Raw genomic sequence first — 144179 nt, forward strand, 5'->3', positions numbered from 1 at the left:
TAGTTGCTGGCTTCAGCCTCAGAGCTTTAACATATGGCGTTCCCTCAAAGTGAAATGTCTCCCTCATACCCTTTATCTAGCAAATATCTACAAATCTTCAGGTCTGAAATTTTATCTAATTCGCTTAGAAAGTTAAGTCCCTATGGAAGTATGTCTTCTCTGCCAACTCGTAACCTCTGTGACTTCAGCAAACTTATTTGTTTCCTTTCTCTAACTCCGTTCTGATCCCCTCTGCCTAATATTATGCCTTTCAACTAAAAAGTGTTAAAAAAAAAAAATTCAACTGAGTAGATCTGAAGATCTAATTGGCTTTATTCGATAATTCATGAATCAGGCAGCACCTCAAGCAGCAGAGAGAGGGGTCCTCCAAGGAACTATGCCAAACAGGAGGCTTTTATAGACAGGAAGGAGCGGAAAAGGAAGTTTTCTGACAAGAAAGGGATTGTTTCCAGCAAAGTCACCTTTCTTCGGGGGAAGGTCAGAGTTCTATCATGAAGATGACCTCACCAATATGTATCAGGAAATTCCGGATTGACTGGTTACAGGTCACATTCCTGAGAGAGGCTGAACTGCACCTGAGACTTGGTTTACTGATGTGGGCTTAGAACAAGTGACTCCTTTCTGGACCTGTTGTGTTTTTTTTTGTTAATAGTCGGCTCCAATAAATACTTGTTGAATAATAACAAATTTATAAAGTCAGCTAACTTCCGATGCTTAGCCACGTCCGAAGATGGAAGATCCATTTTTTAAAGAAAAGAGTCATGGTAAAGTGGGAGCAATTTAGTAAAAGAAAATTCTCTCCTCCCTCTTCAGTATATTTTCTTAGTAAGTCTGGAAATTTCTCCAGTTATAAATCTAGGTTTAAGTTTTTCTCTCCACTTATTGTCTTGATTTTACAGGAAGAGAAAAAATATATTTTTGTCATTAAGAAGTCAAGATGTTCTTCTATCTAAAATTATTTTGATCTGTTCTCTAAGATTCTTGAAGTAAAGAATAAGAGAAAAAATGTATATTTTATAGAAACATGTCTGAAAAGAGCTTTGTACCCTGCAAGTTATTCAAAGTTCCAAGTAGCTCTTCCATGATAAAAACCCACCAAGAAAATGACCCCTTTTGCTGTGTGTCACTCTGACTACAGAAGAAAATATTTTACTTACTAATGCTTAAGGGAAAAAGCCTCACTAGGCTTTCATGGTTAACCAATTGTCACTGTTGTGTAGTCTTGTAAACAAGCAGACGAGACAACTGAGATTCATTTTAGAGATCGTTAGAAAAGGGCTGAGGTGGACTTAAGTGAAATTTTAAAAGTCAGCACTTAAGAGAACACATGCCAAAAGAGAGACTGGTACCGTCATCTGGCAAACTAAATATCAGCTCCAGGACCATTACTGTATAACAGAGTTGATTCTGTAACTCCCAGCACACTCAAACAGAAATTTGCCACTAAAGTCTAATTTGATTTCCTTATTGGGCAATTAGTTTATTATTAAAAATCCACGGCAGGGTCAATCTCCTGTTGATTTGCATAATTAAGCTACCTTCTCTCGGTTAAATTAAGGGAGTTTTTGTTCATTTCTGGGGCAGATGTCTAAGGATGGAAAAGATTGTTTCCACTATAAATATATATACATACATATATATATATATGTATATATATTTACTTATTTTTTTACTTATATTTTACATATATATATATTTTTTTTTCATGAAGTTCAAGCTGTTAGATATTCTGGCAAGAGATGCCCAATTCCTTCTATTCCCTTCTCTGCTCAATCATTCTCTCAGAAATACCTGTAAATAAATAGTTATTTTCCTAATACATTCTGAAAGCATACTTAATGATTTCTGAAGAGGTACTTGTGCTTGTCACCAAGGAAAAGCAACAAACATTAGTGAAAGCCAAACCTATGAGGTTTAGAGGGTTGGTTTAAATAAGAAGGCAAAAACGTGTTTTCCAGATTGTATTTAATCTATTGAGTCCACAAAGTTTGGCTGAAGGCTTCCTTTTTAAGTGTTGTTGTTGCTGTTAATACTTTTGCAAGTAAAGAACAGTTCTTGTGGGAGTCTGGTACTCTTAATTGGGATCTTAGATCCAGAAAATTCAGAAGTATGAGTTATCTTATTAAAAGGTTACATTTAGTGATTATAGAACAGTGCAGGGCAGAAAAAGGTTTTCCTTGACTCTCTTAGGGTCGCTGGCTGAGTGTGAAAATTAAACTGACAAAGAGATATTAACAAGACAAAAGCATACATATCTCATTGCATTTTTCCATGTACGCAGTGGGGGCCAGCTATCACAAGAAAACAAAGGCATTATACCTTTTAGACAAAGACACAATACGTTTGTATAGAACTGACAAGACAAAAGCCTTGGGTAGTAAATGGTATAGAAGTAACTACGAAGGCAACGGTTCGCCTAACAAGGTTTGTTTATACAGCCTTCTGGGCCCTAAATTCCCCTTCTGCTGATAAGGCTTTTTTCTCCATGCCAGGTATGGGGAGGGTGTCTTTCACATAGAGGTTCACTTCCTGCTTTCAGGGAAGAAGGCTCAGAGTGGGAACAGGAGTGGGGAGGGCAGAGCGACCTTTTCGCTTCCATCTTTTTCTCAGCCCCTTCAGCTGAAGATATTCGAATGTCAAGGTGCCATATCGGAGGTCGTACTTCCTGAACCTCATCATACGTTGTTTTGGTTTACTCTTTCCTTATTATCCAATATTTACCGAGAGGCAGACAATATAGAAGACAATGAGGTCAACAAGTTTACTGCCTAGTGATCCAACTAAATGAAAGAGTATAGATTTGATGAAGAGTACCTAGGAGCGCCGATGTGCACCGTGGGGACAATAAGACGAGACGGTATATTTGCAGGAAACTATCGCTTGTTGTTCTACTAGGTAGAACATTTAACTTTTATGTCTGAATTATCCAAACCACCTTCAATTCACCTCCAGGAAAGAAAAAGATATAAGGAAAGCTATTAACGATGGTGTTTGGTGTTTAACATCGTTTCTGTTTATGTCTCTGATAAGATCCAGGGCACGAGTCCATACATTTCTAATACTGAGCTCATAGTAGGCATTGAATCGATGTCTGTGGAAGGAATGAAAGAAGGGAAAATAATAAGTGTGTCTTTAATTTCAAAAATTATTTACTTCTTTAAGATACAAAATTAGTATATAAATTATTCATTATTTGAAATGAAATGTATTTGCTCAATGCTAGTCAATTAACGGAGAGTAAGAGTAAACATATGTTTTTTTTTTTTTAATACAGCATGCTTCCTATTTTACAGTATTAATTGATTTATTTCCAGAAATAGTTTTCTAAAATTAAAACCTACTTTCCCAATCAAAGTCCAAATTTGTATTCGGACTCTAGTAATCATTGCTAACACGCCATGGAATGTGGACCGTAAACGATTATGGCTATCGTCTGATTTGTTTTGGAAACATGGTGAATCAAATAATTTTCAGGGCTGCTAAATAACACATATTATAACTCCTGCTTATTACTGTTCCTTATATGTTTCCATTTTTAACTTCAAAGGTGAAAGTTGCTCAATTTGACACAGGCTCTCAATGTAAACAATTATTCGCAACTAACAGAATATTGAGAAAGCAGGACATGTTGGAGGGGACAGTATGAGAAAGAACAATGAAGTTCTGAATTTACAACAAAGAATACTAAACATTAGTATTAAAAAGCGCTTCGTTATTACTCCAAATGGGTCATTTCTGCCCTTTCACATTTCCATTACAGTGAAGATTTTCCACAAGATAAAACTGGGCCAGAAAGAATTTTTGATTTAAAGTCAGGGCAGACACACTCCTTAAAGGTGCTCTTGGAAGAATGCTCATTTGAACAGGCAGAGAGTAAATGATTGACACTCTGCATAAGGGCTTTGAAAGTCAAGGCATTGGTGTGTCATTTGTTAGAAACCCTCTTATAATAACTGACAGCCATACCCAGCAGATGCACCATAGAGATGTTGTGCCAATTTCTTTCCTAAGTAACATTAAATATCGTGAATTTTAATGTAGAATATTCGGCAGCAGAAACCAGCAGTGCTATTTCTTGTTGACAAGGTAAGAACTAAGCATCATGCAAAAAATTCTAAAAGATATAAAGGTTACAAGTGATGAAAATTGTATCAAAGAGTTACAAGAGCTCCACTAAACCAGATGATTTGAAAAGTGGACAGAATGAAAAATTTAAAAGCGCAGAGATTCCTTTTATGTATGAGAACTTCATTTTGAGGGACAAACCTTGAAATCAGCATTTAGCATCTACGTAAGACTACTAGATAATGAAAAACATTCTATGGCACGAGATTAGGGGTGTCTATGGAATGAACACACATTAAATAGTCCCGATTCACTGCTTTAAATGAGAGATTTGTTTATTATTCAAACTCAAGAAGGTAGCAGCTGAGAAAAAGTATTTAATCTCTCTCCTACTTGCTGAGATAGAAAAAAATGACCATAGAGAACAGATGACACTCGATTTTTGTAAAGGAGAACCAAGCAGCCACACCAATCACCTCTCCCATTTCCAAAACTTGGATTCTATACTTACACAATTTGCATAGCTTTGAAAGGGAAGAGTTTGAGAAAACGGTATCTAAATGCTGCTGACTGCTCATCGTTCCACTAACGGGGGAGTGTGGGCACAGAGACATGAGCAGAAAAAGCGAGTGAGAAGAGGCAGTGATTTTCCTCAGGTCTGGGCACGACCGGAAGGCAAAGCCTGTCCGAACACACACCTGACATCTCTTCCTTGCTCCGTCTGCTCTAATGTAGGGTGTGGGTGTCAAGAACAGCATTTGGCACTGAAGGGTTCAGAACGGGACTCCCCACACGTGCCACTTTGGTATATGAATTATTCTAAGCTGAAGGAAATGGAGATTCTAGAGGCTAATGGGAAATTTTTAGCTTTCCCTTAAAGAATATGAATTTGGAGTTTTGCCCTTAATAAGAGTCATTACCAGAGACAACTTTTTACGACCCACCTATACCACAGGGCAAACTTCTAATTACGGAACATCTGTTGTTCATCTCATCCGCCCTGCGACGTCCCTCCCCTCTGAAGCCCCCACTTACAGCTCCTGTAACTTCATCCCTGAACCTCTCATGCATGTCCGGTCTGACTCTCATGTATGTGGGGTTACCGTGCAGACATATGTAATTAGATTTGGTCATTTTCTCTTTTCAATCTGTCTCATGTGGATTTGATTATTAGACCACCTGGAAGAACCTAGAAGGGTAAAGAGTCTTCCTGCCCCACAGCACCCTACAGGCGCTCAATAAACGTTTGTTGAATAAATAAGTGCATGTAGTCCTTTGTTTTAAAAATGATATCACTGGCTTCTGTGGCAAGTGATGCTTCTATTTTATCAATTTGGAAACCGAGTCACAGTGTAAGTGGGCCAGGGCCGGGGCACACTGAGCTAACCCAGCCTGCTAGGCCTTGCCCTACACTTTCTCTTCTTCTCTGATAGTCTTCCACAGCCCACCCACTGGTTTACATTTGGGAACATAAGCATTTTATTCAACATATGAATTTCCTTTTGCCATTATCGATGCATGGAGTGAGTATCAGGGAGGTCAGCCATTTTCATTTCATAGGACCACGAGAATGTTAAAAGGTAGAAATCATTTTTGCCCATCCGACAGCAACGGTTTACATTGATACCTTGGATACTGGGAGGAGGGAGTCTGCTAAGGTCAACAGTTTGCCTCTGATCTAATCGCAAAGCTTTTTAAATGCCTCATTGTGGTTTTTCACCTAATGGCTCATTGAAGCCATTGTGCTCAGCATAAGAATCCTCAGACTCTAGTACCCTGAATGCAAGCCTAGAAGGCATGTCTTCTATTGATTAACTAAAGAATTGATTAATCCAAAGAGCTTGTCTGTGTTTCTTACCAAAGACCTATGTTATTTCAGGATCAGGTGGTGGGGGTTGGGGAGGGTGGAGTTAGGGGGAAGACAGACGATGAATGTCTGAACACATAAGATTAGTATAAAAATTCAACCTTTTTTTTCCCCCCTGCAAAGCCTACCCTATGAAGACAGGAGCATAACCTCTTTACTGCATGAGCGTTAGAGGTGATTTTGAGAACTTTATTAGCAGTCCTGTGCTCCTCCCGGCTGCACGTACCTTCTTGAATAGGGAATTACCTTACAATACCCCTAATTAATGCCAATTTATGCTCGTTCGGTGACCATAAAAATGTGTCACCCAATTTTAATTGCACAGGGAGGGTTAGATAGATGAAAGCATTAAAGAATTAGTGTGTCGTTTACTAAAGAGAACTTTAGGAACAATAAAGACCATCTGCCCTGTCAATCAATTTTCATACCCAGGAGACAACACTACACCTTATGATCCAACGATAAATAAAACTGTCCGTGGCAGCCACGAGGGTAAATGCTGCCCTTCTTTATTATCTGTGTCAAACCAGGATGGGTGAAACTTCGAGAGAGACAGCTCGTGCCAAGTGCTGACTGTTCATTTTAAAATTAAGTTTTACAGGTAGCATAGCATTTTTATAGAAGAGAGGTGACATCTATTATCCACTTAGGTCTCAAGAGTATATTTTTCATAGGTTGTTAATTAAATAGTTCAGAAGGCAGTTTTTGAAATGTATCAGGTGGATTCTTTATTTACGTGTGCCCCGGATTCCCAATATTCACATACTTAAATGAGCATTTCGTGTCAGTGGGTTTTGCAGACTACAGCAATGCTATTTCCAGATATCTCCTAAACTTCCCTTTATATTTAATGTTCTTGGCTCCGCTAGCAACTGACTTCAGGATATAACAAAGCACACCTGCTGTTCCAAGCGTCAAGGAGATTCAGCTGGCAACAGAATGCATCTTTGATTCCTTGTGCCTAGTTAAGAGCATGACACATGGCACAGGCTCACAAAATATTTGCTGAGTGAATGAATGGATGAATGGATGGATGGATGATTTCAACCATCTGCCAGCATGGTCTCTACTCTTCGTAACAGTTCCTGGCAATATGATAGTTTTTTCTCCCAGGTTCCTCTAAAGGGAGGAAGAAAAATCAATGAATATGTTCAAAGTAAAAGCCACGCCAAAGACTCTGGCACAAACTCCTATTAGGTTATGCCAGGTTAATAACATAAGTGCTAAAGTGTCTGGTGCTCCACCCCCAAACCGTTCTTAGCTGGAAGGATTCCAGGTGATTGGGGAGCTCTTCTGGCTCCTGCCGCTCACAGGGAACCATCAGTCTCTCCACTCATCACCTCATAGCCTCCCAGGTAGAACCGGCCCTGCAGCTCCCTCTTCTGAGCCTCCCTGATACAATCTCCACCTCAGAGACCGAACTCAGAGCCCTGGACTATGACAGTGCTCCTTTCCCCGGTAGTATCAAGAGCTAACACCTCTGTCCCCATGCTGGATGACCACAGCCACCAAAGGTGAGCCCGTGAGTCCCTAGGTCTTGGGATGGAGCCCTGTAAGGCAGCATTGTCTTTCTGATGAATGGGGAAGCAGCAATCTATGCTACTGTCAATGCTGAGGTCTGGTTACAGCCTCATAGTAGCTGGTCAGGGAAGAGACGCTGACAGATGCTCAACCAGGCATGGAGTCCTGGAGAAAGAGGGCAGGGGCCAGGGCGGCAAGTGCGTTATATTTTTTGAATGGGGAGATCTGCAAAGAGTGACTCAGAATGACATAACACTGAAAAAAAATCAGCTAAAAAGAGTATGCCTAATAGGAGCACGATTTTGTTAAAAATATTATATATGTATGCAAATGTATCCTTTCTATCTGCCCTTCCATCTACCTACCTATCTACAATTATCTAAATTCTGCAATTCTCCCTAAGTCAATCAGTCCGTCTATCTATTTACTGATCTATCTGTCTATCTATGATATATATAAGCATATGCAACCAAATTTAAAAAGTTATTTCCAAGTTCTAGGAATACAGATAATTTTTACTTCTTAAAAAAATGCATATATGTATATATATAATGTTTGCAAACAAGAAGTATAATATTTTTCCTCCACAAAGATTTTTATCACTTTGAATAACAATAACAATAATAATTTTAAAAACTACCTGGTGACTAAAATGTTCCATAATCCTTTGCAGTGATCTCTCTAAATTTTTTTATCTCAGAAAATAAAAATCTTTATTTGAAAGATAATTAAAACCTTTTCCCCCTCTAATAACCTTAATATTCAAACATTTTAAATGATGCAAGTAGGGAGAAAAAAACATACTGATTTTCACTATATAACTGCTTTCTATCACTTTAGAAACACCACCGTTTTATGAAATCAATCATCTAATGTGCATCTATTTACATTCACGTTATTTCTTAAACTCTGCCCTAGTCTGGAAAACTCTTTAAAACCTTCAATGGGTGCCTATATGAACTTACCACGTGGAATGCCAAACCCTATTGACAACACTGCAAAAACAAGAATGCTTGGAAAAGACAAAGGGCGAATTCTGCCATTTTCCCCAAGTCTCCAAAACCAACGTCTTTTACTTGAGTTCTTTGACACCTAGGCATTTTATAAAACGTGCTCTCTTTTCCAAGCATGATATTCTTTAAACGCACTGGCACTATCAATCTGTATAGGAATGAGATTAGAATTATTTTCTTCTGATTTTAAGAAGAGTCTTTTTTCTTTAGAGGTGAAGTTATAAAATGGCACGCTTTACCATCAGGAATTTTAAGGCTGTTTAGTTTATTGCATCGATTCCCACATGACTCTGGGGCTGTATCAAAGATATGACAGAAGCAGAAAATGAAAAAGGTGAAACAAAACATGATCAAGGTAATCTCAAAAATAGACAAGAAAAAAAAAAACCAAAAGGATTTTCTTACCCCTTTTAACCAAATTCCCTTGGGTACAGTCTTTAATGCTCTAGAAAGACTCAGGAAGGAAGAAAGGTCATCTTATTGGCATAGGAAATGCTATCCTGAGGATTTTATTACAGGGGAAGTGAAAAGGAAGCCCCCGATTCTCGGTCTGGCTCAGGGTCACCTCTGTCTGTGATGTTCCTTATGACTGGGCAGAAAGATAAACATATGGCATCTCTCAAACTATTTTTATTAGTTAAGGACACAAATAGAAACCAGGACTTTAAAAATGTATGTCATACTTCACAGAGTAACAAATATTTAGAAGACATTTCACGGATTGGCCTCTTCAATTCTTATATTCTATATCCTTACTTCCATTCTTTCTCTTCTAGCACAAGGTCATTTTGATACAGACAATATATGATTTCTCATAAAAATCAAACAGTCCTTCTTCATGCACGCGGGCTATAATTAAAATACATCAAGATATGTGGCGATGGATTTTAAGACACTTGAATGCTGACTGCCAGTAACAACTCTAATCAACCCGTGAAGAGACTGACAACTAGGATTTCTCAGTTGCTGGCATATAAAGATTGTGTTGAGATACGTGTGAGAATATATGTAATAAAGAAGTGATAGGGAATCTGAGCTGTGATGCTGAGCCAGCCAGCTAACCTTCAGTTATCTGGACAGGAACCGCAATCACTAAAATTACGTGTGGCCCTTAACGGACGATTCAAGTGATTGGTGCTCAGCGATAACATCGGTTATCGCATGGAGCCATTAAGGATATACTGATGAAATGACATCACGAAATGGCCTGATAGGCACTAGATGGTTTATTTGTGGTTGTGAATACTCTGAAATTTGCTTTTTGGCTTGCCTGGGATTAAAGGAAACACCGCTAAGTAGGCAAAGCTGGGGAAGTTCAGGCTGAGATAAGGGAACCTAAGACAAAGAAAAGCAAAAGACCTGCTTCAACTACAAGGAATAAAACAAGGTATACACAAATAAACATGAGCTTTCGCCTAGTCATATATTTCATTCTTTATGGTGTGAAGATGGATGAAGGAAAATTAGGAAACAGTTCAATAGAAAACCTTAATTGATTATAATGCCAAGAGCAGAAAGAAACAACTGGAAGAATTTGTTAAAGATTGGATATATGCTATTGCAAACAAAACAAAATTAAATGATGCAGCCCAGGCAGATATTGGAAAATACAATGTTAACAGCTGAGAGCCTGTTGTTAAGGGAAGTTTATATGGTCAGCTATTCTGCTTGCGCTTGCTCAAGCGCGTGCTCACGCTCTCTCCTCTCTCTCTCTCTCTCTCTCTCTCTCTCTCTCTCTCTCTCTCTCTCTCTCTCACACACACACACACACACACACACACTGAAATTAATTGTCATCTTGTTCTTCAAGCTATTGTTGGGAATAGGGAATCCTATCTCTAGCAAATAAAAAATAAAAAAAAAGAGAAAGAGAAAGCCATAAGGTCCTAAAAATGTACTAAAGCCTCACTCAGAAGTATTTCTCTAAATAAAACTTTCGAAAGTGTTAGAAAGTTCATTATAAGTTACTATAATAATTTCAACTCTTGATCATGCACATGACAAAAATGTGGGATAGTTCAAAATGTTAATTTTACTTTTTCTCATTAATTTTAGCGTGCATTGTTTATATCTGAAAAAGTGGAATCCTGATTATAAACATGCTTCAATAACATGTAACACTAGATTTACAAGGGACATGGAAAGTGTTTACTTTCCTTGCCAAACCTTTCTGCAACTAATCTATGTAAGAAAATGAAATTTCACCACTCATATTACTGTCAAACTTCAGCCTAAGAAGACTTGCTTTTTTTCTTTCTCTCTTTCTCGGAAAGGTGTCATGTGTTTACACTTCAAAGAGTTTTTTTTTCCTACTAGGAGACAGGCAAGTAAGAGTAGAGAGGAAAAGTGGGAGAGGCAAAAGATGACTTAGGCAGAATGAATGATACTGCTGTCAACCGAAAAATAGATTTTGAACACTTAATAAGTACCAGCAAAATAAGAAGTAGAACAACTAAACACTGGGTTCTCAAGAGAAGTAAAAACTTCGTGAAGGAATTAGAAAAAGTATACAAATAATCACACGGAAAAGAAAGTAAGCTCAAAACATAAGTTCAGATCTGGACTGTGCCATGCACGATTAAGCAAAGGAGAGAATTATGGGTGCGAGGGAAGCACAGGTTGCAGGAAGCAAGAGAAATGACTGGGTAATGGTTAGAAGTCCAGGTGACTCAGGTATTGGAACATGTACTGGAAATACAAAAAGGAAAAAGAAGATAGAAAAACTAAAACGGGAAACTCTTCCACAAGACTTGCTCACACTCAGGATGTCCACGACAAAAGTAAGTCTTGCTTTTCTCATACTGTTCTGATTCTTTCCACTCTCCTCATGGGCTGTTGTTTTTCTGATATTCCCCAGGGTTACATTATTGACTCGATATTCAAGACACCCTCTATGGCTGCATGGATCAATATCCTTTACATTCAGCGCCAGTCATCACTGACATCCTTGTGATTCTCAAATGTGTTTCTTCCATTTGTATGTCCGTATTCCTCTTCTGAGCTCCAGATCCATGTTTCAACTACATAATGGGTTACTCATCTCAAATATTCCTAAAGCACCTCGAAATGAACGTGTCTTCTTTTTTTTCCCTAGATTTCGTAAATGGCACTGTCATTCTCCTGTTAGGACAGCAGGTTCCCTGTAAGCACACTAGCTGTGCACTGAAGGAAACTGACCAGCTCAAGGATTAAGCTGGGGCAATTCATTAAGCCCAGAGGTCCAGTCATGAACCTTGTATTTCCTCCTGTTCTCAGAGGGGATTAAAGCAGTGGCCACCAGTCAAAGGGCAGCTCTTCTTCATGCTGGGCAGTGTCCTAAGAGGTAGGTTGTTGCAAAGCACTGGACAAGTAGAGAAAATATCGACCAGATTATCTAGATAATCTCTCGTGAAATGGAATTTGAAATGTGAGAAGGGTATCAGCATATTAAGCAAGTGACGACGTTAGCAGAAATGCAAAAGGCATTAAAAGGCAATGCAAGAGTGTGGCTGAGCTACATCAACAGCAACGCACTGAAGTGAAGAGAAAGCTTCTCTTACGGCCCATCCTTATAGCTCTAAGTCCAGCGTGGTGCATGGCTTTCAGTAGCAATTCAAGAGGCACATGTTGGCTTTTTCATTTCGCGTAAGAAAAGACAGCCATTAGAGCTTTCAGACTCTCTGGGTCTATGAGTATGACAGAGTAGGGAGAATAAGGAGGAACTGATACGAGATGAGAAGTAACTAGGGCCTTGAATAGTATAAGAATCAAAAGGAAGGATACATATGAGCGAGAAGTTGGAGGACAGATTCTCCAAAACTTACACGACGTAGTTAAAGGAAAATTAAAAACTGGCTCCAAGTGATTGAGCCTGAATGTTCTGAGAAAATACTATGTCTTCAATAACATTATGAAAGTTTAGAGGAGAAGTTGGTTGGAGGTGATGTGGATGTGTTTAGTTTTAGAAGACGAGGCTGCGGACAAGGCTCGGGGAGCATTTCTCTTGAAGGAAAGAAGGATTAGCTGAATGATAGTATTTTTTACGATATTTAATATTTAAGTACCAGATACATACAGAGTGTGATAAGTACTATTAAGAATAATACAATATAGTTTTTATTTAATGATGTATAAAAATGTGCACATTGCCTTTCATACCATTTTCTATATGTTACCAAGCAGAGGATCTGGGATTATTTGTGAAATAAATTAAAATACTGTTATAAATTCCACATCATAGAATTATTTGATCTGGTAAATCTTCAATTTCCTGATTGACTCCGATATCACAATGCCCTACCATTCAGCTGTGTTTTTCTATTTTGATAACATTAAGAATTAACTTTTTCAGCTTAGCTGATCACCAAGATTAGTAGTACTTATTTTCTAAAATGAATGGTTGGATTTATTTTATAATTTACATTGTATTAATTTTTACTGCATTTTTAATAATTATGATTACATATCATTTTATCAAGCAATCTACCCCACCCACACATACTCCAGGGCTTCTCATTTCTACTGTTATTTTAACTAGTATTGTTTATAAGTATTATTTTTGTTACCATCTACATAAAATATGATGTGACGATACACTTCTAATTTTTCTCATTTATCTTATTAGAATAGACTTCTCTTAGCCATTGGTTCTCTGGTATTAAGTACATTTCTGAAGTTAGCCTGTTGCCTTCGTATTTGCAATTATTTCTTATTTTAAAATTATGACACAATTTTCTCCTTGGGTCTGTTTCCTCACTTGTGAGATGAGGCAGTGGGGTGACGTGACCTTAGCGTCTCTTCAGATGTAATGTTGGTTAATTAATTCCCTAACTCTTATGTAAGACAGTGATTTGTGTTTAATACCAAAGCTGCATAAACATTCGGTTCTCCCGGCTCATTACATCGCATTGGCAATGTTGTCAATGTAATGAGCGGCTTGCGTAAACAACATAGTGCTGTGACCTATAGCACATGCACAAAACCTTCTGTGCTGGACATAGCAGTCCGCCCTGACCTTCGGTGGATGCCTCAAACCATGGATGGTACTGAAGCCTAATCAACTTCTTCAGTTCTGCCAACTAGAAAGGTGGCAGCAGCTTCCTCGGCAGACACAGCCTCCCCAGTAACTGTCACAGTGTTCAGCCCAAACCTATCCCTAACTCTGTGTGACCATCCCCCGCTTGCAGTAAATGGCTTGACGTCACTTGTTTCAGGAGGTCCCCTGCAGAAGTCTTCGCGTAGGCTGACAGTTTTCTGGAGCAACTCATTGTCGTCCACTGGAACGCATTTTCCATTTATGTCTTCCACCCACAAACTTCATGCCTTTTCCATCCTCACTGAGCACGTGGCGTGAGGTGTGGCCATAACTTTTGCACTTTGCGGTGTGACAGCAAAACCAGCACAAAGTTCTTTTTCCTCTTCAGAAGTTCATGGATAGAAGATTCGTTCTCACCATTGATCTCAGCGAGCTCAGCATATGATTTATTTCCTTATTATAAAGTCAAGAATTGTCACCCTTTCACTCAAAGGAAGTGCTTTACGGCTCCTCTTTGGCATATTCGAATTGCCGATATCACTACTCTTGTGTTTTGGGGTCATTATTAAGTGAAATAAGGGTGACGCGAACACAAGCACCGCGATACCACGGCAGTCTATCTGACACTGAACCGGCTACTAAGTGGCTAAAGGGAAGGGGAGTGTATATGGCCTGGATACACTGGACAAAGGGATGAGTCACATCCTCGCTGAACAGCACGAAACGTCACTACGCTACTCAGAACAGCACGCAACTTACAACTTATGAATTGTTTATTTCTGGAATTTTTCATTTAATAATTTTGAACTGCAGTTGACCACTGGTAACTGAAACTGTGGAAAGCAAAGCAGTGAATTGGGGGGGAATACTGTATTTCTATTTCTTCTTTTTAATACGTGTAATTTTTGTACACATCGAAGGAAATATGGGTAAGAAACAGGGTAGCTAGAAAAGAGTAAGGGCCGGGGCATTGCTTTGGCCTAACAATGATGCCTCATAAAGATGTAATAAATACAAACTAATTTTATTTATTACTGCATTTTCATCCATTCTTTAGTGAAGAGCAAATCATGCAATTTTGCTGGCAACTATTGCCCTCTTGAATAATTATATTGCAGAAAAAATGACACGCTCTCGTGGATATTTGCTATGTTTTTCTTTATGCTTCATTCTTAAGTAGCTGATTTATACCAGTTGAAATGTCAGTATTCACTGTTTGAGAATGATCCCGCAACTATAAAGTTATTGGGGGTTATAGCTAGCATCCAACTGAAGAAAAAGACTAACTCAACTCTTCGCTTTCAGTCAACATTATAGAAGGCTCTTAGAATCATTTGGAAGCTTACTGCACTGACAACCCTTTGCTATTTTTACTCCCCTGCCATTATCCAATATAAGGTATTTTCATTTACAGATTTACAAATCTGATCCTAGCTTTAGGCAGTAAAATGGCATGTTTCAATTTCTTTTTCATAATAATCATTCTGCCGGATTTGGGGATGGAAATAGGATTGGAAAGAATGAGGAACAGATCAGTGACAGAGGTGACAAATGATGGGGACCTGAACTCGGGACATTAAAGTGGGGTAAAAAGATTTAAAAATATTTAGGTGCTGTATCAGCAGAATAGAGGGAAGAACAAATTAAAGGTAATTCCAGGTTCCCGGCTTAACTAGGTAGATAATAGTGTCATTCATTCAGATTGAGAATATCAGAAGAGGAGTAACTGATGGCAGTTTCGATGCAGTGTGAAGAGTCTGAATGAGAATATAATGGGTTCGTTTATACGTACTGACTCTGAAGTACCTATTAGATGATTAAATGAACATGTGCCTGAAATGTGCACCTTGTGGTGGCCAAGCTCAGGGAATGTCACCAAGGATTCCTGCCTCCTGGTGTCCACATCTTTCTGTAATCTCCTCCCACATTGTATAGGTCTGTGAATCATTGGAATAGAGTAGAAATGATTACATGTCACTTTAAGAGCTAGATCGTACTAAGCATCATGGCCTTCCTCCTGGCTCTATCTTGCATAACTCACCCCAAAAGAAATCAGTAGCCATGTTTCAAGGAAATTCAGGGAGGACTGAGTATACATCCATATGACAAGGAACTGAAGACTTCTGAGGACAGCCAGGTGAGCCATCTTGGAAGCAGACCCTCCCTAGCCCCAGGCAAGACTTCAGATAACTAAAGCCCCAACAACAGATCTCCAGTAATATTTATGACACTTTGAGCCATAACATCCACTTAAGCTGCTCCTAGATTTGATCCTCAGAAACTGTGTAGGAATATAAATTCTTGCTGTTTTAAGTTCCTAAGTTTTGGGGAAATTTGTCATGCAACAATGGACTTCAATTAAAAGACCTAAAACAAAAGCAAGGATGAGAATCACTGTCATCAAGTTCACAGTTCTGGATAAGTTTCACTTTGTATACAAGAAGAAGATAAACAGAAGAGAGAATCTTAAATACGGCAATATTTAAGGGCCAGGAATCGGGGGCGGAAAAATCCAAAAGAGACCAAAAGTGGATAGAAAAGCATGATGGCGGGGTGGGTGGGGGCAGGGGAGACAATGCCATAGAAGCAGATGAGAATGTTTTGAGAAAGAAGGTAGAAGGAGGGTTTAGAGAACTAAGAAATTCTGCTAAGAGGTTGAGTCAACGAAAGACAAATACAGTAACAGTCATGAGGTCATTTGTATTTAAAGCAGTTTCAGAGAAGAGTTAAAACTGGAAACAGCAAAATATGAGCCGAAACCAGACCTTGGATTGTTCTGAGGACAAATGCATATTATGATCACTACCACAACTTAATGCTAACCTTTGGTACAGCAGCAAGTTTTAATTAGGGAATACTAAAAGTGGTTTCTCATGTGCATCGCATTCTTCACTTCACAATAGAAGCAACATCTAGGTCTTCAGATTTCCCGTGGGAAAGACGTACAAACTATGAGCTCAGGTGAAAGGATCAACGCCTACACTACACAAGGATACTAATCGCCATGAGTGAGCATCAAGAGAACCGATTCTCAAAAAATTTAGATATTGACATTTTCAGAAAAGAATTAAACACGAGTATGTCTAAATGCATAAAAATTAAAATATGGATTCACAAAATGATCAAGCATCAAAAGAACTGCAGAACTCCCCAACTTCCTGATGTGCTTGGGACAACCCATAGCATCCTGAGTATTCTACAGCTTTCAACTGCCTCAACCCAATGTTCTCATATTCTCCTCTCCCTCTATGCATCTGTCTAGATCTCGTGACTGTCCCAACAGAGGGTGATTTACATATCCAAAATCGTCCGCCTCTAACAATTACACATAAATCCCAAACCAAAGCCATGCGAGTGAAGACCCTAACTCAGAGCTAGCACCAGATTTGCTGTGTTTTTGTTTGTTTGTTTGTATGAACACAATTCTGTAGACAGGGAGAACTCTTACTGAAGCTATCAGTCTGTAAAAAGATTTAAAAGTTTTGTCTAACTCACAGGGGCAGCTTAAAGACAAAGACAGTCCAGAGTGAAAAAAAAAAATGAGGTCACAGCAAGAAAAGCGTACTCAGGTGACTTGGAAATCTCAAACCCCATAAAAAGTAAATCAAAGAGCCTGAACAGAATTTCTGGAGGTATCAGTGCTTCAGCGACTTGGCAGCTCAGTTTATTAAAGCAGAGTGATAATGAGGCCATGCTTTTGGGTCCTGGGTGGACCACTTACTTTGGCTGTGCTCCAAGGCCATGGACTTCACCCCAACCCAAATCAGCAGTGGTGAAACAATTGCTGTCAGTTACAGTGGGACCTGGGGGAAAGAGTTTTGACGGAACAGAGCACATCCATCACTGCCCACTGGAAAAGCAGGTCAAGGTACAGGTCCTGCTAACGCAGTGTGTGAGAGACTGCTAGCTTCATCACGACAGAAACACCACGTTACAGAGCTGGAGATTTATCAACTGTCAGTTTTTCTTCGTGTTCTTTGTTAATGTTGTTTCTTTTCATAATTCATTAGCTAAAAATGTGCAAAGGGTCAGGTATGGTGATAGGTTACCTGGCCTCCTTAATCCAGCTCAGATGAGGTCTGGGGTCTGACTAGCCCAAAGGAAGAAAAGGATTCTTTCTAATATGAAATGCATTCTTGGAAACAATTCTAGCAATACCAGCACAACTATATTTTAGGTTACTAGCTGGGAAAAAAAAAAAAAAACAGAGGGAAGAAGCACAGGGAAACACTATTTTAATTTAATTTATGAAAAAGTTGGTTTTTACTATTATTATTGATATTTCCATGCTGGTTTCTATGTGGCCTTAAAAATTAAGTTTCTTTATGAAAGTGGTCATTCATATTCCATATACAAGGTCTCGAAAATGGCTGTTTAATAGCAAATATTTTAATAGTTGGGATGTTGTAATGAGAATGTTAATAATAATGAGACAGATATTCATTTCGCATACCAATTAAATATTTATACACAAATTCTCAGTATTTTTCAATTTTGCAAATTTTATGCACCATCCGATAACTATTACCTGGGGCAAAATATAGCCCTGTGTTCTAACAAATGAGGCAAACTATTAAGTGGGAAGTAAAAGATCATATAACCAGGTAATGTCACTTGGTAACCTTTAAAAACATGGGTCGCGCCTTACGAAACTAGCAGTTCTATGATCGAGACTTTAGTTAAAAAATGAAGTTACACTAGGCATTTATAATTCTGTACAGAAATATTTTAAAGGGTATTGAACAAACAATACTACAAAAAAAAAATGGAGGGGGAGAGGATTGTAAGAGTTTTAACAGCAGCAAGAATAAAATCTCAAATTACGTTTTTCAAAATTCTTCCTCCGAAGTGGTACTGGCCTAACGATCACCCAAATCTAGAAGAAAGCTCTGCACGAAGGGAATATACTTGCATACTCAAGTGGACAAAGATTTTTCAGCATTTAAGGAGCAAAATGATCCCCAAAGAGAGCAGGCCATCAAGGAGGTAAATGTAAATGAAACAAATTAGCATTATCAAGTTTCATAATTATGAGTGGTTATAAAATAAAAAAATAGTAAGTCACGAATATAAATTAGGAAATTAAGATGAATTCTAGAACAATATAGAAACAAATAATGGCAATTAAAAAGTGACTAAAAATTATCATAAGTGACAAAATATCTCGGATATTTGAAGAATGTTTTAATCAAACTTCACTGGGCACGTTTAGGTCTAAGAGACCAGTGCCGGGAGACTATAAAGAAGGTAAATGGGAGAAAAGCATTTACGCAACACAGTCAGGATTTACCTCATTCTTTACCATCCTAACTTTGCTTGATTTTAGTGAGAGCAAAGTGATGACAAACAAATATTTCAAGAAACATTTTCGTCCTTAGAAAATGACTATGTCCAGGAACCAGCGTAGACATTTAATAAATGCTGGGCAGGGGATAAATGACAGAGGAGACCGAAAAACATTATCAATTTGAAAAAAAAAAAAATCAGTAAATGTAGAAAAGACATGAAAAGCTTTATTCAATATAAAATTAGAAATGATCAAGTAAATTGAATAATATAATTGCCTAAGTAATTAATCTCCATAGGCTGATAACTTACTTGAAAATAAGTTAATGAAAATATCCAAACAAAATTAAGAACACATTCAAAACAATTAGAGGAAAAAAAAATGAAAGCTATAATAAAGGGAAAAAAGTGACCTGTCAAGCAAAAGCAGGAGAGATAGTCTTTTCATGGTACAGCACATGCACTAGAGTGTTTATTCCTTCCAATAAAAAGAACTGGGAATTCCAGAAAAGTGTTTGAAAGTTAGAGACATGATAACAGAAATATAGACTAACCCTAGAAAGGGGAAATATTGTAGAACTAGAATTATAGTGTCAATTTTTACACATACCTTAATGGAAAAATTTTGCTCACATCTTGAGAGTAATTTTCATAAGAATATAAGACCAATTCATTAAAAATTCTGTGAACAATCTGACAAGGTATAACGTTCTATTTTAAAATGGATTAGCAGTTAGTTAACAGAAAAGAACAATAAGAAGAAAAAGAAAAAAAGAATAATTATCAGGATTGTTCTTTTCTCTAAGTGATCCATGAAGCCAAACAATGACTTGGGCAGACGTTTTTCATCTTCTTTATATTGTTTTTCTTGTTTCCATAGAAAGAGGCATGGAATCTTGAGCTTCTTCAGCAGGAGTTTTGTGCAAAGTTGGGAGCATCATTTATGGTAGTTTCTCGAAAGTTTTTAAGGTCGCACAGCCCTGGGCTGTCTCGCTGCCTCCCTGCCAGGCTTGCTGTCGACTCCAGCAACTCTGCCCTGCCTACTCACCCAGAAATATCACCCTACGTGCCACTCTCAAAAGGGAGGTAGCATCTCAGGGAGTATTAGGAAGCTAGCCATACACTGCTCTAGTTAGAATGAGCCCATGACAGACAGAGGTGAAATTAGTCTGGAAGAACAGGAGTCCAAGTCAATCACTGTGTACACTGAGATGCCCTCGAATGAGCCTGAAGAAAAGGGTTCAATGGGTGCCGCTAAATGCAGGTAGGCAAGAAGAGGTGCTTTTGCAGCAGTTTTAGGATAAAAAATATAAACTGCTTAGGGCTATCATAGCAGCATTTTTTAGGATTACATAACTACACAAATTCAAATTGTTTGGCTTCATTTTCTATGATTTCTCTGCAAATAAAGGAAAAGCGACCACTTTTTCCCCCCCGTACTTTATAATTCTCTTGCTCACTCTGCGCTTTTGGAGAATATTAAAACACAATTTACTCTCCGTCAGTATGCTTGGAGATGAGGCTGGATAGAAGTGCCATGTAGCTGACAGGTCGTACTTTAAATTAAAGTTTCCCAAATAAGAATTTAATCTAGTTTTAATAAAAGAGTTATTAACCACATTTAATTAGGAAAAGCGAGCCTGAATCTGGGGTGCTTTCTTTGGCTCCCAATGCAAGGGCTGATCATTAGTCACTGATGATATCAGGGCTCATCTTTGAAGGGCTGTGATACAGAGGCCCATCAAAAAAATGTCAGGGGAAAAGACAGAGTTGAAATGCACAGTTTGGGGGACATTCCACAAATCTCAGTTTGACTTTATTTGCAAAGACTTTATCTTGGTGCCAATATTATAGAGTCTCTATCTAAAGTGACTAAATCCTGTGGCAATCACAAAATAAGGCAACTCAACGCTAATAAAATATATGAATTCATCATCATCACAAGAAAGAAACCTGAATTGACTAAGCATATCCATGTATATTAGTAGGTTAGAAAATGTCCGACTTAGTTTTTCATCTGACCTGCTTCCTATTGAATAACAAGGAGTTTTAGTCTTACATGCCGGATTTTAAGTCAATGGCAGATTTAGGTATAAATGAGGTCATATGACCACAGGGAAGCAATCTTTTCTCACCTACCACACGTGCCTCTCAAAGTCTGATAGGTATGACCAATGAAATACAAAAACGAGAAAGAACATGTATAAGTGCTAGCAACTTAGAAAGATATCTACTACTCACATTTTATATACCTTAAAGCATTTCTGCAGATTAAGTAGAGACTGAATTTACGTGAGGATAAAAGAGCCAACTCCTTTCATTAAAGAGCTTGCAAAGTAAGCAGAAGGAATCTTGATAAATCCTCAAAGCCACTTGTCAATTTGAAAAAGAAAGAGCAGACCACGAATGAAGGAATGACCGCCAGTATGATGTTAAGACTTCCTATTATGGAGGTTGCATAAAATAAACAGAAAGCTACATATCGGAGTTGCTTATAGTGACAGAGTACCAGTTCAGCAGGGCATCCTTCAAATTAGATGGGTAGCAAAAAGTCTACTTGCCAAAATTCATTTTGACTGGGGCTACGAGTACATGAAAGCCTTCAGAGTCCGGATGCCTTTCTGACATGGCTGATTGCAACACACAGAAATGAGCAAGCAGCAAAAATCAGACCCATGAAAGATACAGAGTAGAAGGGGCCACTCTGAAGAATCAGAAGAAACGTCACCGTCTGAAATAGCTGTGCTGCATAATGTTCCAGAAAATACTGGCTTCGGCTTTCCAAAAATTTTGCACATCACGGTGAGGACTGATCTAAAATCAGGAAACAGAATTTAAAGATGAAAACCATGGTCGTGAACTAAAAGTCCATCACACACAGGGAGAAGAGCAAGGGGCACTCACTGCCGCACTGAAAGATGAATACCACACTCACGGGATTCGCCCGAACCTGAAGAGATGCATGAACATGTGAAAAACTAGAATGCTGGACATGAAGGACCCAGGATTTACAATATGCTGATAATTGGAATCCTAGAAAAAGAGAGGAAAGCAAAACCAAACCAAAAATATATAAAATTGAAAAAAATACAGGGGGAAACACACATACACACACACACACACACACGCACACACACGAAGAAATAACCGAATATGCAGACAAATTGGATGGATTCGCTAAGTGTCTGGGGAAAACTTTGAAAAGGCTAATCTGTATTGAGATAAAAATTTAGAATTTCAATGATAACAGAAAAACATACACAAATTCAAGGAGAAGTGAAATCTAAGATACATTTTTTTTAATGATGTGTTTACTTAAAATGTTTCAAGGAATATGAAGGTATTGTAGAAAAGACCACGAAGATTTTAGAAGAATAAAATTTTTTTTAAGAATTCTCTAGGAAGTCGTCTTTATGTGTGATAACTAGGTCAAGATAGGCATACATATAAAGGAACAAGAAGGAACAGGACCCATGTATAGGTTTAAAATGTACTTAGAGACTGAACAATCAATTAAAACAAAAATAGGAAAGCAAAGATATAAGACCAACAAGAAACCCTGGAAATATTATTGAGTTGTATTTTAAACATACTGCTATTCTGGTTACAAATTAACACAAATTAAAAAGAAAACCTTGATTTAGGATATGTAGTATATAGCAATTATAAAATTTCGTCACAAGAGTCTGGGTGTAAACGGAACTTAGATCAGCAACAACTATAAATTGAGAAGGTTGGAAAAAATTAAACATTTAAAATCTTAAACAGGAGTATACATTTATGCTGTTTATAACTACAAATAAATAGATATGATTTCTAGGCATTGGAAGGCAAGTAAGAGTAGAAAAAAATGGATATTTATCTTTTAAATTGGTAGATTAAAAAGGGGGAAATAATAGGAAATGAGAGAAAGCATAATGCAAGTTTAGAGGACGAGTATATCCTTTTCCACAATAACCCTATATTAATTCTACAAATCACTATAAAACCACTGACTCTCAGAAAAGGGGGAAAAAAATCAAAATTCAGTAATACACTCTTGACAAAATGCATACCTAAAATAAAGAGGCAAAGAAGGATTCATTTGCAAAACAAATCATGTGTTTGAATGCTTATCACAAATTGATAATAGCAAAATCCTCAATATGATTTTACTAAATCTACAGGACCTTGTTAAATAACTTAAGACATATCCGTCCGAATGGATATTATTTTTAGCATACTATTGAGATGTGAGAAAGCGTTAAAAAGTAATGTCAAAAAAGCAGATGACAAAATGTCAGTCAGATTGCTCTTAGCTTTACACAAGGTTCTACATCTCCATAGTTTCATCTGGGTGGTAGGAATATGGGTCATTTTAATTTGTTTTATATTGTAAATGTTCTGAAATAACACATAGATTATTTTACTATTAAGGAAACAAATACAGGAAAGATGAATGCATGAACTTTGTCCATCTCAGAAAGCGTGAAAGTCCCCGGTGAGATTTTCGTAATGCGTGTGCACCAGTTCCCTGAGTGCAGCTTCAAACGGAACAAATATTAGGGTCTTATTTATAGGTTTGTAAGTTCCAGTCTCATTTTCTCTCTCTTTCATTAATGTTATATTCAGCCACTGAAAGTGAAGGAAATTGAATAAAGGCAAATTTGAAATATGCAATAGCTCACACAAAATAGTTTAAGAACTACCTTAGAAATTGCTTTGCATAAATATAACATCCAACACTTAATTGTCTCCTGCTTCTTAATGTGCAGCTTGCACTATTAAAGGCAATTGCTTCCTATATCCCTTATAAAACAAAAGTGTCACTTTCTCCTCTCTAGACACTAATCTGATAAAACTTTCTAACCTCAGAAACCTCTGTTTATGCCTTTCTTTAAAAATTCCTTTTCTTAAGCCATAGACAGCACTTACCATATAATAGAAATAAGAATCAAAACACTAAATCTACACTGGGTTCATACCTACTAAACATTGCCATATTATTCAAAATACAGATGGTAATGAGAAGAGATAATGCAAATAAGGCATATAAGTGATTAACGGAAAAAAAATTTTTCAGCCTAAAGAATTCTGGGAATTAATATGATCATATTTGTGAATGCTCAGAACAACATGAAACATACATCAGATAATAATTTTCTGAGAAAATTAACATTTATATGACAAAATTGTGAAATTCAGAAATATCAACACTTGCATTGTTTTTTGTTTTTGTTTTTTAATTTTATAATTGTATATAAACAGGTAAGCACATACTCTACTGACAGCAAATGCTTGTACCAGCTGGTACCATGGTGTCATTTTCCTTTATGTCATTTTGCAGTTTCCTGCCATCTTCCCTTTCTTAATGAAGACCAACCTAACAATGTGTCTGAGTTATTGCTTTAAACATGTACACATCTTTCTATAACATGTAGTATTAACATGTTTTTACTTTATTCTTTCTTATATTCTCTTTCTAATTCATTTCTTCCTTATATTTCTTATTCTCTTTCTTACAGCACTTTCATTAAATGCTCTATATCTAAGCTCTATTCAAATTGCAGTAACTGAAGTTTTTGCTTTTAACTGTCACATATTATTCCACATTTTAGCAGCATATACTTCTGTGGTAGACATCTCTAGTTCCTACCATATAAAATACCATTATTATGTGTGTATACTCACTTATATGCACATATCCGGGAGAGGAACTGCTGGACCACAAGGAACAGACATTGCAGTAAATACTGCCATATCACTTAGGAGCATGTGGATATTAGTTGCAATCGCTAAGAGAACTAATGAATTTCTTTCTTCATCCTTGAAAATAAATTCTAAGACTTCTTTTCCTAATTTCTGTGACTCTGATAGATATAAATGATTGTTTAATTTGCATTTCTCCGATCATTAGTAAGTTTGAGCACATCTTCATATAGTTACAGCCTTTGAGTGCCCCTTCTGTGGGTTCATATCCCAATTCAACATACCTCTTTCCAAGTGTTGCTGATATTCTAGTTATTGTATTTTTATCTTGCCAGAGTTCCCTATATATTCTACTTACCTGTTTTAGATATGCAAATGTTTTATCATTGTATATCATTCATCTATAAATTTAATAAAATAAAAATTTGCAATTTGGGTGTAGTAAAATGCATCATTTTAAAATACACTTAGTACTTTCTGCTTCTTGTCAAAGAAGAGTCTCTCAACCCTAGCTCATAAAGATATTGTGGTTTTCTTGCTTCAATTTTACTTCAATTAGCTTTGTTGTTTTACTTTAATCCATTTGATGTCCACCTTTGTATGCGAAAAAACAGATTAAGCTTTCTTTTCCATGTAATGATACAGCTTTCCAGACATCATCTGCTAAATAAGCTACTTCTCTTTCATTACTTCATAATGTCACCATATTTCCTCCTCGTGGATGAATGCAGCTCTATTTCTGAAGTCTATATTGTTTGGTTCATTCATCTCTTACTAGGCCAACACAATACTAATATTAATGGCAATGACTTTATACAGTGTCTTAAGATTAGGTAAGTTCTACTCTATTTTTTTTGTTTGTTTAAAAAAAAAACAACATGGCTTATTTCATTGCGGACCTTTCTAAAGTCCAATATTGTAGAATGATTATGTTGGGTATCTCTAAAAATCCAATTGGAATACTTCCACCATTTTCATTATGTATCTCTTCATTTTAATCAATCTTTATGATGTGTAATAGATTTAAATTTTTATTTTCTATGAAGAGTTTTGTGCATTCTTCGTTAATTCTTAAAAAACTTCTTTGTTGTGTTTTCCATCATGAATAGTACTTTATTTTATTTTGGTACTATTGGTACTATTGTATTTTCTGGGTGAAAGCTATTATTTTTTATATTTCAATAAGTTTACTAAAATACATTATTCTAATAGAGTTTGTTGACTCTATCAGATTTTCTTTATAGACAATTATAGCATCTGAAAAAGAGCAAATCAATTTCCTTCAAGATTGTGATTGTGTTTTTCTGATCTTATTGCATTCACCACATTTGCAATTCTATCTTAAAAGGAGGTAATGATAGTGGAGATCGTGGTCTTATTCTTGATTTAAAATGAGAATGTGCTAAAGTCTCACAGTTAATTATTTTGGCTGTAGATTTAGGTATGTAGCCCTAATAAGTTAAGGAACGTCTCTTTTATTTCTAGATAATAGAGGGTATAAATTAAATCAATCTTGCATGAATGATGACCCCCCCCATGTGATTGAGATGTATTATTTAATTAGCCAAGTAGATTTAATTAGCTAACAAAATATTTATTTTTTTGTATCTAAGTTCACAATTGAAATATACTCTCCAATCTTTGTTGATTCCAGTTGTTCATTCATTGGTGTCATGTTTTCCATTATATTTTCAAAATATTTATCAAAGATACTTTAACATCTTTGCTATATCCAATATCTAGGCTGTCTTCAGTTTCTACCCACTGCATATTTTCTGAATGTAGCTCTCCTTCCATTTCTTATAACTTTCAATTGAATATTAAACATTCATAAGTAATATTTTTAGCAACTCTATATTCTGTTGTGTTCTTCTAATGATTTTTAAAAATTCTAGTTGGCAGTGGATTTGTCTGATTCATACTGCAAATGATGTCTCTGTCACTGTATGTAGCTGCAGATATTTCAAAACCATACTTATGGCTTTGGGCTTCCTACTGCTGCCATCTTCCCCTGAGCCTCCCTTGTGGCTGAAAAATTTGGTAGTCAAGCAAGGATTTGGGCAGACAAGGAACACACCCTCTCTGTGGTTTTCTTGCTTCTACTCTCTACACTTTGATACTTCTAGTTATCAGGATGTACCATTCTCCCACTTGTGTTGTACACTTGTGAGGAATATAACTGTTTAGAAAAACATGAAACTGACAGCTATGGCTCTGTGCAGTCCTATATGTCAACAATCAAGACATTTCTGATCTTTCTCTGATGTTTCGATGTGTTCCTAGGGACTTCCCCACTCACATGTAGTTAGCTGTCAGCCATGGATTTTGGGCTGCTTGTGCATTGAATTTAGATCTCATACCTTCTTCAGATCTTATGCTACCATAATTTCACTGCCATTTCCAGTAGCTTGCACTTTCCTGTTCTTTGATCTTTTCAACTTTAGCTGGCAAGACTGCAGCTTTGGTCAATGCTCTTTTAAAAAAACAGCCATGGGGCTTGGCCAGCACTCTTGCCCGAGGTCAGAAAGCCATAACCCTATTTCTTAGAGTTGCAGTTTTGTTGTTGGTTGTTGCTGTTGTTTTCAATTAAACTTTCCTCGGGCTCTGCCTCCTTTATGACATTTCCAATCTTCAAATAGCTTTTGTTCTTAATCGAGCTTTTTTATAAATATTCTCTGCATTAGGCTCTTATAACTATATCTCTATTGATTCCTCTCTAGATAGGGTTTTGGGGATCATATGCTTCCTATATCTTTCTAGGGCTGGAAAGTGACTAGGACAAGTGCAAGGGGCTGCTGCACAGGGTTGCATGAAAATTGATGCCATTCTTGGAATCACGCAATATTACAACCCTGCAATAAAGTATCTTCCCTCCCAAAATTTACTTGGGAAAATGAACGTGAACTGAATAGCAACTCTAGTCCTGCCTGGTGTAAAAAGGGATCACACCATTTCTTCTTTAATGGCTATTGATTGTGGTTGGCAGTACATTGGAAAGTGTCATGCAATTCTTCGAATCTTTCTGTTCCCTCAACTACTGACATTCTAATTATCACAATGTTTAGTTTTGCCAAAAAAAAAAGGCAAATATACTACTTACAGATACCTGGTATGTTGGCAAATTCAGATGAGGCACAGAAACTGGCCATGAGTACAAGGTTTCCCTTAGAGGTTTATGCATACATTTTGTCCTTTTCTATGTTTGCGTCTGGCCTGGCAATATGAAAGTGGAGCCTTCCAATCAGGTGTTCAGCATAAGTTCTAAGAGCCACAGACTATAATAAGCTGTCTCACTTAGCACACCACGGACCATCAGATTTAGATCCCAAGCAGAAGAATTTTCTTTGGTCCCCACCATTATTTCATATCTAGTTCTGCATTTTCTTTGTCTACACAATGCTTGCTATTCCATTACTCACATCTATTTTAGTTTGAGTTAAAGCTTCTATATTTGCAAGGTTAAAAAAAGTTCAAGTACAGAATTCAATTGAAAAGGGCAAGACAGTCCTGCTTTCGAGGTGTTGGAGCAAGAAAGGAGAAAGTCAGAAAACCGGTATTTTGGCTACCTAATTGCTTCTCTTGCCCTAAGGTATTCAATTTATTTTCTCCATTCCCTCTTTTTCCAAGCAAAATGTGTAAGAATTAATCTTCTAATAGGGCCATTTTAGGCCACATTCTCTCTGGAGTAGATTCTCTCAACAATCCTTCAAATTAGACAGAAGCATATGGAAAGTAGGGAAGTGTCTTTTAATGAGCTGGGCAAAGATGTCTGTCCTACCAGACAAATGGACTAATGACCCCAGAAATACAAAACCTGCTTTAAAATAAAACACTGATTAGATATTTTCTTATTGAGATCTCAATGTTAAGTTTAAAAGCATAATTTATCTTCTAATTTAATTGAATATCTGTCCTAAAATATAGAATAATTCCATTTCGTTGACTTCAATTTGCTTTTCTAGTCCTTTCTTTATAGTTGCATATACTATGCTCTGTCTATTGTGTAGTACTTTGTAAAACAAAGGCACATTATATAAATGTGAGAAGTCATTATCATGTACTTACTATGCAAGGCTGTACAATGCCCAGAGCAGTGAAGGAAAGGGAATTCTCTCTGTACAGAGCAATTTTTTTGCATGTTGCTGATACATTTCTCAAATCACAATCATTTCCATGGTAACAGTCTATGATGTCGAAAAGACAGTCACTGTCTTTTAAGATCCGGCAGAAAAATAATTTTGTTTCAGAATGCAAAAGCTTCTTAGTCAATCACAAATATTGTCAATAATTAGCAATAACAGCAAGGGGAATTCAATTACAGCCAAAGCAAATTACTTATTATTTAAATGTTCTCTTTTTAATGCATCCCAGTGTGAAAGTCCCTCTTTACATTAGTGAAAGCATTTGTAATTTCAACACCTCCACTGGGGGTTGTAGGAATATATGTAGACTCACTCTTTGGTTGAGTGTGTAGAGGCTTAGGACAAAATTGCACTGCTGTTGGTACTTTGTAATGATAGATATTGATAGTAATTTAGATAATTAAGTGTATTCCAGCTTTATTTCAATTTTCTCCAGTTGTAAAGGTCTTACAACTGATTAATTTTTAGCTTAATATATTCATGCTTATGTAAATTTAAATGCAACCATAACCATTCTGTAATCATTACCAAAACAGGTTGGGCCACCTTCCTTTCATTTTCCAATGCTTTTTAACCTTATGGAAAGGTCCAACAAATGTCTCGCTAGGAAAGAGTAAAGAAGACTCATCTAATCCTGGTTCCTGTCAATTGGGTTTAATTTTTGCAGTAGGTGTCACTTTAGCCAACAGTAGAAATGTGAAAAATTTATGAACAGGAACCATGACATCTGGAGAAAGAACCTGAGATGTGCACCCTTCAGTAATTTCATTAAAGAGACAAGAATAAAAGAATTCAATTTGGGCATCCTGGGGAAATTTGCCTCGAGGTCAAAGTTTATCAACTGGTAAGAACTCTTCTTTAGATATCCCTTTGCTTCTCTTCTCTGAAAAGGAGTCACATTCCTAAACATTACTGTTCTGCCTAATGATTTGTAACTTGGCACGGAAGCATACGATATGCAAATTATATCACTAGCAAGGCTGAGAAGTGTAAAGTATGGGAAAACATAAGCTATAAGCAACTTTCTCTTCTGAGGTGTAAACACCAGTTCATCTTATCTATGTCAGGGTAACATATTTTTATTTGATTTAATCTATGTGAATATTAGAAATTGGATTGTGGCCACAATGCAGGCAATTTTAGTGATGCTAAGGTGAATTTTATATATTTACCTTTTTTGTTGTTGTTTTTTTTTTTTGCTTTACTATATGTTGTATTTCTCTCAACAACTATAATTTCATCAAGGCTAGAAACTATTGCTGAAAATTAATCCATTACCTAATTTAGAGCACACTGCATACAGCAAAAGATGAATGCAATGGATTAAACATAGCTGAATATACTTTGATACTTCTGTTGACAGGTAGAGTCTAATCCCTCTTCCCTTGAACCTGGGCTTGAATCTGTGACTTACTTAACTAAAAAGACATTGCAGAATTGATATTACGGGACTTATGAAGCTAAGTCAAAAGAAGTCTTGCAGCTTCTGTCCACGTCTTTTGAAACACTCTGTGGAATCCTGAGCTTCCAAGTAAGAAGTTACCTATCTAAAACCAGAGGACTAGAAAAGCCATTTCTGAGACCTGCAGTTGACTGTCCTAGCTGAGCTCAGCCTTTAAACTATTTCTGCCAACGTGTCAGATATGTAACAGAAGCCATCTTGGACCCTCCAAACCTTCCATCCACCAGAGGAAAGAATCAAGTTACCCTGGGCCAGTGCTACATGGAGTAGAAAAGTCAGCCAGCTGACCCGACTGAAATCTTGACCCACAAAACCTGGAGATATAAAAAAATGGATGATATAAAAAAAGGCTCTAAGGTTTTGGTCGGTTGGTTATATTACAATAAATAAGCCAAAATAAGAAAAAAATGTGCCCAAATTTTTGGATTATTTTTTTAGAGACTACAAAATGTTCATTCTACTAACCAGCTAGAAGCCTACTGTTGTCTGTTTAAATCAACTACTAAATATAAATGTAAACTTCATCTCTCTAATGATTGTCCACCATTTTTCCCTCTTGAGCACCATCTTTATCATTGACATTCTATATTATCTTCTTCTTTTTTTCATTCTAAAAGCTATATTCAGATTGTTAGTAATGACTTTTTTCTCAAGCAAATGAAAGTGTTTTAAAATCACATAAAGGTCCTCTACTATGTATCTTGGAAAGTCATCTAAAATGCTACATTTGCATGCTATGATGTTATAAATTTGTTAAAAGTGGAGAACTTATGGTGATAAACTTTCTTATAGTGGAATAACAGGCTTGGTTTTTTTTGAGAAAATTATTATAAAATATCGGAAACATCGAAATAAGCTATAGTTTACACTGAAATTGAGGAAGAAAATAGTTTGAAATTATGAAAAGAAAAAAATAATCACACAAAAGCAAAATATCTAACTTCAAGCCGGCAGTCCTTACTTATGGAGGTAATTATAAGCTTGAGTAGGGCTTTAGTTACCTAGAACACAATTCCACATATAGATTTGCTAAATTCATGAATTGTGGCTCAGTAATAATCCACTGTACGTAGGTACCACATCTTCTTTATGCAGTCATCTATTGAAGGACATTTCAGTTGTTTTCACGTCTTGGCCACTGTGAATAATGCTGTAATGAACATAGGGGTACATATACCTTTCTGGATAAGTGTTTTCTAATTTGGGGAAGAGTCATATGGTAATTCTATTCTTAATTTTTTGAGGAACCTCCATATTGTTTTTCTACCATGGCTGTACCAATTCACATTCCCACCAGTAGTACATGAGGGTTCTTCTTCCCAACAACCTCTCCAACACTTGTTATTACTTGTTATTACTTCTTGATGATAGCCATTCTAACAGGTATGAGGTGGTATCTCATTGTGGTTTTGATTTGAATTTCCCTACTAGCTAGTGAGATTGAGTATCTTTTCATATGTTTGTTGACTGTTTATATGTCTTCTTAGAAAAAGTATCTGTTCAGGTCTTCTTCTTTTTTAATTGGATTGATTGTTTTGTTGTTGAGTTGTATTAGTTTGTTGTATATTTTTAGATATTAGCCCTTTATTGGAGGCATTGTTTACAAATATCTTCCCCCATTCAATTGGTTGACTCTTTGTCTTGCTGATGGTTTCTTTTTCTGTGCAGAAGCTTTATAGTCTGCTACAGTCTCATTCATTTATTTTCGCTTTTATTTCCCTTGCCTTTGAGGTCAAATTCATAAAATCCTCTCTAAGTCAAGGTCTGTCAGTTTAGTACCTGTGTTTTCTTCTATGCAATTTGTTTCAGGTCTTATATATATGTCTTTGATCCACTTTAAGTTAATTTTGGTGTATGGTGACAGACAGAAGTCTAGTTTCATTCTTTTGCACGTGGCTTTCCAATTTTCCCAGCACTCGTTGAAGAGGCTTTCTTTTCTCCACTATATATTTTTGGCTCCCTTATCAAAAATTATTTGTCCATATATATGTGGGTTTATTTCTGGGCTCTCAATTCTATTCCATTGGCTGTGTGTCTGTTTTTCTTACAATACCATGCCATTTTGATTATTGTCACTTTGTGGTGTAATTTGAAGTAAGGGAATATAATACTTCTGGTCTTGTTCTTTTTTCTCAGGACTGCTTTGGTTATTCAGGGTCTTTTGTGATTCCATACAAATCTAATGATTTTTTGTTCTCTTTCTTTAAAAAATGTTATTGGGATTTTGATGGTGATTGTTTTAAATCTGTATATTGCTTTGAGTATAAGGGAGATGAGGTACATATATACAATGGGGTATTACTCAGCCATAGAAAAGGTGAAATACCACCATTTGCCACAACACAGATGGCTCTTGAGATAATCATACTAAGCAAAGTAAGTCAGACAGAAAAAGTTGAGAATCATATGATTTCACTCATATGTGGGATATAAAACAAAGCGACAAAAGAATAAGACAAACAAAAACTCAGAGACACAGACAACAGTTTAGCAGTTACCAGAGGAAAGGTGGAGAGAGGGAAGTAGTGAAGGATAAAGGGGGTCAAATCTATGGTGATGGAAGGAGATGCGACTTTGGGTGATGAACACACAATGCAATATACAGATGATGGACTGTAGAATTGTACACTTGAAACCTGTATGATTTTATTAACCAATATCACTCCAATAAATTTAATTTAAAAAAAAATTTTTTAAAGTCAAATTAAACAAATAAATAAAATTAACGAATCAGAGGCTAAACGATTTCTAGACAGAAGGGAAAATACATTAATGGACCATAACAAAAAAATTCTGAGAGGTATAAGGAATTCAGAACCGGTATCAAGAGAGTTGGCAAATAAGAGAACATACATGGAAAGAAAGCATTAACAAAAGAAATTCAACATCATCCATGCCTTACTAAGAGATAAACAGTTCCTCCTAGGAAAGATATATACATACTCTCTAAAGAAACAGAATCCTATATTCCATGTAAAAAGAGAAACCTAAGTATAAAACACAAAGAATCTTTTCGAGCTCCCGATAGAATAAAATTGTAGTGGTGCATGTGGATAGTTTCTGAGGCAGCGAAGATGGAGCAGGAAGAAAAAAAAAGAAGGGGAAATAAGGGCTTCGAGTCAATCAGATCCATGTTCAAATCCCAGTTTCTTCACTTCCTCAACTTTCAGAAAGTTATGTAAGTTTTCAGAGATTTAATATTATCATCTCAAAATAAAGATAACATCTCTTATTAATTAATTACCTATCATCTACCTGAAATAGAATAGGTAGGCGCCCAAGAAATATTAGGTACTTTTTCTTTCTTTTATGGGGAATGGAAACCACCCCCTAACCATATGTCAGTCCAATGTAGAGGTAAAGTTTTCTTTTACCTTGGAAAAGTTAAAATGAAAACTTAAATTTTTTAAGCCACGTTCACTTTCTTTGCTTATTCATGTATGAAAGAACGGAAATTAAAAACAACAACAGCACATACCCACTATGCATTTCTATAAGTCTTAGTGAAAGTATGATTAATATTTTCCTTTTTTTCAATTAAAGATTATGACTTTGGAAAATAATCAGAAATATGCTAAATAATTATAATTATCTATCTAAAAATGAATCAAAGATTCTAGAAAACAGTCTTTATTAAATAATAGGAATGATGAAGACAAATTGTCAGTAGTAGAATATCCAGAAATCGTTTAAAATATTCCAAAATTCAAAAGATGTAATTTAGAAAGAAGCATCATAAAAATATCACCCTAGAATTCTTAGATTAAAAAATAATGAATAGGAATGATGTATGGTTTGAGAAATCTGACTAGCAGTGAGTAGTAACAATCATACCTAATATTGATCGAGCATTTACAAACATACGGTTACTCCTTAAAATTATTACGCATTTTAAAAATATATTTCTCAAGGCAACTCTTGGAAATACATGCTATTGTTATCTCCATTTCTCAAATGAAGCAACTATATCACTCAAAGATTCAGTAATTTCTCCAAATAGTACAACTAATAAAAGGTGGAGATACAAATGAACTTGAAAATTTCCCATGAGGAAGTAAGAATATAGATATTATCTCTTTTCGTTGAAATGGAATATTATGTAAAATGTGGTAGTAGGTGATTCAAGAGAATCAAATTACAGGAACCGGCAGGAAACCAGCTCTCTGATCAAGCATTTGCTTCAAGTTTTTCATGAATGTACTTGATCACAGTCTCATTTCTGCAGTTATAGTTCTATTGGAGTCATATACTAATGCTAGTCTGCCAGATGCTGGCTAGAGTTAATATCAATATAATCCAGCAACACTGCAGTCAGTTTTTATTAGTTGTCTATGTGTAATCACCATCCCCCACTCCCAACCAGCGTGTCCAGATTTTTCTTTGTAAAATGATCCACCTCCTTTCCTCGGCTGTTTAACAGGTGAAAGTGACCAAATTCTTAGTCATACGTGGTTGGGGAGTGGACATGTGATCCAATTCTGGCTAACAGTAAGAAAGAAGCTATTTGCTCACAGCAAGTTCTGAGGAAGAAGCTTCTCTCTTGTGAAAGCAACTGGAAAAAGTAATTTTCTCTTCTGTAGATGACTTGTTGCACAAATGTAACAATGTGGGAGTGTAGCCATCTTCAGTGCTATCATCAGAAAGAAGAGAATTTGAGAATCTAGATGATGGAGTAGCCAAGACGATTACAAGGAAGTACAGTTAGCGTATGTAAGACTTTGCAGATCTCGGGATCAGATCATGCCTGAAGCAGTTCAAACTCTGTATTTTTCAGTTACGTAAATTATTAAAGTTACTTTTAAAATTTAAACTAGATTCCATATGATACAATCTTATAGAAGAGGATTTCTTAACTTCAGCACTGTTGACATCTGCTCAGATAAATCCCTGCTGACTGTCCTGTGCATTGCAGGATTTTCAGCAGAATCTCTAGCCTCTACCCACAAGATGCGAGTAGACATCTCCAGCCATGGCATTAATGAAGTCTTCAGACATTGCCAAGTGTTCCTTGAAGGGTAAAACCCCTTCTGTCGAGAACCACTAATATGGAGCATTAATAAGACATTTTGGACACCTTCCTACCAACCATTCTCTTTACTATCCTGATTTTCATTCATACATCACCATGTTCCTTGTTTTGATGCCTAAACTAAGCGACGTAATCTTATTCTTTGACCACAGATTTGTTCAGATGGAGGAAAGTGATGAAATTTGGCTGATGAATTTCAGGAAAGGTCTGTGATTACATATAGAAAAATAAAGAACTAAATAAAAATAACTTCCTGTCTTCTGAAAAAGGTAATGCTATTAGATTCATAGAGCTATGCAGGCTGGGGGACTATGGGCAAACTTCTCGTGACCATGTGGGGAGACAACAGGCCTAGACCAAAGCTGACAAAAATCAGAAGAAGATAAAAAACAGAAAAACCAAGTTTTTGACAAGTCTATTATGCAGTTGAATCAAACCAACTTCGAAGCCTTCTAGTTTCATGAGTGAATATGTTCCCTGTATTGACATTATGTTGACCTGTTTGAAATATGTTGGCTGTTACAACCAATGTGCCCTGTCTGATTCAAAGAATTTGCTTTGTCTTGAAATGTTAAAAAAACGTTTCTAACAGATAAACATAGTTCAGCCAGTGCCGTCTGCTAGAAGTTCTGTGTGATGGGAATGTTCCATATGGGTGCTGTCCAACATGGCGGTCACGGGCAGTCACGGCCACGCATGGCTACAGGGCACTTGAAAGTGGGCTAGTGTGCCTACGGGACTGAATTTTTTATTATTAAGGTAAAAACATGTAATAGGAGATCTACCCTCTTAACAAAATTTTAATCTTATAATACAGTATCATTAACTACAGGCACATAGATGTAGAGCAGATGTCTAGAATTCATTGGTCTTACGTAACTGAAACTTTATACCTATTAAATAGCAACTCCCCATGTCTCCCTCCCACTGGCCCCTGACAACCATCATTCTACTGTTTCTATGTATTTGACTATTTTATATACTTCATAAAAACTGAAATTTTAATATGATTTACCTTATTAATTTTAAATAGCCACATGTGGATAGTGGCTACTGTGTTAAGACAGCACAAATCTAGAATAAATTAAAATAAAACATGATCATGCAGTCGGATCTTCGGTTAGCAATAAGCCACAGCCTATAGAGATGGTTGGTAAAGGTGTGCTCTTAGCAAACCAACAAATCAGCAAATATGACTTGAAATCGAGATTTGGGGAGGACAAAGCAACACAACGGGACAATTAGGCAACTATCAATATTCCAAAGAGCATCAAAGCTGTCACGATGCTTGGGAGGCTGATTAAAGCAGATATGGAACTTTATTTTGCACAAATCCAAAGCACAGTCTACTTGGTCTTATATTTAACAGGAAAAGTGGTGAGCTTTGGATTGGGCGATCGTGGGTCAGGTGCCTCCCAAGGCCCTGTCACCTGTGGCCGGGGCGGCGACCACATACTTGTGTTTATGACAACATTTGTCGATAATTTCCCCACTAGACATTCATTACAGGTATTAATTACAATAAATATTCTTATCTTTTCATCTGGATTTCTTCAGATGTAAGGTGTGTGTTATCCTCTCTCTGTTAGGGAATTACCTGAGGAACAAAGCTCGCAATCAAGTGCTATGGCTTCTGCATCAAGATGCCTTTAGAAACCTAAGCTACTGTGAATTCTTCCCCAGCTATACTCAGAACTCCTCTACTTTGTATTTGTTCCCCCTTCCATCACCCCAGGAAACAATTCCAGAAACGCTTAGATCAATTTCAAAATGCCACACTCGTTACTTTATTTAAATTGTTGCTTTCTATGGGGCACGCTCTCTGAGGAGACACAGCTTGTATCTGTGCAGGTACCAAATCACTCCGTCTTTATTCCAAAATTTGAGGTACCTGCCTGAAATTAAAACACTGCTCCAGAAATCCACAACCAACAGGTTTCCATGTGTCTCTGAGCGAAAGTGTGGTTATGTACTTGGATTACAAAATAGTGAACAACTGTGGAGTACAGACTTTCTTTCAACTTCCCACTTATGGAGCTCTCCAAGTTAGAGCTGTTTCGAAAAGCTCAGAAAACGGAGGACTCAGTGGGTGGGTCCAGCTCTGTGTGTTTGCAGCTATCTTCAAGAGCCTCGGTACCGTGGGGTTTTGCCAGCGAGTCTGAACACTAAACCCAGTGGGAAGGAAGCTAGATGGAGCGAACTGCCAACAGGTGGTGCCCAGTATTAACTGCAAAACTCTGTACTTTTACAAAAAGGTTTTCAGAACCAAAGAGTTGTCAGCAGCCTGTGAATGCCACACACCGGGCCCTGCGGTGCTTTTCCCTGGTACTTTTCTGCCTGTGGCATAATGTATATAAAACGCAAAAACTCAAAACTCTGCAGTTTTTGCAGCAAGCTGAGTGAGTGGGAGCATTTCTGGGTTCATATTAAACATCCGTCCCTCTATTGGGAAAGGGGAGATAAGACAAACTTGAAATGGACTTTGTCGCAGACTGAATTTATGATCTGTCATGTCTCTGGTGACTTACTTAGTGGGTGCTACCATGATCCTTAACAAAATGGCCACAAGAAAGAAATATTAATATCACTGCTGAGAAAAAGCATCGCACTTTGCCCAGCATCGCCGCAGCATTTGGAGAGATCATGAGCAAATATTTAGGTTAGGGAGACATCTGCCAAGGTAAAGGTCTCTCAGTGAAAAGGGCATGAGAAACTTCTGTGTGGAATATCATACTTTGCCAAATGAAAGTATCAAAAGTGAGAATAAAATTATCAAAAGATGAATGGTTGGTTTGTTGGGGGATGAGATTAAAGAAAAATAAGTGTCTGAGCATCCAAATACAAATAAATTTTTCAAAAACCGATCCTGCTTAGAATTATCCATTTTACTCAACATATGTATATAACATGAATGAATAATTGAATAGGAGGAGACAAGAAAGGATATGAGCTGCCTGTAGAGGTAGATTCCAAGCTTGGGCTAAGTTCTTTCCAGACTATTCTCTTTGGAAGTATTTCCTGCCAAAATATGCTCCCAGGCATACCTCGGGTGATACATTAACATTCTGAATGCTTTTACCTAAACCAATAAATGAAATTCCCTGATTAGCTATAAGCTCTGACTCAGTAACTTTACCCATTAATTAGCAAAGGCACAAGTGAAAGAAAGAGAGAAAAAAATCTTGCCATTTCTATTAAGTCTTAGAACAACAACAACAAAAATGAAAATGAATGATTTATAGCCACTCTTTTCTGGGCAATCTGTTGCTATAGCTAGATTTTGGGTTTAGATAACAAACTAGCTGAGCAGTGATTGGTATATGTATGTGTGTGTGTGTGTGTGTGTGTGTGTGTAGTTTTCCCCACATAGATATTCAGAATGCTTACTGATAAATATAAATATTTATAACACATTTGTAAATTGTTTAAAAAAATGGTGTTATGGATAGTTTCACGGCAAAAGTTGTGATGCTGGGATTTTTAGATTACAAATATATTTCCTAACAGAAACCAAGCACACATCTGCTAATAAGATGAAAGCCCACCATAATGACTTCCCTTTCCACTCAGACGTTAAAGTGACAGCTAGATTTTACAGGTATAGAGGATAGATGGCAATGAAATATTTATTAACTTAACCAGAAATATCAGACAAAGGTAATTTCTCCCTTATAAACAACAGATCTATTTAGATAGGAAAATGTCACATTGAAACACAAAAGTACCTAGACTCGGGACAGAGAAAAGATTGGTCACAGGAATTCTAGATAAATTTTAAAGTAACAAATCAACCCCTGACAAGAGCAGTATTGAGGAATTTGATAATATAAAAATGCAGTGGTTACACTCCAGCCTGGAGAAGATTTAGAAAAGAACACTATCTATACCTAATATGATTTTAATATAACATGATTTTAAAATAAAACATGTTTTGCTCTCTATATAGAATCCCTATAGAATCACCAAATTTAAAGCAGTAAATTTCATCTATACTGATCATTTTTTCTCTAAAGGTGACAATGTTTCTTAAGAATTGTTAAACTGACTTCCTTAGTGATCAGAAATTAAAAGTAAATATTCCGACTTCTGGTTTTAATGTGAAACTATGTAGTTACCAAATAATCACTATTTGAAAGTGAATATTCAGTGAATATGATATTTAAATACAAGCATTAACAAATATATTAAACTAGTAAATTTTCATTAAAATTTTTACTAAAAATCACATTATATATGGTAGTATTATTAAAAGTAACCTTTAAAAATAGAGATGTTTCATTCAGTTAATGAGCAACCTCCAAGGTAATTCATTTACTATACAAATTCATGTTCTTTATGGTGAGTGATTTAGGAGCTATCACAAATTATGAAAATCTCTATATATATTTAGGTGTTTCCTGTTGGAAGACTAAACTATATGAAACTAATTACAAAGACAGAGTTAAGGAACGGAGTAAAAATGAATGGGCCAGGGTAAAGGCAGCACATTTTATGAAATAAATGGAACTAGAACATGCCTAGAAAGACGGTGAGGGGGTGGGGTACAACGAGTACTTAAGTGTTTTGATTGTGGGACATCCAAAATCTGGATTACAGGGAAATGTATTAACCTCTGCTCATTAATCTTAAAGATACAAATCTAGAAAATACAATAAGACCAAAATGTGTTTGAATTTATCAATATATTTCAAAAAGGATGCATTTTCTTCAGCAGTGGCGCAGGTTGCTAAGGAATCCTGGAAAACAGATATCTGATGATATCTGTGCCATGGTTCCCCAGGGAGAAAAGCGGAGGTGTTCGATGGCTGGGCAATACGTGACCCGTTCCCCTTCTCTCAGTCTGAATCCTCGATCCCTGCACAAGCTTCCAGCTCCACACCTCCTTCCTTCCAAGAGAATGAGACGGACTTTAAACATTAGAACAGTGCAGAAGTTAAGTGGTGCCTCCGAAGACAGCTAGCTATCCAGGCGCATCGCCTGGCTCCAGCACTTACTACCTGTACAACGTGGGTGAGTTACTTGAGCTTTTCATGGCTCAGTTTCTATACCTATAAAATGAACCTGATAATAATAGCTACTTTGGAGTTTTGGGGAGCATTAAGCCAATGTAATACACTTAGAGGAATGACTGGCATATAGTAAGTGCTCAAAATTATAAATTATTATTATGATAAGCAATTTATATGGCCCCTGGGACAGTGGTTCCCATAATAAATTAATAAATGAACTCTCGTGTAGTTTATATAGCTTCAAGCTACATATGTGGCATAAAATGATCGCCGTGAAATGCCACATGTCTAGTCTGTGTGAAAGAGTGCCTTCTGCTATTAAATGAGCATTCTGTTGCCATTTCTGTCTGCTCTGTATTTTGTTAATAATATTTCATTTCCTGAAAAATGTTCGTCCTTGAGCTTGAGAAGGAGCTGGATATCAGAGGCCACATCCTGTCAGACTTCCTCTAAATGAACATTCCAGAAGTGCCATCCGTAAAATAGCAGTCTCGCAGCAGACTCTAAAAATAGGATTCCCATATCCGAAAAGGTTGGGACATGCTGCGGACTACAGCCTGCTCGAAGTTTTCCGATACGTCCATTACTATCCTTATCCACTACTAGCTCTTGAAAGGTTCCTTACTGTAAGAATATTACTTCGAAAACTGGGCTTATCACTTAATGGTTTATTTGCTTCCTAAATAAGATCAGCAATGAAATATAAGCAGGATCAAAACATGAGCAAATAAAGGAGATATAATTTTTCGTTATAGTGTCTTAATTCAGCTTCAAAATGTTTTCTACCCTTGCTTCCTAAGGAGTCTCTCTGCTTTATCCTTCCATCTAATTCATGCTCCATACTGCTGTAAATTATACCCTGAAAAAATTCAAAATTCACTTCTCAGTTGAAAACTGCCTATTTAAGAGCTGGTAAATAGGTTCCAACTTACATGCTGTTATGAACTAATGTCCGTGTCCCCTCAAACTCATATGTTGAGCCCTAACTCCAAAGGTGGCTATATTCAGAGAGAGGGCCTCTGGGGAAGGAATTAAGGTTAAATGATCTCATGAGGATAGGGCCCTGATCCACCATGATTTGCGTCTTATAAGAAGAAAGATCGGAGCCCACAGTAAGTTATACATGCAAAAATAAACACTGTTTCTCTTTCTGTGCACATGCACTGCGGAAGGGCCATGTGAGGACACCGTGAGAAGGCAGGTGTCTGCAAGCCAAGAGAGACTGCAGCAGAAACCAAATTAGCTGGAATCTTGATCTTGGACTTCTAGCCTCCAGAACCATGAAAAACATTTTTTTGTTCTTTACGCCACTCAGGCCCATGTTTGTTGTTGTTGTTTGTTTGTTTGTTTTTGTTATGGCATTGGGAGCTAATACACATGCCAATGGAGACTGATTTTGTTTGTGGTTGCCTGGTGCAATGTGTTATAAAGCTCAGCCGGACATGGGACAATGATCTACGAGCGAAACTGGGGAATGGTGGTCTGTGGGCCATGTGGCTGGCCTATGGATTATAGTACCTCTTTGAAATTCCTTCGCATGGTGCTCATGGCCCCTCATGGTTTGGCCCCCAAATATCATGGACTAGCAGAACAGCTGAAGAAAATGGTCACGGTAAGTTGATTGGTTCTCTTTAAAATCATGGTCCCAGACCCAGGGGCACTCAATACTGTCTGGCGATCTTTTAGAGATCTCCTGATGGCCTTGCAACCCAAGCCTTATCCTTTCCTCTCAAATTTCTGAAACCCCTCCTTCTTTACCCCTTCCCTCTCTCACTTTCAGCTGGCATTTTACTGCATGGACGTCATCCTGCGACTATATCCGTCTTCTCTCCTGTTGCAATTATTACAAAATTTATTGTCCTATAAAAGGCCAGTGCTTCCACAGGAAAACCAAAACTACGCTAGTTATTTTAATGTAGAGAATTTGATATAGTGAATCAGTTACACACGTGACGGAGGACTGAAAAAGCCAAAAGCAGACACTTCGGTAAAGGTTACACGAGGCAGCTTCTCTAGAGCTGAAGAACCAAGGAAAGAGGCTGGGGCTATCGGACCTAGAAGAAAAAATCCCCACGCAACTGGAGACTGGCTCTGAAGAGGGGCCACCTCCCAGCTCTGAGCTCCAGGAAAGCTTCCAGCTCTTCAGGCTTCAGTGAGGCTGGTTGTAAGCATACAGAAGGGAAAAAAAAAAAACAAAAAACAAAAAAACCAGAATTGGAATCAGGTATTGCTAGGAGGACACTGACAAGAACAACAAAAACAAAGTCCCTTCTTCCATTTTTCCTACTTTCAGGATCCCTCTAAAGCCGCCAATTGGTAAAACCTAATAGGAAACCAGCAGGTAAGTGAGAAATGTGTTTGCCGCACTAGTGGTCAAGTATCACAGAGCAGAACAAAGAAGCATGAGGTTGCAGTTGAGCGATAAGAGATTTGTAATCAAAATATTCTGCTACTTCTTTTCCATCTTGCACCTTGTTTCTTTCTATGACGTAATTCCATCAGCATTCTGACACACTCACGGGTCTTCCATAAATTCCCCTCTGGACCTCACGTGCCTCTCTAGGGCTACTGTCCCGCATCCCTAGTCCCCCTCATAACAAAAATTCTCAGAAGAGCTCTCTACAAAGTCTATTTCCACTCGAATGCCATTTAAACATTAAACCACTTCAATCCGGCCCTCACTGCATTCCTTTAGCACAACTTCATAAATACCAAGTCTCATCAGTGTCACCAGATCCCAAGGGTCCTGCTTCGTGCTCATCTGACTCGACTCTTACGCATCCAACGCAAGTGTCGACTCTCTCCTCCTAGAAACGCTCTTTGCTGTGGATTTCCATGAACTCCTGTTCTCCTCACTGGATGCTCTTTTCAGTCTCCTACATTTGCATCTCTTCTTTTACTTCCCTTCTAAATGTTAGTATGTCATGGATTTTGATGCCGGTACGTCAGATTTTTGTAGCTGCACTCGATCTGTAAAAATCGATGTAGGTTTAAGTTTTTAACAACAGCTACATGCTAACGGACTCCAAATTCATATAGCAAAATATGACTCTTCTGGGCCCCACACAGCCAGTAAACTGATATTCCTCTTTCACTGATGTAAAAGCATCACACACATGATACGGCTCAAATGATATTATTTATTATCACTTAAAACATTTTCCTTTAGTCTTCTCCGAGACAAGAAGTAGAATCAATTCCTATCAGTTGCTCAAGTTAAAAAAAAAAAGAAAAAACTAAGAAAATTTCTTTCATGAATCTATTTCTTTAATCTTAAATACCCAATATATAAATACGTCCTTGCTTTTACTTCCAAATATATCTAAAACGCATGACGGCTTGCCATTTCTACTTTAAGCACTGAGGCCATGCTGCCACTCTCATATCTTCATTACTGATTATCCTCTCCTGTGCTCTCCCATTCTAATTTAATTTTTCCACAGCAGCCAGAGTGATCTTTAAAAATAAAATCAGATTTGATTATTTCCCTTTGTAAACAACGTAATGGCTTCTTACTGTACGTAGGATAAATCTGAAATATTCCATGACTTATAAGACCCTGCCAACCTACTTATCTAATCCACCTTGTATATGTCTCCCAAATGCAACTTGCTACATCCCAACATTGCTGCTCTTTCTGCTACTTAACAAATTTTGAGCACCTACTGTGTGCTATCATTATGCTAAGTCCCTCTCCTCATGACTATAAGGTCGAACAGAAATTTGACCCAGATGCTTATATACACACATGCAATTACATATTTTAATACTGCTCTGAAGGAAATAAATGCAAGAATTCAAGACAGAAATTAGCATCAGGATGGGTGGGGAGCTAAGCTGAAACCTAAAAAGTGAGTAATTATTCATACAAAAGATGAAGAGAAAAATATTTCCAAGCCTAAGAACACAATGTGGTAAGACCCTAAAAGCTTAGTGTAGATAAGCATCTGGCAGAAGTTCAGGATGGACCTGGTGAAGTTAGCGAAAGAAAAATAAGCCAGAGATATGCATGGAGGAACATGGGAGCCTGACCACCGCATTGTGGGCTTCTCAACGTCAGCACTATGGACACAGCGGATGTTTGTGTTGTGAGTGGCTGACCTGTGTATTGTAGGATGTGAAGCAACATTTCTGGCTATTAGATGCAAGCACCATATGCCCCCAATGTGACAACTAAAACTGTCAATATTGCCAAATGTCTTATGAGGAGCAAAATTACCTACAGTTAAGAACCACTGAAATGTAGTAAGAAGTTAGAATTGCATTCTAAATGTGAATCATGAAATCTTGATTTATTTAATAATTTATTCATTTATTCGGTATATACATATTGAGAACCTAATATGTGTCAGGCACTATAACTAATACTAGAGCTAAAAAGTAAACAAGACAAATCCCTTCCCTCATGGACACATACTGTCATGCAGAAAAAATGTTTCTAAACAAATGATAACACAATTATCTAATAATATTTGTACATACTACTAGGAAGAGAAAGGACGCTTTCAGTTGTATAGTCGGAGTTGAAGGTAAAGGGAAACAGATTCAGTCAATCAGCGTTCTTTCACACACCAACATCTCCATTGTCTAACATCGGCTAATATTTAAATTCCATCTTCAGTTGTGTTTATTGATATATGTTACTTAAAAATAAATTTTAGAAGTTTTAAGATCTTAGAGGATAGCATTTGGGTACTTTGTGTTAGCTGATCCATACTAATTATGAATATTTTACAAGAAAACAATGTGAGTTGTGAATATAGGATTTGAGAGTAAGGTCTCAAAGAGATGAAAATTCAACAATTTTCATAAATGAAAAGATATCTTGGTGAATTGTCTGATGAAACAAAGCAATGAAATAAAAGATGATTTCAAAAATCTATAAGCAGAGCATAAAAAATGTCACTGTGGACAGAAATGATACAAGCAAATGTGTGAAGGGATAAATTTCTCTGAGTCATATGCAGTCAATCGTTTTTTTATGAAGAGCATTTAAAGGGTGTTTAATAGGTCAGGGGCAATATATAATCATGGGAGGTCATCACTATCTCCATATCTGTCACCATCGTCCCATCCATTCTTCGAATGCCTAACTGCACAAAGTGCTGGGCTAAACGAAGTGAACTCACAAGTGTCATGCCTGATCTCTATGCAGAGCAGGTCATAATAAGCAAGAATATTGCCAGTCCTGTTTTGTATGTCCAGCTTAACTGACACTTGAATTTTTTTCATTAAGACCAGGCATAGGGTCCATACAACTAGTTTTCAACCTTTTGCACAATATTATCTAGGAGCTGCCTAGATAAGAGCTTACAAAAAAAAAAATAAATAAAAGCTTACAATATATTGTGTATAACAACTGATATCTGGGCATGGTATTCATGATTTTTATAAATAATATAAATAAGCAAATGTGTATTTGGCATCAGTGCTAAAAGCAAGCATTTCAATATTTAAATGTTGGAAAGAGAAACCACCATTTACTTTAGAAAGCTATGTTTTGGCTATCAGGGTGTGTCTAAATAAATGTCTATTTACTGACAACTGAAATACACTTATCTCTTTAGAAACATTGCCAATATGAAGGTGACTGCCCCAGAAAGGCATTATTGGATAATTTATGTGGTTTTCGGTTATTACCACCCATCTCAATACACAAATGCTTCATATTTTTGAGATGGGAAAGTAACTGTTTTATAAATAGTTGAATTCATTTGACAATATCAGAACAATCTAGCTGTATTAAGACAAAACATAACAAAAACAAACAAAAAGCATTAACTTCATAATTTACCAAAAACTTTATAATCTATTAAATTATTTATTATGGACAGAACTGAGTATCTTCAAAATTCTTATATTGAAACCTTAATCCCCAATATAACTGTATTTGGAGATAGGCCTTTTAAATGAGCAGTTAAGGTCAAATGAGGTCATACGGGTAGGGCCCTAATCCAATATATTTTGTGTCTTTATCAGAAGAGAAAAGACACCAGGGGAGGATGCACCAAAAAAAAAAAAAGGCCATGTAAACACAGGATGAAAAGGCAGCCATTTACAAACCAAGGAGAGAAGGCTTAGGAGAAACAAGCTCTGCCAACAGCTTCATCTGGGACTTTCAGCCTCCAGAATCGTGAGAAAATAACTTTATTTTGTTGAAGCTACCCAGTCTGTGATATTTGTTATGGCAGTCCTGGCAAACTAAAACATGGTCCAACTCTAACATCATCATTCTAAGTTAAGATGGGTATTGTTCTTTATAACTTAGACATAAGGTAAATTATGTGCTCTAAGTCACAGCTAGCTGGAGGCAGAACTAGTACTCCTCATAGATTATCTACGCTATAAACAAAACAAAATATTCTATGGCCAATCAAGAGGAAGTCATGCTATCCACAATAAATAATAATAATAATAATAATAATAACAATAATAATAATAATTTTACAATTTAACAATAGAGGAATGCTGACACGTAAAAATGGTCACAATTTGATATAATTATTCAAAAAGAAGCCTAGAAATACAAATAAGCCAAAAAAAGGGAAAAAAATAGATTTATTTAGAATATTCCTTTTTATGGAATTATCTATAGGAACAATCTTTTTTACATTTAGTGGTTATGTTTTTCATTTTAAAACTTAGTTACATCCTAAATATTAATGCTTATTTTTTAAAGCAATTTTTTAAATCTGAAGCATTGCAAAATTTAGGAGATCCTTTATTTACATATATTTACATATGTACACATGTCTCTTGATAAACCAGATTTATATAACTTATTAAGAAACTGATGTGCTTGGAGTTTTAAGGAAATAAAGAATATGACACTGAAATTCTTATTGACATAAATGATTAGAGATATCTCTACGGCAGTTAGTAACCAAGGCTATCTAAATGTGTTTCATTTCTTTCTGAGCTCCTATAATGAAGGGCATTATTACAATAGAAAAATAGAAAAGTTGACACTAAGTTTAACACTGATGTTTTCAATTTATGGTAATACTTTAGATTTTAGTCACTGGGTGTTCCAAGTAATAGAAAAATTGGAATCAATTCAAACACTTTCACATTCTATATTTTACTATCCTCTTCAAAGCTACTACACTAAGCCAAATCTTTGTTTGTAGGATAGTTAGTGATGCCACCATGATAAAAGATGTAATTTGAATTACATTTATGGTTATCGAGTTTGAGAAAATCTATGTGGAAATGTGCATTACTCAATACAAATTTCCTTTTTATTATAAACTGTCTAAGAATATAAATTATTTAAAATATTTACAAACTGTTTGACACACCTTCGTTGACTGTAAGATGTTAAACATTCTTTCCCAGTTCCAAATACCTCCCAGAAATTGTTTTAAAATATAAATCCTGTATAGATAGTGCTCGGGAAACTAAGAACAGTTCCTTTGCACCTGCGAGGTGATTCCAGTTTAGTGATATGGCTGTAACTACAGAGAACAAATACTTTCTCTTCCCATTCATTAGAAAATTAAAATGCTTATCCCTGGAGAAAAATGAAAGCAAAAGCTGTAGATTAATATATTTGAATACTTTGGCTCATCTAGAATTCTCTCAATGGATCTGGTATAGGCTATATCATTGTGAGCTGAATTTAAGACACTCGTTTTTTTAAATGAAGATACACACACACACACACACACACACACACGATCCATTATATGAAATACCTTATCTGTGCAGTAGCAACTCCCCATGAATAAGCTCTGCTTCCATACTCAGTAATTGAGTAATTTTCATTATATTTATGTAAATCCAAAATCATGACATTTTATTGCCAAAGATGCTAGCTATTTCCTTTTTTTCCTGGGCTCTCATCTATACTATATTAACCATGTCCTTTGCAATTGTGTGTGGCCACATGACTTGAGTTCTAATCAATGAAATGTGAGTGGATGTGACATGTGCTACTTGGCTTATACACCTTTCCTACATTTATTCCATAATATCATTTCCCAATGTCCATAAAGGGGACTGTAAAAGCAATCTTAGAAGCCCAGTATTGAACAAGAGAGAACAAGAGTTGGTAGTCTTTAAAAAATATTTGGAGAAAATGTAGTCTGCTCAGGACTAATATATAAGCAAGAAATAAACCTTATTCTGTTCCATCGAATATATATTTTGGGGTCCATTTGTTACTGAATATTTTTAGGCAACACTTGTAGGTATTTGCCACTTAGCAGAAAGTAAATTTTTACTTACTAGTTGTGTGATAATTGATTTTGCCCACATCTCTACTACTAAATCTTCATTAATAAATATTAACTGATGATAGACTTATTGTGGTGATTATTTCATAATGCACTCAAATTTCAAAGTATTGTGTTGTACACTTAAAACTAATATAATGTTATATGTCAAATGTATCTCAATAATATTTTTAAATTAGAAACAAACAAAAAATATTAATGGATGGTTTTATTTGGGGGAAAAAATTAAACATAAAAATGATGAAAATTAGTAACTTAGTTTTGTTCTCTGATGAGTAAGATGGCAGACTAAAAAGCTACAAACCCTTCTTCCCCACAGGAACACTAATTAATAACATACATTCCAGAATGCCTTTATGAGAACTCTAGAGATCAGCTGAAAGGCTATAGCATCCAGGCCATTATAAAACCAAGAATGGATCCCAGTGAAAGCAGTGGAAACCTTCTCACAGCATTTGGCATGCCTATTTACGCCCTTATTCTATGCAGCATGGCATGGAGCAACCAAGAGAAAACACCCCATACTGGAGCTCCTACCTCTAGATGGAAACAAAAGACTTCACTGTGTATTTAATGCTCTGGCCTATAGGGGGCTGCATGAGGTACTGATTTCTGTCTCACCTGACTCAGAGCACTGTCCATATTGGATCCACAGTTTGGAAACTGCTGAAAACTGAGGTGAACAGTTTGCAACAGCTACAGTTCTGCAGGCAGATGCCAGAGGGAGAAAGAGATCAGAAAAGGTCAGACAACCTCCTGGGCTGCTTGACGTAGGTATTACCCTGCACAAAGTTGATACACAAAGACTGGAGGTGGTGAGTTTTTTATATGCCCAAATTTCAGTAAAAACATTCATAAGATATACAACTTAATAGGGAAATATTGCCCAATTAAGACAGAAAAATATGTCTTGATATGCCTCTTTAAAAGTGTAGAACTATGAGTTGCCTGATAAGAATTTAGAACAAGTCATAAAGATGCTCGATCAGCTAAAAAAAAAAAAGAAAAAAGGGACACACAACTAAACAAAATCAGGAAGAAGGTAGAGGAACAAAATGAGACTATCAACAAAGAGATAAAAAAAAAATATTTTAAAAAAAGAACAAACAAGAAATCCTGAAGTGAAAAACACAATGACTGCTCTGAAAAATTCATCAGAGGTGTTTAACAGCAGACTTGATTAGATATAAGGGCATCAGTGAACATGAAGAAAGGTAATTTAAAATCCTCCGAGGAGCAATGGGAAACAAAGAAGCAAAGGAGAAAAAAAGACTAAAGAAAAACAAAGAGAGCCTAAAAGATTTATGGGCCACTATCAAACAGACTAATGAAACATTATGAGAACTCCAGGAGGGAGTCAGGGTGTGGGACGGGAAGGAGGGAGAGAGGGAGAGGGAGGGGGAGGGGAAGAGAGAGGAGAGAGAGAGATGGGGAACATAGAACTTATTTGAAGAATTAATGACTGAAAACAATCCCATATCCGAAGATATAATTGGACATAAAAATTCAAGAAGCGCCACAATCTCCAACTAGAAATATCCAAAAAAAAACATACCAACCCACATTAGAATCAAATTGTCTAAAATGAAAGACAGAGAATCTTGAAAGCAACAGAAAAAAGTGATTCAGAGCAAAGAAGGTGCTTCCATAATATTATCAGTGGATTCCTCAGCAGAAATTTTGCAAGCTGGAAAAGAGTGAATTGATATCCAGTGGGAGACTCTAAAGGAGTAGAGGTTCTGTTGGCAATTAAAGTTATCACATTAAAATAGAATGCTATTAATTTAAAAATGTTATATAATTGCAACAGTAATCGCAAATAAAATACCTGTATTACATACACAAAAGGAAATTAGAAGCATATCACTACAAAAAAAGCAATAAAACACAAAGGAAGGCTGTTAAGAGAGAAACGACAGAACAAAAAAGAGGGGACAGGACATATAGAAAACAATTAACAAAATGGCCATAGTAAATCCTTCCCTATCAGTAATTACTTTAAATGTAAATAAATGAATTAAACTTCAAAATAAATAAATAAATATATATAAATTGGCTAAATGGATTTAAAAAACAGAATCCAACTATATATTGTCTACAAGAGATTCACTTCAGATCTAAAAACATACATAGAATAAGAGCAAAATGATGGAAAAAGATATTGATGCAAATGATAAGCAAAGGAGAGGAGCAGCTACACTAATATCAGACAAAACACCGTTATAAGAATCACTTTATATAATCTCCTAAATATGTGACACAAATACTGACAGAATTGAAAGGAGAAATAGCAATACAATAATAGGATAAAACGACCAGAGAGTATCAGTAAGGAAACATAGGACCTGAATAACATGATGGACCAAAGGGATCTAACAGACATATAAAGAACACTCTACCCAACAACAGCAGATTATACATTCTTCTCAAGTGCTCATAGAACATTCTCAGTGTAGACCATATGTTAGGCTTCAAGTCTTAACAAATTTAAAAAGATTGAAATTCTATAAAATATTTATTCCAATCACAAGTGAATAAAACTAAATCAATTGCACAAAGAAAATTTTAAAAATCAACAAGTATGTATAAAATAAACAGTACATTCTTAAACAACAAATGAGTCAAAGAAGTAGTCACAAAAACAATCTGCAAATACCTGAAAATAAATGAAAATGAAAATATAACATACCAAAACTTATGGAATGCAGCAGTGGCAAAGCTAAATAGGAAGTTTATAGCTGTAAATATGTACATTAAGAAAGAAAAAAAGATCTCAAATCAACAACCTAACTTTACACCTCAAGAAACTAGAATAACAGAAAAAATAAAACCTAAAGCTGGCAGAAGGAAGGAAATAAAGATTACAGCAAAGATAAAGAAAATAAAGGGTAGAAAAATAGAAAAAAAAAATCAATATATCTAAGAGTCAGTTGTCTAAAAGATTAAAAAAAATTGGCAAACCCTTAAGTAGATTAACCAAAAATAAAAAAGAAAAGCCTTAAATAACTAAAATCAGAAATGAAAGAAGAAACATGCCAATCAATGCCACAGAAATTAAAAGGATTACAAGAGAACACTATGAATAATTATACGCCAGCAAATTAGATAACCTACAATAAATGGATAAATTCCTAAAAACACATAACCTACCAGCACTGAATCCTGAAGAAATATAACATCTGAACAGACCAAGAATGAGTAAGGAGAATGAGTCTGTAATTAAAAACCTCCCAACAGGGAAAAGCCCAGGACCAGATGTCTTCACTGGAGAGTTTCCCAAACATATAAAGAATTAACACAAATCCTCCTGGAAACTCTTCCAAAAACTTGAAAAGGAAGGAACACTTCCAAGCTCATTCTATGAGACCATCATACCAAAGCCAGACAAAGACTTTAGAAGAAAACTACAGACCAATATCGCTAGGGAATTTCAAGCAAAAATCCTCAATAAAATATCAGCAAATCAAATTCAACAGCACTTTAACAGAAAAATATACCATGACAAAGTGAAATTTATTCCTGGAATGAAAAGAATGGTTCAACATAGGAAAATTAATCAATTTCATGTATCATATTAGCAGTATGAAAGACCAAAACTACATGATCTTCTCAACCGATGGAGAAAAAGCATTTGACAAGACTCAGCATTAATGTATAAACACTACATATTAGGAATAGAATGAAACTACCTCAACATCGTTTATGATAAGCCCACAGTGAACATTATACACAATGATGAAAAACTTAAGTTTTTCCTCTAAGATCAGGAACAAAGCAAGAATTCTACTCTCACCACTTTATTCAACATAGAATTGGGAGTCCTAGGCAGGACAACTTAGGCAATAAAAATATATGAATAGCATCTAAATAGGAAAGGAAAATGTAAAATTATCTCTGTTCACAGATGACATCATCTTATTTAGAAAACCCTAAAGAGTCCACACAAAAACTGTTGGAACTAATAAACAAATTCATCGAAGTTGCAGGATATATTATCAACACACAAAACTAGGTGTGTTGCTATATACTAGTAATGAACGATCAAAAAAAGAAATTAAACAAAAATTTCATTTATAATAGCATCAAAAAGAAAAAAAAGACTTAATAAACCTAATCAAGAAGGTGAAAGATATGTACACTGAAAACTACAAATCCTTGCTACAAGAAAATTAAAAAGAAACAATAAATGGAAAGATATCCAGTGTTCACTGATCTGAAAGTCTTAATATTGTTAAGATGTTTCTTGCTACCCAAAGTGATTTACAAATTTTATGTAATCTATATCAAATTTCCAATGACCTTTTTTTGCAGAAAGACAAATTCATCCTAAAATTCATATGAAATCTAAAGGGAGCCTGAATATTCAAAATAACCTTAGGGGAAAAAAAGGAAAAATTTGGAGAACTCAGACTTCTTGATTTTAAAACATATCATGAAACTAAAGTAATAAAAAAAAAAAAAATAACAGTGTGGTAGTGGCATAAAGATAGACAAATAGAAAATGGAATAGAATAGAGGGCCTAAAAATAAACACTCGCATTGATGGTCAAATGATTTACTACAAAAATGCCAAGGCCACTCAATGAGAAAAAGATAGTCACTTCCACAAATAGAATTTGGAAAACTAGACGCAAAGGAATGAAGTAGATTCCTTAACTCACATCATATACAAAAATTAACTCGAAATGGATTAAAAACCTAAATGTAGGACCAAAAACTATAAAACTCCTAGAAGAAAGCATAAGGAAATAACTTCATGACTTGGCAATGATTTCTTGTATATGACACCAAAGGCATAGGTGACAAATGCAAAAATAAACAAACGGGACCACAACAAACTTAATGTGTGTGTCTCAAAGGATACAATCAACAAAGTCAAAGGACAACCTATGAAATGGAAAAAAAAATTGCAAATTATGTATCTGATAAGGGATTAATATCCAGAATATATAAAGAAGTCCTATAACTAAACAACAAAAGATCAAATAATTCCATTAAAAAATTAGCAGAGGACTTGAATAGATATTTCTCCAAAGTTGGTATACAAATGGCCAGCAAGCATATCAAAAGATGCTAAGAGCATTAATCATAAGAGAAATGCAAATCAAAACCATCATGAGGTATTGTCTCATATCCATCACAATGTTTACTATTTAAAAAAAGACAGGAAAGTGCTGGCAAGGGTGTGAAGATGTTGGAATCCTTGTTGTACCATTACTGGGATTGTAAAATGGTGTAACCACTATGAACAGCAGTGTGAAAATTCCTTAAAATATTAAAAATAGAACTAATATATGATGATCTAGCAATCACACTCCTGGATATACACCCAAAAGAATTAAAAGCAAGGTCTCAAAGAGATAGTTTTACACTCATGTTCATAGCTGTACGATCATACTGGCCAATACATGAAAGCAGTCCAAATAACCATGAATGGCTCAACCGCATCTGGTCTATACACAAATACTATATTATTCTGCCTTAAAATAGAAGGAAATTCTGTCACATGCTACAACAGGGATGCAATAAGCCAGTCACAAAAAAAAAAAAAAAAATTTTGTAGGATTCCACTTATATGAGGTATCTAAATTTGTCAAATTCATAGAAACAGGAAATAGAATGGTGGTTACAGGATCTGGGGGGAGAGAGAAAAGGGGAGTTGTTTTCTGATGAGTACAGACTTTCAGATTTAGAAGACGAAAACGTTTTGGCAATCTGTTTCACAACAATGTGATCATACTTGACACTACTTAACTGTATACTTAAAAAATGGTAACATGGTAAATTTTTTTACGTGTTTAACACAATAAAAAAATTCACACCCTACATGGTATCTAGAGTTGTAGACTCCAAAATGTTTGATCTTTCACTTTTATATATATGTTTGTATAAGCATATATACGTACATACAAATGCACGTATGCATATACAATACGCATATATTCATAATTACATTCATATACTACCATAATTAGCTAACATCTCATGGTGTAATATGCACATAAGGGTCATACTTAACGATAGTACATATAAATCCACATTTTTAAAGCATTCTTAATTTTAATTTTCAAAATTTTGGCTATCTACCAGATCTAATTAGATCTTCGTTTTACTTAATTTGTGATATGACTTAATGAGAATTCATACTAAAATAAGTGTCAGTTTTGCCATTTCCTGGTGGTTCCTTATGCTTGTATGAATAGTATTTTAATTTCAAATTTTCTTTGCAAGAATATTTTAAGCCGCTTTCTCATTCTGTTAAGGTGAACTTGTTAAAACTAAATAACATAATGTGTAAATTCACTCAAATGATCACATGTAAACTGCAGTGGAGAGCAATATAATGAAAGTGAATGAATAAAAAAGGGTAGCGATGTCCATCACTCCACCTTGTAAACTTCCTCCACTGCCCGCAGGATCTCTCAGTTACTGTGACAGAAGACTGATCGTCTGACCTAAGGATCTTTGAGGACACTACGGTTAATCGATATATTAAACTATATTAAGGCTTAAATTGTTTTGTATTTATAGGTGAAAAATGAATATAAACAGATATTTGAATATTTCCTTCCTAAGCAAGTTTGGAGTTACACTTCCTTCTTTTTGTAAAAAAATTTCGAACAAATACATTTTTAGTGTAGGCTCATAGTTTCTTTAGCAATGTGATACCTAAAAACAAGTAGGCTTCTTATCTATTTCATTCCTATCTGTATCATGGGTTAGTCATGACCCAAAGTTCTCTCCCAGACTTAGTTCTCAAATCTGCTTCTTTTTCTCATAAACCGCCCCTCTCCCATTGTGCCCTATGCTTTCTCAGCTTAATGTCTGAGACCTTGAAATTTTCTGGCAATCAGTTGGTACTGACAGGGCAGTAGCATCCTTATTCCAACTTTGCTTCAAAGCTGACTCGGTTCAATTGAGAAATGTTAGTGGGTATTTATCTCTCAAAACCATTTTAAATCTTATCTCTCATTCTTTCAAGACCAGAAACAAGAGTTTTGCCAACTCTGGCGGGCCCTTGATAACTGAACTTCCCTCTACATCTCAATCTCTGCCTGAAACCCCCCAATTCTTGCCTGAGCTTATCATTTGTAACACATTGGCAAAAGTCAGCCAGTAAAAGCCACCACAGCCTGACACTTTGGCCTTTTCCAATCACTTCCTAGAGCTATACGCTTGGAGGTCTAGGGTTTGCCTTCCAAGCATCTCATGAGAGAGTTTTGCCAAATGTTTTACAATTACACGACATGAGCCATAAGCTTCTCAGCTTCTGATATAGTGTCTCTGCCATGGCACCTGTCTCCTACTTGCTAAACCAGGGCCATGTGTTAAGCAGAACTTCGCACTAAGGAATACACATTTCTATATGAGAGTAACTAACTGTCATACCAAATAAACTCCCGATCTCGGTGGCTAAATTCAAAAGAAGTTTATATTTCACTCACATTAATTATAACTGGTGGTAAGAAAGTTTGGGGAAGGAAAAATATCAGCTCCATGTGATCCTTAAGATATCCAAGCATCTCGTATTTGTAGTTCTATTTTGGCATCTTCTCCACTCAGCTGACAGATGGGAAAAAAAGTGATTCGTTACACATATAATTTTATGGTCCAGACAAATATGGGTTTATGTTACTTTTACTCCTAAGCCATAGCCACATTAACAGTGAAGGGCATTGAGAAACGCAGGCTAGCTGAGTGTCCAGGATAAAAGGCAAACGACTTGGGAAGCAACCAATCCCTTAGGACTGAAATAGCCTCCAAACTCGTTCCCTGTTTTTACCTTCGCTCTCCTATGATTCTATTCACAATACAATCGCCAACAATTTTTTTTTCAGTGTAAGTCAGATATTTTCACAGTACTTCGAAGCCCCGCAGTAACGCCTCATTTTATTTGTAGCAAAGGCAAAGTCACTACAACAGCCTACAGCACAAATGTGTTCTGGCCCAGTACGTCGCTGTCCTCATTCCCACCAACCTTCTCTCATTCCAACTGCTTCAGCCACATTAGCCTCCTAAATGTTTGCGAATATCCTCAAACAGGACACGTGCAGCCTGGCCTTAGGGTCTTTGCACTGGCTTCGTCCTCTGCCTTGAGGACTCTTCCTGCAAACATCTGCTTGATGAAGTTCATTATTTCCTTCCATTTTTCTTGGATGTCACCAACTCAAATGAGACATAAGTTTTCCAACCACCCACAGCTAATAGCCCTAGAACTCCAGAATCCAATACAGCTGCTGTGGTAATTGGCAGTGGAGCGTACCAAATAGTTCCCCTTCTCCCCACTACAAGGAACCTGGCAGGACCAGACTTCCACGCTGGCTTCTTATGGTTGCGTGGGACCTCGCGAGGGCCTCTTACCAATGGCCTGTGAATGGAAGCGGGGGCTTTCCTCCCTGGACAGAGCAATCAACTACCTGGCCAGCACTCTGGGCTCTTCTCCTCTGGCATGGCGACGGCACATTTAAATCATGGCACGTCTAGCCTTCCTCATGTGCAGACTGCGTAACTGTTAAATTTACTATTCAGTGTCTATTTCCAATGGTAAAAATAGAAGTTTAAAAGACAGAGATGTCTGTCTGTTTTATTCATTACTACATCCAAAATTCTCAAAATAATGTCTGTTACACAATAGGTGTTCACTAAACACTTGACAAATTGATTAATGAGTAAAAAGGAGCCTCAAAATTGTATTCTACATAATGAAGAAATCAATAAAAAAGAAAGGACACGGAATGGGCAAGAAAAGGCCCCAAGGGATAGCTGGTGACAAGAAAAAGTAAAGCATGAAAAGTCCAAATTCTGATTTATCACACACTCACACATACACACAATTACATAAATGTGTACGAATAAAAGAAAAATGTAAATAAATATACTGTATGCTTAACCATGTTTATATTTATGCATACGATCATTTGCACATTTTCTTTCTTTTCTCTTCTAATTTTACCAAATTCTGAACAATTAATATATGGCATCTATATAAATGTAAAAGGTTGAGACTTAACAGTCTCCAAGTACAGAGTGTCATCTTCTTCCTTTCAGTGAACGGATTCCTCTACACACAATTTTTCTCAGTTTCTGTCACAGTTTGATTTAGATGTGTGAGCCTAACTTTGGGCCAATGGGCTATGAGCAGAAGCGATGGGTGCGAGTCCCAGATCATCTCCTTAAGGAAGTTTGCCCAGAACTCTCTGTGACCTTCCTAAGCACTGGGCGAGACACGCCACACTCAGGAGCAGCTGGCTTCAGGTGACAGAGCTGCCCTGTTGTCTCTGCTCAATTACCCTCTGGACTGTGACATGAGACAGAAATCAATCGCTAACTTATTTTATTCACTATATTCTACAGTCTCTTTATTACAGTGACTTAGCTGTTACCCTCAACACCACTGACCAACCCAAGTAGGACGTGACCACAGAATTAGCTTATACTGTTTGTTGTTTAATATAAAGGCATACAGCTATTTCCCTACTTCTTTCTCATTGTTCTGTGAGTATTTATACTCAATCACAAAGTGACTCTACCTTTACCGAAGAATAATATTGGTTAAAAATAAAACAAAATTACCATAATTTTTTTTTAAATCTTGCCTTATTATTAGGCCTATGCAATATGAATACGTGCATAAACTATGTGCATTCTTTTGCAACAAATCTTCAACAACTGACACAAAATGCCTAGACAGAATGTTATATGGAGGGAAATGTGATATGAAGAAGTCTACAGCTCACTCGTGTAAGTTCTCTTCATCGACACCCAATACGAAAATAATGAACGTCAGCATAGATAAAAATATGACATTTCCTTCATCATAAAAGAGCAATTTTTCAGGCAATGGTGTTAGTTTTACTTAAAATATGTCCTTTGTTATACTTCAGTACAACATGGAAAAATGCTTATGGGGAACAACTGTAAAAGCATAGCCAATCTATAGTTTATATGGTTATATTTGTAAATCTTTATTTTAGATCAATTTGGGGCAAGTTATTTTCACTTGAGTGGGATAGGGTATGATTAAATTGGTTTTGTTCTAAAAATGTATAGCTTCATCTATTTCCTGAACTCTGTCTCGGGTGATTTGCATTCTATTGTCCATGCTGTTCACTGACACCTACCGTAACAGAATCATATCTCTCTAATTTTGTTCTATTTCTTTTCTTACCTCCTCTTAATTACCCCTTTTGTACCTCTGGTCTATAGTCTCTGTGTCTCTAATACATAGAGGTACTAATTTCACAACCCCGAAGGCTTGTCAGGTTAAAGATTAATGAGCAGACTATACCCAGAAGCTTGAAAAGGTTAGGCATAATTACAAATGGGTATTTTATGCAATGCTGGAGATGTGCAAGCTGGTTTTTTATAAAAGGGCAAGAAAAAAGGTAATGAAACTTATGGGATTCATGTCAACTATTGTATCTCAGAAAAAAAAGGTCTTGTTAAAATGAGAAATTAACATGCTAACTAAAAAGGATTAAGTTCTACCCTTTGTTTTATTCACGATTCACATACACACACACACACACACACTCACACACATTCACACACACTCACACTACCAACTACCATATGGCAGAAATTGGGAATAATCACAGACCTGTACTATCATTGGCTTTTAATTTTACCTTTGTTCTTTATGACGAAAAAGTTGTTTTTCATATTAATAGTAAAAAGAAAAGTTATAATTTGAAAAAACATAGTAGATGAGCATTTCTATGGGAAAAAATTAAATAGCATACGGAAAGGGAATATGTAGTTTCCACTTGAAATTTTATAGCTCACCATGAAAAGAGCTACTTTCCATGAAAAAATAATTTAAAGCTTCTTTAGAGGTTCAGTTACACGATCGTAAAACGTAAGCGAAACAGCTGGCCATCCCAGCACCGAGGGGATGGCATTAGGATCATAGTAATTAAAAGAAATCCAGTCAGTGTTTTAGTAATTATAAAGTGTTACCAGGGTTAAAACATCCGTGTTGAAAAGTCAGAAAGCTATTGACCTAATTGCAGGTGCTTTTTTCCCAAAATGTTTCAGAACAAGGGAATACGTTGAAATTAACTTTGTTCAAAAGGAAAGAAAAATGAGAATATTGATCTCTAAACGCTGAGTTGAGAAGTGAGGATTTTTTTATAGCAGAGATTAGACATTAGCAGAGTTAATTCATTTCCTCTCAGAGTATTCAGCCCGCAGTAAGCGCATCCCTCACGCTTGTTCATTATATTTCTCCACATGCTCCACTCAGTGACTTCGCATTGTAGTCTCTCGTACTTGTATCAACATTTTTCTCTGTTAAATAATGTACATTAACAAGTGAACATAAAGGTTTTCATTTCATTTAAAAGGGAGAAATAAAAACACTCTGTGACTCTATTACCCCCTCTACCTACTACCCCATTACACTCATCTTTATAGCCAAAATCTTTGAAATACTTGTCAATTTTTCTTATCTCCCCTGCTTTAAGCCACTGGGATGTGGGGGTTTCTTTATCTTCACAGCACACAGCCTAGTATATACTGATTAACACAACTTTCAAAATGATGTGTGCATTCCAGACCTCCAGTCACATATATGATTGTCACGGACACCTAATTACTCTTTTATTTTTAATCCTACTCTCAACCTTGAAGGTCAGTGTCATATTATCAAGACGTAAGTCAGATCATGTCACTCTTTTGCTCAAAACTCTCCAAAGGCTTTCTATCTATTTATCAAATGCCTAAAGTTGTTACAACAGCCTGCAAGAAGGGTAACTATTCATTCCGGTATCCAGCACAGTATCCAGATATAATCATTAAGTTCACTTTTCACTTTCAAAAATATAAGATGATGAGATAAACTTATGAGAATTTGGCCCTTCTCATCACCTCAATGACCTCGTCTTTCATACTTCTCCAGCCCTATTGGTCTCCTAGTTATTTCTTAAACACCTAAGACACCCTTAAATTCTAAGACTTTTTGCATAAGCTATTCCCATTTCCTGGCATGGTCTTCTCTGTACAGACACTGGGGTTCCTCTTTGCCTTAATCCCATCTTTACATAAATGGCACATTTGTTATGTGGTTTCCTCAACTTCCATGTTTTAAATTGTATACCATCCAGTAATACACCTCCTTGATTAATTAATAGGTCACCATTACACTGACCACCTATGATATACCAGTATGATATAATGTCCTTACTTCATTTATTAAATATCTTCTCACACTAGAATGTACTCCCCATGAAGACAGCTTTTTCCGCCCACTGAACCTACAACAGTGCCTTCGTATAGTAGGTGCTCTATAAATATTTTTGAATGGATAAAGCCTCTAACGTAAAGTAGTTGTTTAGGTCTTTAAAAGGAGATTGTTTCTCTTCAACTTCAGTCGCATTCAACTGACTTAAAGATGATCTGTGTCTTAGCATGGATCTCCTAGAACAGAAGCTTAGAAAAGGATTAAGAGGCCATACTTTACTTGGATGGTTTAAATCTTCAGAAAGAATGAGGAAAGAGTCAAGTGGATGAATATATCACGAGAAGCAATGTAAGGTAAAGCATTGCAATACTAGCTGTCGCTTCACAATGAGCTGTAGAGACCCAGAAGTTTGTTTCATGGGTGGCTTTGCTCAGGCGCATGGAATATTTCTTGAAAGGCAAAGTGGAGAAACCCTGCCTTAGATCAGTCTATGACAGGGGGAAAAAAGAGAGCAAACCGATCTACTCAGCTCACTCCTGTCTCACGTTCCCATTCGTCAAAGTTAGCTGCTCGGGGATTCGACGGCCCTGAACCACCTGGTTGCATCCTTTGGCTCTTCTGCAACTGCTCAGACAGCTGCATCCTAAACCCTGCAGTGTGGGGTTTAAGTTTATTAGTATTTTAAGGAGCCAAAGGCATGAGTCTGGTTGCGCTCAGGCAGAAAAACAGTGCCATCCCATGCAGGGATGGGAGGTGAGGGCAGCTGCTGAGGAGGCAAGAGGCTCAGTGTCTGGGGGTCGGCGAAGTCAGAGAAAACTTGAGAGGGTACCTAAGACATGTGCTTTATAACCACTGTTTTTAATTGGTCACATCCATATATTATGGCCACAATTACTACATCCACTTCTCTTTTTCGGGGAAATACACACATTGATTTTGTTTTCTTCCTTTCTATTAGCTATATAATGTTAATTTGTAATTAGCTGCCTAGACTGAATGTTCAGCTTTGAATAACAAAATGTTAAAGAAAAGACATGCTAAAAGTATAAAAGAAAACGTTATACACTTAGAATATAATCTGTAGAGAAATCTCGCAGCACCTGAAAACCGACTTGCACAAGCTGCTCTGTGGAAGGCTAACCTGTGAGCTAGCTGTAGGGTATGGTCAAGTAGATAGATAGTGAACAACCAATTCCTATCACAGCTACTCAGGGGATAGATAATCATCAACATCAGCTTGTCAGCTATCTGCCCTCCCAAAGAAAGGTGAATGTCTGTCCTCACAACCACAGTGCTGGAATTAAAGCTGATCAATGACTAATGCTGAATTCTTCAAATGTAAATGCAACCTACAACAATAGAGACAACAAATTCCTTCCTTCTGGACTCTTCTGGAAAGTGTGCTACCAAAGCTGCTTTAACAGGCGTGGGTGCTCCATTTCTCCCTATAAGGTAAAACAGAACCTGCCTCTGCATTCCAACTTACTGTGCAAGGGCTACCATTACTGACTCAGTTTAGACACAGGCCAAGACACAGCATCATCGTAAGAAAAAAGAACCAGATTTCCTGATGACGGGTTGCTTATGTAAGGTCCCCTCAAACACAGTAAGTCCAAAGCAGTATGTCTCCAACCTTCAAAATCCATATCTATTCAATAAACAAAAATTTTCCTAATACTCACTTTTTCTGAATTTAAAATATAATATTTGGGGGATATATGGAGGTTTGGATTCCATGTTTTTAAGCCATGCCACCGTCATGGTCACTCCATTGTTGACACAGGAAGAGATTCTAGTCTGAAATCTGCAAATCTTTTTCACAAGATTACTACCTACATTCAGGATCGTTAGGCATCAAATGGAGAGCTTACACAATTTAACTCTATTTTGAATAGCCTGGCGAGTGCAATTATTACGTGTTCATGACACGACCTCATAATTTCAAAGTTAGATATTAAATTAGAAAATATGATCTCATTTTTATATTTTAAAGACAAAAGTATTTAGCAGCAAAAATAAGAACTTCTTTCATCTGTAACTAACATAGTTTCTTCTCATGTTCTTATTAAGAAATGATGTGATGGCCATGATTTCTTTGTTATTTCATTTATTTTATGGCTATTTAAGTAAAGCTATGATAGACAAACGGGTAATAAAATTGATAAGGAGAAATGGTTTGGAAACCTTTACCCACTTCATGTCCAGATCAGAATGCATTTACCAAGACGTTCTTACCCAGGAGCCTTCAACACAAATGTTATCTACAAAACCAACAATACTGGAGCAGAAATCAGTGAAGAATCTGCTTTAAAGGCTCACATAGTTTCCGTCCCTTGATTAAAATTTTTCTTTCCTGGTTTTGCTGGTCTGGGAACTTCTGCTGATGTTTTCCTAGGAACATTTCCGCCAAATGAAAATCTGTTTCAATTTACTCACTTTAGAGATACAGCAAGATTTTGTCCATCCGAGGAGTTATTTTCCTATTAACATGGAATAGACTAACGACTGAAAAAGGAATATGACAAAGTCAAAAAGCGCATAGAGGACAGGTTACAAAAAAGAAGGAGAAAGCCTGAGGATGGGGGCGGGGGGCATGACATTGATGCAACTTGGGAACACATTGTATCCGAAGGTCGCATTTAAGCTGTGGGGCGGCAGAGCGGGGTCCCGTCCGCACTTACTATGTTAGCTCGTGTGGCCTTCCCTACAGCCGGATCAGTCTTGTTTTTTCCATATCACACAAAGAAACTAAGGTTCGGTAGTGTTTGGAAACCTGTCCCAAATCACACACATCAATATTCCTCAAACTTCTGATTGCAGTAGAAGCACTTGTGGAGGTATTAAAAAATGCCTGCCCCCGAAGCTTCCAGTTAGGTGTTTAGTCTGCAGTTTTCATTACCTCTCCAGTGAGTATACTGACTGGGACAGCAAGTAGCAAAGCCAGGGTTCCAAATCTATTTTCCTGCGTTCACGAAAGGACTAAGTCTCAGCCTAAACCACCACTGAACAGGAAACGAAATTGATATAGTTTATAATAGCCAGTGTCCTTTCTTCTCTGCTCATTTAAACATTAACACTGGACATGACCTTAATTAACCTTGGACATACCTTATTTCCCTTCAAATGAAAGAAGATTTCTGCGACTACTTCTTTTAGAATTCTGTTCTACATGTACACTGCCTAAGCTAATTAATTTGGCTACTGCTTTGCGATACATTTAAATCTGAGCAGTTCCAAAGTTTTGTCTGATAGCAATATTGGAGATCAATAAAAAATGTGACTACTGTTTTGTCCAGAGAAGTAGAAATTGTCATTAATATGATAGCATGCTCCGAGGAGGCTCACGGGAGCTGAAGCTTTGAGGTTCTATGGTGTTACCTGTTTTCCCACTACACATATTGAATCAGTAGCACGTAGGTTTAGAAGCGAAGCTAATCGTCAGCAGTAAAGAGTGGATGCGCTGTGGTCAGGTGAATTCTGCCATCGGAGCGTTTCTTAGCCATTACTTATTAAATTGTAATAATTCCTTCCCTTTTCCAAATGAGAAAGGGATATGAGTTTTTTGAAACATTAAAGTACTTATCCTCACAATCCCAAAATTGTTCAAACTGAATTTGCAAATGTAAAAATGTTTGGTTTAGCGAAGATAAATCAATGAACAAATTAAGAATAGATTCACATCACATTTCTATACTTTTTATACTATACTAGAAGAAAAATATAAATTATTAAGAAGCACTAGTTTGTTTTAGTCTTCTTTAAGTCAAAGACGTGATTATGGAGCTCAGCCTTGCATTTATTTCCTATTTCAACAAGCATTCATCAGGCACACAATGTACAAGTGTTTCTACCAGGTATTTGGGGTCTTTTAAAGATGAACAAGATGTTTGCCCATCCTCAGAAAGTCTAAAACTCACTGCTTAGGTCAATTTAGTGCAAAAGCAGTAGCCAAACAATTAACTGAAAAATGAATTAAAAGCAGTGACACATACAACACAAATTAAGAAAACTGGTATATCTATTTCACCATCAGAGACCAGAGCAGGGGATCAGTCAAGAAACTGAATGACAAAAGATAAGAGACAGACCGAAGGACAAGCATAAAGACCAGGGCCCAGAAAACAGGCAAGAAGATGTGGGGACAGAAGAAAAGGAAGAGATAAAGGAAAATGGTGGGCAAGGAATCGGTAAAGCAAATAAAAAATAACAATGTGCGTAAAAAAGAAAAACAGATCTATTTTCATGTAAAATGATGAAAGAGCTTCTTTCCGAAATGTTAATATATGAGAAAATGATGTTCAAATAAGCTGCACTGACAAATCCCCACAGAAAATGAAACTGAACAATATCCCAGTTATCTGAGGAGCTGATAACTGGAAGCGATCATTTGCTGCTGACTGGTGTGAAGCCGTCTGCTTTCACAATTTAGCGTCACAACTGGGAAGGGCAGCTGTCTGTCGGGCAGTCCGGGCGCCAGTCCCGACTGGTCAAATGCTATCACCCTGAGCACGTCACAGCTCCTTTGAACTTTAGTTTTCTCCTCTGTAAAATGGTGCCAGGCGAAGAACGGGTTGGGGGTGGCGCCGGGTGAGGAGAGATTTCAGTTCCAAGATTCTGAGATGTGGTAACATACACGGTAAAGACAGAATAGGACAATGAAGTAGAGAACAGCATAAGGGCGCCGTGCACAGGCCACAGAGCAGGGGCTCAGAGAAAAAGTCTACTGTGTGACATACTCCATGGAGCAAGCGAGATTTAAACCAGTGTTGTAACAGGACTCTGAACAGTTTGGGGGAAATGCAAAGGGAAAGGCATGAGGAGAGAAAAGTGACAAAATGTGTGCTTAGGCAATGGCAACGCTTCAATTTGGCTTAAGAAGAGAGAAATTTAGGCAGGTGGGAAAGAAAAAGCGAGTCAAGATTCAAAGACTTGGCATAAGATGCATATCGTGTGGCTGAGGGCGATGTCAGTTTTCTTTCTAACACGACTCTATGTGTAATGTAGGGTGGAGTCTCACTTAGGTGATTCCAGTGTCACCTCTTCTAGTCCAGACCTGTGGCCCCTTAGCCAACCAATCCAGGCTCTTTCCCACCAGCCTCTCTAAACCCAGCTCAACACAGGCAGCTGTGACCAACACAAAAACCTGGGCAGGAAAATTTAACTCTATTTTCTAGTCTTACTTTTGCAATACTGAGCTGGTCGCTGAGGTAAAATGGAGCCAGAGGTGTATCACTGGAGTGGGAACCTGGGGAATGGAAGGAAGTAACAGGTGAGAGCAACAGCAGAGGCTTTGCCATCTGCAACGGGAGACAGGTAAGGGGATGGGAGGCCATCCACAAGACTCCAAGCATCTGCCCGGAACCTCGCACGCCTGGTGGTGCCCATCAGGAGAAGGAGAAAGACTGCAGACAGATGCGAGGAGCAGTCTGACCGGGCCTCACTGGGGGTGGGGCGGGCATATTTACTGGGACTGCGCCTTGTAGTATGAGAATGAGTCGAATGGACTGGAATGGGAGCAGAGGCGTTTTAGAGAGAAGTAAAAAATATAATCCGCGGTGGAAATCAGCTACCGCATGTAGAGAAGGGAAGCCAGTAAATTCTGAGAACACTCTTCCTGATGAGAAAGCGGGGCGAACTGTTGGCTCATAGTCACTTCCTATTCCTCCCGGGCTTGACGGCCTTTACTCCTTACCGTCATGCTGAGGGTGGCCAGGGAAGCAGGACTCCATGTTCGCACATCACGAAAAATCCGGGAGACACAAAAGAGCCTGCGTAAGTCAGGAGGACGGGAAGAACGCACACATGAGAAAGGCCACGCGTAATTCCCTAGCCTTCACGGAAGGGTTCGTTTGTGGCATTTGTACTCGATGTGTATGATGCCCGCTCAGCTGTGCTGCAGTAAAATACTCCACACTGCACAAATAAAACAGATATTGTGCAGGATCCAAGGGCGTTTTTCTGAGTAGTGGTGTTTTGGTCCTAGTTTTGCATTTAATCGTCTCAGGTGTAACAACCCCGTGGCCTTCTCCGACACGCTGCCATCAGTCTGCCATTGGAGATGAAGTCATGATGTTCAGTGATTCAGGTCTATTCATCCTTAATTCACAGAAAGGAAAAGAGGGCGTTTTCCCTATCTGTGTGAGGGCTTGCCATCCAAAACCGTTTGTATATTGAAGGTGCTGAAACCACTTCTGCCGTCACCTGAACTGAACCCTCAGGCCTCACTGGATAATGCTGATCTAGTAAAGCCCAGAAAAGGTATATCTGGTGCTATAGTTTCTAATTAATTTTAATCTCCATACTTGAATCTGTTTTGTTGTCAGGTCATGGAATAAAAGTCAAGAAACCAAGAGCAAATGTAATTGATGTGAATTCACCAGTTAAGGTGGGTATTAAGGTGGGTAATGCTCAAATGTCAGTGTGCTCAGCTTTTTTTTATCTTGTGCCTTTTGCTAGAAAGTACGGGGAGGAAAAAAGCATTCGTGCCATAGATCGCTACGGTTGTACCCGATACTTCAAACATGGGTGATCTGACTTCAAAAGGTTTATAATGACAGACACGAAACAAGCTGCCCTGATTCTGATCATCCCTATGGGAGATAAACGATAACTGGTCTCCTCAGGGTGGAAAATGAATAAATGGGTTTGGATGCTATTTGCTAAAGCAAGGTCACCACGGCTGAATAGCAATTTAGGATGCATAACAGTCAAACAGAGACATTTGGTCCTTGGTTGTCTAATTTAAGGTATTAAATTTGTAAGATACTGTTTTTAATTCACAGTTTTAATATAATTGTGTTTACTCAATTGGAGTTGTTGGACATTGTAATTTCTAAGTTCTAATCTGTTTTGAAAAAAGGCAGAGCAAGCATTGATTGTCCTCATTAAAGTTTGAACAGCAGCTATAAAAGCAGCATGATGGAGCTGAACATCAGCTTAAAGGAAACAAGAAGGGAAATGATGGAAGCAGGCCATGGAACAGAAAAAGAGCTTAAATTTTCACACCTGTTCTAAGCACCCTCTTGGGTTATTTGCTGAGGGGAAAAGGGGGCTCTGCAAATTGAGCATATGACGAGGTGAGGCATGAAAAGTTGCTAACGGCAAGAAGGATTTATCCCAAATATTCCAAAGGCAGCATTAGAGAGTGCAGGGGTTGACAGGGGTCTGTGAACAGGAGAGGTATTCGCGCAATTATGTCGGGAAATGTCACAAAAGTTCAGAAGCCCAGCTCAGAAAGGAAGAGGGGAAAACAAGTTCTGGCATCAAGAAAGAACCTGAAGGCTGAAGCGAATTTTTATTTGAATGCTTTTCTCCTTCATCTTTCTCCTGAAACATTCTTCTTTAAAATTTTTATTTTATGATGACCTGGTAATTTGATATTCATCACCTTTAAAAACAAAATCTCTGAATTAGAGAGCGAAATAATAACTGTTGTGGCCTATTTTGCTACTATGTGATTAGATGTCTGATGAGTCAATAGTCCAGGATGAATGAGATATTACAGCTCATAATACCTTTGGGGTCTCGTGGACAGTTAATCGCCTTTGGAAAGAAATAGTACTCAAGCTTCAAATTCCAGCTGAACTCTGCGTGCTATGGGGCAGGAGAACTCAGACCAGATGAGTCCCTTTCACAAGCACATGTCATGCTGTGTGGATCCGGCTGCGGAAGCAGTTTGCCAATCTTACCTTCAGAAACGCATAGTCGGTGTTCAGCCAATAATGAATGTCAAAATAATACTTAGCTTCCCTTTGGGTGAATCAAAAGGCTCTGGCCAGAAAACAGGCATAATAACCTTTCTGGTATGTTTCTCATTAATTGTCCTTCAAACTGAGAGAGGTATTTTCAGAAGAAGGTTTGCTTGTGCTGAAAGATAAAGGAGCAGAGAACAGTGTGAAAAGTACTGAATTGGACAAAACCATTTTGGGTGATTTACTGCATAGATGAAAACGAACGTCCAGTCTTGGCACTGGGATCTGCACATGAAACTGACAAGCCTCTACATGTCCATTACTAGGTTAGACTAGATAACAGCTATGGCACGTCTGCAAGATGAAGATTTGCAAAATGAGCTCTGTATGTTTCCCCTTTGACCCTCTACCCAATCAAATTTCCAGCCCTAATTTGAGACCAAGGAGAACGAAGCCCAAAAGTCTGAGATCCGAGAAGTGAGAGCGAGAAACGCACAATGCTTGTATAGACATACGGGATGAGCAGGAAAAGCAGGGCCCCATCCAGAGAGGGAGCAGTTGGTAAATAAAGTTCCCATCTTAGGTTTGGACACACAGCCTCCTTGTCTTCTAGACAAAAGGAAAATGCTGGAAGAGAGACAGTTGTAAAAAACATACGCCAGCAAGGAAAGTAGAAGCCGACGCTGGAGATGAAACGCCACTTTGGGTCTGGGAAAAATGAGACTCAGTCATGAATGACAGGCAAAGCCTCGTGAAATCAGCATGGCAGAGGCCCCTTAAGAGAGAAAAGAAATCCTGGCGAGTGGGAAGAAAACAAAGACCAGCCTCTGAAAGTCGGGTGGATAAACCAAGGCGATGAGACGATGACTTCGCAAAAGCTTCAACAAGTGTTTTTCCCAAACTTCCCGTCACTCCAGGGGTAATTCCAAACGAGCTGCTAGTGATGACAGAAAGCTTCCCAGAGAATACATTTATTTCACTGAAGCCTCTGGATTCTCCGTTCCAAGAAAATGTGTAAACGGTGCTTTCCTATATATCCGATGTTCTCCTTTATCACTGGGCACTTGTTGTTTTATGCAGATTTTAATGGGTTTTGGTTTTATTGTAGCAGGGCATAAATTAATAATAAATTTTTAAAATACTGTCCAATCTTGGTTCTACCTAGGTCTTTCAAACTACAGAAAAAAGAGATTCAAAGAAATATATATTATATAAAATATATATTCACATTAAATGTAAATATATGTGTATGTGTGTGTATGTATGTGTGTATATGTAAATATATTCTATGACAATAAGAGGGTGGATATATGACTCGCTTAAAAAAAAACAGTTTCATGAATCAGTTGTTTAAGGTTGTTAGCAACTGCCTTCACGTGAAGCTTCTTTTGAGGAAACACAATGCACCTCATAGAAATAAAAATCAGAAAAGTGTTTGCAATAAGTCAGATTCTCAAAATATAGAATGATGAACAATAACGCAAAAATTTCAGGACCAGAGCAAATAAAAGAGATATTGAGACTAAATCTGTCTTCCTGTCAGTGAAATACAGCCCATGTATGCTAAAAATGTCATTGATTATACACATTTTTCAGAAACAGTTTCTTCACTATAGACATTATATAGAGGAGACTGCACTTTGCCAAAACAAATATATCAATGAGGAAGAGAAAAATGTGTGAAAAAATAGTGATAGAAAATAGAATAATCCTGTAATAACACAACTCTGGAAGCTCACTCTAAGCCAAGCACTGTTTATGTACCTCAATGAACATTTACTCCTTAAATCCTCCGACTGCCTTAGGAGGAAGCCTCCAAGAGGTTATATTGTTTGTCTCAGGCTGTGCACCTAGGTTATCAGGGGCAGACCCAGATTCAAACTCTGGTTACCTGATTCTGGAGCTCACCTTCACCATAAAATTCTTAAAGAACTAAGCAGAACGGGAAAAATGACAAAATGGAGAGACAGAAGTCTTCCTTTTCATAACAAAGTTCATGATGAAAAAGTTTATGAAAGCATCAGTGCTGAGAATATTATGAGTGAAATACGTACTTATACTGCTCATAGTATTCAATTTATCAATCAGTATTCATGGAATACCTAATATTTTCAAGAAGCAATGCCAGTTGTTGGGGAAGATACAAGAAATCTATTTGTTTGCCTTCCTCTCTTTCCATGGGACCTGACCCTTCAGTGACTCCCTCATGCCTCAGAAAAAAATGCAAATCCTTAGTTTAGCATTAAGGCCCTTTATGATCTAGCCTTGCTACCGAGGCTACCTTGCTAGCCTTGCTCTTACGGCTTGTTCTCCAGCCGTTCTAAAGTAGCCGCAGTCATCTCTCATGTCTTAGTGAGTTTCCATGGGCTGTTCCCCGCAACAGAAACTCCCCACCACCACCCCACACCATTCCTATCACCTTTGTCCCGGCTAAAAGATACCCTTCCAAATTCAACACAAATGTATTTGTGAAGTCTTGTCTGACTACATGCAAGTCTGGGTTAGGTATTCCTCCTTTCTGTTCTCCCAGCCTGCCACATTACCATTTTCAGCTTTTCTCTACCACTAAAATTTAAAAATGTTTTCAAGTAGGAATTAAATGATTCACCCGTTTTTCCCTGCACTAAGTTTGGCCATAGGAGCCATATAAAAATATTTGGATTAGTAAAAGAATGACAGATTTTAAATAGTGAAGATATGCAACACATAATAGATAATTAGCAAATTTTGAAAAGAAATAGAAAATCGAGAAGTCAAAAAAAAAAAACAGTATTTGACTTGTTCTCGAAACCACCTTTTTCACTTCACAAAGGATTTGAAACATTTTAGAAAAATTCATCTTAGAAAAAACACAAAAAATAGAATATGTAGTTAAAAGAATCATTACAGAGAGGAAGCAATTACATCTTGGGTTGGAGAAGCATACTAGGAAAGCATTCCACATCGTGTCATAGAAGAGAGGGGCACGGGGTCCACAAACACAGCTCCTAGTGACCAAAGCATGACGTTACCGGATTCTCAGGGGCCATAATATGAAATCAAATAAGTTTTTCAGCCGAAGCAGAGCTATTCTTGATTGGTAAACCTGAGGGAAATTTCTTCCTTGTTTTCTCATAAAGAAGACTCAGTGTGATAAAGCGCTCGATGTTTCCTATGCTTTCTTAGACTTCCTATAATGATGCATTTCACAGAACTATTTCAAATAAATTCTTTCAATGTAGGCCAATGACCCGGCACTAAAGCATAATTCAGTAGAAGTATACTTAAGAAGGGTCAAAACAACACTGTCTGACACACTATGAGAGATCTCTGATGGCTGGACTTGATCCAAAGGTAACTCTCAGGACAGCCAGGAGAGCACATGTTGCATGGCCTTTCAGGAAATTCTCAAAAAATACGTAACTCACAATGGGCATTTAGTAACAATCTGACAGCACGAATTTCGAGAGTATTTGGCAGAAATCTAGAGAAGTGCTGTTCTTCTGATCGAAGCACATGTCCATGCATTTCCAACCAAGCGGGAAGAGTAAATATGAAATGAAGACTCTAATGAGGATTTATGCCTGAGTGGATGACCAACCAACCATTTTAGAGGTGTACACCTGGTGAAATTTGAATTTGTTTTCCTTAGAAATTAATCCTGGGTCTACACCAAGAAACAAATAATTGGGCGACTGATGGCAAAAGTTCTAGGACAAAGTGTCATTGTTACTTTTCCCTAAATGTTTCCTAGAGTTAGTATTACCAATAAATAACCACAATTTTTAAAATTTTTTTTAAATTAAAAAAAAGCGTATATGTCTGTGTTTCAATAAAGTCCACATGGACTTTTCCAGTGTAGAACAATCTATCTTCCTGTTATGTCCTCCGAGATGAACGAGTTACAAATTAAAATCCTGTCTATTCTGGAATTCTGTTTGAAAAGAATATCTGCAAAATAAAAGTTATTTTAATCTTAAAGCTTGCGGACACATGTCCATTATCAGGATGGATATAGAAAGTGATGAAAGATGTTCTCTTAACACTACGAACATTGGGGATATGCAGCTCTCTGTCTTCTGAAACACAGCAGCCCAAGTTCAGTCTTATGATATAAGTCATAGGTATAGCTTTTAGAAGCAAATCACATAGATGCTGGGAACAACACCCATACTAGGATGGTAAAAAAAGATGTGATGGGAGTTCATCGGGCACCAACAGTGTCTGCTACATTTAGATTATCATCACTATTTCAGAGATATAGTAACAATCAGAGAATTCTCTGCCCAAACTGACATGGTTGTTAAGTGGCAGTACCAGGCCCAGAACTGAAGTGCAGTAAACATCTACTGGTTGCCTCCTCAGTGTCTATTCCCTCCTTCCCTGACTTAAAAGGACTCTCACTTTCTCAAATACACAGATGAGATGGTCTATTCCTCGTCAAAGCCAGTCAGTATATCCCATTTTCTGGCAACAGTGATTGGTTCAGGATTGAACACAATGACCTGCAAGAGGAGTAACTGTCCTGGGCAGAATTATTAGATGGCCCCGTGGTCTCTATCCTTTAAGTTACTGCCATGATATTGTTATATTACACAGCAATAAGTCACATTGTAATTCAGGTGGCTAATCAGATAAACTTAAAGGTAGGGAGATTATCTAGGTGGGCCTAACTTAATCATATCAGGCCTTTAAAAGCAAAACATTTGCTCAGGCTGGTAACAGAAAAGAAAATCAGAGAAGCATGGGAAATTTTTGCCATGCTGTTTCTGGCCTGAAGATGGAGAGGGTGATATGGTAAAGGAATGTGGGAAGACTCTAAGAGGATGAGACTAGATGACACTTGGCAAGGAAATGGCGGCCTCAAGTCCTACAACCACACAGAACTAAATTCTTCCAACAACAAGCAGCAGCTTGAACACCATTTTTTCCTAGTTTCCAGATGAGAACTCAGTCTAGCTAATGTCTCAAATTCAGCTGTGTAAAGCCCGGAACAGAGAACGCCTGACCTATAGAAACTGTGAGAAAGTAAATCTGCATTACTTAAACCATTAAGTCTGTGGCTATATTATTATCAGAACAAATTTCTAGCAAAGTTTGACGCACCTACTTGATTCAATAGACATTGAATGGAAATAATTGTGTACATCCACGCAGTGTTTTACAAGAATGTTCACAGTCACTGTATTCATAATATTGCAAAATTATAAACGAGCTGCATGTTCATCAATAGTAGATTAAATAAGTTTACTTGTAAAGTTCACTACCCTTAAATAAAAAAGAACAATCTACAGACAGTACAGCAAAAATGTGATAAACTTCAAAAGATAATGTTGAGTAGAAGAAGCCAAACACAAAAGAATATGTACTCTTCTGTTTACATCAAGTTCAAGAACAGGTAGAATTAAAATTATTGTAATAGCTGTCAGTGGTCGCTTCTGGGAGAGGGCACTGAAAAGATGGGGAAACAGGAGTTTTGATACAAGTGTAAATAAATGTCAAAACCCATCTCGTTTCACATTTAAGATTTGAGCATTTTACTATATATATATATATATATATATATATATATATATATATATAAATTAATATACCTTAATAAAGTACATTCAATATGAAAGAAAAAACAAAGCAGCTGATAGGCCCAATTATTTGTTGAAAACAATGCAATACACAATTTTTTTAGCAGTGTAGAAAAGATGACTTGCCTTAATAGTCTATATAACCATCTCATTTAAAAACAACTTTGAATAATTAAGGTAATAAAAAAATCCCAAGATACTAAAATATAATTTTTAAAGGAATAGCAGTTAAAACATATCCCTACTTTATAGGAAAGTCATCCTGAGAATCATAACCCTTAAGTTTCTACTAGATTCAGTTTTACATAAGCCTTAGTATTCAGAAATCAATAATAACTTCTTATAGAGTGGCACATAACTAGCTCTTTTCCACTCTATCAAAATCTAACAAACTATAAGTAAAAGTTAGGAATTAAGTTAAGCTGAAAGTACAGAAACAAATTAGCTGTAAATGCCAATATTTTAAATAATAAAATACAAAATATATTGCCCACGAAGTGTAAGAGGGAGAAGTAATCATCTACAAATTTCTGATTTACGAAATAATTAAAGCATTTGAGATTTAAGAAGCAGCAAAGTTCATTTCAGCCACTGACTCAACAGGAAATTTCTCAGGTGAAATTTTATATCAGGGAGTTTTGTAATATCATAAAGCATTAAACTCGATAATATCTCTGCAACAAATGTAGTAACAACGTATTTTCTGTAGTGTCCCCTGATGAAAGCTGGAAATATGAGATTACTAAATGCACGTCCAACAGTGACTCTACAGAGCATAAGGTAAATATCATCCAAGAATATGGACGTTCTCATCTCAAAGTAGAATTTAGAATATCTGGAGGAGTGGAGGCCAGCCTATCAATTTCACCTGCATGTAAAAATAGCAAAATGGGAAGGAATAATATTCTATTTTTAGGAACATCACTTTAAAATAGTACAGGAGAAATTATATGAAAGTTATTATTTATACATGAAGAGTATTTATATGCAAATCACCTAGTTCTGGAATGGAACAAAAATGTCAACACAGCTACTAAAATAAATGGAAGATACTGTGTTCTCACATATCAGCAAATGTGTATATAGTCTGTTTCTGGATTCCTCAGGTTCCTGAACTTTTTTCAAACCAGCAAGTAGTCGTTGGGGTCTAGAAAATGTAACAACTGCAAACTGTCAAGCCTTTTGAAGTACACAATAAATTCCAGTCTCAGTCTTATGACCTGAAATTCTGCCTTTACTATATCAACCATATTAATAATTTCAGGAATGAGTCAGTGCTCCCTGTTTATGTACAAAGATTGGGAAGAATGAGACAAAAAGCGCTGTCTCTACCATGTCTTACTTGCACTGTGTTACAATGTTTAAGATTAGCACTTATGAAATGAAACTTGTGCTTTCTGGATATACAGGCTGTGTTACCTCTCTAACATTGCCTAGATTTCAAGAGACAATTTATGTTCCTCTTCAAAACAGGGAAATGAAAGCCGCTACACATACTGGCAGAAAATCTTGAAAATCTAGTTATGTCTTATGGCAGCAGTCCCCAACCTTTTTGGCACCAGAGACCAGTGCTCCAATGAGAATCTAATGCCTGAGGATCTGAGGCGCAGCTGAGGCGGTGATACTAGCTAGTGCTGGGGAGCAGCTGCAAATATGAAGCTTTGCTCTCTAGCCCGCCGCTCACCTGCTGTGCAGCCCGGTTCCTAACAGGCCATGGACCGGTACCGGTCCGCAGGCCAGTAGTTGGGGACCCCTGTATGATGGCACAGGTGAGTGTGAAATCTGGGAGCTCTGTGACTCTCGGTGTCTATGTGTATCTTTGCCTTTGTGTGAATAAGTATGTGTGTGTGGTTTCTTGCTCTGGTAGCTCTGATCATAGAAACACTACAGAATGTTAGCTGATATCTATAGCTCCAAAACACCTTAACTAATCAATGAAGTATTTTTTAATGAAGAAAATATGGTTTTGTTCTAAGTGTGTAATCCATAGTTTTTGTCACTGAGTATTTTCCTTGTACTATAAATGCTCAAGTTGTCTCTTCTGTATAGTTTTACTCAGATGATAAATGCAATTTTGACAATTATTGCTCTCAAAAAAGGTCAACAGGATTACAGACTGTTCTATGAAAATATAGCAGCATTATTTCCTATCCAACACGAAAAATATTAATTTTTGGTAATTGTAAAACTTTATATTTGTTCCCTTTTGAGAGAACAAAAGGCTCAATATCTCACGCACACACAAAGAAATGAAATACCGCTGAATTTGCTCACAGTATTAGTCAAATCATGCAAGATACCTTTCCTCCACCCTTAAACCCAAAGTGTGGTTAGTACTTCAGCTATTACAGTAATCTTTTCTGACTCTCTCAGAAGACAGTTAAAGCATAATAGACATTCCATGGGATGAGTTGCACAAATACAAATACTGGTATAATGGCAGCCATTATTCCAGAGTTTTAATCTATTTCAGGAGTCACCAGAGAAATCTAGAATCCAACAAGAAAACTCTCTGGAGATAAGGTATTGTCCCTAATTTCCTTTGCTCTAAAGTGCATGGTATAGTCATGTTAGATATATCATGAGAAAAAACTAAAATTAGTTATCTTTATGAATCCATGACTATGATAAAAAGATAATTAAAACACACATACACAAATACTGTGGATATAATCACATAAAACCAATGAGAAATGATTATAACAATATTGTCAAAAATAAGTTTAAAAATAAAAACCAAAAATACAATATACAAACTATTAGACCATGGTTTTTAGTCGGCAAAGAAGAAAAGTGAAGAAGCTTGTTATTAAACATTCATAACAATGCACCGGAGATAAACAAATCATATAAATTAATTGGATATATCTCTTCATAAACTATAGTTCCAGTAACTTGTGACTTAAAAATATATATGATATTTCAATGTGTTTTATGAAGCATCTAATTAAAACATGGTGGTAACGGAATATTTTTATGCAAGAAAATACCTACCCACAGTCATGAATTAGTTGCAAGTATGTCAATTAACCGGTGGTAACAAAGAAATAAAGATGAAACAAAAACTATTTAAGAACCACGATTTAACCAAGAAAAAAATTAAAATCAATGTACAAAATGCTATGTTTCATTAATGAACTGAAATTTTTCATTCTTAAACCAGTGACTGGAACTTAGTTCACTTTAATAGAGACCATTTATTTTCGTGAAATGCTCCAGATTTTGGAGAGAGTGACCTGTATGACCCGTACCAAATACAAACGATATTTCCACATCCTGTTTTATAAATTCACAAATTGTAGAAGTGCAAACACTTGACGTCACCATAAATGAGAGTTGTACAGGTTTGTTAAAAGCTTTTTATAAAACTATAGACGATAAAGTGCACATATTTAAAGCATACAATTTGACATATGCAAGCCCTGTGAAGCCACCCCTGTAATCAAGATACGAATATAACTGCCACCCACAAAAGTTTCTTAGTGTCCCCATGTAATCCCTCATTCATGTCACCACCCAACCAATGGTGTCACAACATAGTCTAGTTTGCGTGTCCTAGAAATTTAACTAAATGGAATCATATGGCATACACTTTTTGTCTAGCTTCATTCCACAAAACTACTTTGAGATTCATTTATGTCACTGCTTGTGTAGATAGGTTGATTTGTTATGTTTTGTTTTTTTTCCGAGGTAACACTGCATTGTATGGGTATAAAAGAATCTGTTTACTCACCTACCTATTGTGGACCTTTAAACTGTTTCCAGTTTTGGCTACTGCAAATAAAGCTAACATTACTTTGTTTTCGAATATTTGTATGGACACAGGGTTTCATTTCTCTTGGGTAAGTACCTAGGAGTAGAATAGCTGAGTCATAGGGAAGCTTATGTTTAACATTTTAAGTAACTATCACTATTTTCCTAAGTACTAGTACCATTTTACCTTCTCACCTGCAGTACGTGAGAGTTCCAATTGCTCTACATCACTGCAAACAAATTTCCTGCAAAGGCCATAATAGCTGACTGAGGAGAGATGAGGTCGACTATGAACTTTGATAGTTGTGTCTGTTTTATTTAAGCTGACAAATTTCAAGCATAAACTTGTTCAAGATATTCTTTTTCTTTCCCTTTAAAATTGGTAGCATATCTAATACTATCATTGTTCTCATGTTTTACACTGGTATTTGAGTCATTTGTTTTCTCCTCTTTTCCTAACCTTTTGCTAAAGTTTTATCAGTTTTATTGACCTTCTCAACCACATTTAGTTTCATTAATATTTCTCTAACGTTTAGCTGTTTCTATTTCAATATCTTTATTGGTGGCAATGCTTTTCTCTATTAAATCTACTTTATTTGGTATTAATATGGTTCCTCCAGTTTTCTGGATTAGTCATTAGACGGTATGTATTTTTAATCTATTATATTTATCTTATTTTTGTTTATAGAGAAAGGGTGTGTTGTTGGTAGACAGCTTTTTATCCAATTGATAATCCGACTTTTATCTTTGTTACCTTCTTCCTATCTTCATTTAAATTGAGTATATTTTAAATTCTATTTTATCTCATTTGTTGGTATATTGTATATAACTGTTTTGTCATGGTAGGTGTAGCTTTAGTATTTATAGCTCTCAATTTTAACTTAGCACAATCTGTCTTCAAGTCATACCACTTCGCATATATCACAAGAATTTTACTTCCATTTTGTCGTCCATATCTTTGTTCTCTCATTGCTGGATGTTTTACACCTATATATGTTATAAACTCCATAACACATTGTTATTTTCTTTATATTTTCATTTTAAAGTTTTTGAAAGATAAGAAAATTGTTTAACTATGTAGTCACCATTATCAGAATCATTAACCTTATATATAAATAGATTATAATCCAGTATCATTTTCCTTCTTCTTAATGATTTCCTTTAACATTTCTTGTAGTGTATGTCTGATGGTTATGAATTAGTTCAGTGAATGCAAATCAATCACCTTAATTAAGCTAACTAAGCCTTTCTATTTCTGAAAATGTCTTCATTTTCCCTTTGTTTTTGAAATATATATTTTTCTGGGTATAAAAATTTAGGTTGACAGACTTTCTTCCTTCAGTTCTTTATAAAATATTGCTCCCTTTGCTTCTCCCTTGCATTTTTTCAACAAGAAATTTGTAATTCTTATATTTGGTCATCTGTATGTCTTCAAATATATACACATAAGATATTTAATATTGTATATATTTTACATTTAAAATACATTTATATATATACATTATATATACAACATATTTACATGTGATGTACACATTCGTATAGAATATACATTATATATAAACAGTTTATACATTTTATATATTTATACCCTCTCCTATCCTCTGATTTCATGAATATCGGATTGCTCTGAACATACGGAATTCAATTATAATGACTGTTTTCTTGTTTGCAAATTCTAACATCTATATTAGTTCTGTGTCAGTTTTAAATGATTGATCTTTCTCCTTATTGAGTCATGTTTTCTCTCTCCCTTGAGTGCCTACTAGTTTTTGGTTGCCAGACATTGTGAATTCTACTTTTTTAAAATGTGTGGGATATGTTTGTATTTCTGTAAATATTCTTGAGCTTTGTTCAGGAACATAATTTGGTTACTTGCAAACAACTGATCCTTTTGAGAATTTCTTGAAGATCATTTAGTCAAGCCCAGAGCTGTGTTCAGTCTTAGTAATCTATTCAATTCCCCATAAATAATGTGGTTTCAGTCTGGCTGGTGGGAACAGGGACTATCCTAGTCCTGCATGAGCATGGAGCACTGTTTCCCCCCTATACCTCCTGGTGTGATTTTCCGCCAGCCTTGTGTAACTTCTCCCCAGGTGTGCTCTGCTCAGTACTCTGCTGCATCCCCAAGATGACCCTCTGCAGATCTCTGGGGTGCACGTGTAGCTTCCTCCTCTCCAGTACTGTGTTCTGCAAACTTTAGCTTCTTCTTTCTCCTCAGACGCTCCTAAACTTTTTCTTTTTAACTTCTAGAGTCTCCCAGGCTCCATTTGGATTATTTCCTTGTCTGCACCATTCTGAAAATGCTCTCAAACCGGTAAATGGGTACCTTATTTATTTTTTTTCCATATCTCCGTTACAGCTGTCTCTCACTGCCTGAAGTCCAGTGCCTTGAAAACCATTGTTTCATATATTTTGTTCATTTTTTACTTGCTTTAGAAGGGAGGATAAATTTGGAAACTTCACTCCAACTTGGCTGGAAGTGAAACACTCATTACATTTTATGGATTTTAGCAGTATTAGTGGAGAAGATTAAAATCTAGCTTTTATATATACATATAGTGGAGAGATTAGACATTTTCCCATCAGGTATGAAAATAAATGAAATTGTTATTGCCTCACATATGCTTTATCAAACTAGATAATTTTCTGCCAGACATCTTTTGTCTCCTATGTTTTTCTTTTCTTTTTGTCTCCTATTTCTATTTTTTCAGGCATCCAGAATTTCTCTGCTACCAGAAGATTGATCATTTGGATTCAAAGAATCTTGTTATTTTGCTCACAAATAAAAAATTCTTCCACTGTTCCTTGAATTTTTATTGTTAGTTTTGTTTTGTTTTTATAATCTCACTCTTCAGATAGCACAAACTAAAACCAAATAGTCATTAGGAGGTCACGTCTTTTAGCTGCCACAGTATTCCTCAGGTATATTTAATTTCTAATATAATTTTTACCCTTTGTCTAAAAATGAGTGTACTTCTAATGACATTTTTTACAGTATAATTAAGCTACTTAAATCATTACCTGTATGCAGCAGCAAAATAACTTTTCCCCAATATTTGTCACTAATTAGTAGTAATTTATGGTATTTAAGTGTTCTGGTACACGGTGTTATTTTTGCTAATTGCATGTCTTCACCTTTAATTTGATCACTGCAAAATATGAAACTGGAAAAAAAATAATACAGCAGGTTTTTAACAGGTTGAGTTCTACATTTTGTTCTGCCTATGTGATTCTACTATTTATATTTATAAAAATATGACTCCCTTTAATATGAATTTGTTTTGCTCAAATTTTTAAAAATCTTTGCATTCATAATTATGATATATTTCCAAATATCTAACTGCAAGATACTCTTAATATTTAAATAATATTAAAGTCCACTTGTGAAAGACAATTTGTGTGACCTGTGTAATGAAACTGATAAATTGAAATAAACTTGGAAATAACCAGCAAAACACTGTTTCATACTTATGCTTTAAAACTTCTCCAATGTATGATTTTTATAATATAATGACTATAATTGAAAAAAAAAATCACACATGAATATAAAATGTTCTCATTTCTAACACTTTTATGATTGAAATTTCCATAAATCTTCCAAGTAATTTAATACTTTATCTTATTTTAGGATACATGCTATCTTGAAGTATTTGTTTAAATGAGTTGCAACAACTCCAGCTGTATTCTAAGTGTTTATTTGACAAACATTCACTTGATAAAACTAGAATATGAATTAATGCTTCCTGATCTTAGAAAATATTTTGGGTAATTACTGAAAGAAATCAGCAGCCATTCCCATATTTATTGCTTGAAAGTAAATAGAAAGGATTATTTGATTACACCGAGGGGAGAAAGTAGGAGTTAAAGGGAACTGGGAGTTAAAGAGACAACATTCCCCAAAAGAGAGTGATCTGTTTAAAAGAGCAAAATCATGATTTATTACCCTGAAATACAGTGTGTAATTATGAGAATGTGTGGCTATGAATGGGGCCTCTGTAATTTATTTTTCTAATGTTTGATTTCACGTTCTTCAAATTTCCTTTCAGCTTGAAATGATCACCAGCTAAACTTACTGAATGTTTACTATGTGTAAGGTATAACACTAACCACTTAAACACTCTACTAACTCAATCCTTACAATCCTATGAGTTAGAAATCAAGTCTGTTTATAGAATCATAAAAAGAGTAAGTAATTTGCCCTTTATATAAGTTAACAAGAATGTTAAGTTATAAAGCTAAGGTTTGATTCCCAATAGGCCTTAATCTGCTTGTAACTGCTATATGATTCTGAACTCATGATTCATCTCTAAAGCCTGAAACACTAGATTATGATATTAGGAAAAAATTTCATGGTGTGCAACCAATCAAAAAATTTCCATATTCTTTTTAATCTGTAAAAAAAAAGAAAGAAAGAAAGAAAAAATAAAAGACAGAAAGATGGAAGGAAGGAAGGAAGGAAGGGAGGGAGGGAGGGAGGAAAGGAAGACCAATGGAATAAGGAAGCAAACAAAATGAGTGAACTTTTTTTTCATACTAAAAATTTGCCATTATCTAGGGTATTGGAAATGTTAATAAGCTCTGTGTTTTAAACAGAAATAGTTTACTGATGTCATTTTCAAGTTTTCTTCATTGTTCCAATAAAAGTCAATGAACAAGGAGAATCTTATAGATGATTTTCTATTTGTTCTGTTTTTATATTTTATTCCTTTTTGTTTTATTATGAAATTATTAAAATTATTGCAAAAATGCAAATCATATGAAAGACTGAAAAGTGAAAATGTAAAAGTCCTTTCCCTTTACTTCTCACAGTTCGCCCCACTAACATTTCTTAGTTTTTCTTGAATCGTTCAAATTAGAAAATAGCTGAAACCAAACAGCTTTGGTTCTATTAATTGGTGCAGGTGTCTCCTTCCCAGAACCATGACAAATCCTTTGTTATGGAAAGGTAAGGACACAATGATTGAAATGTCTCTTACACTTTCTTTTCCAAGTGTAGTAGTGAATAGGAAAAAGTTGAAAATATTTCCTGTATTCTTAAGTCTATCACTTTATTGTTTTGTTTTGTTTTATCACCCAGCATCAGTTACTTTCAAGCCACATTGTTTAGGCATGAGAGACCCCTTCCTCAGCCTCAAGACTGGCGTGGCCCATGCCACCCACCGTGGTGATTAGCTCATTATGAACACCTGAATTACCTCTGACCAGTGGGGTCAGGTCCAGGGCTTCTGTGTGACCAGCCATACCAGGGTGATTACCAGGATAACTTAAGGTACAGCACATATTCGGATTTAAGGAATGGTTTACCACTCTGCCTGATTTGTAACTATTCCCAACATGCTACCTCTTGCATAGCTTGTCTTTAGCATCTCAACTTTTGTCTCGGGTTCTGTATCCAAATGCCCAACCCCTTGGGTAGTAATTTGCCTGAGATGTATTAACAACACTATATCTCTAAGTTAATGTTTTTGACGTGAACTGAAATTGCACTTTATAACTTTCTCCCAGAATCCCATATTGAGACGTATTTGAAAAATTTTGACACATACGGGAAAAACACAAAGAGTAATTGATACAATTTAAGAAATAATAGTGGATAAAGACCTACCTTTTACAATAAATATACACCAAGTATCTAAAGTGAAATTGGAGTATAGATAGCTATGAACTGTGACAGATAAATATATTGAAATTTTACTCAAATTCATAGTAACAGTAATATTTGTTCCATTTCCTAGACAGACAAATTAAAGAACAAAAATTTACTGACCATGGTGGCTAGCAGTAGAGACATAAACCAAACTCGAATATGCAGTACTAAAAAAATACAAGGAAAAAAACAAGATATTATAATTTCTACACAGTCTTCCTTTTAACCATTAAATATGCATTTTATAGGAGTGATTTCAAAAACTTGTGAGTCATTTTCAAATTCTAAAACCACAGTGCGTCCCATCAAATGACAGAGACATTTACATTCAAGGTAGCTGAGAGGTTTTCTTTTCCCTTTTTTTTTTTTCTTTTTTGCACCATGGCCTTATGCCTGAGCTTCTATTATTTCTGTTCCAGAAGAATGCAATAAATATGTCTAGAGACAAGGGACAAAGTTAATAAAAGGCTGTCCTTTCTTTTGCCTAAGACCCTGGTTTAAAATGAGCTCTTTTCCCTGAACACTATATATTAATTGGATGGCTTCAGCTTCAGCCACAGACAAAAGCAGTCCAGATATGATTATTTGCAATATAATTCATCTTGATATGATGAGCAGTCACAGAGCATAGATATTAAAAAGTAAAGTTCTTCCATAAGAAAAAGATCCTAGAATGCAACATGTTATTAGGTCAGATAAGGGGCCACCATTAATAAAATTTCTTACATTGTGTATATCCCTCTCAAAGATTCATGAATATTTTGTAATCATAGAGCCTTCAAAACTATTTGACTCTAACTGGTTCAATTTTTTAAAAAATGATTGTTTCAGTAAGTGCTTTCCGTTTGTTTCTACAATGTATTCAGGATCATCCATTATGATTTCTATGACATACGGATACTGTGTACAGGGTGATCCATGTTTAGTAGATAGCAGACTCTGGAGGTGTTTCCCCATTTTTATTTAAAAAAGTAATGCAATTTTTCTATCTTTTTTGTGTAGTATGTAAAACATAAGCATCTATCTACTTTTTCTTATATCATGAAAGTGGTGTTTTCAGGCTCTTTGATTAAAAAACTAAAAATAGGTCCACATCTAAATTAGACATGTTTCAAGTCTTCAATCCTAGACACTTTCTGAATCTAAACTTCATACTGATCCAAAGGATTGGAAACGGCTAAGCTTGCAGAATACCTTACCGGTGCTGATGTTGGGGGTTTATTTTAATCTTCTACATAACTAGGTTGACAGCCAGGGTATCGTGTGGATAACCACTGATAATCAGGTATAGCAACACAATTCCTCCTCCCATTACCTCCTCGCCCATTTAAAAAATTTGAGAGCCAAACACATAGGTGTCTGTTCTCCACTGGGGGTGAGTTTGCTTCCCAGGGAGTATTTGGCAATGTCTGGAAATGTTTTTAATTATCACGATTAGGTGGGGTGTGCTGATGGGTAGAGGTCGGAGATGCTGCTAAGCATCCTACAATGCTCAGAACAGCTCCCAACAAGGAATTATCTGACCCAAATTGTCGGTAGTGCTAAGGTTGAGAGATCCTGATGCAGGTGGAAAAAAAGTAAAAGAGATGGTATAGATTATTTCCTATTACTAAACTCTATTTTCCAAGCCTAAAATAATTGTTCATTTAGCTGTCTATTCGTCTCAATGAAAATAGCTTTAATTATAAACTATGTTCTACTGTTGTTTCCATTCTGTAGATATGGGTACTGAGACAATGAGAAGTTAACTTGTATTTCTCAGTATCATGCAGACTGTAAGTGCCATCATGAATTTTGAGCCAAGTTTTCTCATCCTAAGCTCTGTGCATTTTTCAACATACACGTACATGTGCGCACACACACACAGCACAGTGCCTAAATATAAATAAAAATTCAGAATAAATGTTTAGAAAATATTTTCCCTGTGAAGTTTTTATTTATATGTGTCTGTATATATACACTTTATATATATATATATGTATATATATATATATATATATATGCATATATATGTGTGTTTATGTGTATACATATATACGTATATAAAAATCTGGATCATTTCAAGACTGTGTCATAATATTAAAATGTATTTCTATATCGTTTATCTAAATTGAGTTAAATAATTTAAATGTGTAAAATTAACATATATAGCATTATTTTAAAAAGATCACACCCTCAGTAGTAATTGGTCACACATAGCCTCCTCGCCTAAATTTTAGCATGTTTCCATGACAGATAGATCATTTTACTGTTTATTGCTAAATGTATATTTCAAGTGACCTCGAATGACAAGTTTGAATAGCCAAGGTTTCTTGGAGTAGGAAATTCAGAGGTAGAGAAACTTGAACACATGCTCAGGTTTCAACCATCTCAAATAAAAACTGATAATGACTCTGGGACTGCGAATGTGTTATCAGTCCCAGAGGTTTAGTGGCCTCACGCCGGATGTGGGGAGTTAATTGTATTCATTAAAATCCTTCAGTGAGGTCACTGGTAGTGAGAGAAGGTGCTCCAGGGGGGATATCTAATGAAATAAAAACAAAGAATATTGAGCTTTGCATAGAAAAGGAAAGATGAAGGTTTATTAAGTTCCCGTCGTCTTACGTATGAGAGTAATCTGAAAGTCAAGTCTACTGAAAGGAACGCTTGATGCTACTTGGGTCTTACACTTCTGTATTCCATCAAAAATGGGAAGCACCTGTTCGGGGTAACTACTGCTTTTTACTTCTCTTTCTCCCTAGCCTACCTTTTAAAATTACCAAAAAAGGACGGACGGAAGGAAGGAAGGAAGAAGGAAGGAAGGAAGGAAGGAAGGAAGGAAGGAAGGAAGGAAGGAATTGTTCTAGCTTTGTTACTTTGTTATTTCGTTTTGTGTTGGTGCAAACTAGAATTTAAACATGCAGTCGTCTTTTATGACACTTTCTCTGTCAGCACGTTTCTCAGAATGGAGCTTCACTGATGCAAGTGAATCTGTGTGCCGAAGCGACTCTTGAGGGAAGACACAAATCCTTCGACAGGATTGCAGCGCGGCTCCAGCAACAAGCACCCAGCCCTCCTTACCCGGCCTAACCCTGCTCACACATTCCGGAACCGAACCCCAATCTTCCTGCCCGCACCGCGTTCCCCTGGTGCTTTCAGCAAGCCTTGTTAACAGTTTCATCGTAACAGGCTCAGCAGGTTCAACATTTGATTATCTTTCCCTGAGGTTCACGGTCAAGTCTTCTTCCTTCGTTATGCACTGACAGGGACGCTGTGCTCAGGCTCTGGGGGTGCGTAGCTTCACATAGGAACGTGCAGAAAATGCAGAATCGACAATCTGGATAAATCTCGCATTCAAGGAATTTAATTGTATTATTGAGATTCAGGGCTGCGCCCCTGAGACATCGATCTGGTATTGTCAGTTTCAATCCTGGGAGCTCTGGCAGCATGATGATGTGTTCATGGAATTTGCAATTGAGATAATGAGGAATCAAAGCCGGCGACAGGATCACTGACAGAAAACAGGGGAACCGACTCGAATCAATACGGACCGGCCCTACAGAGCCCGCCTGGCAACCTGCAGTCTTGGCAAAGCTCCTCAGCTTCCAATTTAAGAACAGGCTCAGGACTTAGGAGAGGGGCGCAGTTGGATGTGCAGACCAGGGTGACGCTTCAGCTTTCCAAGGCTCAGAGTGTTTGCTCATAAGCTTTTATTGCCAAAGGCAAGGCTCTCCGGCTTCCGCAGCCAAATAAAACAAAGGGGGATTAGAACAAAACAGTGGAATACGAAACATGTTGGGGGAGGAAAAAGACTGAGACAAATGGTTGTTTTCTGCTCTGCAAAAAGTTAGATGCACTCTGCTCTGTTGGGGGGATTCTTAAACAATTTAAAAGGAGGCAAAGGCCAGCATCACTATAAGGACACCATTTGAATCATAAAATTGGATATTTCTCAACTTTTGTTTACTTCAGTGCTGAATAAGAGAAAGTAATTTTCATTTTACTGTTATGAAAGCCAGTTTTCCTAGGCTAAACCAAAAGAAAGGATGGTCCTATATCTGTCCCTTCATTCAGTCCCCCAATCTCCCTGTCAGGTTGCAGATGTCCTGGGAAGAATCAGCTCTAATCGCAGAAAGAGGAAAGGAATCAGCGAGAATAGACATTTCTATTGCACATCTTGTCGCTGGTCACTTATACTAGTGGGGTAATTATTAAATTACTTGGAAGTTCCTCACCCCAACAAAACACAGGTGGGGTATATCTCTGCAGAAAGGTCTGATTTAGGTACACTGTCCTGGCATACTTATAAAAAGCATTCCCTTTTATTCTCAGAATACCTTGGTTTGGATAATACATATATGATTATATATGGTCACCCTGAAAACCTAACAGAGTTACAAGTTCAAAAGGAGATGGATTTTCTTGTTATCAGACAGCATTTACTGCACCATATGATGACATAAATGTTGCTCAGTGACTAGTTTGGAAAAAATATAAATGTCACTGTTAGTTAACTAGTCAGACCTGAGCGATGGGAACAAAGGAACAGAGACCGAGCCCAGAGGCCTCCCAAAGAGCACCCCACTGGCAGTTAGAGGATCCTTCCTGCATCCCCAGAGACAAAGGACAGGAGGGCCATAATCTATAGCTGGCTTAATCTGGCCACAGGTGCCTAAGCAGAAGGTACTACCCTAACCTGCCCACAACCTCAGCATCATTACACCATCATTTTAATACCATGTTTATGCCCGGAAGTTCATGAATCTGATTATAACAGACTGAATTCTGGGTAAGCGCATACACACTAGACTAAGAATTATATAGCGGCCAAGCGTCAATCAAAATGACCTCACGTGCCAATCACCTAGGACCATCTTCGGAACCCGCTAACACAATGGCAGACCTCCTTCCCCCCGGGGTTACAGCTCTCCCTCTCCCCTGGCTGTAACCCGCTCCCCACCAGGGCGCTGTCCTCTTTTCCATATGGACGGCCCATTAGGAGTGACCAGTATTCTACCTCACAATGTGCCTTTAATAAGCAACACCTCTTCCGTCACTGAGTGGAAATTCCTGTCTTCATCAGTGACAAGGACCGAGACCTGCATGTTACCCAAACTCCGATGGCCACACGCTAACATGACTTCTCCGTTCCCTCTGAAGTTAGAGAATAAATGCTCTCTTAAAGACTTTGAGAAAGAATTGTTTTGCTCAGTTGGATTTTAGCAGTACCTAAATGATTCCTTAGATGTCTTCTGTGCTTAGAAGGTACAAGAATACACCAGTGAAAGACCGGTGCATTTCATCACTGCCTGAAAACTGCTGGGCTGCTCATGGCTTTCAGGGTCAACTTCCCGAACTGTATTCTCACGACAATAAAAACGCCGTATTTTGTGATTAAATACCAAGAAGAGCAGTCAAATAGAAACATCAGTTTAAATTGTTCAGAACTAGCCTTTCAGATAAGTAAGTGCTGAGGTGTGTTTTATTCTTCGAGATTAAAAACAAAAAACAAAAAACAAAAAACAAATGAATTTAAAAAACCCTCTAAAATGTCTAAAATGTATGGAAACTTCCCAGATCTGATGATCAGAGCAGCATGAATAGTTCAAAGCTGTCTAAATTATTGGAAAGGAATTGTTACTGATTCCAGGAAATTTTACTGATACCCAGCTGGCACTCCCATCCTTAAATTGATCTTATATCAGTTTGACATTGTCACTTACTTTTTTTTTTTCATATTAAGATGAGTAAAAACTGTGAGTGATTGATTCTATTGGTACATGACAAAAGTGCCCTTGTATAAAGTTGGCCATTCAATGAAGGCTAACACATATTTATCTCAAATGTTTCTTGAACATATAAAACTATTTGCGGAGTTCTAATAAATGTCCTCGGGGGCTTTTTAAAAGCAATGTTCTCTCATTCTAGCACCTTTCACTGCATCGCTCTCCTGGAATCGGATTCAACTCACTCTCACAATCGCTTCTACTAACTTCTCTTCTCTAGAGAAACATCACCTTTTATAAAACTTCAAAATATTGCTACCAGACAACATGAAGACTAATTTTCCCTTTAAAATCTACTAAATAAAGATTCACCATATCGTCCTTTCCATCTTAAAACAATTAAATTTCATTCTTCTTAAGCAGAAAAATTGAAGTATTTTGAAATTTGGTGACTTTAGCATGCTTATTGATCTCTTAATTAGACAAAAAGAAAGTTAATTGTCCTTTGAATTGAGAGAAAAAAAAGACACTAAAATTTAATCCAGTGTCGGCATTAACTCATTCATTTACTCATAAATAATTGCTCATTTTTCGCTAACTGCTAGAGCCTTAGGAGCACACCGAGGAATGGCAGGAATAAAACAGAGATAGATTATCCCTGCTCTTATTTGGGAGGAAAAAAATATAGGTAGATAAAAGGCAAAATGACTAATTTCTACGTTCTCACTCCCTGCTCTGCTATTCCGCACTTAAAGACCTCCTTATTTGTTATATATATTTTTTCTGGCAGCTTCTACTGAATATAACTCCCTCCCTTACCGTCTCTCCATCCCGCTCCTCCGCAAAAAAGCACAGATGCAATGCAATGTTTATCGGCAATAGGTAAATTTTTTCTTGGAAAACCTCACCTCTTGTTTTGCTTTTAAGTATTTTTTAATTCCCTATCAATCATTGTTCAATATTCATTCCACTACGGAGAAATTATTATCCCATTGCACAAATTACTCTCACTCCAAAATGACGTGCTTAGAAATTTTCACCTAATCAGTAAGTGGTCCGTAGTCTGATTCCCATTCATCAGCGATATGAAAGCGGAAGATGTCAAGGAAGGGGGAACAGTGCTCTATTAAGCATTTCCCTATTAGGAACGGAATACTGAAATTGATTAATAATTGAGAGAAGAATTAAAATTCTTTTCTTTCAGCCATATCATAGACAAGACATTACTACAGTTAATGGCAATTATGAGAAATATTCTGGGTAATGAAGCAACTTAAATAAACTTTGCCGTCCTCGCCCATATCACAAACAGATAAAATGGCAATTTGAATGTAATACCGCAATTTGCATTTAAGATTATGCGGAAACTCAGTGCTTTAACTAACATGGCCTATTAGGTAATAACAATTTCAGTAATTCTAAAGTGTTATTATTATTAATAGTAATAATAATAATTTTCTCTGCCTAAATTCCTTTCGTTTGACTAGCATAGTTTACAAATATTTTCAAATAGGCTAAAAGTGCAACCTAAAATCCATTCTTGAGTTTTTAAGGGGCCGCAGACACCATTGAGGTAGGAGTTAGGCCATTAATGCTTCAGAATGCTTCCTTTTAACTATATCAAATGTAATTTGTTTTGTATGTCATTTGTTTATATATGTAATTAATATTTTCATCGGATTTCTACTAAATGAGGATCTAGTCTCTCATGCCGAATACATGCTATAGGTCACACGATAGTGGCTCATTTAACTCTCCTTCATCCTTGTACCTTTCCTGAATTCTCAGCCATTTAAATAATCAAAAGCCTGTACTTAGCACGTGGTGCTCTTTGGGGCGTGGACCAGGGATGGAGAAGCCGCCACAGCGAGACCAGAAGCAGCTCCCCAGGTAGCACTGATAGCATGTGTTAACAGGCAATGTTAACGGTTTTGAATAACACTTTAAAGTATCCAATAACTGAATGTCCATTAAGCCAACATCACTGTACCAGCTGTCAACTATTTTAGGGTTAGTCTCTTCCCGGTTAACTAAAATAATCAAGTTTACAAAACAGGTTTTGCACCATACACACAATCATTTAACACATGATCGGAGATACGTGGAAATACACATAGAAAAAGAACGAAGAGAACTCAGGAGTCTAAGGAGTATTTTTTTTTTCCTAAATGGCACAACTGTGTATTTCATGCATTTTCTTTGATAAATCGAATTTAGTTTTATCATGGTGAGGTAGCCTTTATAGAAATATTTTATTACAATCACATTTTCAAAACTGTGACATATACTTTAGGAAAAATACATCCTGAACACTGTCAAATATTAAATTGTTTCTGCAGTTACTATCTTGTATTTTTGCCACCCTAATGTTTACTTCAATTTAAGGTATACGGAGGAGAAAAATAATCTAATATTTTCTTTGACTTAAAGTCACTATCATCTTAATTAGGTTTTGATCAGTGGTGTTTATTACTGATGGCTTTATACAAATTTTTGGATTTTTTTCTCTCAACTCTTTAAATTATGGGGAGACAGAGTTGACATTCTGTGAAAAATCCAACATGAAAGAATCATTGCCAATTCCAGAAAGTCTTTCCATGATTTCTCAAGGTGTTTTGTTATTTTTGCAGTGTTCTTAGTCCCTGGAATCCATGATTCCTTCACATCTAACTTCCAGGGTTAAATCGAGGGGAGAAACATGGCAGCCTAAACGTATTTCGTCGTCTGGTTACTCTGTTTAAACAAAGACCTTGCTTTATCATGGTGCTATTCAGTTCCAGCTAAAATTGTGCACCCATTATTACTAACGCTATTATTCTTTTAGAATAGTAAAATGAGAATTCTTGACAGTTTGTTACCTAAAGAAATGAGACAAAAAATAGATGAGAATTTATTTAATGTAGTTCTAGAAGAGGTTAACTAAAAAGCTATTACATTTTGCAGTTTTATTTATTAGAGTTATATGTGGTATGTTAACGCGTACTTTTTTCGTCAAAGAAGATAATAGATCTGCAAGAATGTCCAAGAAATTGAAGTGTGCAAACATAAATGTAAAGGACTTTCAACAACTCTCAACCTATAGATAACTCAAGTACCTAAAAATAAAGAAAATTAAACAGAATTCTAACTTTCGTGAAAATCTGGAATTAAAATAGGCTGTCCAAGATAAATCACCGCCCATCTAAATTAACAATATATATAAGAGAGCTGATTTTATAGTAATTTTGAAGAAATGTGCAGAACCTGTCAAGTCACCACTATCCTGCTTCATAATTCTAAAACAGAGCTTGATTTGATCCCCTTCACTTCATTTTCCCTGCCTTCAGCTCGGTCTAGGTATCCATCTCTTCTCCCCTGGCCGACGGCACTGGCGGCACAGAGCTCCCTGCTCACCTACTGTACTTTACCTCTCCTCTCGATGGGCTCCTTCCCCCTAGCATACGAATGCCCCAGTCCCTGCCAACATATCATTTTTTTACCTGCTAACTAGCCGTCTTCTCTCCACGTCTTCACCGCCAATAGGCCCTAAACCACACTTCGTACTTTCTGTGTTTCTGTTCTTAATTCATAGTATAATTAATTCATAATTCTACTGTAGTATTCAATTGGAAACTTACTTCCTGAGGTCATCAAGAACCAGCTAATTGTCAGGTCCAAGATGACCTTTCTGCAGTATTTGCCATTGGTAACCATTTCTCAGTTGGAGATTCTTTCACATTTGCCTTTTACGATACATTTCTCCTTCCTGCATCTCTGCTTATATGCCAGGCAGGGTCATGTCAGGAAATGGACGGGTGTCAAAACTGGATGATTTGGAATTTTAATATAGGAACTATTTACGAAAGTGTGACACAGGGAGACGGCGGGGAGCAGTGCAGTTCCCTAGGTTTAATATCTGTGGGTGTCACTGCTCCTAGGCATAGAATGCAAGCAGAGGGAGGAGCTCCAAGAACCTGGAGACAGAGAGTCTTTTGTTGAGCCCTAGAGGAAATGTGACCCTCAGTCATGGAACCTGTCAATGCTGAGAGAACCCACAAGGACAGATAGAAGAAAAGCCCTGAACTCTTCTTCCATCTGATTTTTTTTTTTTGCAAGTACCTCCTCAATTGGATGAACATTTAAAGTTAGAGAAGAAGGGAGTCATTTTATGTGGTCTAAACAGGTCAGCTTCTGAGAGCACAGAGCAGGGCAGAGAGGAGGACAGAGCAGATCCGAAAGGGTTAAGAGAAGGCAGTCCGCCCAGCCTCTATTTTTAAATGGTGGTTTTTCTCCAGGGTTCCAATTTGGATCCTCCAGTCTTCGCATTCTTTAAACATCTTCCTGATGCTCTTATTTTCAATTCTGCACCTTCTTATTTTCAATCTTGAGCTATATTATCATTTCTATGCTGGTGATTCTGCAATCTGTATCTCCACTGCAAACACATTTTTTTGAGGTTTCACTATTTAAAAGATATCTCTTTTCTGAATTCAACATCACAAAATCTGAACTCATTATCCTCCTGTATAACCTACTTGTTTCCATATTATCTCTCTTTGAAACGGAATGATACCCAAGCCTTTCCAATCACCAAAGTCAAAAACTCAGAATCATCCTTAACTAATTCTTACTCACTAAGTATAGCCAATTGATCACAATGCTTTACAAACTATACCTCCAAATAAATATTTAATTCACCTGCCCCTGTGCACTGTCACCATGTCTATCTTAGTGAGTGTGACAAAACCGTACATACCAGGAGTTATGGAAATTGACTGCAGGAACCATTTACCTAGTCTGGGGATTAAGGTAAGTTCTTCCAGAGGAAAGCACATGTTAGCTAAGACCAGAAGGGTGGATAACAAACCCTTGGGCAAATGGCGGCAAAAGTGTTGAATGCAAAAGAAACGGCATATGCCAGGGCTACTGGAGGAAAGAATTAAACATTTGAGAAACTAAAATAAAGTGTGGAGAGCAAGAAAGGAGAATATCTTAAAATATCTTCAACTGAGACTGGAAAATTAGGAAGATGGAAGGTTGCAGAGGCTTTAGAGGTACACTGTGGGGTTGGGACTTAACGCACATGGTACTCAGGTGGATGGAAGAAACAAGGAATCAACAGATAGATTCTAAGAAAATGACCTCTACTTAAGCCTGTAAAGGTCTCACAGTCTTAATCTGTAGAAGAGGAGAACATACCAACCAGGTGATAAAAGTGATCTGAACAAAGTTAACTGGTGAGAAACCTCTGCAGAACAGCACACCTTGCTTACCGCTCACTTAACTCTCCAAATCCAACTCATCTTTGTGCCATGAACATCTGTGCATATTCAAAATTTTTCAGATTACGAGTCAGGATTTCTTCGAAGAGAATCCCTCTGCATTTATAATTTGCTCCAGAACTCTTAGAACTTAATATGAGTGTTTTTTATATCTTTCTTCTAAGGAAGAATGGGAAGATCATTTAATTATCCAAAAAGTTAAAGATTTTAGGTATTTCATTGATGTTGTTATTTGTTAATCACAAGCTTTTGGATTGCTGATAACTAGGGAAAGCCACGCAAATGCCAGGGTTTTATTTCTTCTCTTCTAAAATAAGAGAGATAAATACCAAGAGCCTTTCAAGGTCTGAAATTCTGTAAGTCAAAATAAACCAAAACATGAGAATGGATGAAACAGTCTCTTTAAAACTACTTCCCATCCTCCAAGCCCCATAATAAATAACAAAAAAATAAATGGAACAATCATTAGATGTTTCCAAGTAAATCAACATTCATTTATGTTGAACAACATCGTCTAATCCATGAACTTGGCATCATATCTAGATCTGCCATCTTCCACAGTACTTAATCGACTGTTGAAATCCCATCTCTAGAAAGGTCGTGGTAATTAGATAGCAGATACATTCCAAGTTAATGCACTAGACAATTCATCTGGCTCCTAGAAGAAACTACACATCACAGTATGCACACACATACAAACAATACTTGTTAGAAGTTAGACTGGGTATTTTCACAAACAAATGAGAATAGAAAGAATGAAAATGGTGGGAAATGAATAACGGAAGGGGGAAAAGTACATTGTCCTTTCTCGTTTTTACATCTTAAACTATTTTAAGTAATAACTTCTGACTTTACTCTTAATTTTCTTTTATCACCTCTTGACTTCAACTTAACACTGTCCAGTGGAGAATTATTCATCTCCTAAAGGATCCTAAGGCTTAATTAATAGAGGAGCCAGCCGAAGGGATAAAGCTAGAGATATCAGAAGTAATTACAATTTAATGAAACAAGAATGAACAAATTACCACAAAGCCCAGTAGCTTAGGAAGTGGCCTGAAATGAAAATTTGGTCATCAAACTGATAACCTCTCTTTTTACCTCTACCTGAAATACCATTTCCCTTTCCTCTTCCCATACTATTCTCTTCACGTTTTGGAGGATTTATGAATAGTTATGATTACAAATAAAAATAATACAATTATTATACATCTACGTCCTCAACACAAGCTCACATATTCAAAAGGTTAACTGTGAGGTGTGATCTGAAGGGCAAAGTTAATACGCGACTTTAATGAAGTAATTTAGAGTCAAAATCAACCAAAGACCCAAAGACCTGTTTGGATGAAAGTTCACTTTTAAATCAGATATGCTAGAAGATTTTTTGAATGTTCAGCCTATTTCAAGGCCGACCTGGAACTCGCTAATGTCTCCCAAACACAGTTTCAGCGTGGTCTTCAGCACACTGAACGCAGAATCTCCACAGCACGTCTTAGCTGCTTCCATTCAGCCCCCAAACAGAAGGAATGTTTGCAACGCCGTGCTGTTTATTTTGACAAACACAATCTCCTTTTTCACTGCAGGAGGGACAGAAATGGAGACCAAAAAAAAAAAAAAAAAAAAAAAAAATCTTTGTTTTAAGTCAGTTGCTAGCAAACGTTAAGAACTGAGAAGGGAAGATTTCCTCTCGCTGCTCTCCCTCCGAGCAGCAGGGAGGATTGAATGGGAGGGCAAACCCTGTGCCCCGGAACTTCCTCTGGGCCGAAATGGAAGCCTGTTCCAGACGCCCCGCAAGCCCTTCTCCCAGAGCCTCAGGGCCTCTCGCCAGCAAGCGAGACGCCTGACTCTGTTGTCTGCTGTGAAGCATTTCAACCTGGGGGAGTGAGACATGGGTGAGCAAAACCTGGGCGAAAGGAGAAAATTATCCAGTGCGCGTCATGGCATTCTTTATAACAAAACTGGGTGCTGCCGCGTAAATCATTCCAATCTTTCAGCAAGCACAGGAAAGTTTAATCGAGCATCTTCTGGTTTAGCAGTCCGTTGCATCTATGGGCACATATGCTTTCACAGATAAGGAAACTGAGGCAATTAAATGAGGGCTTCGATTTTACCCCAAATTTCTCAACTGTCTAATGACTCGAGCTCTAAGAAACTAATTTGAGTCAATATTGTCAAATGAACAGTGATTTAGTTTTACAGCAATATTTTCTTCTGACTGACTAATTTGAGAAATACATTGAAAGTAGCCTTACCTAATCACATCCTCGAAGAATTCTTTTGTTCCATAAAAGATGCTAAATTCTGGCAGGTTTGATAACGGGGAGAAAAATTAGGTTTAATTGAGTCCTAATGATACTCAACAAATAAGTCAAATATAAAAATAACAAAATAAAAACATTTATGTATGAAAGTATTATGACTATGAAGGAAACTGCTGTGATGACGAGAAAAAAGATTACTAAAGTACTGAATTAATGACCTTTTAAAAACTATTTAAGGTTAAATATTAAATTCGCTTAAAAACATAAGTAATAGATATAGCTTCCAGAGTATAAGCAAAGACATGAAAAAAAACATTTAAGACCAACTCTAAAATATTATATATGCACATATATTTGTATATGTACATGTATTTGTATATGTATAAACATATAAACATAGCAATGATTTATAATGAATAAATTGTTTATATCAATGGAGAAATCTCTGCGTGACTACACATTAAGCTATGTTTTCAAATTTTATGCTAAATCATCCTCGCTGTGCAAGCATAAGGCCAGATGGAAGCTTATGGCTGCTATGTCAATACCTACAGAACGTGGATGTCTTCTTAGCTAGTCCAAATAGAGCCATTCCATCTCATAAACACTGGGCCCAAAGGCCACATTTAGAAATTGCACTAAAAAAGTTAAAACTATTTTTATTGTGAAGGCATTTTCATAGGTTCAGGAAAAAGGGGAACATGATGTGTGTTCCAAAATCCTGATTCCCCGGTGACTGTGAGTGAATTTCCATGAATACATGTATAGGGAAATAATAAAATAACCTTAATCAATATTTTTATGCATGCCAGCACCAAATTAACTCTGCGCTAATTATTTCTTCCCTGGGTGTGAGATCTAGCTGACTCTCTTTAGTTTCTGCATCTTCAGTTTCCCCATAATGATGATTGGTTTTATTCCATTTTTTTTCTAACCACTTGATAGTTTTCTTCTCTAGAAGGGGGTACAGGGCACAGGAACAGTATCGCTTCTCTTCCTAACGTTCTACTTGCAGTCTTGTTATAGCTAAACTTCATTCGCTGCCTGAGAGTTAACTGTTTGGCTTAAAATAAGCACCCTTTTCATGAGCCATTTAAAATTTCATTTTATTTGGACACAAATAACCCATGTGTATCCTTCTCTTAATGGTCTTCACAGTCTACACCACTCTACTGAGTGCGTAAAATCCTTCAATCCAGCTCTTTCATGTCTGCTCATGTTGGTTTTAACTTTTTAAAGAGAAAGAACTATGCCTTCTATATTTGCACATATACGACAGACCCTAACATTCTACACAAATGAGTAACATAACCATACGATTCGTTTGACCATCATCTCTGCTCAATTCTTTTCACTCAATGGCGGTTGCTATCTATGAGGAAAAGATCCTAGCATCAACACTCCCTCGGTCTAGATTTCCTCTAAAACATAAGTTATATTTGGGATGGATGCATCTGGAAGGCTTAGGAGCTAGTACTTATTGCTCCACCTCAATGGCATCTTTACACATGTTTTATAAAGAAGAATTTCATTCGGAAAGAGCCTACGTTACCTGGAGAAGCACAAAAGGAGCACTCTGGCATGAAGAATTATAATCTTAACACTAAAATAGTCTAAGAAAGTAAGTCAACAGATACAGACTGATACACAAACTTTGGAAGCTTTCTAAAAATTTTGTAACTTGGCCATATTTATCCTTCCTAGAAATTAAAGGTCAAGCTTTTAAAGGCCAAAGAATCTACATACTTTACAATAATACAAAGGAAGAAGCGATGTTGGGCAATATCAATAATTTTCTGAAGTCAGACTTTATAGAAAAAGGAACTACAAAATACAGCTGACATGATGTCTGGTGTGTGTAATGAGAGGGGGAGGGGCGGGAAGGGGAGGGGGATGGAGAGAGAGAGAGACCTTCTTCTGTGACTTCTCTCACTCCGGATTTCATCAAGATCTTCAGGATCCCGGAAGCTCCAGGGATCTCCAGGAAGTTCAGGGGAGCCTCTGCTCCTTTTTTCCTCCAAGAGACGGGTACTTTTAACTGCTAAAGAGAAATCTCAGACAGTCCCCACACCCTGATTATGAGAGAATGCTGTGGGAGATTTATCCATTTGTTCCTGAAACTACCTAAGTATAATGAAATGTATGAGATTTAATTTTCGAGCCCATTAATTACCGATCCGTGTGTTTCAATATATTCCTGAAGAAAAATATGAAAGTCAAGCTGTGACTGATAAAGCCCAGATGCCCTGTTTTCATATATGGCATAGAGTATTTTTGTGCTGCCATCTTGGGAACACCAGAGTTTGGTTCCACTTCACTTCACAGAAGCCAAATTTAGAGAGAATTTATTAGCTTTCCCCAACGAACCCACTGAAAACATCCACACATATGAGAGAAATATTTTACACTCTACCCTCATTTTATAATGCAAGTGTCCGACACTGCTTCACTAAAATCTTTCCAAATCAGACTTTTATTAGAGGGCAATGCTTTGTAAACTCTTTCGTTTTCCTTGGGATGCTATGCTCTTTAACCATTCCTGGCCTCCAGCCCTGCGTCTTTATCCTCCAGGGGAGGTTGAGTGAGGGGGAAATCAGTCTACATTTCTCTTCTCGGAGAAGTTCACCTGTCAAAATCACGGAGCACAGAGATTTCCTCTTTCTCCTCCCCTTCTACCTCTCCTGTGAGAGGCAAGGCTGAGGGCTGATGCTGATGCTGATGTTCTGAAAATGCATATTTTATCTTCGGGAGGGGGCTATGGAATTTGGACAGTGGGAGAGAGAGAGTGAAGGCAGGCTTGTGGCAGCACATTCACTAACGTCCTCCAGTTTACCCTTTTTAAGGTGACATTCGGGTAATTCATTTGCTGACTTGTTTTTCTTACTTCCCAAGTTTTTTCGAAAATCCATCCAGAAAGAGGCCATTTTATTTGACCCCGCAGTCTATAGCATAAAACAAGGTGTATTTTTATATGAATTTGAAAATTAATTTTGGATTATCAATAAAATTTTATATAATATTTTAGTAATATGTAGGAAGAAATAATTATCCACTGATTATCCACAAAAACACTGGCTAGTTAATTCATGCTTTCAAAATTATTTTTAAAAACATAAATGTATACATAATTATTTGAGATTAAGAAGTAGATACTCTATAACATTCGGTGCAGTCAAACACAAAGCCATATTTAAGTCCATAATTATCATTTCAATTAATAATGAAAGGATTATGCTCATAGGGAAGGTATATATAAAGCAGTAAATGGCTTTTCCAGGTGATTAAACATCTAAATGATGTTTCACACCAAAGAAAAAAAGAAAGTTTATTGTGACTATATTCCTTAGCTTGAATAATATTCTTCCAACACAGTAAGAACATAATTCAATGAAACTAAAATAGCAAAAAAAGAGAGTGATGCTCCTTTTGCTTAGGAAGCTCTGAATGGCTGGCTTGACTGCTTTCTTCAGATTGACCGGAGACATCACAGCGGCTGCAAGGGAGAGGTGAGGGGAAGAATGAAGCGAGGGTAGGTATGAAAATGTAATAATTATGAGCGGCTGGATTAAAGAAGTGAATAATTTTCAGTCAAAATGATCTGTGTAGAAAGGCAGTTACATAATTAGACATTTTAAAGCCAATAAGAATTTCAGGGTCATGTGTGAGTGAGAGAATGTGCGGATTTTTTTAAGCGAGCATTGGCTAAATCCTTCTCGACGTAGTGCAGCAATTATTCTCCCATAAGCCTTCATAAGATACAATTTGGACAGTGTACAAGTAATTACTGATGAATGTGAATGTGCTGCTCGGTGATGAAATGTTTTCACAGAAGCAGAAGCAGAAAGAAAAGGTATTCTCATCAACTCTGAATAGATATATCCAAAGATAAAATTCATGCTACAAAAGATTTGAAAAGAGGTGTTTCGGTAATGTGATTATAAAGAGTCATTTATAGTAGACTTCTTAAAAAGCTCTTCTTATTGGAACATATAAAGAGGATTGTATAGAACAAACAATAAATACACATTACAGCTATTCATGGATGCTTCAAATGCTAAAAAAAAAATGCACTTCAAGACTGATTTTTTTAAATTCCTATATAGTGGGAAAGTTATAGTTCACATAATAAAGATCCTGTTATATCTAATGGGAATTAAACACTAAATTTCTTTCATTTTCGATAATAAGTCTTTTTTTAAAGGTGTGCTTAATTCATTACAATTTCCTTGGGATAAATCTACATATATTCAGAGAAATGAATACAGATATAGGTATAGTTTTTAAGACATTGTCATTCGGCCATATTTTGTCTACCATCCTTGCTTTACTCTTGCTTCATGCATTCTCTTCTCACAGGCAGTTGAACCTGTAATTTCACAATTCTCATGCTTTGTGGCTCCGAGGAACACCGTCACACTCAGGGCCAGGAAGGCGCCCTGCAATTCGGAACTTTCTACCATTCAGAATAACGGGATATGTTCAAGAATTCAAATGAGTTTTCTGCATTGGCCTACCCCTTGTGCACTCTTCAAAAAACGACGAGTAAAAATCGCAGTCCAGAAGACTGGACGTGTTTCACATTTAAGGTTTATGTCACAAAATACTTAAATTATTTACTATTGATATACCACTTCAATAATGCATTATATCAACTTCCAAAAATAGGTTCTGGCCTCAGTCACTCTCTTTCTCAGAGGTCGGCTGTTATCCCAATGAGAGAACAACGTTATGAGTTGACGAGGAAAAGAATCTCTGAAAACATCCCCAATCCACAAAGAGTCCTAGAGAATACCCGGCAGGTAAGAGCCTGGTCTCTTCCAATCACATAAGCCTCCTACAGTTCTTGAGTCTACTCCTTTCAAGATAAATGACCTTAGGCGATTTCCTCTTTCTTGGTCTCTGGGAATTGTTGGAGGAATTAAATGAAATGTCGATAAATATTTAATCAGAAAGCACAGCCACCCCCTTAGCTTCCACAGACTCTGCAAAGAGCTGTGGAAATGCTAAGCTCACTACTAAAGAGTGGTTCATCTCTTGCTTGGTCCATGTTCATGGCCATTGTGTCTCATTCCACTGTAAGTTCTGTGCATTTTGATTCTGATGATGAAGTATTAAGGCTTGTAAATAACTTTCCTTTTAATAGCAAACTGGAGAGATCTCGAGGTACCAATGCAAAGAAGTCACTTTCAAGATGCTACTCTCTCCACTGAGAGTGTCTCGCGATAGATGTTAATATCATTTGTCTGTGTGTACTGGATTCAAAAGATTGAAAACATTCCCCCAAAGGATTACCTTTGAACTTCCAAGGTTTTTCAGTTACAGAAAATATGAGAATATTTCAGCAGAAGAAATGAAGAAGAGAAAATCCAAAGATAAGCTTAAGAACAATCATTTGGAGGTCCAGAAAGTCAACTCACTCTGTTTTACAAATTTTATACTTTTTCTGTAAATCTGTACTTGAAAATATTCTGGAGCACAGGAGGAAGTTTAAAGGAATTGAATATGCCAGTGTATCACATGCTCTACACAAGCAGTACCTGTTCATTCAACAAATATTTATTAAGCATCTCTGTGAGCCAGATAAACTACTCTGTCCTGGATGGTAGTAACAGAGCATTTAAAAAAAAATAAAACAAAACACCCCTCTGCTCTTGAAGCATATATATTCACATATGCATGAGCATGCTCTTGTGATGGAAGAGAAGACATCTCAAATAAGAGAGGCAAAGATAGATTATTCAACAAATGGTACTAGAAAAACTGGGTAGCAATTTGGAATAAATTAAACTGGAATCCTCATATCTTACACACATACACACACGCAAATTTAGATGGATTAATGGTTTAAACATATAAAAATGGAAACATACTAGAAAAAAATTCTGGGAGAAATCTGAATAACAAAATCTTCTGTAAGTATGAAACAGTATGCCAAAGTTATAAAGTTAAAGATTACTAATGTAGTCTACATAAAAATAAAACACCACATTGGAAAATATATCATAATCAAAGTCAAAAGACAAAGCAAACATATACTTTTCTTAGTATGTGAAAATCACCTTGAATTCAATAGAAATAAGACCAACAACTCAGAAAAATATAACAATGACCGATTCTCTGTAGCTAACTGACGTAGAAGAAAAGTTAGATGAACAGCTGGAGTGGAATTACTGGAACTATCAGTAAAAGATTAAAACAAAATACTGAAAAATAGTTTTCACTTTATACTTGAACTCTGACTGGATTATGTTGCTTTTTGCTCTGTAATAACAGAAGATATTTTACAAAAGATATTTTACTGATTAAATCAATCTGAGTATTTGGAATTCTGGATTAATCATTTAGGTAATGAACACCATAAATTATTACTTTGAATTCTTCTTTAAAATTAAAAACAATGTGTCCATTGAACTTAAATATCTAATTCAGCTTCAGTTTTTAAATACTGTTTTTAAAAAATTATTTTCTTTTAGCAAACTTGCTGAGTTAAATAACAAAACAATGGTTATAAGCAAGGGGAAGATTCAATGTTAGAACATATTAACACTTTCCTCTTCAAGTATAAATTACAACCATAACTCATATTCATTTTTGTATATATTAAACTATAAAGAAAACATCAACATTACGGGAAGCCATTTTCAAGTAGTTCCCTGGCTCTTAGTCAAATACCATACAAAGATTCATTTGGTTGCATTGCATTTAAAATAATTGTGATGGTTAAGACAACTCTTTATCTACAAAGACAACAAGATAAAATTACTAGTTAGTATTTCCCAGTTCATTTTACTAATATACATTTTATTTATCTAATTAATCAAAAACTTAAGTGAGAATTCCAGTTATTCTCACCATCATTAACTTCATAGTATTTAATGTGAATGCGGAGCTTTAAAAATCAGAAAGACTACAAAGTTACTTGAACAAAAAGTTTATAATTGAAACATATATTACATACTAAACAAGGCCTCAAACACCAAGGGTACAGGCAGTGCTTATGAGAAACTTTGATTCAGATGTTATAAACCTTTAAGCAAAATTCAAAAGCATTTGTATTGCAATATATCAAAAGTGAAAACCCCAAGACTCATCAAAATCTTATATTATAGACCTGTGTCTTACACTTTATTGCATTCCCCATGATGCTTTACATAAGCAGCTTTGGAAATAATTAAAGCCCACAAGCCTCATGGAATATTCAGGATTCTTCCTATTATACATGACAAAAGCACAATTCAAACTATCTTAAGGAAAAAAAAAAAACAACAAAGAAACAAGAAATGAATATTTGGAGTATAATATCCAGGAGCTAAAAATTGTCAATATTCAATTTAGCTCTCTCCCTATCACAAATTGTCAGACATTTGCCACATCGGAGCCCCTGGCGGCTCTGCGTTTTATTCCATCGGGTTTCAGTTTATAGACCAAGAGCAGGAAAAAGAAAATTCCTGGACTGAGTATTGGAGGACCAACCCAGACACTGGTCCATCCCAGCTTTTACTCGTGATATGTCGGGTCCGAGTCATGTGCTGACCTCTCGAAACCAAACCAAACCTACTGGAAAAGACAGGAACAGAGGATGGAGTGGTTTCTTGTGAGTAATCTGAGCTGATGTTTTCAGAAAAAAAAAAATAAACGGATGTGAGGTGAGCCAGAGGCTTCCCTTCACAGCCACGTAACCCTCGTGACCAAACCGCTTTCTACCACCTACACTTTCCATCGGCACTTTTTCCTCAAATTTGTCTGTTTTCTTTTTAACCCACAGGGAATGTCATCATTCCCCTACGGTATTGGGGAAAGTGCTTAATTGTTCCTTTTGACTCTAATTTCTCCTCTCTACACTTGAATGGACCAATCTAAACCAAGGACCTAACAATGTCATTACTGATAATCCAAATGCAACAAATACCCATCAACATGTCTCCAGATCTTTGACACGTTCACTCTCCCCATGACTTCGATACCCAATCTCAGGAGATAATCTGGCCTCATGACAGAAAAACAAAATAGAAAGAATAAGGTATCTGGGAAATGATCCTTTTCTCTAAAAATAATTAAATAAAAATCCGGTATGGAGCTGAATCTTTTGTTCCCCCTCCTGATAAGGTACTTCCAGTACAATTAAAGTGATTATTTCCACAAAGATTAATTCGCAGATATGATAGAATAAGATACCTTATAGGACCCATAATAAACCAGATTCTTCAAAGTGTAGCTCTGAATATTGATCCTTTGTTCTGTAGTGTGGAAGCGCCTCAGCGTTTGAAGTTTTTTGTAGTTGTGATAAATAAAATTAAAATAAACTATTATAAACCTCTGTATCTATCACCAAGTACAAAAAAAATATGTGCTACCACTGTTTAGTAACGTTGGCTTACATGCTTAAGAATACTTTACTACGAAATAAAATACTAAAATAATAATACCATACTATTATTATATTCCATTTTTGAATTGTCACAGTACTTAATGCATTACAGCAAGAGTCCCAAAGCTGGGGCCTCAGATCAGTAAGGGTCTGTGGCCTGTTAGGAACTGGGCCTCACAGCAGGAGGTGAGCAGCAGGTGAGCCAGCAAAGCTTCATCTGTATTTGCTGCCTCTCCCCAGCGCCAGCATCACCGCCTCAGCTCCACCTCAGATCATCAGGCATTAGATTCTCATAGGAGCCCTGGTCCCTGGTGCCAAAAAAGTTGGGGAACCTCTGCATTACAAGATCTACTATCTGATAGTAGAGAGTTCCTAGAAAAACATTCAGAAGCTGAAATGATGTAAAAGCAAAGAAGTAATTACCATTAACTCACACAAAAAAATTCTGAGCATTCACGGGACCAAACAATAACCTACCAAATCACACCAAATAACACATAAAACCTAAAACAGCACCAACATACAGTAAAAGCAGGGCCACTATCGCTGCTTGGGACATGTGCCACCTCCGCGACAGCTCGCTGCAAACCTAATTAATGCTCAACACTATGTTCGCTTTTCACTTTTTTTTTTTTTGTAAAAGTGAAAATCCTCTTCTGATTTCTTTTTGTTAACGAAACCAGGTACTAATATAGGTCTTCTTAAGGACTGAGTGGCATCACATGAACTTTTGAAAAGCGGTGGGCGCCTGTGTATTCATGTTTCTCTCTGCTCAATGACCCGGAAACACAAAGGCAGCTCTAAACTTAGCTTGCGATATGTGCATTTTTAAAATGAGCTTTATGAACGCCTAGTAATGCTGGGAAACATTTTATTAAAATGGTTTCGTGTATGCCTTATGTGTCAGAAAACACTAAAGAGATTAAAAAATGTAAAACTGGGGTCAGTAGGATTATGCAAAGCCACATTACCACATCACGGTTTACCTCAAGCCCATTTTATTTAAACACACCTTATGAAATATCCAAAAAACCTAGTAAGCCCTGAGTGAGGAATGTATTACACAATGAAAAAAAGGCACACTCGTGGATCTTGTGAAACAGATTCTCTAGTGCTTTCGTCTCTTAAAGATATGCTGATAATAACCCATAATTATTATTGGGGGTTTTTTCTTGCCATTTTGACCTTGATTCCATGTTTATTATTTACCAGACAGCTTACAGCAGTCCTTAAGAGCATGAGTCCTGGAGTACATGGTTTCAAATACTGGTTCTTTGAAAATTATTTCTCTGTGCCACTATTTCTATGTTGGTAGAACAGGGATGATACACCCACTTCACAGGACTGCTGGCAAGTTAATATGGCATCTCACCTGGAAAGTGACTGGCCAGAACTGCAAACACAGCACACACCCTTATACATACTAAATGCCGGTATATTTATGCAGCTCACCTGATGAGGGAAGAGACTTCTCAGACTCTGATACAGTATCAACCAGAACCAGCAAATAAAGGCAGAGTTACAGGTTCTGTGTAAGCTGCTACATTGCTTTAGTCTCAGAAATAATACTAGGTATAATAATATGCATTTAAGAAAATAATGTGTAATATCGGTGTCTGTCATCTGTGTGAGGAACGACACATTTTGGGAAGTGTGAACTCTCAGAACACCCTAAGTACACATATTGCAATAAATATTCTCCCGCTGTGCTCCGGATCTCATCTCAGGCTTTCAGAATGGAGTTGAAGATGCTGGCCTCAGGCAGAAGGGTAGAGAAGTCCTCTTTTACAGCAAGAGGCAGAGAGAGGGATGGGTGCAGCCATGTAAACTCGTGTCTAGGGGAAGGAAATTGATGCAGTTTCATCTGCTGGCTCAGTTTGGTGAGAAACTTCTTGAGAAAGGGTAATGGGTTGGCTGTTTCTTTAACATCATTCTCCTTTCCCAATAATGACAAGTTACTTAACTCCACACGCTTTGAACAACTCAGCAAATAATCTGTGGTTTCTGAGGGTTTCACTATTCTTGGTCATAGAATGAGAAACCAATAACTGTAAATTAATAAGACATTTCTGTAGTTCATAAATGTCTACCATGCTAATGGAGCGTCCATAAAAGACAGAACAGAATTTATCCTTCCAACTCGTTACCAACATAGGAGCCCTCAACTGAACTTTGGGATGAGAACAATACTGTAAAACTCACTTTTAGGTAGAAGTCACTAACAAATATTTTGTTTTTAGACTATGAAGATCGACATAGCAGTGAGTCACAGATGAAAAGAACATTTGAATGGTTTTTTAATTCAGTATCTAGGCATTGGAATCCATTCTTGACTTCCACTCTTCTATTTTTAAGTTCAGTGTTCTAAAATGTCCACCTCATCTGCAAAGCACTTTGTTTAGCTTAGGAAGGTACAAAAGCTTTGAAATAAAACACAAATAGCCTGGCAGATTTCGCAAGAATATTTACTGTTAACAGTTCTATTTTCAGAAAGTATCTGCTTTGTTATTTCCTTCAGATTAAAATAAAATATAATTGTGTAAGGTAGAATTTGTCATCTCTTAAAAACTAACTTCTCTTTGTTCCTTATTTGATTCTCATTTTCCCTCCGATGTCCTTTTTTTACTTCAATTTCCTCCAGGAGCATCTGTGTCCTTCATTAAGCCACAATACACACATCAGATAATCCCTCTAAATGAGCCTGTTGTGCATACTGCGAATGTAAATTCGAGGGTATGAACAGCAAGTTAAAATTTTTAAGAAAAACAATCTTGCTCTTGGCTTCTCATCAGCCAAACCAGCAGGAAGGTGATGAAGCAAGACCTCTGTCTCATATGAAGTCCAGAGAGGTAGACGTGAAGTCACCTGGATGTTCCAAAAGTGTTCTTTTGTGAAGTTAGGGACGGAAGAGGTTTTTATGCCCTTTGATTCTTGTAAGAAAAGGATTTCAGCGGTGCATGGAGAATAGGACAAAGCACTATGACAAAATTAAAGCAGCACACAGCAAGGCAAGTCCGAGATACCAGGACGAAACACTGCCCGATGACTTTGGGTCTCTAAAGCTCACTGGGCCTAGGTTTGCCTTCTGTAAATTGGGCGTCCACCTGTGGCAGACTACATTTTCTAAAAAGCAACACGGCATCATTTCCGGTTCCACATGTGCTTCTAGAATTTTTTGTTTGCTTCCGGTACAGAGGTGATCTGTTCACCTACCCTCCTCCTGGACCTGGACTTTCTGACTGGCTTTCCAATAGAGTGTGATACAGGTGATACCACAGGACTTCCGAGGTCAGGGCATACAAGGCAATATGGCTGTCATCTGGCTCTCTCCTTAGAGGACATGAATTGTGGCTCCCTGGGCCATCATGTAAGAAGTCTAGCCCTCCCGAGTCCACCAGGAAAGGCAAACCACATGGAGAGACTGCCTGGAGGGAAAGTTGTTTGACTTTTGCCAGATAAGGCACCAGATATAACAACAAAGAAGTCCTGGGACTGCGACCTCATGAGAGATCCTAACCAGAACCACATCATTCTTCTCTTCAATTCCAAATTAGTAGAGACCATGAGAGATAATAAAGGGTTATTATTGTTTTAAGCCACTAAGTTTTGAAGTGATTGTTACACAGCAATAGATAACTAATACACTACAACTTAATTTGCAAAAATTAGAAGGCATAGTTTAAACCTCTGTTAGAATAGGTTCTCAATAATAATAAAAATGTTTATTAATACTGCTACATGTATTTATAGGCCATCCTTCCATTCTCTGCTCCCAATAATTTCTAATAAAAAATAATAAAACCTAAAAGAGAAAAATATTTATCTTCTGTAATAAATTTGTCTGTTCTCTGAAATTCTCTTCCTGACACAAATTTTGCAAAAGATAATAAAACATTTGTTGACTAAAGGGACAGATCTTTTCCTGGTGCCCTTTTTAAGATCCAGGAAAACTAAATTGAATAAATAAATTATGCCTCTACCAACATTATTTTTTCGTCTATTATTCCTCATATTCTCCAAAGCAAGTTATTGTGTGGGGTGAGGAATATTATAGGAATGGCAGCACACCAAAGAAAATGAATCAGGATATTCTTAAAAGTAAAAAGTATAAGTGTGGCATTCTATAATTAAATCGGCAATCATTTCTTGGCATAATAGACCAGATACTGATGCAAACAACTGCAAGATTATGTAACCGGTGGAAGAAAATTGCCTCTGAGCAAGAACCAGTGTGTATTTGTGCATCCTAGAGCTTGCCTGCACCTTTACAGGAAATGCGAACCTTCACATACTAGCCATGCTAAGGGGGGCCAAAGCCAATTGAAATAGGTTCCACATATGAAATAGAAGAAAGGAGGGCTTTTGCTTCTGGGAGTGAGGAAACGGGGGTCGGGTGGCAGGGTGGGGAGGTCACTACAAAATAACATGACAAAATAGCCTAAGATGTAAAAACAATAAAAATGCCAATGTCTAAACTTCAACTCTAGAGTGTTTGAATATGTGCTATCTTATCATTCCATCTCCATGAAAACACCATAAAAGTCTGCCGTATATTCCAAATGCCATCTGGGCAGTTTATCAGCTTCAGAGACTGAAGCTGATACTAAAAATGGCGCTGTCTTAGAAGCAAAGACGGTGGATAAGACAAACATTCCACTCCTTTTAGACATAAATCAGCTCCCCATTTCTTGCAAATATCATTTATTTGCTTGGTACTCAGGGAACTTTCTCTGTCTATTCTTTGGAAGTAGCTGAATTATATTAAAAATTTGTCTTTCTGGAATTTTTATTAGTAATAATGCTACCTTCCCAGCCACTGCCAGGGGGGCATAGTGGTTAATGCTAAAGCATGCATACTTAAATGCATGCTTCATTGGAACTTTTAAGTATTTTCCATACTTAAAATCACCTTCCGAATAAAGCTGGAACAGTGTGGGTCCCACAGACGTGGCTACTTCTGTTTCAAATTAAAATCTGGCAACCTCGCGGTGAGCTGGTATATACACTCAACAAATGCTACCAAGTCAAATGATTTGTATTGAGGAAGTAGCCATATTGATTAAATTCTGCAGGAAAGTACAGGGTTGGCTTTACAATCTCATCTCATGAGCTTAAAATCCATGTCTTAATTGAGTTATTACAGTTTATTTTAAAATTGTTGGAAGGATTGTTCAGCTTTACATTCCGAGTTACTTCATAGTATACCTGGAGTTATAATTCTAAATAGCATGAAGAGTGAAAATCATTGCTCTGAAACTGGATATGCAGAAACCAAGTGTCAACTCAGCCATTAACTAGTGATGGGACCTTGATCAAGTCACTAATCTCTCTGAGTCTTGATTTTCCTGTCTGTCAAGTGTAGACAACAGCATCCCTCCAAGAGGTTGTGAGAATTTCCTGAGATGATTCATGTTCTTGGCCCAAAGTAATCAGTCAATTAATGTTACCTCCTAATCTATGTTTTTTAAGTTATCATACATGTCCACTATAATAATAGAGAGGACTGTCACTTCTTTGAGTACTTTATATTTTTTAAAACTTATCAATTACTGTTGATATACAATATTATATTAGTTTCAGGTACAGCACAGTGGCTAGACATTTACATAACTCACAAAGTACTCACCCCGATAAGCCCAGTATCCTCCTGACACCACATGTAGTTATAACAATACTATTGACTGTATTTCCTGGGCTGTACTATACATCGCCATGTCAATTTTATAACTACGAATTGGCCGTTACAAGATTTTCTACTTTAGAAGTGTTTTCACGTGCCTTATCACATCCCTAGGCACTGGATATTCCTTCTACCTTCAGTTTAGAGATCAGAAAATTGAAGCTCGAGGAACTGAAACGACTTTACCAAGGTGACTCTTGGAGTCAGTGGTAGAACCAGAACCTGAAGGCCAGGTTCGATGCCCTCGCTGTGTCACTCTGCCACGTCTAACCCCAAAATGGAAAAAGAGCAGAAAGAGGAAGGTGTCTCACACATTTCGGTCTAAAGCAACACATGCTTATCTGCAGTCCTGCCATCTTCACCCATCCCCAAGGACGCGCCAGCACAACCAACCTCACTGGCATTGCTCCTTTCCTGCCCTTTCTTATGACGCGCCCACTTCCATCCACGCGTCTGTGGTCCACGAAGCTCACTGGCCTCGCTGTCCTTGTGGCCAGTTCAGCCCACTGGCATTACACATACTAGCTTTGGGAAGAGTGGCTGCATATCGCCCTCGAAAACGACAGGGAACAGAGAAGTGTGTCAAAGAAGACCCTGATCCACACAGTGCTGGGTGAAAGGTTGTCCACTCCAGTCTCTCGCTCAGGTGCTGTACCTACCTTGTAGAATTTGAGCCGCAGGGCTAGACCATAACACCAGGCGGGCAATAGGTAGAGCGATAGCTGGGGAGAGCTTTGCAAATCTTATTTATGGGCATTAAAACTCAAGGAAAAATAAAACTTCACTCCTCCTTTCTGATTAGAGCAAAAGCTTACTTTTTTCAGCTAGATGTTTTGTTTTTCTTGAGACTGCATTACAGGGGGGTGGGAGGGTCAGCTCATTTGCTGACCTCTGTCTTCTTCACCCTGAATATTGCATCTTAAATGCTGGACTGATTTTCAAAAAGATCTATAATATAGAGCAGAGTGCAAAAGGCGAAGAGTCAAGCGTCCTTGGAGAATTTTGAGTAGGACGGTCAAGTAACAAGGGCACAAGAAGCCACAATTAAGTAGCCTTGAGGAACTGCGAAACCTGTTCTCCAGTAACAGCCTGAGACTGCAGTCGGTCTTAGAATGGTGGTCGCAAAGCACTGACGACTTTTCCACAAAAGTATGGCTTTCTACCTCACAGCGCTATGGGGTACGAGTCCTATGCTCTCTTAAAAACTTCCCTATAACGTCTTTGATGCTCACTACATCTAGAAGGATAGACAGTGCTTCTAAATACAGAGGCAGCAAGGTTCAAAGTGACTGATTATATATTTCTTATCTATGATTTATTATCTGGTTTATTCATCAATTCTTTGCCATTTATGGGGCAAAAGTAAACAATTTTTGAAAATATCTTCATAACCTTATGGTACAGAGCTAGATTCATTGCCAATATCATCTCTCACAAATACGCGTTCCAAGAATCCCCCACACAATACACAGAGTGTAGCCAACTGCTGGCTACAATGGCAAAACCTTCGAGATAACGAATAAGGACAATTGTGGTCATTGAAAACCTTTTAAATTACACTTTAGTCCTGTTATACCTAAAAAGAATTGGGACGTATTCATGGTCATGGTCAAAGAATTTTAAATTATAAAATGAGGTTTCCTCATCTTAATAAGTTACAGTGTCCTCCACCACATTTCCCTAGTCAAAAAATTAAGTGGATCTTGATTCCTCTCATATTTTCCATGAAACTCAAAGCCCTTTTGGCTGCGACTCCAAAACCTATTCTGAATCTCTCTCTGTCATACCATCTGCATTGCTGCCAGGCGTACCCCAAACGTTGTCACCGCTGGCTTAGATTACCTGAATCAAGTCTCTGTTGACGGTCACTTCACTACTGGCGCCTCTCTGCACAGCACTGACGTGAAAATCCACACTCTCTGTTGTGACTTTCCTGCATTTCGAGGTCTGGTCCCCGCTCCATTCTCTATCTAGTTCTTTCCCTAGCTATACTCGCCTTTTTTAATCTTTGAAAACTTGAAACTTGTTCTTGACAGGTAGGTTTAACCATTCCTACATCTCTGCATGGCTGGCTTCTCTGCCCATGCAGGTCTCCTGTGATAGGCATCTTCCTCGGGACCCACCCTGGCATTATTACCTAAGTAATTCAGGTCACTGTCACTCTGTTTTACTTTTCCTATTGCATTTACTATCTGACATGACCTTCTTGATTTTACTTGATTATTGTCTCTGCCACTTGAGAGTATGAACTCTAGGAGCACAGGAAGTCTGCTGTATCATTTATTTGCTATGATTAGTACTTGAGACTGCCATAGCCTGCAGTAGTAATCAGTAAGTATTTTTTGAATGGGTGAATGAATTAGAAGAAACTCATGACAAAAAATATATTAAGAAATGAATGAGGAAGTAAAGGATATACCATAAGTTTTCATCATAAATTCAAGATTTAAAATCAAAACTTTTCTTATGTATTACCGAAATTTTATAAAATAGGTTAATATATCACTTGTTATTTTGTCATACTGTTTTATGTACACATGCAGAATAAAGGTTTACTCACTGTGCTTTTCTGAATTCTTATTTACATTTATTCATGAAATGCTTATTCAGGAAGTAAAATCTGATTGCAAGCATTACCAAAAGACAGGGTTAGTTGAGCTTGGTCTCTTGATGAGACTCGTGAAATGCAAAAATATTTGAGAATATAAACATATTTTTAATAATGATCGTTAATGTCCTCTAATCAAGGCAAAACTGGTTACTTAAGCAAATAATTACCTTTCAGAATTGAAATGAAAATAAGTAGATAATTGATCTTTGTTTAATTTTTCTGGTGTATTTCCGAACAGGTAGCAGATTTTCCACAGGTGAAAGTGAGCAAGTATGTAAATAGCTGCCCCTGTATGCAAATGAATTAACCGCCTTATAAAAAGTCCGGAGACCGGCAGGGGGCGCTCCACCACACAATGTCTGCTACTCTGCAGTGTAAAAACTTCGAATTACATCTGAGCTTGTTCTCTTAGTTTTCTTTGTCCATGGAAGCTATTTCTTCACCTAAAATTTCACAAGTACTGTGGCAATGGGGGCAACTTCATGTTTGTCTTTTTTTCATTATATTGGATTTCTTACTTAGTCTTTAATAATCCTCGACACAGATTTCATATTTAAGCGGAGCCACTAAGTCAAGCACTGGTAGATCTGAGAGGCAGCATGTTGCAGTGGGAAGAACATAACTTAAAGGATCAAACAGACTTCGATTCCTCCTCAGTCTATCACTTACTGGCTCTGTGACTGGCTATTACACTTCCTCGAGCCTCAGTTTCTCACCTGTAAAATGAGATAGTGGATGTCGAAATGCCTAGCACACTGTCTGGCACACACTGCCCTCCCGGTCCCTCTTCTGGTCTCGTGTGACATTTACCAGCAATGGTGCCTTGTCAATTCATTCATGAGGTCTGGGTTTCAGTTTTCCACTGAATTGAGAGCATAACAGCCTACATGTTCTTAAAATGATTTATTTGTTCAGAAAGGCGAAGACTCTTATGTGTAAGAATAATCAGCTTGATCGTTCATATGGGAATGACACATTCGCGAGCCAAATGGATGGCAAAGGACCGTCCTTCCCTACTTAAAAATCCCCTCGGCTTTGGTTTCACTTTTACAATATTCTAGTGCCTGACTTGACTTGATTCTTTTCACATTTTATCATGTAAGAATAAAACACAGATAAAGAAATACGCAGTTGAAAATGCATTTGTATTTTAATAGAGAACTGTGTGCTCAGGAATTATCACTCATGCAAAGGGAGATACTCATCGATCAGAAGTACTCCCTGTATCTGCGGCAACTTATTACAGAGAAAAGAAGCATTTCTGGATTCTGAGAAATTTGTTGTCAGAAATATCAAACAGAACTCTTTTCTTTTTTTTTAATTTCCTGCTGGCCTCTGAAAGGAGAGATGAAGTAGGAGGGATGTTTTGTTCCTTTGTTATCACCTGAAATAGACAGGGACAGGCAACCTGTAACAGTGCCATTTAAATCCAAACGCTGGAAACGACATCTGTCGTCGTTTCTATTTAGTATTAATAATTGTGGTAAGAGGGGCATAATACTTCATAAACGAATATATGTATATGAGTGTGCATCATATCATTTGATTTATTTGATTTATACAAAAACTCCATTTTAATTGTGATTCAGAAGAAAGCAAGGGACTTGGATAGGAACCCAGGGCTTCTATCTATATATCCCATGTTATTTCCATATTATATTTTTCTAATTTAATTTACAGTAAAAGATCAGAGATTCAGTTGAAATATTAAGAATCTAAAGGATCTGAATAATACTTTGTTTACATACACACATATAGTACAAAAGAATTATTTTCACATCCAATAATTAAGATTTTAGTTTTTTTCTGCAATTAAAGATATTTTTAGCATTCAAAATAGACCTATTTTCAACCTCTATTTTCTATATTTAAGTTGTCGACTTTGACAAATATGCAACAATTTGAATCTCCAATCAGCATAAGCCAGATAACAGAGTGCAGCTCAGCTGCAAGTTGCTTTGTAAACGTTCTTAAATCTTTTCCCACATGCTTCATTATTTCAAATAGTATACAAACATCTTCATGACGTGAACCATATTTTCTTTTTTTTGTGATGCCTCATAACTACTGAGATGAGGACAGTGAGATCTTAGTAAAATGTGGCTGTCTGAATCTAACTGCGTAGTTTCTTCATATCCTACAGACACGTCAGGTAATTACCTCCATGTTCTCCTCATGCTTTAAACCATGAAGTCCGGAGCTAAGCAGAAGAGCATTTTAAGAGTGGTCAGATATTAAATAGGAATAATGTCTACATTCACACCATTCGGAACAAGCCTGGCCTTAACTGACGAGTGCTAAGCAGGTCTGCATCTCCAGTATTTGTATGGGAGATGCTGTGTGAATACCAAGTCCCATACTCCTTTAGAAAGACACCGTGGTCCAATGGTTAAGAGTACTACATTTAGAGTTAGTGAAACCTAGTTTTATATTCAAACTTTCCTATGTGAAGTTAAGTAATTTGCTTCAGCCATTTACTCCTCAGTCTCTTTTCCCATAGAAGGGGAACAATAATAGCACCTGCCTCATTGGGGTTGCTTGGTGAAAATTATACGTTGATGGACATACAACACTTTGACCAGTGTCTGCACATGGTTATTCCTCATTTGATCGTACTTAGTAATCATAGTTTTCTGATATTATTAACGCCTCCTTTAATACTGGTTACTTGTTGCCCACCATTCATTTAACAAATATTTATTGGGCACCAACTTTGTAAGAAACACGATTCTAGGTGCTAGCTGCACAAAAGCATACATCTCTGCTCTCACAGATTTTACAACTAATTACTCTATTTGTACTGTTGCTAGTAATCTGTATTATGCATTCTCTACTACATTTTTCTATTGTAGTATTGCATTAATTCCATTATTCAAACAATCTGACAAGTAAATGTAAAATTTGGAGTCATTAATGGTTCAAAGAAGAGTGTTTTAATGCTACAAGGACCTCATCATTTTTCCATGCTGAGTGATAGGACTGATACAAAACTATCACCTACAGAATCTGAAGGTCAGAGAGAAGAGAAAGAATACCCAGTTACAGAAGTTTGTGTTTATATGTTATATATTCTCTTCAATGATTGTCCCCTGTAAATTTTCCATCCTTTAATCTAAAGTTCATTCTCTCGATTTCCCATCACTTTCTTAACTTATTATAATGTAAGATAAATAAATATGACCAAAAGATAAGACTATGATATAAATAAGAAAACAAAATAGTAAAATGTTATAAATCCAATGCTAGTTCATTCAAAATAACACTCAAATCGAATCAACAGTTATTGCCCAGTCAAATAGACATGATTTTCTCATTAAAATTATTCGTTTAATACAAAGCATGCATTATGAATTATTTAAGACAGAAATTAGGTCCCAAGAGTACTTTGCATTATTAAAGAGGTAAATAATTCCACGGGATGCCAAGAAACAGCTGTACATCATCTACGCTGAAACCGCGTCTGTGAATCATTGTAGTTACTTCAGGCTGTAGAATCGGGTATATCAGATCATCATTTGCTAACCTCCTCTCTTTAAAAATAAATGTTTAGAGTCATTTCTATAAGTTTACAACATGTTTCAGGGGAAAAACTTCTCTGCTTCTCCTTATAGTATTCAGTATCTGGTAGAGAACTATTTAATTTTAATAACTAAAAATAATTGAAGAGTGTTTTCTCTCAGCTATGATCTAATTTTTCAGTGATTAGCTGATTTTTATGAACTCCCTGAGTCTCTGAAAACTGAAGATTTTCAATTATGAATTGCTATGTTTATATCACTGGAGAACGAAGAGAAACTCGCTGTGATAGAAAGGTCCTGAGTATATTTTGGGGAAAACAAATGGAAGACATGGGGCTGCCTTTCCAAAGACAAACGTACTCAACTTTGCTCTCTTTGAAATGGAGCTGCTATGATTTGATGCTCAGAAGATCCAGACTTAATACAATTTTAATGTTTTAAAACCTGAGGCTCATTGGGTACACGTGTGAAGGATAAAACGTCCGGTTGTTAAAATATTAGGTTGTCAACTGTATCATCTGATGATAAAAGGAAATCGAGGGGTATGGATGGAATTCTCTTTTAAAACTGTTGAGCAAGCTGAGAGCTCTCAGCACAGTAAGCGTGGCTGGAGCCTTCTTTTCAGGCTGGACTTTAGGGTAAGCTTTCCCTCTGTTCTAGGATGCTTAACAGTTGAGAACAATTATTCCCTGCTGTGGTCCAAGTGATGTCAATATGACAATTCATCTGGGAGACCTTTAAGTCATTAGAAAAGGTTGACGGTATTTGACCCCCCCTGAGGACCACGATGTGCCAGGTCACCATGGTGATTTATGACTCCTGAATTTCCTTGAGATAGATAAACCACGTGTAGTTTAACATCCTATACCCTTTAAATTAACCAGCATTACTATCTCTACATGATCCATTTGCAACACAGAGAGAGGTAGATTTGAAGGTTAAATTGCAGAGGTATAAGAGAGCAGGATATGTGTTTTACAGTAATAATTCATATAATAAAACTACAGTTTTAAGGAAAGCCAGTTCAGTGCATAAAAGAGTATGACAGCATCAACTTTGCCATTATAACTTATGAAAACAGGCATTCATTCAAATATTTTTGTTGACTATTTTGTGCCCAATTTCTCAGGTGCAACGGGAAATATAAAGATAGCTAAGATATGACCCCTAGCCTCACAACATGTAGACTAAATATCTTTATGAATTTCTCCTACTCTCTCATTTCGACTCTATCAAACCAGCACCCAAAATAAACAAAACCAACAAGCATACAAGAAGCTTTTCTGCCTTCTTCCCACACTTCTGCTTGGAGCAGAGCTAATGTTACTGACCTAATAGCTAGTAAATCTCATTTTATGCCAAACAACCAACTGCTGTCACTACTCTTTAAAGATATTTCAAATGCCAAAGGAAAGGGAGAGCCAACTCGAGTGCCCGAGAAAACCCTGGTGCTGCCCATGATGTTTATGTCTTCAAGAGGGGACCCCAGATCTGGATTTCTGGTCCTGCTCAAGAAGGGGAGGCATTTCTCTCCATGTCTCTCTGTATTTATGCCTACCGAATCCCTGCTAATCTCCCGAGGTGTGACGCTCACAGTCAGTCCCATCCTTCGATATGTCCTCCTGGCCTCCTACAGCAACCTACTGACTCGCCAGTGGTTCCTGACAACTCTGTACCCCATGACGTGGACACACCCCAACCTCCAGAAAAGAATATAAACTGCATGAGGACTAGTCCCATCATATGCACCCTTGTATTTCCAGAGTTTAGAAATGTACTTGGCATTTGAGGTGCTCAACGAGCTACATGATGGGCCATGAGTCCTCTCTGCAGTTATGTTAAATAGTCTTACATGACTGAGTGGTGGGCTAGCTTTCCACAGCTCCAGAATCAGAATGGAATCCTATGAATATATCCTATGTGCAGAAGCCGTGTTGGCATGAACAAAAGAAACAACCATCGATATACAGAAACCACCAGTAACTGCAAAGGAGCCCGTCACTGGATGTATTTAAGCAGAAAATGAAAAACAATTTGGGGGCAATGTTGTAGAGGGGAAGCCAAAAATCAGATTGGTTTGTACTATGTGGGCTTCATTTTTTCCCATTTTTTTCTATTTCCCATACATATAGCAGGCATGAAATGATTAGTTTTTGTTTCATTTTTAAATAAATGAACGATGAGCCTGCTTTAAGTGTAATGGGGAAAGGCATAATGAGAACACGCGCTTTGATAACATGTCTCTATTGTTGATTGTTTCTACTTTACCTTTAGGTTTTCGATCCCCTCATCCGGGTTCAAACCCACAACGTCTGTGTTCCTGGCTCACGTTCCCGGTTTCCTGCGACCCCAGCGCTAGCTTGGATCTTACTCTTCAGTTTACTAGGCTGGGCTCACGTCCCTGGTTATGTTTTGAACTTCTTGGTCTTCATCATCTGCTTCCTGTCTCCTCTTTCCCACTTTTACAGATTTGATAAAACCACCATCTGCCACTCTCCTCTCTTTATCCCCCATACCACCCACCCCAGCCTCAAACCACTTCATCCCTATAGCCCAAGACCCGGCATGAAAAAGTCAAATGTTTTTGGCAGCTAACACTGTGAAAAAAGCTTTGGCTCAGTTCACCCAGATTGTAAAAGAAGAGAGAGACTAGTGTATCAGTTAAGGAACTGACTCAATTTTAGAAACTATGAGAGCGGTGGTGGCAGAAACACTCTCTCCATGGCCTTCCACTATCACAGTCGCAATCATCATGTCTATTCTCTCAGCTTTAGCTCAAGCAGTCACAGCGGGCAGAGGCAAAGGAAGTTGCTTTGACTTCTTCTATTGTAAAGGATATTTTCCACTGCAAGTCTTTGCATACACCCGTCAAAAGGTTCCACTCAGACACTCTAAGCTTTGCCATCTGAACTCAGAATGCACAATAATCCATGTCAAGGACAGAAATCAGTATTGTAGAACAATCCCCAGATGATGGGTCAGACAGGTGGGACAGTGTGATGACAGCTATACGCGTGGCTCCTCATCACCCTGTGTTTGGAGGGTTACACATAAAGGCAATTAAGGGGCGAGCCAGTGTGCTCTGGTCTCAAGGTCAATTAACCACAGGAAAATGACACCTTCAGGTGCCCTGTATCCTAACAGCTCTCACAGAGAGAAGCATGATTTTAAACAGACAGCACTGACACCACCAGACAGCAGAGTCGAAGTCAGCAGAGGTGAAATAAAAGACGGACAGGTTGCTGCATGGCTGACAAACTGGAATGAGGACTCGCCCTTCCTGCTTTGGGAGAAATAACACTGAAACCGAGGAAAACGCGCCATCGATGCCTCGACGCTGAGTGTGAGGACGGTCCACCGTGGACTGCGCGTGGACAGGACGTGTGGCGCTCCTGAGCCCTGCGCCCCCATATCGTGCTCCCTCTCTCCTCCCTCCACCCCCACAGGATTCTCCAGCTCCTTCCCAGAGCAGCCAGCATGGAGGGATGTGCGCGGCCCCGAACTCTCACTGCCTTGCAGCAGGTCGCTTACCTGCTGGGAGGTGCTCTGGGCTCTGCCACATCCACGCGACCTAGAAGAGATAAACTTAGTGAGAAAGAGACTTCCTGGCCCACAATGCTGAAGAGCCGTAGGGGTCTCACAGGTGTCTTCTGCCTGCCTGTGGAACTGGGCCTCCGCTACCTGGTAAAGGTGTGTGTTGGAAGGAGTATTTTATTTTCCCTACGGTGAATGGCACCCAACCAACCAGCACGAAAGCCCGCTGGGGCTTCTCTGAGCACTGAACGCAATGTGCTCAGCTCTGTCTCCAACCAAATCCCCTCTGCTATCAATTTGTAAACAACTCAGCTCTGCCTGCATAATAAGTGAGCAGGCGATGCCAGCCCCACACTGTGCCCTTCCCTGCTCCCAGCCAAGTGCACCTGCTGCCCAGGGCTCTGGCTGCTGCTGCCGCTACCGCTGTCATTATGCTCTGCCATCGCCGGCCCTGCTGCTCGCTGGGCTGGCGGCACATCTTCAGCATGGGGAGGAATGTTTATTAGTTTTAATTGGTGGACACGCTGGACGGTGACATTTGGGGAGCACTGTGTGTCATTCACCCGGCACCAGGTGCCGGCTGTGATGGCAGATGTAGGTGGATCAACTTAGAATCCAACCTACAGATTATTGCCTTTCCAGAATAAAGCAGCTGCTATGCCTCTCCCCTACCTGTCTGGGAACGACACACACTTTTTTTTTTTATCACCTCTTGTGTTTTCCAAAGTGGAAAAGTTTTATTCACGATATTCTCATTAAAAGTCCCCTCTCCAAAAGCCATAAATATATATTCTATGAATGCAAGTATCTCTTTTTTTACGTGACCCAAACATCTCTCCGAATGTACTGTTAATATTCCATATGTTACAAGAATTCATGTATTTCCTGGGTGATAGCCTATCGACTTGGCAAATCTTTTTATATGTAAATAAAATGTTTTACTATCGGATCTACTCCTATTCAACTCTACAGGCTCTTGCAGTTAAGAAGCCTCCAAAGCTGTGTGCTTCTCAGTCTGACAGATTTCACCTTGACGTGTCTAACTACGCGTCCTCGTTAGGTTGCCTGGTTGCTCCTCCTCCAACAGGGGTCAAGTGACACCGCACACGGCAGAGCCAGGTGGCGTTGGCGCCAAGCCCTTCCAGCAGCAGTGGATACGAGAGCTGTCAACTGGCCCCCTTTGATGCCCGCACCCTAGACTACGGTGCACATTCAGAGATGGCACAGAAACACGGACCCTAACCTCCGCTGTCATTTTCCTTCCTCTACTTCGGCCCATCGGCAAAGCCTTGTCCTCACCAGACCATCGGAGTCAAGAACTTGGCTTGGAGTGCTTGCTTTATGCTTTAATAATAGTGGTGTGTGTCACATATAGCTTCTGCTTGTTTATACGTTTACATCGGCCTCGGCTGCTGCGGGAATGAGCCACGAGGGTACTTGCTGGCTTCTAATGCAGAGCCAGAAACTGCAAAGCTCTTCTGCCACCTAGCGGTGCAGCGAAAGCAGCACTCATCAGAAAATGAACACGTCTATGGGGCCCGGAATACCAACTTGTTAAACTTTGGCTTCAGTTTAAAAGCAGACAATTAAGACATATACCCCACGTCCTCAAGTGTCGCAATTAAAAGTGACATAAAATTAATGATGTTTAAATGATGCCAGATATTTAAACAGTAAGTGACTATAAACAAACCATCCTATGCTGATAACTAATTACAGTGTTCCCAATCATTGATTTATAAAACAAAATAAATAAAATCATTATATTGAATTTCGTCTCTAGATTCTCAGGTTTGACTCAGTTCTGTTATTTTTTTTTTTTTAAATCATCTCTTGTTTAGCTATATACTGATCTAAAATGTACGGAGGTCTTGGAGGGTGGTTATACATGGAAAGGAGATTAGCTCTGAAAAACATACAGCTCGTGTCCTGGCACAGACTGTGGACAGCCACAGAAGGTGCCAATCATCCTAAAACACTGGCGAAGAGGGAAAATTCAAGATCTATAAACCTCACACACCATAACACTGTAATTACTTAATTCTATCTTCTTATGGTTTTAAACAACACAATACGTAAATACTGTAAAGAAACCAACTATTAAAACATTTTCCAAATCACTGCTGAGCGGGTCTCTGCCATTGTTTCTACACAAGTAAATGTGATGTCTAATGGAACTATTCTATACATAATGGAGAGTTGATTCCTCTTCAGAAGAATCAAGTATCCTTCTCCCCTCTAAAACGTAAAGTAAGAAAACCCCATGCATAATTTATGGATGCCCCAGGATAATTTTAAATTATACAGTCCATAAATCCATGAAAAAAGTTGCTTACTGTATTCCTTAGTTACTTCATGACACCGATCACCGCCCCAAACACACACACGCGCACACACTTTATTTCAGAGATCAGTTAGAGAAGCATATCTGTATCTACCACAGGAGAAACATTCATTTCTAAAGCAAATATTCCAGTGAGCAAGGAAGCACAAAGGCATTTTCTAACTAAATGCTTCTTTTATCAATTCAGTGGTCTTCCCTACTTAGAAAGCTTCTCAAACGTGCATAATGGGATTAAAAGCACTCTCAATAAAGTTCATTACCTTAGTCATACTTCCTATCTTCATGTGAAATTAACTGTATCTCCTATGTGTACATCTACTTAAGGTAGTAATTTAATGGCAATAACATCTATATCTAAGAGGGTTATTTTTCCCTTGGATCTGCTTCACACTTAGAGATCTCTTCATGTTGTTTAGAATAAAAACCAGAAACACTGCTTTCCTTCTGTTTCAGGGAAATAATGAAGAAAATGACAAAGGAGCTAAATCAAAGATTTTAAAGCAATAATCTTAGAAAATAGTAATGATGCAAATAAATACTTTAGAATGAACGTTCGGCGGGGGATGAAGATGAATGAATCACAGGTCTATTTGAATTACATCAATCTCCAAAAATTCTGTTTCGTTTTCCTCTTATATGCTCATCTCCTCTCTGCAGCCCTGCAGTCCCCCACTGCACCCACATACAATCTTGCCCCATCTCTTTATTTTGTCACATTATGTTCGTTTAGCCTGTTTCATACGCATTTAAGGCAGGTGTTCCTAAGCCACATGAGGCAGGGGCTGTGTCGTTATGTTATTCTCCCCCTCTTTGTAGGGCAGAGGCCTGATTTTTTTTCTTTTTTTTTCTCTCATCTGCTCACACTTGACCCGAGAGAGACAGCGAGCCTCTGTCCAGCACTAAATCCCAATTGGCTGAAACTGATCATCCTCTCATTATATTAGTTGAGGGTGGACAGGCGACTCAAGACTTCCCGATATCACGGGAGGTATGCTCAGGAAGGAAAGGAGGATGACTGAATTCCTAAGATGGCAAGGGGCCAGGACTTCCTTTGTCCCTCTGGTCATGACTCTTTTAAATGTACCTCTTGCAAGTGTCACACCCATCTTATAACTCTGAAGGAAAGCAGCCTTTAGGGTGATCATAGAGGATGAATGGGATTTGCATCTGTGATGACTGGACCACTAAGCTCAGAGCCTATGATCTTTAAATAAGAATTAGCACTCTTAGGCTGAATGGGTCTTAACCTATGCCTTTGCCCAATGCCATGAAGCTAAAAAGACAACAGATGTCTTCTCTTCCAACACTGGCTAATTCTAAAAACCTTTACATTTTGTATGCTACTGCTCAAAATCATGCTATCATAATTACCCATTCTTTCCTCCTTCACAGACAGTTATCTATCAATTCTGTAGATTTTACTTTCCAAATATGCCTTGTATGAACATTATCTATTCTACAATCATATTTTAGTTCATCTTCTCAATTTCTCTCTTCGAGTTAGCCTTATAACTCCTCTATTTCAAATAAATCCTCGCTCTGCCTCTACTATGACCTTGTAAATTTCAAATACAATAGGTCCCTTTCCATGCTTAACTGCACTGCAAAATGTCCCCCTGCGTTCAGGTTCAGAGCAAAACCCTTTGGTGTCAACAGGCACTTCATCTTGACCCATCCTTGAAAACTGAGCTTTATTGTCTATCGTCCAGCCACACTGAAATCATTATACAGCTAAAATTGCTATTTCTTGCTTCTGTGCCTTTGCACGTGGGTTTGGTTCCCTCTGTCTGTGATACCTACCTACATCAGCCAACCCCAACGCCAGTTTACTTCAGCTGATTACCTTGTAGTCACGTGTCTGAGAAGCCACCTTTCCTGGTCTAACTTCTGTTTCGGTTGGGGGTCCTTCTTCCGCTTCCCGTATCACACTGATCTTGCTCCTATACAGCTCTGAGTTCACTACCCTGCTGTTTTTTTTTTGTTTGTGAATTTGCTCCCCTAGGACTTGAGCTCCTTCAGACTATGGAGCATGACTTTACCAACACTGCATGGTACAGAAAAGGCACTCGATAAACAATTTTTGATAAATGACAATATCTAATCTCCTTCCAACTTAAAAAATCATGATTTTAAAAGTTAGTGATACAAAAAGTTAGTTAGTGATACAAATGCAAGTAGAATTGAGAGCTCCTGATTCCCAATCCTTTTATCTTTCTATTAGAATATATTGTTTCAGATTTAGTTTACTCTGAACCCTAGTGGTTAAAACTCAGAACCGTCATTTAAGACAAATACCTTCTTCTGAGGGCTTTACCAGAGCCTCATAGCTAGAATTGCCTGAGGCAGCTCTTTTAACCTTCCTCTGATCCTCTTTCTTATTTACAAAACAGGGGCAATAGTATTGCTCATCTCTTTTTGCTAAGGAATGATTAATGTAGGGGCCAGTGAAACCAATATCCATGGAAATTATTAAAGGCAAGACGAGGACTCAAAAAGAATATCCTCATGCTCTCTTTTGGTTTGCTAATGTCCTTCTGTGTATTTACTGAATACAAGAAATTCAACAACGGCACAACTCAGAGTATATTTCCCTGTTGTATCTGAGAAAGTAATATGAAACAAACAAAAGAACCACAAAGCATCATCTCTACATACATTTCTGTGTTACAAAATGAAGTTCAACATCTTTATATGTCACTACGTGTTTATGTATCAGGCAATAAGCCCTTGACCTTGTAATATATTATATTTCAATGCATTTAATCAATTCTTTGTTTATACCCTGAAATGTTCTACATTTTCATTCTATGCAGTATATGGAATTATAAATACAATGATTTCATGGGGAAAAATTCATAATAGTTGGAATGAAGTGATTTCTGAGTTGTCATTCAATTCTGAATCTTTTAAGAATAATCAGAGCTATGTTGCTACATCGAAAAAAAAAGACAGTATCCTCTAAACAGACTCACTTTTCATTTTCCTCATTTCTCTCTTCAAATGCTATTTTATTAGGGAGGTCTTTCTCAACCATTCAATTTAAAATGGCAGCCCCCTTACCGCCTACACACATCCGTAGGCGCGCGCACCCACGCACGCACGCACCCATGCACGCACCATCCCTGTATCACAACACTAGAAGACATCATTTCATTTACTTGTTTATCGATTTAGTGCCTGTCTCTCCTGCCTGCAGTGTAAGTCTCATGAGGACAAGGACTTTGTTCTTCATGCCACATCCTCAGTGCTTAGAACAGCATCTAGCAAGTGGGAGGCGCTCAAAACGTATGTACCGAAGCCATCACTATCTTATGCTGCAAAGATCATTTTAATTTCCTAGAATCTCAAAAAAAGGGCTTTTATCCTGTGCCCTCTGATCTACTTTGTTTTCTTGACGCCTGTTTTTTTTAACTTATCACAGTCGAAATATGTTTAGTGCCTTCAACGGTCATGGTTATTCCCTAAATGTTTCTAGCACCCTCAGTAATTTTCATTAAACGCTGCAACAGCTTCGCTAGGTGATAAGCATTTCTATAATGATATCCTAATATCGCTGCATTATTCAGAAATCTTCTCCAGTGTATTCTCTGGAACCTGCAGGCTCTGGTGCAGCGTCTCATGCATGGGGATACACAGCTGATAAAAGGCTAAAGAAAATTAATGGTCCCACATTTATCTCACTGGTTTTTTAATAAAATGTGTTTTTTCCTCTGAGATACAAAACATGATGATGTAAATTAAAAGAACAGAATATTCTTGTGGCTTACAAAGTGCTCTCCCAACCCCATGCCAACGGTCTATGTTACTGGCAGCCTGTGTGCCACTACAGGAAGATAACAGAGAAAGTCTGTTTCTAAGACAACAGCATTTTCTTTTCTGTCTTGTGCTGTATTAATTGTTCCTATTACTTTGAGGATCACCTGGAATTTTGCCAGGAATAAAACAATGTAAAGTAACCAAAGGACCAAAATAAACAAATAGAAATAATTTTATTTTATTAATTAAAAGCAAGTATTATAAAAACTTAATAGCAATTTATATTGAGCTACCATGACACAGAGGCAGAATTCAAAAAATTAAAAATAAACTACATTTTAATTAAAGGAGTGGCTATTGATGGGACACACCTACTAATTTTGAAAGATTAATTCCCTGACAGTATCAGAAAATAACAGACTATCGTGTTAATTTCAGACTTTATTTTACCATCCTTCTCAATACCTCATAAGCTGACTCATGCTGATCATGCCCAAATTTTCTTTTTAAATGGAGAGAATAATTTCTATATGTTTGAATGAAATAAAATTTATAGGTTGAAAAGTGCTATGACTCTTCTGTGTAAAAATTATTTCAAGAAAACATAGAACGAATTAACACTATGAATAATTCAGCACTGATTCCAAAAATGTTCCATGTAGACTTTAAAGAGTGAGTTCTTATTCTATATAAATGTTATGACCTTTATTCTATTAACAATTATATTTCATTCAGTCTTCTGAATGTTATTACGAGAACATGTGTTGCTGAAAATTATTTCAAAAACTTTTTTTCTTACATGACATCAAAAAAAGAAAAAAGGAGAAGGTATTAGTAATACGTATTTGGGTTGAAGATTTTTTTTAATGAACTAATTACCTTTGCATATTTTAAAATTAAGTTTGACTCAGCATGTTCATGTAATAAATTTAAACAGATTCTTTATTCTTCCCTCACCATTTTTTCCACTTAAAAACATGCTTCAGATTATATGACAATTCAATAAGTTTTTTTTTTTGAGGTTACTTGTAAGTTCAAGCCAAGAAAAGCTACAAATGAGAGAAGAACACAGTTGTGATAAATTTAAGGAATAATTAATCAGTGCCTGCTATGAATAAAAAAAATATAGAGAGCTATGACAATGATAATACAAGCCAAATTATAAGAAATGCTAAAAGTAGACACAATGTCCTAAACACCTCAAAAAAAGGAATTAAAAATTAAAAGAAAAAAACTTTTCTTTAGCTAGCCCCCATTCTCATCGGAATTATAACACAAGCAAAAAACTATTAAAACTGTTCATAGAAAAAAAAAAGATCAAAGATCAAATCAGCAATATATTACCTTCAGTTCATTCTAATTCAACCAAAAAATACACTCGTGAACCAAACATTCTTGGAAGACTTTCCAAAACTTGTTCCTCGTCCCTTTTGTTTCTTTCCAAGGCCTATCGGTGCCCCTGAAGCTGTGTGTGCTGCTCTCTCGCCTAGGTAGGGGTTTCACACCACCTTCTGCTCACGTGCCTTCAGCCAGTTTTCAACACATGGGATTGCTCTCCCAACCAAACCGATCTGAATTATTTTGGAAATAAGATTTCATTAGACACTGCATGAAATGCCTCACTAAAATCGATACCTGTGTCATCTACTATTATGTCCTTTATTCACGAATGCTGAAGTTCTGCCAAGACTTAGACGATATAGGCGCTCTATAATTTATGCAGGATACCTATATGTCAGGCCCAGCTGTCTTTTGAGAGTTTTTATATGTTTTTCCTTAGAATGTGTTATTTTGTTTTACTAAGGAGAGGAGTAAACATATTTGAGTAAAATACTCAAGCAGAATCTACTTGCCTACTTTCAAAAACGAATGACGCATTTTATCTATAATGTTTTATATTTTGCAGGTCCTGTGACTTCTGAAAAGTCAGTCATTCTTTATTTGATAATGTGTTCGTTCTCTTAAACAATGTCTATCCATTATGTTGTCAGGTTTTCACGATTAAAATACATTTTATAATTGAATTACTTTGGTATAAATTAATATGCTCTGTACACCCAATTATCTAGTTATTGGAATTTTTTTATAATTGAATGTTAAATGTTCGTGCTAAATTGAAAAATCTGCCTGCAAAAGACACAAATAAATGCTGCTTTCAATATTCTGAATAATTCATAAATGATGGCATCAATGGACTTACATAACACCAAGTGGCAAGACAGGCTCACTGAACAGAGAGCCCTAAAACCAAACACTGTGTGCTATACCTTTCGCAACAGGGGAGCATGAAGCAAACGGGGCTCTGATTATTCCCGCCAGGCCAACCCTGACCCCCTAGCTGAGCCGATCACCAAGAGTAATTCACCAGATCTTAAAATGATAAACAACCATAAATTGCAGCTTGACTTTGTGGGGTTTTTATTTATTTATTTATTTATTTTTTAATCTAAAATCGTTGGTAATTTTTACATATTTCTAGTTTGCTTTTAAAGTACAAACTCTGAGCTCATCAGACCTGCTTAGCACATCACTTAATGTCAAGAGTGTCACTAGCATGAAATTACAGAAAGACAAATTACTCGTAGATCCATAAATACTTTGACTTTTAGAATGTTTGAGCAGAGAGGATATTTACAAAACATCCGCTTTAACCTCCTCATTTTGTAGGTAGGATGACGGGTTCCACCGATGGTAGGTGACTTTCTCAGAGTAACACAACTAGTTACAAGCAGGACTAGAACACGATGTCCAGGGATTTCCAACTAGGGACTCCAACCATAATACCACAGTATTTCCTTGTACTTCGAGAAGAGGAGGATAATGTTATGAGATTTATAGGATTTGAAATCTCTGTGAAAAATTGTATAATGTCTAGAGTTCTTTAAAGACATTTTAGAATTCTCAGGAGTACTGAGATGTGTAAGGATAAACCACATTGATGACTTGTTCAAAATTCATTGCTATATTCTATATTTAAAATAAATATTTTGTTCATTATACTCAATTTTATAAAGAGAAATACCTGGAATAAATCAACAGAAGCAACTCACCTCACAAAATCTCATTCCATCCCTTGTTTTCAGCTCCCGTCCACATGACTGAGAACCCTGTATCTCCAACTGAAATCTCTCTTGTGCATCCAGACCCCACAATGTAACAGTCAGTGCTACTTGATGACCAAGAGCACCTCGAACTCAAAATGTCAGAAGTAGAACTCATCGTGTCTCTCCCACGGCCATGCCTCAAGTCAGTCTTCTCTCTCTGCCATATTCTCTATCATAAGAGGACAGAACCAGCGTCCACCCACCGAGCAGCCCAAGGCCTAGGCCCGCTCAGCGACTTCCCAACCTCTCTCACTTCCCACGTGGAACTAGTCACAAAAGCCTGTCTGTGGACCCCCTAAATACCTGCCCACTCCTGGACTCCCTCCCTTTCTCCCTCCTCTTATCCCCACATCAGCCTTGCCTGAGACCCTCACATTGTTCTCCAGATGAACAAGCGGACAGCAGCCGAGCTGCTACAGAGCTGTCTTTCTGAAACATATATTTAAAATCTGTGTTTCTTCTCATGGTCCACGTTCTTTACCGTGGCGCACAAGGGCTGTCGTGATCTGACCCTGCATCACCTCCACGACCTCACTCTTCTTGCTCATGCTTCACTACTAAATTGTCCCCTGCATTTAACTCTTTGCAAGCGTCAGAAAGTTGTGTGTTCTCTTTCATGTTCCGACCTTTACGGAGCACATTCCCTCTGGGGGAGTATCTCTCCTCTCTCGAGGACTCCCCGGCCGACCTCATCCCTTTCAACTAGGCGAAGACAGTCTTCCTTAAACCCAGCTAAGCCATTACATTTCCGGGAAACCTCCTTTGACTGCCACAGACGTATTAGATGCTGCTCATAACCATATCACATCAAATTACATCACAATTAGTAATTAGCACACAGCATTGTGACCTTCCATTCTGAAGGAAGTTTTCCCATTTAATTCTGCTGGGGCTCTACAGTCTCTCATTTGGCAAAAGAAGGAATTTGGATTAGATGATCTTCAACGCATCCTCTAAATGTAAATATCTTCTATTTTTTTATAGCATACTAAGTACTGATTATAAGGAAGAAGATTTCTTAAGTGGTAATTATATATAAATTATTCAGCTTTCATTATATCATTTAATTGTATATTAGTGAGAATACCTAATATTACAGTAACAGAAACTTAGTTTAAACCAGTTTAAGTTAAAAAATAATACTTTCAAAACAAAGCCAGAAACAAGAATTTGCTCTCGGTACAACTGAGTCCGGGGCTCAGACAGGATCTCCAGTGCTTGATTTCTTCAGTTTTTGTCTCTGTGTTCCTCACAGTTAGTCGATCTTTCATACTGGCTTCCTTAGAAACTGTGACCCTGGACAACTAAAGGTTTTATTGTTCCAGGAGAAAGAGTTTTTCTTTCCCAGTAATTATAGCAAACATCCCATAACTGGCTCTTACTGGACCTCCTTGGGCCATATGAGTAATTTTCTGTAACCAGAGATATTGAAAAGCAGAAATAACCAGGCCTGAGCACCCACCCTTAAGCTAAGAGTAATGGCATCAGACCCGCCAATTGCACCACCGCAGATGAGAATCAGGTTTGTTGCTAAGGACAGTCTCTTACTGGAAGAAGAGAGATTGACGCTGGCCAGGCAAAGGCAGCACAGAGCCCCCACAAACCCCAACACTTCACGCGGTCGATGTCATCATCCCCACACATTTTCCCACTAGACAGGGGTCAGCAAACGTTTCCCGTAAAAGGCCAGAGTGCCGATGTTTTATGGTTTTGCAAGTCATACATGGTCTCTGCCATATGTTAAAAACAAAAAACAAAAAACACTCAAAAATGTGAAAAACTTTCTTAGCTTGAGGGCTATGGTCTGCGTTTGACTTATGGATCCTACTTTGCCATTTCCTGCACTAGACAGTGAACGTGCTGAGGGCAGAAGTCATATCTTTTTGGTATTAATATTCCCAGAGCTAGTGCATAGGGAGTGCTCAGTAAATGTTTGTTTGCTGAATAAATGCAGAACTGGAATGAGAACATGAATTCGAAACTAATTTCACATATAGCATGAGAATCACCAGAGATGGAAGCTCGTTCTCAGAAACCTGATAAAGGTTATCTGACCTCAGCCTCTTGGGGAAGACAGAGCTGGGGGAGAAGGGGTGTGGAGGGAGGGAGAAAGAACAGAGTCGTGATGTTAAAGAATAATTCTTCATGCAGTTTTTGAGACCACACAGAGAATGCAGGAGGCCTTTCTGTTGAGACTGTGGAACAGAAAACGTCAAGATCTGGGAAAACACACCCAACTAAAGCATCACCTGGACAATAACCAGGACTTGCCCAAAGACAGGCTCACCGAAAGAAAGTACTGAGAGAACAGGCTTTGGTTTCAAACACAGAGCCAGTCTAAGTGATGTCTCCACGCTCCTGGAGGCTGACGCGCTCGGTCCCCTGCATGGCTCACTTGCTACGGCGTGCAGCTGTAGCAGCCATCGGGGAGAACGGAGCTTTGGTGAAAGCTGGAATGAAACAGTATAGGAAGAGAAATTACAATTGATATTAGGGAGTTTTCTTTTTAATTTAGTCTATATCGTTATTTTCTTATTCCTCTTTCTTTAATGAACATGTATCTTAATTTGATATGTGTCACTCTAACACGTCAATCATTTCATATCAATATTTTCTAGCACTATGATTCCAACAATCCCTCAACCTCGCCTACACTCCAATCCTTTGATCCCGATATCTGTATCACATGAGTCATTCTCCCTGAAGTCGTCTTCTTCCTCTTCGCATGGTTTGAAGTACACAGCCATGGTACCGACCGCATGCAACTTCATCCAGCAACTTCACAGTGGCTGGATGAAGCCCCCCAAAATGCTAATTCCAAGAACCTGTGGATGTTATCTCGTTCAGAAAAAAGGGGGAGGGGGGGCGGTTCTCTGCAGATGTAATGATATTAAAGATCCTGAGATAAGGAGATCGTCCTGGGTTATGCAGGTGGACCCTAAGTCCAACGAGCGTCCTCAGAAAGGACACACACAAGACACACAGGGAAGGTGATGTGATGACAGAGTCAGCGATTTGAATGACGTGACAGCGAGCCAGAGAGGAGAGGAGGAAGGAACCTGACCACGGGGGCAGAGAGGACAGTGATGTGACCACCAGTCAAGAAACGCCTACAGCAACAAGAAGCTGGAAGAGGCAAAGAACTCATTCTCCCCTGGCACCCTGGGGAGAGTTCAGCTCTGCTGACATCTCGATTTCAGGCTTCTGACCTCCAGGACTATGAGAAAATAGGTTTATGTTGTTTTAAGCCTCCCAGTCTCGTGATTTGTCACAGCAGCCACAGGAAATTAACATACTCCTTTCTTAGTGTACCCTAAGTCACTCTGAACTTCCACGTCCTCTGGAACCTATCCCATGCACTAAACATGGCTGGACAAAACAACTGTTATTTTAAATCCATAACCACAAACATTCCTGACCCATCCATTCTTTCTTGCTCTCCTTAAGGGTGAATTCTTATCCTCACCCTTGGCTGACAATCTTACTTTCTCTTTCACTGAAAATAAATGGAGGCAATCAAAGAATTTTCATTGACTCATACCACTCAACAGGCACTTACTCAACCTAGGTATGGAGATCGAGTATTCACACTACTCGGAACATCCGACGACAATCCCTCCATGAGCAGATCCATCCCTTCTCGCCCACCAAAGGTCAAGGCTCCAAAGATTTCCATCTCTTCTCCATCATTTCCTCTCTACTAAGCTGCTTTCAGTTTACAAACATGTTCCTCTACTGCCATATTGCTTTACTCCCTTAGGCAGCAAAACTCCACTAAGTTTTCTGCACTGATCCCTTCCAATTCCTTTCCTGTAAGCCCGCTCCATCAAGCGTTTGCCCCCACCACTCCATCAGCAGAATTCCTTTCAAGGTGAGTCGTGGCCCAGATGTAGCTACATTCAGTGATCAGTTTCTATTTCCCCATTACTTGACTGGTCACTAGTATTCAGCAGAATCATTATTCCTTCCTCCTCCTGGACACAGCCTCTTTACCTGGATTTCAGAACCCCATACTCTTATTTTATGCCTAACATTCTCTCATTTTCTTTCCTAGTTTCTCCTCTTTTCCTTACCTCTTAATGTCGGCATATCCCAGGGATGTCTCCTGTCCTCTTCATTGTCTACGCTCAAGTTTTTTCTGTGATCTTACTGTCTCATGAGTTTAAATACCAGTTATTTGCAGGTAACTCCTAAGGTTAAGTCCCCAGCTGAGACCCCAAGTCCCAGGCCTCTTCATGCAACTGCTTCCTTGACACACCCAGGCACGTGCACCTGGAACATGGGCATCTCCAACCCAGCAGCTCCAGGGCACGACCCCCCGATTTCCCTGCCGACATTCTCTTTCCACAGTCTATCCACTAATTGCAAAAGGAAAAAAACTTTGGCATAGTATGTGAGACATCTGTCTACCTACCTGTGTATTTAACACCCTGCATCCCAATTATCAGGAAATCCTGTTGGTTCTAGTTTCGAAATATATTGAGAATAAGACCATTATGTTCCACCTCTCCACCTCTACTGTAAACACCTGCTCCACCCCATCTGCTCTCCTGACCAGGCTCCTTATTTCCATCCCTTTTGTCTTGTAATCTATTCTTAACAGAGTCGCCAGACTTGTTTTTTGTTTTTTGTTTTTTTAATATATTTCAGATTATATCACTCCTCAAATAAAATCTCCCCAATAGTCTATTTCATTCGGAAAGGACACAGAACGTTAGACAGCATACATCCATGTATAAGTCTCTCTTTGTCTTCTGTGGCCTCCCCCACCACCCCCTTCGCTACGGCCATACTGGCACCCCGGCTGTTTCTACACAATGCTTGACACCCTCCTGACTGACAGCATTCACCCTGCTGTTACTTCAGACGGGGATACCCAGTCCCCAGATATACGCAGGTGTATTCACTCCTTCAGGTCCTTTAAACCTCTGCTCAAAGGCCACCTTCCCAGTCACCTTCCCAGTGAGGCCTGCACTGACCACCCTATCTGGAACTGCGCTGCTTAAACTACCATGTTCCCTAGGCACCTTCCTGATACGTTTTCCACAGCCCCTGTCCCTTTCTGCCAGGATAGCACCTGGCCCATCGTAAGCAATCGTCAAAATTCAGTTGAATAAATAATGTGGGCTAGTGGGCTGAGCGTCAGAAAGCTCGAGTTCTAATTCTCATTTGTCACAAACATGTACTAGGTCTTCGAGGAATCTCCTTTAATTCCGAAGCCTCTCATTTATTCAAATTATTTGGGAGAAAAAAAAAAAACAGTCAGGGAAAAAATATAATCCTAAAGGCCCCTTACAGATGCCAACATTTCAAAATTTCAGAATCTTATAAACTACTAATTTTTCTGACAAAGCAGAAAAGGAACTGACATCTACTGGGTACTAACATACTAAATATTTTAATTCATCATGTCACTGACTGGAAATTCCATGAAATAAGGTACTCTCTTCCCATTTTACAAGTGAAAGACCTATGGGAAGCTTAAGTTACACTAAAGCAGGAGAACTAGGTTCTAGTACACATCTAACTTCGAATGTTCACAATGGTTAACCACTGACGTGTTCAGTTAGGAAATACGTTACCACTCTGGTTGCTGTCACGTACCTCTGGGGTATTTCTTGCCTAACAGGCTTCCCTTCCCTTGGTTACACAGCTCTCTGCCTTCTACGTGACTCTAGAAGGAATCGACGTATTTACACAAGACGTCACACTCTGGCTGCGGTCAGTGTGGGACGCGCACAGCTGATCTGAGCTCAGCCCATTGCTGCCCTCCCTCTGAAATCGCACGAACTGGCAGCATCACAAGCTGGGAGGTGCGGGGGGGAGAGGAGGGCGAGGGGCTCCCATGACACTGAGAAGATTCCATTTTTCCTTGGATTCATAAAACAATAAATTCTCCTCTCAGACTGCTTTTTCTCATTGGCAAAACCGTACCTTTTTTTCTTATTTTTGAATGTTGCATTTGTTAAGTATAGAATTACAACCTAACTAGACACCAGCCATGTCCTGAGATACTCTGAATTCCAAACCCTATCTCTGCAAGGTATGATAAAGTTCGAGCGGGCATGCCTCAGAAAGAGAAACTGAGTCAATTAGACAACACTAAGAGAAAACACATGAAATAAAATGCTGCATACCTAGCTAGGGAATACTTCTAAGAAACAGGAATGAAAACCTGAAATAAAAACCAATAGTACCAGTAGATCCATGAGCCCTTGTTTTCTCCACACGCTTTAAGCCAAGGTTTGCAATTTCAAGAGAGTATCAGGGGCCACGCAAATAACGAAAAGAAATGTCCTGAACTGCATATTAAAAAAAAAAAATCTTAGAAATAGTAATGGTGACTGCAGAAATTAGAGGAATTTTCCCTCACTTACAAAGGGCAGGATCTACCCATGCCAGCCATTTGTTACCATTCCTGTAAATTTTCTGAAGAAATTCAGAATTTTGAGTCTTTAAGTGAAATATTTTTACGTGAAATATTTATAAATATTGGTTCAAGGTTTCGTAGGACTGCGCCGGCCAAACAGACCAAATTCAGACCCCGGCATCCATGTCACAATCTATGTGTTAAGCTCTCATTGGTTGTCTGAGACAAGGAGGGACAAGGCAAAGTGTAAACACACACAAGGAACCGGGCGCGTGTGCAGCAGCCTCCCAGAAAAGCCCTTGGGAGCGTTTTCTTTCTTCTTTGATAGGACTGACTTCTTAAATTTCACATAGACAAAGCTGGATATTTTTAAATTATACGGTCATGAAATACTCCTACATACTCCTACGTGCAAGAAAAATGTAGTGGTGTTTTAAATTTATTTACTACATAACTGATCTGGACTTTCCTCACAGAAGCACATCCAACTGGACAGCACAGAGAGGAAATAAAGCATTCCAATCTAATTGTGCAGACTCTTCAGACAATTCATTTTTAGCGGGATTCATGTTGCTTTACTGACTACCTCTTCTCCCAGCTCTTTGCTACGATGGTATCTGAATAAATGATAGCGAGAGCGTATAGGAGGAACACATGGCCCCTCCGTGATGTCCTTCACTAGCTCTCCGGTCATCTGCGGAGATGCCATTTGCCAGTGCGGTTAACTGGGCACCCTGACGGCATTCAATTCTGGAGCTGGTGGCTAAAGAAATAGCGACGTGTCCCTCTGGCTCAAGCACTGCCCTCGGGGAAGTCACCTTTGCTTTGCTGGTCCACTTTGGCTCTTTCTGGATCTATGAGCCCCGAAGTCCAGCAGTAACTCCCACGTGGCCCCGCACGCAGGTGGGCAGCTCCGGACTCAGGTCCTGTCTGCTCGGCTAGTGGCCCCTCAGCCCCACAGCACGCCTACGAGCCAGGCCACCGGGCTTCCTTCTGTACCTTCGGCTGGGATGTCTCCATCAACACAGGCACTAAGGTGGACTTTCTGCGGAAACCCACCCGCCTGCTCCACCCCCACCCCCCCCGCCCCTCCACCTCACCAACTGCCTCTCCTGCCCCAGGCGGGGATCCACGGGCAGCACAGGGGCCTCTGCCAGTGTCTAAAAGGAACAAGGTCAAAGCCCTGCTGGCCTCCAGTCCCCTCTGCCACACCGGATGTCACGAAAGCCCTTCGACTCCAGTGAGGCGGAATCCCCGCACGGGGTTCAAGCCCCCTCCCTCGCTCTGTGTCACTGTCCCCTGCGCGCCACGACGACCTGGGGAGGCAGGTCTGGGCTGCTCTTCGTTTCTCCTTCTTTTGAGTATGAATATTCTATGACTATGAAATCCACGCTTTTGATAATGTTACAGAAGTAAATGCTGAAATTTAGAAAACACCTTTCCCTCCACATCAAATTTAGAAAACACCTTTCCCTCCACATCAAACTAGCTCCCGAGTCTTCCTGAGGACCTGAAAATCATATTTTGGGTGTCGGGGCTGCAAACTGACCGCGCTCCTCCCTTCTCTCCTCGCGTTCATGCCACGACGCTCCTCGCACTCGGGGGGCCGATGGGTGGAGGAAGGAGGTCAGGTGCTGGAATCAGTAAAACGCGCAGGAAGAAATAACGCGCTGCTCTCGTGTGAATAGTAAACTAAGGCAACCATCTCAAGCATACTTAACTTGGATGTTCTACTAACCAGACTCGGGGGCTGGCACGGATCCTTGCTTGTGCACTCCAATCTTAAGCTTCAGACCCGACCCGTATTCCAACACTTAGGAGAGCTGGTGGGGAGGTTCGGTGGTCCCCCTGTGGTCTGTGTTAGGGTATGTCTCTTTCTTTATGGAGCATCCTTTCAATCCTCTCTGATTTTAGTGAACGGTAACTAATATATGACTATTGATGTTTCTTTCTTTCTGTGCCTTTGTCCTTTACTCCACATAATCATTTTCTTCCCGATCTTATAATTTTTTCCTTTAATCTAAAAGTTTTTATCATTATAGTATCAAAGGGGTTTTTCCATGGCAACATATCAGCGTTATTCTCTCACTCATTAACCATATTTATTTTAAAGCATTTATTAAAATTTTAAAGTAAAATTACTGATAAAAGCTATTTCTCATTTTAACAGTTTTCTTTTTTGAACTTTGAAAGTTTACTTTTGATTGATTTTTAATGACAGAGTCATCTTTTTTTCCATGTTAAATTGATTCTTGAGTACTCTATTTTTCTCTTAGGTGATGCGCCAGAATTAACCTGAACGTTTCTTTGATGTTTTAGTATAAGTATTATTTCTTAAAATCTGTTGTGAAGTATGCTCTTCATTCTATAGCAAACACGCTACATTTATAGACATGTATAATTTAAAACAAATAGTCTTTTCCAAAACTTTTGTCTGAAAGGTAATTAATCCCATTCAATTAAGAACAACTATTACACTAGCAAACCAATTTTTAATTATGAGTTTCGCAATGTCTAAGTGACCTTGAAGAGCACACAGTAACTCTGGGCCATGTTTTTTCAAACAGATGACATAAATTAGATACGTTCTCACCCACAGAATTATATTTTAGGATGTATAACTGGAATAAGGTGAATTATTCTCATTTTTATTGTCTTGGGACTAAGTAAAAATTCTCAGAACGAAATCCTGGTGTTTTCAAAAGCCATTGCTTTTCCAAACATGAATGTTTACAAATCCATGGCAACCCTGATCCCTGTGGGTCCACAAAGACCCCTATGCATACCATGCCTGACATGTACTAACTCCTTATACAGGATCAGAGTTCAGTAATCCTGAGTCCACATCCCAGTGGAATTGAACTTGGCCGTGTGATGGGCACCAGCCAATGGAACAGGGATAAAAGTGAAAGCATGACAATTTCAAGTGGCATCTTTAAAGGTCCCTGAAAGTTTTGGCCAGCTCTCCTGCCCTGCTCGCTCCAGCGTGACGACAGTAAACCCATATTAGAGCAGCTCCTTCAAACTGGGTTCTTTAATGAGATGTCATATGGTACCAACCAGAACCTGACCCACAGCCTGGAGGAGAGCTGCTTCAGCCAATCTCTTTCACAGATTGGTGAATGAGAAATCAATATACATTATTGTAAACCACTGATATTGGGTTTATTAGGTTCACAGCAGAAGTAGCATATAAATATAGTAATTAATACCTAGAAGATGTGTGCTGGCAAAGTAAAAACCTAAAATATGTTATTTGGCTTTGGACCTGAGTGGAAGGCAGCATGAAAACTGTTACTTCAGACTAGACAAATGGTGACATTATTTATGGCCAAATATTTGGCAAAACTGTTACCTGCAGTAACTCAGAAAGCAGGAAATACATCCAATAAATCTATGGTTTTGGGCAAGGAGATTTTGAGACAGTGTATTACTGACATGAGTTGTTTGTTAGTAGCTGCAGTTGATATCGTGAGAAAGAGAAAATCCAGGAGAGAATTAGTGTATTTGCAGAAAGGAATAAAAAGGAAGAAGAGAATCCAAATATCCCTGAACTTTCCAAGTTTAAAGATGTAACTGATTCTCATCTCCAGCCTTAGGCCTTTAAATTGTCAGAATAAGAGAGGCCTGGGAGAAAGACCAGTCTAAAGCAAAGGTGTCACATCTTTTATTAAAACCTCTGATTGGATTACGATGTCCTACAGTATTTTTTTTTTTTAATTAGTTTTCGAAAAATGGTTCCGTGGATTGTGTCCACTAAGGACACAATCCACAGAAGTCTAATAATTTCAAAATACGTGTAAGTCTATAGATATACTGGCACATGGTAGTGACTGGAATCAAATATATTTTTTAAGATGTTTCGAGAGAGTTACATTGCCAACAGTGCTGTAAAACTAGACCAAATAAAAAAGACCGAGAGTGGTAAAGAAGTGAAGCAATCACTGGTCTGCAACTCTCTCAGGACAAGGGCAGGCTGAGAATGCGGCTGGGCTACCGAGGACAACCCTTGCTTCAATGCCTGCCTCAGGTGTTATGGAGAAGCATCACGAAACAGGAAAGCCCACCGAGAAGGTAGAGTCAAAGCCTTGGAGAACAATGCACTTGAGACCTCTTCACAGGACCAGAACGGAGTCTATCAAGGACAGTCCCTTAAAGGCGGACAGAAGGGCCTCACAGTATCTGCCCCGCAGGTTTTCACAATATCTAAGTATCAATGACTACTGTGGGAGGCCCTTTCTCACCCTCTTTCAACAGGAGTGATGATTACAGTTGTCTTGTGCCTTTCCTGTCCTGTGTTGGAAATATAAGAGGATGATCATTTTTTTTCTTTTCAGTTCGTAGATTTCCACGATGAGCTGCAACCAGCCATGACATAGAGACTATCGCGAAATGTATGACTCCATAATATTTGCTGAACTGAGTAAAAGTTAACTGAGGTAGTATCGATGCACGCTATACGTTTTGGTCAGGAAAGTTTATCGTACACAATTTAATCATTTAATGCATTCATTCAACAAATATCCGTTGATGCAATAAGCAGACCTAGAATCCTCTCATTGCTCTTCTTCTCTTCCGTCTTGATGAGTAAAAGTCATCATCCACATAACCATCAAATTGATTTCTCTAAAACGCAGAACCGACTACACTAGATATACCTCTGATTACAACCAAGTCGTGTCTCCTATCACCTACTCAATGAAGTTCGTACACCTTTATATGTCATACAGGATTCTCCACAAGGTGGTTTCTGCTCTCATTTTCAGTCTCATGTTTTCCTTTTGTCCCCCACATTCACACTTATAAATCTTAAAGTGACGTGAACAAACTGTTTGAGGATATCAACTGTTTGAGGATTCCCAAATTAACCAATTTTACTAGATGTATCCATGTACTACAGCAGAGTGACCTGACCAAACCAAACTGGCCTCTGAGATTTCAACAGAAAATCTGAACGACGAATGATAACTTTACAAGGACATCACTGTGCAACATTTGCTTTGTTTTGTTTCATAAGCCCCGTGACTCACCCCTCCTTGACCAGGAGTCATTCTACTAAATTCCTCTTTTAACTGAGGAAAAGTGAATTGTATGCTCAGGCTTAGAAACTTTGGTCTGTGGCATTATCTGTTGCTTAAAAATAATAATAGTAGTAATGTGAGGAGGAATCACACGAGGGAATTATTTGATTTCATTTATTTCTCAAACTGCCGATAAAGAAGAAAGAAAATATTTATGGAAGGAAATAAGTAAATTTGGCAAATTACTTATTTCTCAAATATTTACTTCCAAACCTCCAAATGTCAGGTGATTTATGGCTCAGAAGAATATTGAAATAGTTATATAGATTATATAACCATCGGAAGCACATCAGGACTCACATAATTTTTTTAAATGTCTGCTTATTTTTTTCTGAATTGTGTTGACTACATCAGGTTTTTCTCAACCTCAACACTGTTTATATTTCAGGCCAGACAGCCTTTTCTGTGTGCGTGCGTGCGTGTGCACGCGCGCGTGTGTGTGTGTGTGTGAACATGTACATGTGGGGGCGGGAATGTTGCCCTGTGCATTGTGGGATATTTAGCAGCATCCTGGCCTTTATCTGCCAGTAGCACCTACCCCTCTGGTTGTGACAATCAAATATGTCTACAGATCTTGCTAATTATGCCCTGGGGAGAAGAGGACAAAATTTCCTGGGTAAGAATAATCTACACTGATCAAATTTTTTGAAAATTTCACATAATTTCCTCACCTCTGTTTATCTTTGTGTAGTCAGACCCTTGACACCAGCAGGCCATTTAGATGACCATCTCAAGTTTTTCTTACGACTTACTCTTCAGTCGTTTCAGAAACAATGGGAAGCTTCTGGGAACGAAATCCCTCACCGAGTAACATGATCGCGTTTCTGCTACAGCGCTGTGCGGTGAAAAGGACACTTTATTTTTCTTCTCAAGACCTCACGTTCAAGACGTGGTTTCCCAATAATCAACCAGTAAAACGCTCCTGCAAAATCATGTAGCTCTCTCGGCCTCAGTTTCCTGATAAGCAAAACAAAAATTCCATCTATCCCATCAACTTTAATGGGTTGCCCCGCGGATCCAAAAAGTTCATATATGTGAAAGTGTGTTATAAATTGCATTCTAAAAGATAAGGTTTTTTTGTTGTTTTTGTTTGTTTGTTTGTTTGTTTGTTCGTTTAATAATGCCATGTCTCTAAAGCCAGTTAGAATATGAAAATGGAGATGCCCAGCTTGGGCGATACTACATTTATTCTAATCTCAACCCTATATACGAAGGCGCTTCTATAATAATGTCAAGAAGGGCTATGGTAACAGTTAACTCTTTTTAAAGTGAAATGATGTAGCGAATATTCTCTGAACCAGTTAAATTTTAATTGCTTGTACATGGATGATTCTATAGTGCTTTGCTCAGATAAGTGCTTAATAAATACTTGTGGAATTGAATTAACTGAACCAAACGACATAGCTCCTTCTAACAGATCCAGCAGTGTGGCAGTTACTGGTTCCATCATGCAGAAATAAATTATGATGCCTTTAAATAACAGCTTCATATGGAACTGATAAAATACACTCAGAAGAAACTATTCTATTTCCATTCATTACTATTTCTTTGTTTCCTTTGTGTTCATTCCAATACCATAATATTAATAATGATTTTTATAATTTACCTTGAAGCCGATGGCTTTGAAATAGTATTTTACTTATCTTATGTTTTCTCATTCCACCTTTCTGAAATTTCCCCATTCTTCAAAGCCCAAATCAATGACTATCTTTTCCATAAAGTCTTCTATACGTACTCAGAATCACTTCAATTTTTTAAAATTCTATTTGTTGACTCTACGGAATCATAAATTGTACTACTCTACTGCGTTACTCTCGACTAAAACTTCACATATTTTGCATTTTCTAAATGTTGTTCAGTAAATGGATGTTTGTTGGTTTTGTCTGTCCCTGAGAAGTGTAAATTCTATAAAAGTAAGGGCTGTGTCTTACACCTATTTGCATTCCATGAAGAATTCTCCTTTCAGCAAATATTTGCTAAATATCTTCTATATGCAAGTCACTTTGCTCAGTGCTCTGGGGGATGCAGAGATGTGTCAGCTGCAACCCCTGTCCACCAGTAGTTTAAATGTATAATTGATAAGTGGCCTGAAGCCTATCTTATAATTACACGAGTTCACTCATTTTAAGATATTTTAATATTTTCATTTAATTTCCACTACCACCTGTTTGCTGTTTTGCTGTTGATATTTTTTTAAACTCAACATCTAAATGGGAGTCCAAATGAATCCTCTGAATATTAAATGTGTTGATGCGTGATGACATTCTAGTTTTTGCTTTCCCATTACATTTCTTTTCCGTAGAAAGAATGTCAGAATACACATTTAAATCGGAATATCTGATCTCATATAGTTTCATTTTCTTCTCTCAAGTTAGTCCTTTGAAAATTGATCCATTTAATCTTTAGTCCTCCTTATCCATTACTTTTAAATTCACAACCTTACTGCTCTGTTCAAAAGACTTTTCTCTTCCCTTTTCAAGTCGGCTCACTACATTTTCCTTTGAGGTAACTCTGGAAAACATGGTCAACATATGTCTCTGGGTAAAAAAGGCTGAATAAATAAATTCTTACTTTTTCAAAGCTTATTCTTAAGACTCTATAATTGTCATTATAAATGCTATTCATGCTGGAAACAAATGCCTTCAAAGGCCAGAAGGTACATTTGGATAAGACAGCCTACAATCAATTCCAGACAACTTGAAGCATTCGCAATGCCAACTAACACTTCTTAAAAATCACTGTTACAGACATATGTCATTCTACATTCGTCCAGACCCATAGAATGTACAACAGCAAGAACGAACCCTAAGGTAAACTCGGGAGATTATGATATGTTGGTGCAGGTCCATCGATTGTCACATATGTACCACCCTGGTGGTGGCAGGGGGTTGATAATGGGGGACACTATGCATGTGTGAAGGCAAGTGGAAAAGGCAAATCTCTCTGCCTTTTTCTAAAGTTTTCTATGAACCCAAAACTTCTCTAAATTTATAATAAATTCTTAATTTAAAATGAAACGAAAACATTAGTTCGGACCCCTATGTTCACGGCACTGCTATTCACAAGCGCTATAGCCAAGATATGGAAGCAACCTAAGTGCCCATCAATAATAGATGGATGGATAAAGAAGATGCGGTACATATATACAATGGAATATTACTTAGCCATTAAGAAAATGAAATCTTACCATTTGCAATGACATGGATGGATCTAGAGGGTATTATGCTGAGTGAAGTAAGTCAGACAGAGAAAGTTAAATACCATATGATTTCACTTATATGTGGAATCTAAGGAACAAAAGAAATAAACAAAGTAGACTAAAACTGACTCACAGATACAGAGAACAAACTGATGATTGCCAGAGGGGAGGGGTGTTGGGGGGACAGGATGACACACGTGAAAGGATGAAGAAGCACAAAT

The sequence above is a fragment of the Pteropus medius genome, unplaced genomic scaffold, assembly GCF_902729225.1.
Source record: "Pteropus medius unplaced genomic scaffold, Ma_sr-lr_union100, whole genome shotgun sequence".
Taxonomy (NCBI): Eukaryota; Metazoa; Chordata; class Mammalia; order Chiroptera; family Pteropodidae; genus Pteropus; species Pteropus medius.